The sequence below is a fragment of the Sminthopsis crassicaudata genome, chromosome 6 (assembly GCF_048593235.1).
Source record: "Sminthopsis crassicaudata isolate SCR6 chromosome 6, ASM4859323v1, whole genome shotgun sequence".
In the NCBI taxonomy this organism is placed as follows: Eukaryota; Metazoa; Chordata; class Mammalia; order Dasyuromorphia; family Dasyuridae; genus Sminthopsis; species Sminthopsis crassicaudata.
The window spans coordinates 151,928,070-152,072,248 of NC_133622.1; the positions used below are offsets into that span (position 1 = coordinate 151,928,070).

A 144,179-nucleotide genomic window follows, 5' to 3' on the forward strand; every position below is an offset into this window, starting at 1 on the left:
CTCCTGATGACACAGCTTCCTATTCTTTTCAAGACTAGTTATACTTTCAAACATTCCTTTAAACTCACTGATTGTGTTGAAGGAGTTGGAATATTCCCAGATCCCCGCAACCACTTTCTAGCCACTGTCTCTATCGTTATCCCCCTGTAACTTGTCCTCTTTTGAGTTTTATCTAATACATATTTATCATCCAAACAAGATTCTGGTAATTATTGTCTACAGACTTCTAAAACATTCTCCTGACTCGAATTTTCTCTTCTCTCCAATTCCTATTCTCATACTAAGGGACTTTAGCATAATGATACTTCTTCACATTCTTAACCTCTCAATTCTTCTTTCCCTTAACTTACTCTTCTATCCTACCAAATCTCATATAGATCTGGTCCTACCATATCATATGGATATGAACAACATCCATATTCATGAACTTTGAAATTCCTTTATCTGATCATCATCTGTTGTCATTTCTCCTTTCTCAATGGATTGCACTACTCTTTGGGACTTCTCTGGTTGAATTCACCATCATGTGCAAGAAATTCATTGCTAGGATAATTTCATTGTCCTCACATCTCATAAATTTTGACACTCCATCTTATTTCTACCCTCTGCTTCATTGATTGAAGAGTAGAGCCATGAACAACAAATCTCCATTTAAGGAGAGAGCCCAGCCCCGATATCTCTTTTTTTTCTTATCTGCCTGAACTACTTTGGAAATTCTCGGTCTGGTAGCTCCCGCCACATCAGGTTTGCAGATTTCTTTTGTATTTTATGCTTCCCTATTAGATTATATGCTCCTTGTATCTGCTGTGTTTAGCATAGTGCCTGGCACATGGTAGCTACTTAATAAACATTCTTTGATTGATTTCACTAGACCCTCTGCTTTGCACTCTAAACCTTGGTCTTTATCTTCACCATGATTTTCAGTTCCTCATCTCTTCAGTTCTTTCCCAAGTCACCATCTCATACTCTTGCCCATTTTAACCCATTGGTAAAGCAGTTCAACTCTACACTGTCCTCTTCTCTTGGGTTCCTTGTTCCTTTATTATATAGCCAATCGTGTCCTGCCAAACCCCAGCCTTAAATTACTCACACCATCTGCTACTGCCTTTCTTCCTTCTTCCTTGCAGCTGTTCAGAGCTGGAGAAAATCACAAAACTGTCATCATTGGGTCCATAACAAGGTCCATATATTTAGTTTATATAATCTCAAATGGGTCCTTACTGCCCCTAAATAATACTTTTATATCTCCTTAGTTGGTTTATAATTCTAACTACAGTGACTTTTCCATTTTTTTTTCTCTCTTCAAACTTCCCATTGCCTTCCCTTCCCCTTCCCTCTTAACTGAGAATTTTGTTATATATTGCCTGAAAAAATTAAGAAACACTGAGAGTTTCTTTTCTCTCTTCCTCTTATTTCACTCAGATGCCTTCTGTCACTATCTCTTCCTTCATGCCTGTCTCACATCATGCCAAGGCACTCCTCTCCACATGTAAAAATGATCCCATCCTATCCCATCTTCTTCAACAAATTGATCCCTTTACTACCTCTTCTCTCACTCATCTTCAATCACTCTTTATTATCTGCTTTCTTACTGCTTAAAGGAATCCAATCCAGGCTTTTCCTGGCTCCAGAAGTATGATTTTATTGTCTTAAAGATATAGCTCTGGATTCAGATTGAAACAAACACTTAAAAACCCTTCATATTAGTGAAATAAGGTCACATTAGTCAGCAATTGTTACTAGTTCCACTATATAGTTTAAGATGTGAATGTCCATAATATATAACATATAATGACATTAACAATAAACTTGAAAAAAGTGCTACTTTGTAAATGTAAAAGAATTTTTTACTGTTGGATTTTTTAAAAATGCTAATTATGTCTTTATACATGGGAAGTTAATTCTTTTAAGTTTTCCAGAATTAGTGCAAACGTTTTGTGCAAAACTAATAGGAAGGGCAGAACAACTATCTTGATGTTATTCAATGTCGGCTTTGGTTTTGGAGGCAATTGGGCTTATGTGACTTAAGTCACACAGGAGGCCATAATTGAACTCAAGTCCTCCTGACTCCAAGGCCAATTGCACCACCTAGCTGCCCCCCTTATTCAACATTGTTCTAAATAAATTACCAGTCAGGAGATCTGCAGTTCTAAGAATGTAGCAGAAGAAAAAAGTTTCACATTAAGTTTTGAATCTACTTGGAAATTAACCCATAAAATTATATTTTATTCTTAGTAGTTTAGAGATGCCTTAAAAAAAAAAAAAGTAAACACAGACCCAGGAATTTCTTGTTTACCTTTAACTTCTTATTTTCAGTAAAGTTTTGCTTAAGGGAATTTGGTAACTAAAGAAACAAACCCGCAGAGCCCAGCTTCTTTGTTAATATTTAATGTAGCTGTGCCCCAGTTTCCTTTCGGTAAAGGATAACTGATATTCCTTATCATTACCTATCTTACAAAAGGATTTTGAGAACTAAATGGTCAGCTAAATGCCCACAGAAGCATAGAATGACCTGTTTTACTGTTACTTTGGTTCTTATACAATTATTATGACTCAATTTGTGTGTGTGTGTGTGTGTGTGTGTGTGTGTGTGTGTGTGTGTGTGTGTGTTTTAAGTATTAAATTTGTGCTCCGTTTTCTTAGTTTGGAAAGAACCTTAAAAATCTAAACATTGGAAATGCCAAAAGGACTCATTTTAATTCAATATGTGAATTCTAAGACAGTCAAATAATTTGTCAATATCATGATTGACATTAACCAGAAAATGTTTTCCTAAGATGTTTGCATTTCCCAATACTCCCATGGAAGGCGCGAACTGTGGTCCTATTCTTTCAGGACCAGACTTCCTACCTTGTTGCTTTGAGGATTGACAGTCTCTTACGTCAGCCTGTTTGTTTGGCGAATGTTTACTTGGGCTACTGTAACCCAATTTCATTTAATTACTTTTACACCGTGGGATAATATGTTGATGCTATGTAATTGACTGATAATGGTTGGGATATAAGGGAAAGAGTTACGTAAGCTGTAGCGGTTGTCTGAGCTTTGAGGGATGGCAAGACTAAGATGAGGAGAAAGCAGGACCGGGGAAGAGCAGCGTAGACACAGGCAAAGAGACGAACTAGAACTTCCTCTACGAGTAACAGTAACAATAGCTAAATAATAGTATTAGTTTACCTGGATTGTAGCGTGTAAAAGGGGGGGAATATATAAGCCAGGAAAGATGAGCTGGAAAAGATTTTGAGGGACCTTTTTTAAAAGTCAAAAAGTAACGTTTTTAGTAAAGTGTGCCACGGCAGAAAAGCTGGCAAGTGCCCTATATGGGTGGAGTGGGTGTCCTTCCGTCCAGGAGGGGGGGAATTGCCCCTAAGGCCCTGAGAGTTATGGCAGAGACCCCGGTTACAGTGGAAGAACGCTGGCTGTGGAGTCAGCATCGGGGCTAGGAGCTCATCTTCTACGCTTACGATGTGGGGGACCCTCGAGAAGGCTTTATAAAGGAAGAGAATGGAATATAGGGGCCTCTGAGGTCCCTTCCAGATTTAGATTTAACAATGCCGATATTACTGATGGATTTGGATTAAAAGCAGCTTTCTCACGGGGTCACCAAGCCAGCTTCAGCTATGACTGAAAGATAACCTGCTCCAGCTCCTCCCACGTCGATGACGATGTAGGAACTGGATTGCAAAACTCTCGGTGCTCGGGGACTTCCTTCTTCAGTGCACCGGAAAGAACCTTACGCAAGGGGCGTGGCGCCGTCGGGCAAGCGGGAGGTGGGGAGAGAACGAGGCCTCCTTGAATTGCCAGCTGCGCGAGGGGCCATGCTGAGCTGGCCGTGCCGACAAGTTACGTCTGCGCTGCGGGGAAGGCAGCCGTTAGCAGCGTCCGTTGGAGCGGCAGCCTGGAGCAGGGCGGTGCATTTGGCGGGGTCCAGGCCGGCCTCGGACAGCCCAGGGTCGAGCCAGGCCTCGCCTCCCTCGGCCTTTGACGAGGCCCTGCTGGATGTCCTGGTGTGCCCGCTCTCCAAGAAGCCTCTGAGGTGAAACATTTTGCGGGGAGCCCGGGGGCGGGGGCAAGCTCAGTGCCTTCCGGCTCCCGAGCGGGAAGAAGCCCAGGCACGCTTCATCCAGCTTCAGCCTCATGAGAATAAGGAAGCTGAGACTCAGAAAGGTCTAGTGACTAATGATAGTCCCAGGCAGTGTGGGGGAGTGTGTAAAGCAGGGGTTTCCAAACTACAGCCCCGGGCCAGATGGGGACCCCTGAGGGCGTTTCTGCGGCCGGCCTGTTATGGCTATTGGGCTGAGGGGCGGAGACAAAGAGTGTGAGCTTTTGTTTTTACTATAGTCCGGCCCTCCCACAGTCCGAGGGACGGTGAACTGGCCCCCTGTTTAAAAAGTTTGGGGACCGCTGGTGTAAAGGAAGCATGGGAGGGGGGGAGGAGAATGCCCAGGTCATCTGTGTTCAGAACCCATCTCCAATAACCAAACGCCTGCATGGTCCTAGCAAATCATCTCATTTCTGTATTGGGGGTTAGACTAGCTGAGCCTCCCAGACTTTATTTTTTAACAATTAAAATAATGGTAGCTAGCATTTATGTAGCACTTACTTTATACCAGGCACTATGTTAAGTGCTTCACAATTAGTTCCTCATTAAAGCCCCACGATTGGTCCTGTTATTCCTATCTTACTGGTGAAGAAAATGAGGCAGGTGACTCCTGCAGCTAGTTAGTGTGTGAGGGCGGTACCCACATCTCTACTTACATGTCTCTTATACTAATTAGCTTCCTTCCCTGTACAGCTTAGATGCCATTTCCTACTGGAGGACTTTGCTATTAGTACTTTTTGCCTCTAGAAATTACTTTTGTATTTGTGTACATGCTACATCCTTTAAATAGAATATAAGTACAGAGTACTTGCTCAATAAAAAGGTTGTCAAACCAGCCTGTGATCTCCATTGACAGATGACATAGATAAGGCGTGAAATGACTTAATCCCTATCTACAGAGCTAGTCAGTGTTTGAGGCAACTTTTAAACTCTGGTTATTTCTGATTGTCCAGTACGTTTCTCCCTGTGCTATACTTCCCTTAAAAGGGATGAAATTGTTTTGGGTAGGCAGCGTTATTTGGTATTTCTGTGTAGCATGGCAGAACAAAGGCAGATCTGAAAAGGTATAATAAAAATAGGAAAAGAAAAGTGACTTTATATGGAAACAGTCTGAGGTGGGAAAATTATGTAACAGTTTAGTTATGCATGGGAGAGTTTAAATTTAGACTGGATTAGAACAGTAATCCCTTTACTGGACTGAACTGGATAGACGAGATATTTACAACCACCTTCTAGGCATTCTACTTTTTTGTAACATAAATAATTGATTTATTCATACTTTTTGTTTTGCTTAGGTATGAAATGTCAACAAATGAACTGATTAATGAAGAACTGGGAATTGCTTATCCAATCATTGATGGTATTCCTAATATGATACCACAGGCAGCAAGAATGATACACCAGAATAAGCAACAAGAAGAAAAAGAACAAGAGTAGTCTGTTCTTATTAGAAACTAAACTCCAGGACACAGTACATTAGGAGGAAGAAGAGATAAGCAGTCAAGGAAAATGTTTCTGTCTTTACCCACATTGACTGTTCTTGTTCCTTTGATCTCTTTAGCTGGACTGTTTTATTCTGCCTCTGTAGAAGAAAATTTTCCCCATGGTTGCACCAGCACAAGCAGTCTCTGCTTTTACAGTCTTCTCTTGCCAATTACCATACCAGTTTATGTGTTCTTCCACCTCTGGACTTGGATGGGTATTAAGCTCTTTAGACACAATTAATGTAAGCAGAGGCCACCTTGAGAAACTTTGTGTAGTAAGGCCATGTGATTTACATTTAAGCAGAAAATTTTTTTATTTTACTCTACCTAACTCTTATTACACTGGAATGATCTCATTTTCATAGCAAATTTAAGAATTTCACCTCTTTAAGAGATTCAGTAGTAAAGAAGGTAAAAATGAGCTTTTTTATTATGCCTTCTTTTCCATAGTTGAAGGAGGGAGATAAGGAATCCCTATATTCATTGTATTATAATAATTCCTTTGTTGGATTTAACAACCCTAATCTTAATTTGTATAAATGCTTGACTTTTAGTTTTGATAATTATACTCAATTAAAATTAAATACATTTATCAAAATGTTGTTGGATTATTTTGGTTAATTGATTAAAGGCTTTTGGGCAATGGAAAATAACAATATCAAATTTCAAAGGCCCTACACCAAATAATGTGTTTATTTAAATAGTTTCAGATATATTCATTTAGATTGATCATATAAAAAGTTTACAATAAAGTAGAAATTTATATATATATATATATACATATATATGATAAATATATAACATAACATATATATATATCAGAAATTCCATTTTGTGCTTTTATTTCCAGAAATGCCTTGTGAAAACAGTTATAATCAATCAGCAAATATATATTTACTATGTATATTAGAGCATACAAGGATAAAATAAAAATTCTTACTTTTCAAGGAATTCCACTTTATACTAGGGAAAAGAAGATATATATATATATATATATATATATATATATATATATATATATATAAATATTATTCAGTCGTGTCCAGCTATCGTAATTTGGTGTTTTGTTGGCAGAGCAACTGAAATGATTTGCTATTTTCTTCTACAGTTCCTTTTACAGTTAAACTGAGGCAAACAGAATTAAGTGACTTGTCCAGGGTCACTTGGCTAATAAGTGGTCAGATTTGAATCACTCCAGGCCCAGCCTGTTGCATATTTTGTCACCCTGTATATAAAAGATATTGAGGATATTGGTAGTTGGGGAGATGAGGAAAAGCCAAGTATTGAAAAGCGATACCTAGCACAGTTTTGAAGTAAATAATAGGTTTTGAAATAAAGATAAGGCAATGAGCTTCTTAGACATTGATGCACAGAGAGAAGGTGGAAAGACACATATAGGGAATAGCAAAGTCAGACTGGGCTATAGAGTGGGATTAGAACGCCAATAATGTTGGAAAGGGAGATTGGAGCCAGCTTGGAAAAAAGCTTGCTTTAAAAGCTAAATTGGAACTTTTATATGGTCAGAAACCATAGGGAACTGGGGTTTATTGAATGCAGGAGGGATGTCATCAGACTTGAACTTTACAAACTATTTGCTAAAGAGAATTTAAAGGGATAAATATTCCAAATTTTAGATGTTACATGAGAAGCACTCATTACATAAAACTATTTACCACTTTAAAAGGTTTAAAAAAAAAATGATGGATTTGGAGTTAGAAAGGATTTCGAAACTGAATACACAGATTTAGTAAGTTTGTGCAGGTTCACCTAGATAGTATCTGAGGCCCATGCTACCTCTAGGCTGTTTCTTAATGTTGAATAAGAGACAAAGGACAAACATCTGGTGATTACTAAATAATTTCTGATCTTAAGGGATATTTTTACAAACTAATGTTTAGATCATGCCAAAGTAATGGCATGATCTAAATGCTGATACTCTTCTGAATTGCTATGCTATTGTCTAATTCACAATGTCAAGAGTTGTAAGAGTGGAGAGTAGATGTCCATTTATATATGCCAGATACTATGCCAAATACTTTTCAAATATTCTCATTTGATTCTCAGCCTTGCAAGGTACTGTGATTAATCCCATTTTATAGTTGGGGAACCAAAGTTTGTCACTTGTTAATAATTGAGGATGGTTTTGAAATCAGGTCTGACTACAGAGGCAGTATTTTATCCTTAAGAAAAGGACTTAAAAAAAGCCATTTATTCCAACTCATATCTGTCCTTTTTACAATATCTCCAACAAGTGATTAATCAATTTCTGAAGACTTTTAAGTGGCATCCCTTACATCCCAAAATAGCCATGTCCACTTTTGGAGAGTCTAGAAACTTACATGATCAAGCATAGATATGGAAGTTTTAACTTACAATCAAATTAACTATACCTTTAAACTTACATGATCAAGCATTAAGTTCCCACAATATGCTGGGCAATATACTACAGACTAGGGATGCAAATATGAAGAATGAGACAGGCAATGAAAAATATATACAAAACAAATGCAACTTCTGGTTTTGCTTTTTAGGTCTGATGATGCAACCAATTTTACCTGAATTACCTGGCTGACAGTCTTTCCAACTTAATTCACAAAATTAAAATGATTACTTTGCAAGGATCTAAATTCTATCCATAGGGGGCAGCTAGGTGGCACAGTGGATAAAGCATCAGCCTTGAATTCAGGAGGACCAGAGTTCAAATCTGGTCTCAGACACTTAATACTTACTAGCTGTGTGACCCTGGGCAAGTCACTTAACCCCAGCCTCAGGGGGGGAGGGGAAATAAATTCTATCCATAGCATTCCCTTGATAAATTATTGACATTTGTCTAAGTCTTTAAGATTTTCAATGTACTTTAAGTACATTATCTCATTTGATGAAACCATTTAGCAAAACAAGTTATTCTCATCCAATCTGTTCTTAAACCATATAGCATTGTGATCATCTTTTAAAAAAAAAAAAAAATTTGCTATCTGTTTAATAAGTTTTGCCCTGAATAATGCATTCTAGAATTTAAAGAAGTATAATATCATATTCTGCTAGTCAAAATATCATAGATTTAGAGCTGAAAGGAATCTAGTTGGTCATTAATCTATCCTGTTATATTCACATACAAACATATAGAGACATATAAAGATATATAAAAGTCACAGAAAGATCATATGACTTGCCTGGTGTCTGTCCCATAGGTATTAAGGGTTAGATTAAGATTTTGAACCCAGATCCTTTGGCTACAAATCCAATGTTCTTTCTACTGCTCACATTGCCTCTCAGCTATTATTTAGTACTTGTTTCCTAATGTTCTTTGCAGGTCCAGTCAAGATAATCAAGGTCACTTTTAATCAGTTCTCCTTTCTCTAACTTAGTGTGATCATTTGCATTTGCATCTGGAGTATACTTGGAGAATAAACAGGTATGTATGCTGGTGCACTTGCTAGGCATACCTTCACAGCATCACCCTACCAAGGGGAAAAGAAACAGGGTTGACCAGTTCCAGAGTCACATAGGATGGGCTAACAGAGATGACTCAGGTCAAGAGAAATCTTGGGAGAAGAAAAGTAGACCAGAGGACCCTAGAACAGTTGAGATAATGTACAAGTTTAAATCAATGTAATTAGCAATAACTCTTGTTTTTAATTCTTTAAGTGGAAATTCCTATGTACAACTTGAAGTAAAGTTTAGCACATGCAATAAATAGATAAACAAATATTTATTGATCATCTTCCCTAATAACTTAATTATATGTAATTTTAAGTTTGGAAAATTGTTTCAAGAACATTGATTTTATAATGCCTTGTGAAGTAGACACTATATCATTCTCATTTTGCAGATAAGGAAATTTAGTTAAAGAGTTCAAGAGGAAAGGAAAAAGTTAAAGAGACTATCCAGGGTCAGACAGCCAGAATTTGAGATAGCTTTTAAACCACTTTTTCCTAACTCCAAATTTAGTACCCACGCCATTTTGGTCTGCTACCTTGGGGATAAAAAGTATAAAATAGGGTCTCTTTTCTCAGGGACCTCATAATACAATGAGGGAAATAACACATTCCAAGGTAACAATATCTGGCAGAATGTAATAATGACCAAATGAGTAATAAACTAATAGTTAAGAGAAAGAACTCAAAAGACTGGGTTAATATGATCAAATGCACCATAGGAGTAAAATGTTTATGTAAGAATAATAAATTGTTTTTTTCATTTGAATTGGGTGAGTTGTGAAGAACTCTGTTACTCCACTGTGCCACCTACCTGAGTAGAATTATAATGAAGAAACTGAGCCAAAGGTGAAAGGTTAAACAGTCACAAAGCCGGGTGACAAAGCCAAGACTAAAACCCTAGTACACTTACTCCCACCAGTGTTCTTTATGTTATGTTACAGTTGCCTTGATACCGTGTAGAAATATTTTAATAAAGACCAACTTTAACCATTGGCCTAAATTTTACTCAGTTGAATTTCATATCAGGAAAACCTATTAGAAAAAGTTTGGAAAAAAGCAGAAATTAACAAGTAAGTTTGTATAATGCTCATTTGAATAATATGTTAGTAAAACGGCAAATAAGCTGTGCTTTCTTTAAAAAAGCAATCCTTTGTTTCTTGCTTAAGGACATGCAAAGGAAACCAGAAAAGATTCCAGGAAGAAACATTAGAGAAGAAAGAGTAGAAGAGGAGTTTCTATACTTCCTGTGAGAGAGAGTTTTTAAATTTGTTACCAACCATGGTTTCTGTTTTGTTGTTTTGAATATGTAGGGAATTCTTTGACACTTAGTAAACAATTATTTTGTGACATAACCCAGTAATAGTGGGACAAAGTCCTAAACTCAAACTCCTAGTCTTCTGCTTTATGAGTTCCAGTTTCCTCATGTGTAAAGTTAAGAATATACCAGTGCTAACTGCTTTACAGAGTTGCTGTGAAGAAAATGTTTAATAAATTGTAAAATACTATTTAAGTATGAATTTTTATTGTTGAGACAAAAAATGTGCCATAGCTCTTATACCAATAAGTTTTTAATCATAATGGATCAGTAATATAAATATGCTAATGATCTATGATTATATATAATCATTCGAGATGAATATGTGGCAAAGACAAAGAACAAACAAAACCAAAAATCCCACACCTAAAAAGTAATTTTTTGCACAAGACAAAAACAGGCTAATCTCCTTCTTACCCTACATGAATTTACTTCCAGCACTACCTCCTTCATTCCTTCATGCAAGGCAGATCTCTAAGAACTTTTCACTCTTCCATCCAGATCCTCTATCTGAATACTTCTTCAGGCTCCACTCTTTGTCTCTTCTTCTGAGCTAGTCCTTCCTTGAATCAACTCCTATAATTACTCCTTTTTATAATGATATCATTTCATCTTATTTTATTCAACAGCCAGAAGTACCATAATAGGCACATTTTACATCAAAAGCACTGCATTAAATGCTAATGATATAATAATAATTGGAATGAAGCATGTAATTTTTCATTACAATTATGTTTTCACTTTTTAAAAAGTCATGAATATATTAACTTAGCAGTGTGGTCATTTTACTGTGCATTTTCAGTTCCTATGTCCCTTTTTTTTTTCTCAAATGTTTGAATTCTAGATCAAAGGGCTAAATCCTTTGTTGTTTCTGATTGCTATTTGAAGGGCTTTTTCCATTCTTTCCATTGTAGAATATCGTGGGAGGTATAGAATATTAAAACAGGTTTGTGCTTTTGGGGGATCTTCTTCCCTTGAAGAGGCAGGGCAGAAAAATTTAATTCCCAAATTCTCTACTCCTTGTGCTTGAAATCTGTCACTTCCTGTAAGAAACACTTTAAAAGAAAACAAAATTAAGTGTAGTTTTCCAATGACTGAGCACAAACTCAAAGAACAGAGAAGAAATTTCATTTGTTCATTTAGCAATTATATTGAATAATGTACATTTTTATACTTTAAGTACCAGGAGCAATACAAAGTATAGTTCATGATTCCTGCCCTCAAGAAGCTTATAATCTAGATGAGTATACAAGACATTCATGCTTGAAATGGTAATAACATTACAAAGTTTAATATTGCAAAATATTTCACAGTATAGTATGTACTTAACTGACGAATGAGACAAAGTAAATAGGGATTTTAGTTATCAAGAAGTCATGTAGAAACTGGAATTTTGAGCTGGAATTTCAAGAATGAATAACATTTCAATTGAAAGAAAGAAGGGAACAAAATATATGAAGCAGAAGAAATGGCCTGATAAAAAATCTCCTATGGACTGAATTGGCTAATAGGACAGAAGAGAAAAATAACAAATGCTGGAGGAAATGTAGGGAAAATGAAACTTTGATGCACTCATGCTAGAATTGTGAACTGATTGAACCATTCTGTTCTTATACCTATAATGGACAAAAAATATTTATAGCAGATCTTTTTTTGGGGAAAAAAAAAAGCAGAAATTGAGGGGATGTCCATGAATTGGGGAATGGTTGAACAAATTACTTTATGGAATACTATTGTGCTATTAAAAATGATGAGCAGGATGCTCTCAGAAAAACCTGGAAAGACTTCCATGAGTTGATGCAAATGAAATGTATTATGTTCAAAGTAATAGCAATATTGTAAAATGATCAGGTATAAAATAACTCAGTTATTCTCACCAATACAATGATCCAAGACTGGAGGACAATTCATTTATGATGAAAAATGCTATCTATACCTAGAAAAAGTACTGACTGTGTCCAAACACAGATTGAAGAATACTTTTTAAACTTTCTGGTTTTTTTGGGAGGTGTAGAGGGGGTTCTATGTTTTCTTTCACAACATGATTTTTATGTAAACATTTTGCATGTCTATACATATATAAGATAGAATTGCTTGCCTTCTCAATGAGAGTGGATGAAGGAGGAAATGAAAGAATTTGGAAATCAAAGTATTAAAAACAAATGTTAAAAATTATTTTTACATATAACTGGGGAAAATAAAATACTAAATTAAAAAGAAAAAAAAAAAGCTCAGAAGGAATATGTTAAAATGTGTTCAGGGGCCATCAGTCATTCAATCAAGAGAAAGAGTGATAAATGATAAGGTTGGAAATTATGGTACATGAATGTAATGGGATACTACTGCTTTATAAGAAATGATAAAAAGAATCCAGAAATACATGAGAAGATTTATATGTATTGAGGCTGACTAAATTGGACAGAACAAGAAGAACAATATACACATTGTCCAGGCTTCCTTGAAATGCTCTTCAGGCTCTGTTATAGCTAAGCTGGTTCCAACTACTATGTATTATTATATTCTAGGCACTGTGCCATACCAAATTGCCAGAACATTATTTTACAGAACTAGAAAAAATAATAACAAAATTTATCTGGAAGAACAAAAAGTCAATAATGCCAAGGGAATTAATGAAAAAAAAAATACAAAGGGTGATGACTTAGTAGTAAACAAATCTAAAACTGTATTATAAAGCAGCAGTAATCAAAATCATTTGGTACTGTCTGAGAAATAAGAGTGGTGGACCAGTGGAATAGATTAGATACAACACAATAATCAAGGCCTATAGCAATCTACTATTTGATAAATACCCAAACTCCAGTGTCTGAAATAAGAACTCACTCTTGACAAAAATTGCTTAGAAAACTGAAAAATACATCCAAAACTCGGCATAGACCTTTTATCTCCCAACCATACCAAAATAAGGTCAAAATGGATACATGATTTAGGCACAAAAGATGATACTATAAAAAAAAATAAGAGAATAATGAATAATTTACCTATTATATCTTTGGAGAAGGGAGGAATATATGACCAAAGAAGAACCAGAGAACATTATGAAAGGCAAAATGGACAAATTTGATTACATTAAAAAGTATTTGCACAAACAAAACCAACAGAAACAAGATCAAAAGTAAAGTTCAAAACGAGGAAAAAATCTTTATAGCCAATGTCTGATAAAGATCTCTTTTCTAAAATATATAAAGAATTGTGTCAAGATTTATAAGAATTCATAAATTTAAACATTATATATATGTATATTAAATTATATAATTTATATATACTTCATATATAATATTATTATTAAATTTATATATGTGTATATATAATTTACAAGTTTAAGAATTTATAAGAATACAAGTCATTCCCCAGTTGAAAAATGGTCAAAGGATACGAACAGACAATTTTCAGATGATGAAATTAAAGCCATCTATAATTATATGAAAAAAATGCTCTACTATTGATTACTATTACATCACTATTGATTAGAGAAATGCAAATTAAAACAACTCTGAAGTACCACCTCACACATCTCAGATTGACTAAGATGACAGGAAAAGACAATGATAAATGTTGGAGGGGATGTGAGAAAATTGGAACACTAATGCATTATTGGTGGAGTTGTAAAATGATCCAACCATTCTGGAGAGCAATCTGGAACTATGCCCAAAGTGCTATCAAATTGTGCATACCCTTTCACCCTGTGGTGCCATTGCTGGGTCTGTATCCCAAGGAAATAATAAAGGATGGAAAAGGAGCCCCATGTCCAAAAAAAGAGCTGTTGTAGCAGCTCTTTTTGTGGCAGCAAAGAACTGGAAAATGAGTAGATGTCCATAAACTGGGGAATGGCTGAACAAGTTATGATATATGAAGGTAATGGAATATTTTTCTATAAAAAGTTATGAACAAGGTGATTATAGAAAAACCTGAAAAGGTTTATATGAATTGATGCTGAGCAAAACAAGCAGAACTAGGAATAAATTATACATAATAACAAGACTGTGCGATGATCACCTATGAAAAGCTTAGTTGTTCTCAATGGTTCAGTGATCGAAAGCAATCCCAATAGGTTTTGGACAGAAAATGTATCTGCATCCAGAAAAAGAACTAAGGAGACTAATGAAAATATGTTCTAGATACTGTGTTAAGCTCTGTACTCCAGCCAACTTTTTACCTGCCCCATCCTTACCCTTTTCAGCTAATAAAACAAGTATATCAATCTACTTTCTTATGGTTTCCCTCATCATCCTTGTGACTGTCTAAATAAAAAAACTCCTCTCTAAAGCATTTTGTATTTGTATGCACAGTGATTTTCACACAGTAAATTCTTCATGCATGTTTTTAATTCATTCATTTGTTCATTTATATATATCCTCAGCATCTATGCAGTGATTTACTTATATTCATACACCCAAAATAGATTTGGGATCTCATTAAAATGAATACTCCCTCAAACGATAAAGATAGCAATCTGTCTATGCCTATTAAACCTGAGTAACCCTTGTCCACACTATCCCATAAGCTTGCCACAGGTGGTCCATCTGGGAACCTTTCTCTTTTTTTTTCACATTGTAAGGTTACCAATAGAAAACACAGGCTACTCATTGGTCATCTCTTGCTCTTGCCCCATGACAATCCATTTTTTTGGCTCATGTGTTTCTTGCACATAATAGGTCTTAAGTGGATATTTGTTGAATTGAACTGAATTTGTTGAAGGGAACACAGGGATCATAAGATTTAAAGCTTAGAGGTCATTTAGTCTAAACTTCTAATTTTACAGATTCTCATTTAAACCTAAAACTTAGAGAAGCAGAGACCTACTCCAAGAAATCAGGGCTTCTCTTTGGTCAATATCTGTAAGCACCCCCTTGCAAAAACTTGTCTAAAGTAGTATGAAATTAGAAGTGAGTAGTCAATGTATATATGTTTTAGTTCTAATTCTTTCACTAACAGCTATTGATAATTATTTCAACTGATATATTATCATCATGATGGAGTCTAAAGAATATTAGACTAGGGCCATAGCATGACCCATAAGAATATATAATCAGTCATTTAGAGTGTGAGAAGGTATGTCATATCTCATCCTCCCTGTGCAATCATGGACTTTTGTCCCCTCCATAATTACAATATTTATTTCACCCATTTACTTACACTATTCCTGTCTTTCATTTCCCACCAATAGCCTGGATGTGTTAGTTAGGCATCAGTGTACCTAACCCCAACTTATTGAATTCAACCTAGGAATCCATGGAGGCTGCTCAGGCAATATTCCATATTCCTTATCTCATCATTCTTGTACCTTTGTCTCCCCTGTCCACTCTTAGATCAACTTATATTACATCAGACATCTTATTTGTGCTCAGGGACAAAGACTAGTGAGTAATGTCTTCACCTCCCTACTTTTCATTTGAGTAGTGTGAACTTCACAGGATGTATAGGCATGAAAAGGTTGTGTGTTATATGCTTAATATGTTATCTTTCCTCCCAAACCCAGTTCATTTGAACCCTCTTATTTCTGTTTACAGTACAGAACAAGCAATTTTCTAAGGAAAAAATCAAAACAATTTATAGGCATATCAAAAATGCTCTTAATTGTGATTGATTAGAGAAATTTAAATTAAAACAACCTTGAGATATCATTTTATAACTACCAAATTGGCTAAAATGATTGAAGGAGAAAATGACAAAGTTGGAGGGGATATAAAAAATTGAGACACTAATTCTTGTTGGTGGAACTATTTCTTTTTATAATACCACTATCTGTCCATTTATCCAGATTCACAATTTCAATGTCATTCTCATCAAGTTCCCAAACTTTTTCTATTCTACCTTCATATCTCTATCTAGCTCTTCTCTTTATTCATAATGATTTGTCTCTAATTAAGGCTCTCTTTATCTCTTGGCTGGACTATTATAATAGAAATAACCTTTCAACTTTTCTCAGTGCTTCAAGTCTCCTGACTCTATTCTCTATACAACTACAGTGATGATAATATTTTAATGTTAATACCAGGTCTAATGATGTCTCCCTTACTTATTAAATTCCAATGGCTTTCTGAACTGTTAGGATTAGATATTATTTTATTTTTACTTCCTTTTTAATTTCTACTTTTTACTAAGTTTTATAATGTATATCATTACTAAAACAATAATACATGTATGTAAATTCTATATAAGTAAATATACATTATTAAGGATGTATGTTCAATTATATATTTCCTGAAGGAAGTACATAATGAAAAAGTTGGAAGATACTATGTTCACTATTTCCCCATCTTTTTCTTCTTAACTACATAGGGATATTGTGAAATAACAGGTGAAATCGCATTCTTTCCTCATAGGGAGAAAAGAGTATTCATTAAGTATTATAATGTATATCATTAGTAAAACAATAGTACATGCATGTAATCTCTATGTAAATAAATATACATTATTGTGGGTGTATCCTCAATTGTATTTTTCCTGATGAAGGTGCATAATGAAAAAGTTTACTCAGCCAGTTTTAAAGTTCTTATGTTCTCTAAATTTTCTTTAATTTAGAGAATAAAACAAGCATTTCCAAAATATGGTGTAATAAAACGATGATTACAAATAAAACTGCAAATCTATTGTATACAACTTACTATTCCTTTTAAACATATAACAAAGTTATCAAGTAAATTTCCTTCCTCCCCCCTGCCCTAGAGATGGCAACCATTAGACACAAATAGGTGTGTGTGTGTGTGTGTGTGTGTGTGTGTGTGTGTATATGTAAAATTATTCTATACACATTTCTATTTTTTAGTTCTTTCTCTGGATGTAGATAGTGTCTTTTTTCATATATCCTTTATAATTAATTTGGGTAATTGTACTGGATAAAATGACTTATTCACTCAAAGTTATTAATACAATGTTGCTGTTACTATATGCAATATTCTCTTGGTTCTACACATAATTTCTTCTTATGGAGATTATGATTTATACCAATTACACTAATTTATAATGTGGTCATCAAATCCATTGTCTTGCTCCATTTTGGAGTATCAATGACTTCCTTAAATAGGTCAAATTGAATGTTTTAATTAGATGTTTTCTGTATTTTTATTCTTTCTTTTGATTCCATAATTCAACTGAAATTATTTTTTTCAAACTCACTAGAGAACTTTTAGTTTTCAAATCTAATAGCCTTTTCTTAATCCTCATTCTTCTTGACTTCTGCAGCCTTTGATACTTCAATCATCCTCTTCTCTTTTATTTTTTTATTTTTTGAATATTATTCTCTTCTGGTTCTGTTTCTATCAAATCATTCTTTATCATTATCCTTTGCTGAATATTCATCCAGATCATGACTGCTAACCATGGCCATCCACCATTACTATCCTGGACCCTCTTCTTCTCTTCCTTTATGTTATTTTACTTATTCAGCTTATCAATTTCCATGGATTCAATTAACATCTCTAGATGATGATTCATAAATTTGCTTATTTACATAAAAAAGGAAAAGGATTCACATGTGCAAAATGTTTGTAGCAGTTCTTTTTATAGCAGGAAGAAACTAGAAATTGAGTGGATGCCCATCAGTTGGGGAATGGCTGAATAAGTTATGGCATATGTATATTATCGAATATTATTGTTCTATAAGAAAGGATCAGCAGGATGATTTCAGAGAGGTCTGGAGAAACTTACATGAACTGATTCTAAATGAAGTGAGTAGAACCAAGAGAACATTGTATACAGTACCAACAAAATTAATCTGTAATATATCTCTTTTCAACAATGAGATAATTCAGGCCAGTTCCAATAGATTTGAGATGAAGAGAGCCATCTGAATTCAGAAAAAGGATTATGGAGAGTAAATGTGGAACACAACATAATATTTGCATCTTTTTTGTTGTTTGCTTACATTCTGTTTTCTTTCTCCTTTTTTCTTTTTGTTATGATTTTTCTTATGCAGCATGATAATTGTGGAAATATGAATAGAAAAATTGCAGGTTTAACATATATTGTACTGCTTGCTGCCTAGGGGAGGAGATGGGGGGAAGGAGGGGGAAAAAACTTGGAATACAGTGTTTTGCAAGGGTGAGTATTGAAAACTATCTTTGCATGTATTTTGAAAATTAAAAACTATTTTTAAAAAAATCTACTTATCTAGCTCTAACTTTTCTGCTTCTCATATATCACAATAGAATACTGCATACTGGACATCTCAAACTGGTAGTCCCAAAGATATCTTAAACAAATTAAAAACTGAACTCAATTATCTTTCTCTCCAAACTTCCTCTCTTCTAAACTTCCCTATTATCTTCAAGGCCTCCACTATCTCCCCAGCCACCCAACATCACAATTTGGGTGTCATCATTTTCATTCTTTCTCACCCTTCCAAATCCAGTTTATTGCTAAGGGCTATCAATTTTACCTTCTTAACATCTCTTCTATAAGGCCCCTTCTATAATCTGACACTGACATTCAGGTATGGACCCTCATCTCCTCACATCTGGGCTATTGCAATGCCATGCTGGTGAGGTTTCCTGCCCCAAGTTTGTCTCCACTGCGATCCAGTTGTCAAAATGATCTTCCTAAAAGCACAGGTCTGATCATGTTATCACCCAACTCAATCACTTTCAAATAGGTCCCTATTACTATTAACATCAAATAAAATCCTCTGTGTTCAAAACCCCTCATAATCTCTTACTCCCTACCTTTACAATTTTCTTTTTTTATTTTATTCTTTTCTTTTCTTTTCTTTCTTTCTTTCTTTTTTTTGCTGAGGCAATTGGGGTTAAGTGACTTACCCAGGGTCACACAGCTGGGAAGTGGGAAGTGTTAAGTGTCTGAGACTAGATTTGAACTCAGGTCCTCCTAACTTCAGGGTTGGTACTCAATCCACTACACCATCTAGCTGCCCCTTAAAGCTGTTTATTTTCAAAACATATGCATAGACAATTTTCAACATTTGCCCTTGCAAAACTTTGTGTTCTACATTTTTCTCCCTCCCTTCTCCCCAGCTCTTCCCCATAGACAGCAAGTAATCCAATATATTTTAAATATGTGCAATTCTTCTAGCATATTTCCACAATTATCATACTGCACAAGAAAAATCACAATAAAAAGGGAAAAAATGAGAAAGAAAACAGAATGCAAGCAAACAACAACAAAAAAGGTGCAAATACTATTTTGTATTCTACATTCAGTCCCCACAATCCTCTCTCTGGGAGCAGATGGGTCTCTCCATCACAAATCCATTGGAACTGGCTTGAATCACCTCACTGCTGTATAATTTTCTAACACCTTACAATCCAATATCTCCCAACTTTGGGCATTTTCACTGTTCCTTTTCTGTTCCTGGAAAGCTCTCCCTTCACTTACTGGCTTTCCTTTCTTCTTTCCAGATTCTTCCTAATTTAAATACTTTCTCTCTATTGATTATTTCTAATTTAACCTTTATGTAATTTGTACATAGCTGTTTTCATAACATCTCTTTATTAGACTAAGGATTTTTGAAAGCAAAGATGGTCTCCTACCTTTCTTTGCATCCACAGTAATTAGCACAATAGCTAGTACTTAATAGGCACTAAATAAATATTTATTGGTTGAATGATTTTATTTTGGGCTCTAAAAACTGAATTAACTTTACATAAACAGCTGATTCAGGAATGATTGTCAAATTAGTCATGAGTAACTTCCTACATGTTAAACTATAATAGAGTTTGTTTGTTTGTTTGTTTTTTGTTTTGTTTTGTTTTGTTTTTTTGCTGAAGTTGACCTATATTTTTTCTTCAAAGAAAATAATCATGATACATAGATTTAAGGCTTTTGTAAATTCTCTTAAGTTTTCAACCTATTTCATTCCTAACTACTGAACTATATTTATCTGTATTTTCAACAACAAAAAAATTTTGTCCATCTTGACTATTCCTGGGTTTGACTGAATTATCAAAAGTAAATGCTGATTTATTTTGAGGGGTCTTGTCAAATTCTCTTCATAATTTCTCTACTTTTATCCTCTGTAATGGATATTGGTAGATAAACTCTTATGACGATCTTTTTAAAAACATATTATTGGTATGGCTAGATTTCCAAATAGTCCACTAAAAATAGGTTTGGTTTTTGGGGGTAGGTTTCTTGGTAGTAGAAGGATGGATGATAAATTCAACTCTATAAACTACTGCACAAATGAATGCAGAAAAGCAGAAATATTAAATACATCACTTTTGGATTATAATGCAATAAAATTACATTCAATAAAAGGCCTTTGAAGCAGATTAATTAATTGCTTTTGGGAAAATTTGTTTAAATGTTCCTAAACTTCTAAGACAGACTTTTTTTTTAATGCCAGGTTTTTTTTTGTTTGTTTGTTTGTTTTTTGGTGTTTAATATGGCTATGAGTAATGGAACTCTACAGCTCCCAGACAATTGATGTTTAGGTTCACAAAAATGGTGATGGAAGGGTATTTGACTTACATGTGTGATTATAAAACATCACAAAGAATTGTGAAAGAAGTGTAAAGCATATCATCAAAGAAACAAATAGAATAAAAATCATAAGTAATCTAATGCTATGATAAGAACAAGGAATAAAGGATCTCTGTGTTTCATCCAGGGGAAACAAAGAGAAAGAATTGTAGACACTAATCTATTATGTGCCAGGCATTGTGCAAAATGGTTTTAACATTTATTTGTTTATTTAGCATTCATTTTGTTTCCCCTCGAAACAATGCTTCAAGGTAAATATTATTATTCCCATTTTGCAATTAAAGAAATTGGGGGCAGACAGAGGTTAAGTGATTTGTGCAGGATCACATAGTAAATATCTGACATTGGATTTGAATTAACTGTTCCAGACTCCAAGTTCAGCTCAATCTACTTTGCCACAGATGCCTAATTTATATACTTGTGATGCTGAAAAAAAAAAAAAAAAAGGAAAAACCTCCTTCCTCCCTGAATCAGGTTTGATAATATCCTCTCCTGAAGATGTGGACAAGAGTTATGTAGCACAGGCAGGTGCTGATAGATTGTGATCTCTAGGACTGTAGTAACAGGCACATTAGTAAGAAAAGCAATCATAAATAGAGTTTCATAAGAAGATGTTATCATTAAAAATTAGATTCATCAAAAGCAATAACTTACGGAGGAATTTCTTCTTCTTTTTCAGAGATAATCTATGGAAAGCATCCCAGAACATAATAATGGTAGGATGTGACTTATTGTATCCATGGTGGTATTCCGAATTCTTGAGAAAGAAAAGAAAGACAAATGTATTGAGAAGATATAGAAATTTTTCAGAAAACTGTGGATCCATTCTCCTATTACATACCTCTTCAAATTTTTTCCAGTCATATTCTGGGTTTCCTGTCATTACTTCCCTAAGTTCCTCAGGATGGAAAAAGTTGAGTATCTCTTTTTCGCAGACTTTGTAGAATCCTCTTTCAAATTCCTTATAAATGTTTTCCACAGATGTGTTTAAGATGTAATTGATACATTTGGAAATAAATGTTTCCCTTTATGGAAGGAAGAAGATGATTTTATATACATATATATAAATAATATGTCTGCACACACACACATCTTTGTTACTTTATTCCTTTTTTCTCATCCTCCAATTCACACTTATATAAATACAACATAAAAATTTTATACTTTGTACAACTCTATCAAAAGAGGGGATATAGAAACATCTGGCAAGTTAGAAAGTATTTCAAGAGTATAGGGCTCTTCAGTAATGAACTGAACCAGCTACACCCAGAAAAATAACTCTAGGAGATGACTATGAACCACTATATAGAATTCCCAATCCCTCTAATTTTGTCCGCCTGGATTTTGGATTTCCTTCACAGGCTAATTGTACACTATTTCAAAGTCTGACAACTGTTTGGTCATGTATACATATATAGTATTTAATTTATACTTTAACATATTTAACATGTATTGGTCAACCTGCCATCTGTGGGGGGGAGAGGAGGGGAAAAATTGGAACAAAAGTTTGGCAATTGTCAATGTTGTAAAATTACCCATGCATATATCTGGTAAATAAAAACTATTTTTAAAAAAAAAGAGTATAGGGCTCTTGTAGGAACAACAAGTGATAAATCCCAGGGACAGAATAGATTCTTATGCAATCCTGACCTTAATAAGAATGGTGCAACAGCAAGGCCACTGTCAAAGAATAATAGTAATTAGATACTTCTATGTAACATCAATAGCCCTTGCCACAGAAAAATAGGAATGTTGTTACCACATCTTAAGAAGGAATAGAATCCTGATAGACTGTCTTTTTAGGAAGGTCTTATCATGCCTGAAGAGAGAGATCATATAACTATGCAGAAAATAAATGAAAAGAAATTCTTTCTTAAAAAAAAAAAACTTTTAACTCTTATCTCGAGAAAAAAAAACTTTATTAAGGGAATAGTGAGCATATATTGAGTTGAGAAATCAGAAAGATAAGGATGTCTTTGGTAGTATCCTTCTCACAAATGACACATTTTAGGTAATCGTTTATGTCTTTTTAAATCTAGAAAACATGTGGGGGGCACGTGTACCTACATAAGCTTTTGGGAAAGAGATTTCTCTAGTTAAATGTTTAATAAATGAAAAACTGGAGTGGGGGCAAAGTCATTAACTAATTTGATCCTCAAAACAATGGATGAATGAGTGAAGAACGAATGAAAAGTGTCTATTAAAGTACTTACTATATGCCAAGCATTATGTTAAGGTCCTTGTCCTCAAAGAACTTACTTGCTAATTGGATTAATAATATATAGAGAAAAGAAGTAGGCAGAGAAGGGAGTTATGGTCTGGGAAGTTGCAAAAAATGGTCAGTAGAACAATAGAGCTGTCCATTAGAACACCCTTTCCAGAGACAATGTTAGTGATTTAATGATGAAAAGGAGAATAGAAAAAGAGTAATTAGGTTCCACAATGGAAAATGTCCAATGTGAAATTATAATCCTGGACTAGGAAAGTATTATGCATTAGTACAATATGAATCAAATATCTAAATATAATCAGTTCTTATTATTTGTGATAATTATGCTCTATAAAATTGCTGCAAATATTAAATTAGTGAATATTGAGTCATTACTCTTAGGGAAAATGCAAGTTTAGGTTCCTGTGAGCCTCTGGTTAACAAAATTCATTTTGTCACTCCTTTTGGAGTGATCTCACATAAGATTGTTAAATTTCCTCTTCCTTTTTCTAGTGTATTTTATTGTGTGATTTGTTAATACTGAACTCATGGCCAACAGTATTAAAATTCATACCTGAACAAATTGTATTTTCTCTATAAAGCACATATATCACAGCCTTCTTGTTCTTAGGAATGCTGGATGTCACTTTAGCTCTAGGCTTGGTAGCCTTTTTAAACTGCAAAATCATCCAAACTCCCTCTCCCCTAACATGTGAAAAATAGGCACTAAATAGATGAAAAGGATACTTGTGTATAGTATGAGAAGTTAAAAAAGAAAGCAAAGCATTGTCTTGTTCAACCTCAGTGGGGAACCAGCACTTTAGTCAAAATTTTTAATGATCTCTCTGCTTCCATGATGCCTATAAAAGTGCTTGTATGATTTTGGGATTATAAATAAATTTTGGTGAATAGGCAAATTTGCTAATATTGCACCTTCAAAAAATGAAGATTGATTCTAAGTCTGAGTAGGTGTACTTTGATGACTTTGTATTATTATATATAGATTGTTAATGATCCAACAAATTTACTATTTCTTAAAATAATAATAATTATAACAATAAAAATAAAAAGGTTTGGCTCATCTTTCTGAAGACAGTTAACTGAAATAAGAAATTAGTAGTGTCAATTTATTAAATACCTAATTTAGATTGAGAATATTAAAAAGATTGAGAATATTAAAAACAAATATTTATTTTTATTGTACCTACTTGTTGGTTTTGTCCACAAGTACAGAGCTTCCATTTGGAATTAGGTCTACATCTTTTCCATCCCAGTGTATCTAAAACCACAAACACATTCAGGTGACCTTATAAAGTAGTGATAAAGATAAGGAACTGATAAGAATTTAGAGATCATTTAATCTAATCCATTTATTTTTCACATAAAAAAAATTAGTTTCATTTAAATTAAGCGATATAAAATATAAAATATAAGATATAAGATATAAAATTGAGAACAGGAAGAAACTTTAGAAATCATTTTGTCATAAAATCGTTGAAGTGAAAGACACCTTAGAGATAAAACTCCTTTAATATTTCTTCTCAGATAAGGAAACTGAGGCCAAAAGAGGTGAAGTGACTGACCGAAGTCAACTAATAGGCATCACCAGCAAGATTCCAATTCCCCACCTCTGATTCCATATTAAGTGGTTGTTTTTTTTCTGATTATATAACATTTCCTCTTTTTCAGGCAGCTCTCAGTGATTAAGTGATTTTCACTTTGGTCTTTGAACTTTCAAATCACTGCCATTTCCTCAACATAATGCTATAACTATGTCTATAGTACATAATTGAGAACTAAATAAGTCCTTTTATTAACAATAAATATAAATGTAAAAAATTTCCAATTCAGTCGTTCTCGAATAATACTGACTACAAATTATACTCTCTTAAAACCTGAATTATCAAGTTAAGTTCTTTACATTAAACAGACAAACTAGACAATTCCTTATTTGTGCTTCATTTTATATTATGTAGACATATTTCCTACCAAATAAGAAAGAAAAACTAGCTCATTGTATAAGGTAGCATTTCAGTAAGGATCACTCTAGACCAAAGCTTCTTAAACTCTGAGTCATGACCCCATATGGGATTGCATAACTGAATGTGGGGGTTGCAAAAAATTTGACAACAGTAAAAGGTATCAAATATTTCAGCAAGATTTAATTCTTTATGTAAAAATAAACAAGCATTAGTACACATTTGTTTTCATCTTTAAATTATGATAAAATTATATGTATACCAAAAATTGTTTTAAAATCATTTTATTTATGATTTATTATCACTAAATTTTTTATTTGTATGTGATTTTACATATCTATATACTGGGAGTTGCATAAAAATTTCTCTGGTGAAAAGGGGTCATGAATGGAAAAAATTTAAGATGCTCTGGTCTAAGCCATTGTGACATATGTGTGGCATATGTTATAAACTATTTTTTCAGTAGTACTTACAGAAAAATACATGTGAAAATCTTCTATGTTATTGGCATTTTCATCTAAAAGTAATTTCAAATTGTCTGTAGGAAAAATAATTTTAAAAGTTTAAAAAGCAAAAGAGTATCTATGTAAAGTAAATAATGCAGGTATAGAGTAGTGGGCAGAACATCAGTCTATTTGTAGTATGACTCAGAGAACCTTAATTCTCATCCCAAATCTGATCTTATCTAACTGTGGATAAATTATTTAATTATTCTGGTCTGCAGTTAGCTCATGCATAAAATGAAGTGGTTGTGCTAGATTAACTTTGAGTTCCTTCCAGATTTCCTATTAGAACTTCTGTCTCTTGAAGCTAGAGTTAGAACTCTACTATTTTGAAATTGCTTTCTCAGTTATTATCAGTTCTCTAATTCTGATGACTTTTAATCAGTCCTCATTTTTCCTGACTTTTCAGTGGCTTTTGAAATTGTTGGCCACTCCTGTTATTATGGATACTTTCCCTTGCCTCTATGATTCTCTTCTTTCTAATCCTCCTTCCTGTTTGTTACTCCTTTCCATTGTCTTTGCTTGATTTCATCTATTTTCCCTACTCCTAAGTATGGGTATTAGAGGATCACAGATCTAGAACTAGAAGGGATACATTGTCATACATTTAGACTTGGAAAGTATTCCTTTTGCCTCACTTGGCTGCATTACCTTACTTCTCCACTATGCTTATTAATGGACAAACAATTTCATCATCCTACAAGATCCCATCTGCCTTACTACTCTTAACTCATCTTTATCCATGCTCTTCTAACTGGAGAATGGGACCATGAATTCACCATGCCTCTGTAAATTTTTCCTAGTATCCCTCCCACTTTTCAGTTTTCTTTTATGTGTTGTCTTACTCCCTTAGACCAAGTTTCTTAAGGGCAGGGAAATTATTTTTTGTATTTTTATCTCCTGTGCTTGATAAATAGTAGGGACTTAATTGTTGTTTATTAACTATTTATTAAGTAGATACCATCTAGTACAGAAGTTTCATCTCTTATTAATGTTAATCCCCTTGGAGAACTTCAAGTGGACTCTATTCTCTATCCCCCCTGACTCCTAAAAAGAAAGGACAATTCTAAAGCAGTGTATTACTTTTGCAATTGGCATTCCCTGCACTTTTGCCTTAGTACTATTGGACTTTAATGTGTATATTTGTGGGAAAGCATGCTCCTGTTTGGGGAAAATGCTTTGTAAGTAATTACTTTTCTTGCTATATGATTTGAGGAAATATCTTTGCAATAGAAGTGCATCTACTGCACTAGCTAATTTTTTAAGGGTAACACACTAGTAAAAATGTGTGAGTTGTAGTGTCAGGTATAGACACCTATAGAACCTTGAAATAGTAGCCACCCTTCTGGGAAACCTATTTGTCATTGTCAGTGAACGTTGGAGGAATAGTCCAGAGGGAATATTACATTGGAATAGATAACTTATTTACTTGCCGAATCTAGGACTCAGCTCTTGTAAATCTTCCAGGGAGAGATTTTGATTCAAAAGTTTCTTGTAGAGAGCTAGTGGAAAAGGAAGGTTGGTAACATTGCCATTGACTATGGAGAGGCCACACAGTATTCCAAAGAGAAAATAATGTTTCTTTTCAAATTTAGGCTGAAAGAGAAAAATGAAAAAATTTATGAACATTTAAAATTGATATTACATTGACTTTTGAAAATATTATTACATATATTTGGTTTAGGTAAGATTATTTAAAATCAAGTTACAAATTATAATAAATATGTGTTTGAGACAAAGTGATTATTTTTGGCTACAATCAAACACAAAAATATTTTCAAACATGATGAAATGTTCCTAGTTTAAGGAATGGTTTTGATAACACTGAAAAATTGTTCATTTCACCTTACAAAAATAAAATTATGCTAAAATATATATTTCAGCTAAAATATTTATAATTAACATTGTTTTTTTCTTCAGATTTAGAGAATAGACAAGATTAAAAATTTTATCTTGGCCTGAATTAAGATAGAGTGTTTTTGAGAATAGGAAGGTGATAATTCCTATATATTCTACCCTTTTTAGACTTAAAATGAAGTATCATAGTCAGTTCTGGGTGGAGAATGTCTAAAGGAGGTCAATCAGAATGGTAAAAAGCCTCAAGTTTATGTTTTGTGAAGATCAGTTCTAGAAAATGCATGTTTTTGACTTGAAAAAGACAAGAGTGGGGTGTGAAAGAGCAGGGTAGAAGATGATAGTTATGTTTATATATATGAAAGAATATCTTGTGGAAGAGACACCAAACTGGTTCAATTTGGCCTTAGCAGAATCTTAATTAGCAGGGGGTAGAAATGTTAAAGATGCAAATTTAGGCTTGAAGTCAGACAAAATTTCCTAGTAATCAGAGCTGTCCAAAATGGATTGCCTCAACATTTAGTAGCTTCTCTATTTGCAGACGTCTTTAAGCAAAGGCTTAAATATTTTCAATATTTTTAACTACATGTCACATATATTATAATAAGGATTCCTTTTACATATCTGTTGGATCCTTCTTCAATTCTGTGAGTCCAAGATTTCTTTTGGAAATGTGATAAAGCCATGTTACCATAGTAAAGGGGGCAAATGAATAATTGAGGGACAAAATATTTGTGTGCATGTGTGTGTGTGTTTCAATTCTCTCCTTTGTACCCTAAGAGCAAAGAGAAGACATTTGATTGCACAACCTGGGGAATATATGACTTATGTCAGATCAGCTTTATATCATAAGTTATTGAGTCACAAGATAGGATTGTGTTTAGAAAGAAAATTATGGGTTAGATGAGTTGATTGCTATTATTTATGTGGGGAACAGTAGAAGGAAAAGGCAATATGGGAGAAAAATACTCTCAACTGTGACCAAACTCCCTCAATTTCTATAGCAATTAAACCAGAGGAGAAATGTTTAATGTTCATTTTGTCTGTGTCTGTCTCTCTGTCTCTCATTCTCTCTTTGTCTCTCTCTCTACAACACACACACACACACAAACTTAAAATTACCAATTGAACTGGTTTGGAAGTCAGAACAGTTAGATATTAGTATGGATTAGTGTTAAATAAGATGCCCCAGAAACAAAGAAATTAAGGCTTACCCTGGGAGGAAACCACATTGGGGAAGATTTTTCACAATACATAAACATCTCATATTTTGGGTGGATCATCTCTTTAAACACATAATGGAAAAATTCTTTTCTGACCCCTCCAGGGTCAAGACCAATTTCGTTAGTAAATGAAACCTGAGGAAAGAAAATGGTTAGACACACTTAAGTTCATAAATGATTTATGCTTCTTGCAATATTCTTTAGCATCCAACACACTAAATTTTAATAAATAGCTATTCTTGTGTAGTTAAGTATTCACTTAGCTTGAACAAAATTTAATGAGACAATTGAAGAAGAGAATTGGAACAATATTTTTTGTTTTTTATGGAGCTCAAACTTCACCTTTTTCATCTCTATAAATGATGACTAGCAAATAATGCTACCAAACTAATCTCTTCATAACAAAAGTAACAGCATCATCTTGATCCATGTTCCCCCAAGTGAAGAAGATATTATAGAGGTGTCCCTGAATTTAAATTTTCCAATAGATTCTATATTCTCCAATGGAAATCATTCTTATGGTTATACTTAAAAATAAATGAATGCCATAGAGTGCTAAATGAATTGTAGATTTTGACTATTAATTTACTTTTCAGATTTAATAAGCCAGGGTACACACACAGGGTACTTAAAAGAATGCATAAAACATGTAGCCACAAAATCCCATTAAATATTTCAAAAGTTATATTTTGGTATTCTGCACTTGAGTAGATTAGGTTTCTACTAGATCAGAATGAACAGATGATTCCACAAAATAATTCAGCCTTCAATTTGATCTAAGTCACCAATCACTTCAACATAGTACTAAAGCTATATACTCTACAAAACAATCTTGGGATCTGCCTTCTTTAGGACAAAAAAGATCTCAATCTTGCCCAATCCTGATCTATAATTCTGGCAGTAATCAATTTAATGAATCATTCAGGGTTATGCCAGATCCAAACAGATAATGAAGCAAAAGACTAAAACTAGATTTTTCTTGCAGGATTGAAATGAGGCAAAATGTCTTCTCCCTTTATTCATATTAGGGTACCTTAAAATAAATACTTCTAATCATAGTTGTCATCTAAAATTCTGAGGAACCAGGAAAACCTCAAGATTGAGAATCTATTCTTATAGAATAGTGGATAGAAATGACTTCTGAGAATACCAAGAAAAACCATGTTATCTGGAGATTTTTCTCCAGTTAAACCCCTGGTTATAAGGTTCACTTTACCAATAATTCCTTCTTAAGATCATTGTCTTCAACTTTGCTTAATTGACGCAGGGCATCCTCAACCAGATGACTCCGTCTGACTTTGAGATGAAGTGCTATGGCTAGTTTCCTTGTTTGGTTTAGCACATAGTTTGCAAAGTGTTGCCTATGTATTGTATCCTAGAGAAAAACAGATATTTTCTTTCATTTTTCTTTCTTTAATTATAACTCTCAATGATAGCTTCAACATTGTAATGAATTGGTTTCATTTATTGACAAGTCACTTATTTTTCCCTGTATCTGTTTCCTCAGATGTAAAAAAGGGGCTATACAATATATGCTCAAAAATCCCTTTCATTTCTAAATCTTTGAGCTTATATTTTACACTCATTATAATCATGGGGATTATGTCCCCAGTCACTTAAAGATAAGAAGAAACATTAATCTGTATTAATTATTGAATATCAAAATAGCACACGGAAGAATTGGTATACAATAAAAATTTGAGATCAGTCTACTTTGGTGTCTACTTTGGGCCTCTTGGTGTTAATAAAGATTATCAAGGTAAAAATCTGGGTATTCAAATGTATGGTAATTATTCCTAGTTATTTTCAAAATATCCCAAGAATCTAAAAATTTCTAGTTCCTCTTTATGAAAATTTGCTTATAAACTCAGTATATAAGTAGCCCACCAAAAAAAAATTATTCTATTTCTATATTGTTAATTTTTCTTCCTTAAATTCCCTCAAAAATGCCAAAAGGATAAAAAAGTGAATCATTTTCTGCTAAGATAGGTTTTCAAAACTATCACACCACTGCAAATATTAGGTATGGTGAAAGTAATATCCTAAAACCCTGCTCCATGCAAGCAAGGCTAGTTTTTTTTTTTTTTTTTCTTCAAAGGCCATTCAAAAGGCTTCTTTGGACTTTCTGTTATGAAAGGTGTCTTAGTAGTAGGTAAGTTGCCCAACTTCCCCATCTTTCTCCAACAAAATTCTCATGTTCCCATCAGATTAAATAGTGATCAACAAATCTAATGGGAAACCATAGTAAGCATCTCATCCACCTCAGAAATACACAAAAAGTCATCCAGAAACCCAGGGATCAATAAAAGAAACCTTAGGGAATTTTTTACAGCAGGAAGTATCAATGTAGTAAAGTAGTGATTAAGAAATCCCAGGTAAAAGGGCTCTACAGGAAACTTACAAGCCCCCTTTAGGGCTTGAACTCTCAAATATACCTGTGATAGGAGAGACATCTATCACTCCTTTAAAAAAAAATTCTACTTGATTTTATTTTCATTTCACATGTGTCACTCCTAAGTAGTGCACTGATTCTTTTCCATCCACATCCATAATATGAATAGTGTTTTTATGAATATCCTTATTTCTGCTATTCTCTCTTGGGTAATAATTAATATAGCTTGTCCTCTTTAAACTTAAGATTCATGTTTTGAATTACCTATTCATCCTAGAACACTGGTATGAACAATAGATATTTAGGAAATACATTTTGGTGATGATAGTAAAGAAAGTGGCATACATACCTGCCTATTTATAATTGAATTTACATGCAGCATTTTAACTTTGGAAGGCAGATCAAAGATAAAAGGAAAATGAGCAAATATGACAGGAGTGTGGGCTTCATCTTCAGATTGCTATAATTGAAAATAAATTATGCAGCTTATGAAAATTTGAAAAAACAGAGGAGCCCCATCTCTTTCTTACCTTAAATCTCTTCCTCAAATCTATATTCTAGACTTGGATTATATTCTAAATCAGGGGTTCTTAAACAAGGGCCCATGCATTTGTTTTATACTGTATTTTGATGTAACTGGTTACTTTGTAATCTCATATAATGTATTTTATGCATTTAAAATTCAATTATGAAGGACATATGAAGAAAGATGCTATTTGCATCCAGAGAAAGAACTGAAAATTAGAAGTTTGGAATAATTTTTCATATACATGTATGTGTGTATGAGGTCCAGGGTAGGTAGGTGAGAGAGAGAACAGAATAGGATTATAAAACTCCTGGAGGTAAATAGGAAAAGCACTGATGGAATCACCTTAGCCTTAAGTGAGCCTTTTGTTCTTTTTTTTTTTTTTATTGTAGTAAGTTAATTTATTCATTCATTCATTTATCTATTTGTTTGTTTTTGCTGAGGCAATTGGGGTTAAGTGACTTGCCTAGGAGCACACAGCTAGGAAGTTTTAAGTATCTAAGATTAGATTTGAACTCAGGTCCTCCTGACTTCAGGGTAGAGACCCACTGCGGCACCTCGCTGCCCCAGGTTTATTTATTTTTAATACACATTGCTTTAAGAATTATGTTGGAAGAGAAAAATCAAAGCAAAAGGGAAAAAAAAAAACCATGGGACAGATTGAAAAAAAAAAAACAGAAAAAAGAAGTGAACATAGCATATGCTTATTTACATTCAATCTCCTTAGTTCTTTTTCTGTATGCAGATGACATTTTCTGTCCAAAGTCTATTGAGATTACTTTGGATCACTAAACCATTGAGAAGAACCAAGCTTTTCATAGTCGATCATCTCACATTCTTGTGTACAATGTATTCCTAGTTCTGCTTGTTTTGTTCAGCATCAGTTCATGTAAATCTTTCCAGGCCTTTCTAAAATCAGCTTGTTCATCATTTTTTATAGAACAATAATATTCCATTACTTTCATGGGCACAACTTGTTCAGCCAATCTCCAATTGATGGGCATCCAAACTTTTCCCACTTCTTTGCTACCAGAAAAAAGAACTGCTACAAACATTTTTGGACATGTGGATCCTTTCCCCTCCTTTATAGTTTCCTTGGGATACAGACCCAGTAGGGGCACTGCTGGGTCAAAAGATATGCACAGTTTTAGAGCTCTTTGGGTACAATTCTAGATTATTCTCCAGAATGGTTGGATCAGATTACAACTCCACCAACAATGCAGTAGAGTTCCAGTTTCCCCACATGTCCTCCAACATTTATCATTATATTTTCCTATCATTTTAGCCAATCTGAGCCTTTTCATCTTAAATAGGTCTTTTGATTACAGTCTTAGCCCAGGTAGAAGTTTTTAGAAATCTTACCTTACAAATATTCAATCTGAAAGACAAGCTATGATGTCAAACCCTAAGGTAATATTTTCCCCATAAAACATCTGCCCATTGCTAAATCCCCTTTTAGCCTGCTATGCCATCCTGCCTCATGGTATCTTTTTTTCTCACCCCCTCATTCTCCATTACCTCATGGTATCTTTCTCCTTGCTATAGCTAACTTTTTTAGGGTGCTAAATTGGAAGTGTAGCCCTCTAATCAATGGTGTAATCCCTTTCCCTTATCATCCCCATTTGGGGTTAGTCTGTTAAACTTCTCTATGGATTTAGCCCAGTAGTCTATGGCGTGCTCCCACTTCTTAGCATCTTTTCTTCTTCTTCTTGATTAATTCTGAATTCCACTAAGGAACTTTTCTTTCTCCTTGGTAATTGTTAAAACCTCTTTCCTTGCTAACTCCTATGCTATTCACATAATAAATAGAAAAACTTTGTAATCTGTGATGGATGTCTTGTCATGATTGCTCCATGTCATGAACTTTCACATAATATTTTTTGCAATATTATGCCCTCTAAATTTGCAGTTTCATTACAATCATCTTTTTTATGATACTATATAGAAATGCTTGTTTTATCCCATAAATTAAAAAATAAAGACAAAAATATTTTGAGACGTCCTTAAGTTTCACTGGAAGTTCGAAGGAACTTATGACATAAGAGCAGTTAAGAATCCCTCTTCTGAGTATTTCCAAAACCTGGAATTGCTTGTTAGAAGACAGACACTAAATCTCAGGAAGTATATAAAAGGCACACAAAATGAATCCTTTTAATGTAAATTGACTTTATCAATTCAATAATGTACCCAAAAAATGTTTAAGCCTTGGCTTATCAAAACAAAAATCAAATAGCATAATAGAATAATTATAATTTTAAGAGTTCAGATTCATAGAATAATGTGAACTATGGGAGTCATTCACCTAGAGAACCTGACCTAAGTATGAGTGGGGTGGTAGGTTAACGGGGATATTACATTGAAGGTGACATACTCACAGGTTGTAATTTGAAATGCTTCCATTCGATTAGGTCTCCCCCAAAATCCAGCTTGTAGTAAAGTTCATGGATGTGGAATGTATTCTCTGGAACTTTAGATTTAGCCTTCTTGTTTACCTTAAACAGAACATGTTTTCCTATGAATGTATATTTATGTCAAAAAACAATATAATTTAATTTTTGATAGGTTTTACTTAAATAATCAGGTTTAACCCAGCCTATTAGGTTTATTTTTCAATTTCATCATGTTTTTCACTGATCCTTTTGTTCTTTCATCATATTCATGTATCCCTCCTCCCTCCCCTAATCAGTTAGCCATCTCTTATTGTGGTTGTTTGTTCTCCCTTCTTAAAGAAGACTGAGACGTCTGGGAGGGGATGCTATGATATGCAAATGAACTGGATTTAAGTGAGGGAAGGCTGTGCAAGGTCATCTGCCTCACTTTCTCTTCCTTAGCCACTTGAGCCTAGTGGCTAGATATAGATCAGGATGATTGGAAATTACCCTGGATGCAGTGGGAGATCTTGGCCTTTTTAAGCTAATAGGTCTCTGTTTGATTCCGACAACAAGGGACTATCCCTTATAGCAAAGATTTAAAGAGGGAATAAAATCCAGCGAAATTAACCAACACTTGAACTTTTCTGACAGTACTAGCTGCGTACTCCTAGCTTATAGCAATTAAAGGCACTTTCTGGGTCATCTCCTGGAAGTGTGAATTTATACTAGACTCCTATAGTTTTTCTGTTCACTTACATGTATTTCACCTGCTGTTTTCTATTTATTTACACCTATTTCACTGCATCATAGATGCAGACTTGCAAGAGAACTTAGAGGTCATTTAGTCCTCTTTGTTTTTTAGATGAGGAAAGAGACTCAGAGGTTTGAAAAGAGTTGTCCAAGTTCACATAGACAGGAAGTGCTATTTAGGATTTGAGTTCAGATCCTCTGCTTCCAAATTCATTAATCTTTCTGGGGCACCATACTGCTCCTCAGTCTGTGTAGTACAGATTCCAGAGCCTGCTGTGGTGAAGAGTATGAAGCTACCAGATGTAATTTCTAGACTACCTTCTTGTATGACTCCAATGTGAATTGCGTGCTAGCCAGAATTCTGATTAGAAATTTCAGCACCTGGTATAAATTCAATAGTGGAAGAAGAGGAAGAAGGATAAATAATCCAAGTATCCTTTGTCTAGGTCTTTCTCCCCTTCTCTAAATCAGAGGTACAGAATTCAAAGGATCATAGGCATGGAATATAAAAATTCCATAAAGGATACCCACTCTTTAAAATGTTTATGTGTGAGTTTATAACTCACCTAATTTTATAAATGAAGAAACTGAGTTTCAAAGAATTTAACTAATTTGCCCAATGTCACAAAGGTAGTAAATGATACATGGAAAATCTGAACTGATTTCTTATCTCTAAATCAAATAAATAAGCAGTTATTGTGCACTATGTGCCAAGCATTCTCCTAAGCATTGGAAATACAAAAAAAGGCAAAAAACCCAATGCCTACCCTGCTCAGATTTTAACAGAAGAGACTACATGCTAACAAGCATGCAAACAAAACATATACAGGATAAATTGGAAATAACCTTAGAAGGAAATAGTCTCTGCCTGATCAAAAGATATGGAGTTGGGAAAATTTCTCATTCTTTTCTCAAAGAGTTTAGTACTAACTTTACAATCTTCCTCTGTATTCCAACTCTGCCCTCATACTTGGAAATTTCAATAGACATGTTGATATTTCTGCAATGTGGGAGAGTTGGGAGATGTGCAAAAATTATATAGGAGGCTAGTGTTTCAATATTATAAAAAATGTGGAGATAAGTAAGTGCAAGAAAATTGAAAAGGTAGAAAGGAGATAAATTGTGAAGAATTTTAAAGTGTGCAGAAAAAGAGTCTTAACTCCACTCTTTAGTAGTCAGGAGCACCTAGGAACTTAAGGAGGACTGAGTACAAGCCAAAAAAGACCCTTTAGTGGGAAAGGGAGAATCTGCCCCCAGATCTTTATTTGTCTATTGTTACACTGAAAAGGATGACCAGGGAGAGTGCCTTATGTCTTAGGCTTCTGTGAAACAACCACCATGAACTTGGACAGAGTTCAAGAGATAGTAGAGGACAGAGGGATGCTATGGTACATGGAGCTACAAAAAAAAGTCAGACATAACAATGACACAAACGGGCTTCTATGAATGCAAAAAGACCCGTGGAACATAAGGAGAAAAGATCTAAGAGGAAGGAAAATTTATGAGTAATACAAGGTGATTTAAGAGAGAACAATGGAAGGAATGTTCAGAACTGAATTGGTTCTTGGGAAAGGCAGGGCTGAGATTGATGGACATAAGAAAATGGTAATGAAGCGAGGAAAAGATTCAATGGATTTTTTTTGCTGAGGCTGATTACAACTCTGAAAAATGGGAATTGGGGAAGAAAGGAGAGTTTGTTAACTGTATAATACTGGATTTGTTCACCTTCTTCCAGTTTTCTTATACCTTACCATATGAAGCTTTTTCATCATTCCAAGGAGAGCTTTGCTATTACAATGGTCCTGGACACTGTTAGACCAAAATGCTATTTGAAAGCACATGGTTCGTTTAAGCAGCTCAATCAATGATTTGAAAGAGGATTTCTCCATTGATGCCCAATATTTCTCTGAAGAATATAAAGATAATAAATACATACATGTATGGATCTATATGTAACACATACGTAACACATATATACATGTTTATAAATGCACTGCATACATATAGAAATATAGCATTTATATAGCACTTAAAGATTTACACAGTATTTTTCATATTCTCCTTTCAGCCACCAATATCCTTATTATAATCCTAATCTTACAAATGAGAAAACTGAGGTTGTGACTCATCCACGCTCATACAGCAAGTAAGTGTTTGGTGGCAAGACACAAACTCAGATTTTCTTGACTCTGAGTCCAATGTTCTAGCCATAGCTTCAAGCTGATTATATCCCCACTTTTTCTTCTTCTTTTGGTCTATGACCAAATACCAGCCTACATCTCTATCACTGGCTCCTTCATAAGCTATTTTTGTCTTCTTATTCCATAAATGCATGTTTTCTTTGGGGTTCTTTCTTCTAGTTTTTTCTGTTTTCTCTACAGTCTATCTCTGCAACAGCCTCAACTCTTCTGCTAAATGGATAACTCTCAAAGGTTGATTTCAAACCCCAATAGTTCCCAATCTCAGTTCTCCATTTCCAACTTGTTCGACGTCTCTACTCCAATGTCCTTCTAACATCTCAAACTTAACCTATCCAATGAAATTCAATACCATCCCAGCTCGTCTTTTTAATTTCTTTGAACGGGATGCTATGGGAGAACGCTGGAGCTGGAATCAAAAGAAGTCTGAGTTTGAATTCAACCTTCTATACTTATTAACTGCTTAACCTTTAAAAACTCCTAAATTTTCTGAGTTAAAGTTATTTCATTTACAAAAGGAGAGTAAAACCTGAAGATGCCTATATCATAGGATTGCTATGGGAATCAAATACTATTATTGCATCTAAAGCACTTTGTAAATCTTTAAGAACTGCATTAGTATCAACTGATTTTTTAAAAAAACTTTTTATTTATGAAATAAAACAAGCACTTCTATAACATACTACAATAAAAAAAAGATGAACATGACATTGCAAATCTATTATGGACAACTAGTTATTCCTTTTAAACATATAATTACGTTATCTATGTTCAAAAATACATAAAAAATGAACTTTTTTCAAAAGTTACAAAATGTAATTATCTAATAAAACTCATTGACAACTACATTCCCACATAAATCTTATTTAAATTTATTATTTAAATTATTTAAAGATCAGCAAAATTAAGTTAGTTGCATTCTTTATCCTAAATAAGACACAATTGATAAAGTCTAAGATAATAGGAATACTTGCTTATTGTCCAAAAAAATTGTCCAAGGTAAATCATACTAAATGTAATTGATCTTACTCAGAATTTTTGACGACTGGTCACTCATTTTACAAACGGCTTGTGCAAATGGCACTACTAGAGATTGCAAGTTCTCAGGTTTATGCATTACAGGACATTCTGGGAGTAAAAGGTAAACTAATAAAGCTTCCTGATATGGAGAATCCAGGGGAAGAGCCTTGAGTATATCATCTCTTAGACAGGTAGTTATCTGTAATCAAAAACATAATGAGAAAATATTCAAATAATAATGTTTACCAAAAGGGCATAGTTCAGGAACGTGGTATGGGCTGGAAGACTCATATCAAACTCTTCTCTTCAATGCACTAAAATATACCACACTGGTAAAAAAAAAAAAAAAAAATTGGGCTTTCTGGAACCAACTATTCAGTTTGTTAAATGTTTATAATATACTTTCTTTTTCTTTTGGAGACAAAATCAAAGATTCAGTCAAGAGAGAAAGTCAACCATATTAAGATTATTTTAGATGCATGTTTACATATGATAAATTCATGTGTAAATATGTGTAAATACATATACACAACTACATGCATACATATTTACACATGAATGTGAGTGGATTTGATACTTTCCATACCACTGACAAAGTTTATAATTAGAATAAGATATTCCCTATCCTAGGGCAGGAGACAAGGGGAGCTGACTGAACACTTTTACAATTGTGAAAGAGGGCCTTTCGGGGAAAAAACAAAAAACAACAACAACCAAAAAAACCTCTGGGGGTGAGGTAATCATTTAGAAAAGACTAAAGATGTCTCTTATGGAAAGACAATAAATAGTAGTTACAACAACTGGGATTATCTACTCACACAGTGTGTTGTATTTTATTTCTCCTTATTTTCAAGTATTAGGCCAGCAAATAGTTGGGGGATTTATTTCTACATTGTTAGCCCATCAAGATGATGAGAAATTATTGTGGTTCCTATTCTCCCCATACAATACAAAGCTGAACATAATGCTGCCAAAAATAGATTTTTAATGAAATAGAGGGTGTTCAAGCACTTCTGAGGAAAAAAAGAAAGTTGAATAAGAATTTTGAAGTACAAACACAAAAATCCAGAGGAACCTAAAAAAAGACAAATTTATTTGAGCAATTGGAAGAGGATATATATATATATATATATATATATATATGCATATATATATATATATATATGATGTAATGCTAACATTTGAACAGGAGAAGAAAAAAAAAACAAATGTCACATCAGAATCTTCTTATCTTTATCATTGTGAGAACTGAATAAGAAAGAAAGGTAAGGAATAGATTGTTTCTGTTCTGAGGGTTTGAAGAAGAAAAAGGAAAGAGAGGGTAAAAGGAAGAATAGATTAATTTCTAGGTAGAAAAGAAGATGTTATCAAACTTGCTATTTCCAGTTGGGATGTGTGGAAAGAGTATAAAACATAGATAAAGGTATAGTGGAGGAGCTAGAATCAGATAAACTGTACTCATTTAAAATGGACAAAGAAGGGTTAAATATATATACACAAAGTTCACTATAGAACTTTAACTCAAAATCAACAGGGAAATAGAGGAATGGAAAGTAGATGGGTTAAGAAGACAGATAATGCATGTAAAACACATTTCTTGATCTGTGATGAAGCATATTATCTTTATAGAAATGATGAATGCAAATTACAAAAACATTTTTGGTTATGGGGACAATTATTTATTAAGTACCTGTTTTGTGTCAAGCATGATACTAAGCACTTTACAAGCATTATCTCACTGATCCACACATATGAGGTAGGTGCTATTATTACTATCATACTTATTTTATAGTTGAGGAAACTATAGATAGAGGTTGGGTGACTTAGGGTTTACACAGCTAGAAAGCATCTGGGACTAGATTTGAACTCAAGTCTTTCTGGCTCTGGGCCCCAGTGTTCTATCCATTGGCACTACCTAGCAGCCTTATAATTATTTTGATTTTGCTTTACTATGGTAATGTGTAATGTGGGTTTTTTTTTCCCTTGCCTTTCCTTCTCTCTTTTAATGAAAGGAACAGAAGGAGGAGGAGGAGGAATTAATAATAGTTATTCAAAAATAATTATTTTAAAATATCATTTAAAAATGAACAGAAAGGAAGAAAAAGAAATTCAATGTGTGACTTTTGAGGATCGTCAGAGTGAAAAAATAGAATAAATGGGGAGAATACAATTAGCAATAGTAATTAGAAAATAATTTTGAAGCAAATTTCTCTGATGAGGGTCTCATTTCTCAAATATTTAGAGAAGTAAGTCAAATTTATTTTTAAAAAGAGCCATTACTTACTTGATAAATAATGAAAAGATATGAACAATTTCCAAAGGGCTATAAAATCATGCATATCCTTTGATCTAACAATATCAATACCAGGCATGAATCCCAAAAGATATTTTTTAAAAGGAAAAAGACCTATATGTTTAAAAATATTTATAGCAACTCTCTTCTGAGAGAAAGAACTGGAATTGGAGAGGATGCCCATCAATTAGGGAATGGCTGAATAAATCATGGGATGTGATTATGATGGAAAATTATTGTCCTATGGGAATTGATAAGCAAGACGCTCAGAAAAATCTGGAAAGTCTTCCATGAACTCAAGGAAAGTGAAATGTATTATGTACAAAGTATATTGTGGGATAATCAGCTGTGAATGAATTTGATATTCTTCAGAAATACAAGATTCTTCTGAAAGATTTATGATGAAAAATGCTATCCATACCTAGAGAAAGAACTGGTTGTGTCTGAATACAGATTGAAGTATACTCTTTTTTTTTGTGGGGAAGGGAGAGATGTATGTTTTCTTTTACAACATGAACTATTATGGAAATGTTTTTCATAATTTCACATATGTCTTCTAAAAGGGAGTTGGGGGTGAGGAAGAAGGGAGAGAATCTGGAATTCAAAGTTTTAAAAACACAGGTAAAAATTGTTTTATTGTAACTGGGGAAAATAAAAAATATTAAATATAAAAAAGAAAGCTGACTACATTAAAAAATTAAAAATTATTTTGGCTTTACCTACCCATGAAAAATAAATATTACTTCAATTATTTAAAAATAATGTGTGAAAAATTATTATTAATAATATGTTTTTAAAATAAGGAATATGAAATGGAAATTCATAGAATTCTCTTTTTGTATGCTAGGTCTATGGAAATGATCATTTTGGGGAGGGAGGTTAAGTTTACATTTTTTTTTAATTAAAAAAAAATAAAAAGAACTGCTTTTGCCATTCCCTTTCTCCTCCACCAAAATCCAACTTAACTGTATACATCTCTATTTTACATCTTTCAATTTTTTTTTCCTATACTGATTCATCAGTCCCAGGTCAATGTTCATGCAGAAAACTCAAACTTCTTATTACTGCAAAGTCACCATGAACAAAAGGATCATCTTCCATCGTGCTTGCTAACATTGGGTGTTCTCACCTCCAAATTGCCTATTAATTAGGCAATAAGGAAACAAAATAATCATTCTTTGCAGATGAAATGATGACATACTTAGAGAATTCTAGTGAGTCAACTAAAAAGCTACTTGAAATAATTAATAACTTTAGAAAAGTTGCAGGATATAAAATAATAAACTCACATAAATCATCAATCTTTCTATATATTACCAATAAAGCCCAGCAGCAAGGGATAAAAAAAGAGAAAACAACTAGACAATATAAAAGACATGGGAGTGTACCTGCCAAGATAAACCCAAGAACAATTACAAAGGACTTTTCATACAGATAAAGTCCAATCTACATAACTGGAAAAATATACGAATAAATAAATAAATGGGAAATTAAAAATATAATAAAAATGGTAATTTTGTCTAAATTAATTTATTTATCCAGTGTCATACCAAACTGCCAAAAACTATTTTATAGAGCTACACATTGTCTATTATAAACAAAAGGTTAAAAATTAAATTAAAAAATTAAAAATTAACAAAGAGAACCATTTCTGAAATTATGGGAAACTATGCCATAAAATATAATATTTTCATAATTTAATAATAATTTGTAGTGTCTTTTCTTCTCCTTATGTGGAATTTTAGAGTTAAAGTGGACACAGAAATCATATAATCCATTTTACTAAATTAATAAAAACTGAAGTTCAAGATCACATGAGTAGTTGGTGGAAGATCTGGGATTCAAATTATGGTCTGAGCTCCCAGTCTTTACTTTCCATCATGTTATCAATGTTGAAAAAATTTCGCTTAAGTTAATAAATCAGTGAAAGAGTTAGATCTCAGAAGGAGAGTTTCAAATAGGACATTTTAGGGAAAAAAGTGGTAAGATCTTAAGCTCACAAATTCTTCTGAATTAAAAATGCATCCATGTCAAATGTCTATAATTAAATTCTTATTCCACATGAGCACATTTTACAAATAAATACACATACACAAGGCACATAGCAAAATAAAGATTACCATTCTTGTAATCCAGTCCTTCTGGATTAATTCCTCAAAGACATTTCTTGTCATTTGTAGGTCAACATCAATAGGAATAGTGTCATCAATTCTTTGAAAACAAAAATCATTGCACAAATCAACCAGACATCAAATAAAATGTATTACTTCACTGGGTTTTGTCCATGTATAAATGGTCAGGGAATGGATATTACACCTTCAGAAGCAATATTTCTCCTAAAGCTTTCATCCTTCTATCTTTACTTCTAGACACCTCCACATTGTGTTACCTAGACTTTAACTATCAGCCTCATGTCCACTAGTCCCTGTACCCACAACATTGGACTTTACTAAGCTTTCTCCTTATTTTACCTAGAACCAGGACTCCATGCTTCATAATCTACTCCATCCCAGGCTGATGCATATCTGTTTCTTCTCTGCCTTCCCAAACATCCCTCCTTCCAGTTCTTTATACCCTGTTCCTCTATTAAAGTATAAAGTCTTTGAGGCAAACTAGCTGGCTTGCTTGTATTTGTATCAACAGAGAGCCTTGCATATAATAAAGTGTTTAATAGTAAATAATCTTTTTTATTTGACATTTTTGTTCATATATTTCAAAGTGAACTTTTTTCAAAAGTCATGTAAAACCATTTTTGATTTCCTTCACAGGCTAATTGTACACTGTTTCAAAGTCCGATTCTTTTTGTACAGCAAAATAACTGTTTTGACATGTATACATATATTGTATTTAACTTATACTTTAACATATTTAACATGTAGGTCAACCTGCCATCTAGGGGAAGGGGTGGAGGAAAGGAGGGGAAAAGTTGGAACAAAAGGTTTTGTAATTGTCAATGCTGAAAAATTACCTATGCATAAAATTTTTGTATAAATAAATATTTTTTTAAAAGTCATGTAAAATTCTGCTCTCTATCTTTTGTTTATTCATAAATTATTCATAAAGTGTTTGACAATCCATAAATATGACAAATACTATATTCCATGTTTTAAAATTTTTTCTCCTAATTTTCTCCTAATATCTTTCTTTATACCATTTATACCATTTTGACTGTCTTGGTAAATGGTGTAAAATATTGGTCTATCCCAATTTCTGCCATTTTGCTTTCCAGTTTGACCAACAATTTTTAACAAAAAAAAATTCTTATCCCTAAATCTCAAGTCTTTACATGTCAAATTGAAGGTAACTATATTTATTTGTAGCTGTAAATTGTATGTCTACTCTGTTCCATTGATCTACTTTACTATTTCTTAGCCTGTACAATATAGTTTTGATAATTACTGCTTTATAATATAGTTTAAGATCTGGTATTGCTACACCTTCTTCTTTTACATGTTTTTATTATTTCCTTTAATATTCTTGACTTTCTGTTGTTCCAAATGAATTTTGTTATTATTTTTCTAATTCAATAAAATTATTTTTTGATAATTTAATTAGGATGACATATATACTGAAACAGTCAATTTTTAGAAACTCTTCTCAATTTTCTTAATGTATTAATCAACAAGCATTTGTTGTGGGCATCTTTGTACCTGTACTATGCTAAGTAAAAAAAAAATGAGTACCTTTCCTCATGTGATACTGTATGTGATATGTGATACTGTGAAAAGACTAGATATGAAATCAGTAAAGTCTGAGTTCAAATCTAGCTTCTGATACTTACTAGCTGTTGATCCTGTGTAAATCACTTTAACTGTCTGCATAAGTTTCCTATATGTAAGATGGGGATAATAATAATATCTACTTCCCACAGTTGCAATGAGGATCAAATGTGATGATATTTACATAGAACTCTGTAAATTTTAAAGTACTTAGAAATTATAGCTATTATTTTATTTAATGAAATTAATCATTATCATGATTACCTTTTTTTCAAAAAACTAGCAGTCAGACATGCAGGATGTGAAAATATTTCACGAATCTCCCTACATGAGGAAAAACACAAAAGTTAATTAAAATAAACTATGAAGCATATTTCTCCATAGTTCCTGTTTTCATGATCAATTATAGCATAAATTACCTACAACTTTCCTATGTATAGGCAACTATGTGTGTGAAGTCTAAAATATAACATATATGGAGTTTGATTTAGGAGTTGTCCAAGAAGAATTTAGTTTTAACATGTACAAGTATATCTACTTTAAACATATCCCCCACCAAAAAGAAATGTGTGTAAACCTAGAGTTGTAAATATAAGATGTCAATAAAACAATTACATTTTACAGGAAAAATCTTTAACTTTCTTACTTAGAAGATCACAGATTTAGTGCCATGAATAGCTTTAGAGATTTAGTTTACCTCCATTTTTCACACAGCAGGAAACCAAGGCCCATAAAGATTAAGTAACTTGGTCAAGCAAGCAGACTTGAACATTGAGTCTATGACTTGAGAGAACTATGCTTTACACAGTACCACAATATCTCTTAGAGCTTGGGTTTTTTTTTTTAGGGGGCTGTTGTTTTGGATGCAGTTGGTATTCAGTGACTTGCTTAGTCACACAGCTAGTAAGGTGCTGAGTTTAGATTTGGGAAGGGGAAGTTTGGTGCAGTGGAAGAAGCATTTAATTTAAAGTTAGAGGATCTGGGTTCAAATCTTTCTACTAATACCTAATACCTGTGTACTCTTGAAGAAGTTACCTAATTTTTCTAGACCTTAGTTTCCTCCTCTGTAAAGTGAGGGAGTTGAATTAGATGGTAACTAAGTCTCTTCCGACTCTAAAACAATTATTGATCAAATGATCTGTAATGGTTCTTTCATATCAAAAATTTATGAGTCTTTTTTCTATGGGGGATTTATAACAAAGGATCAATTTTCTCTTTTGTTTCTTTTATTTCTCTGATTTTCAAGTAATGATATTTAAGAATACTCTTCTAGTACATTCTTAAACCCTATTATAAAAAAGGGAGAAAAAGGTAGAGTAAAGAACAACCTTTTTGATTCCTCATGTTCTTCACTTCCAATTTCCACTGTGGTCCATTTCCTAATCAGGGTTTGGTTAATCTGGCTAATTTGCTGTAGGCTTCTTCCAGTGGCACATGAAGAACTAACATCCTCCAACAGGAGAAAAAAAAAGATGAAAAAAATATATGAATAGAGTTATAAATCTCAGGGTATTGCATTTGACATTAACACAACTGCCACCTTATTAAGTAACTAGAGTTGGTTTCTTTGACAACTCCAGTTAAGTCAGTCATTTAGCATTTTAACCTGCTTTGGAGCTAAATGTCCCAAATGAAAGATGTCTCAATCACTTTCAAGGAAGGAAAAAATTTAAGTGATTATTTTCAAAAGTTTCAGCTCTTGGCTAAACATTTTGCTCTACCTTCCAAAGCCTTTGTCATGAGGCAAGAAATTCTGCATTATTTCTTTATCTGCATTATTATTATTATCATGTTCCTGCCAAAATGAGACTTATTGAAGAAGGACATGCTTAGCAGAGTCATGTCATAAGTGAACAAACACTCTACGTAGATGAATCATTATTTGTCTTTAAAAGAAAATTAAGTTTTAATGGTAGGTAGGTTTACTAAGTTTTAAAAAATGGACTTGATTTCAGTAGTGACAAACTGAAATAGAAAAAGGGGTTTGTGGAATACCTGTGGATTTAGTTTTAAAGTGTAATACTATTCATGTTTTATTATATTTTTATATATTTTATAAATTACTTCCCCACTACATTTTTATTTAGTTCCATTAGCACTCAGAAGTATTGTGGGCAGGATACAATGTGAAGGTTACATTTTTAATGCCTATCAGACATAAGGAAGTCTTAGAAAATTGTCTGGACAACTCTGATGTACCACTTCATTCTTCTTAGATTGGCTAAGATGACAGGAAAAGATAATAATGAATGTTGGAGGGGATATGGAAAAACTAGGAGACTAATGCATTTTTGGTGGAATTGTGAACTGATCCAACTATTCTAGAGAGCAATTTGGAACTATGCCCAAAGGGCCATCAAACTGTACATACTCTTTGATCCAACAAATATTTCTACTGGATCTGTATCCCAAAGAGATCATAAAAGAGGGGAAAGGACTCTTTCGTGCAAAAATGTTTGTAACAGCCTTTTTTTTTGTAATAGTAAGGAACTGGAAATTGAATGGATGCTCCTCAGTTGGGGAATGGCTGAAAAAATTAAGGTATATGAATACAATGGAGAATTATAATTCTATAAGAAATGATGAGCAGGCTGATTTCAGAAAAGCTTGGAAAAACTTACATGAACTGATGCTAAGTGAAGTGAACAGAACCAAGAGAATACTGTACATAATAACAGCAAGATTATGTGATGATCAACTGTGATGGACTTGGCTCTTTTCAACAATGAGATGATTCATCCAGTAGACTTGGGATGGAAAGTATCCACATCCAGAGAGAATTATGAAGACTGGATGTAGATCAAAACACAGTATTTTCACTTTTTTTTTGTTATTGTTCTTGCTTGTTTGCTTGGATTTTTTCCTTGCTTGTGTTTTTTTTGTTTTTGTTTTTTTCCTTTTTGATCTGATTTTTTTTTTTTTTTTTTTTGCACAGCACAAAACATACAGAAATATTTTTAGAGGAATTGCACATGTTTAGCCTATATCGGATTGCTTGCTGTTGTCTTGGGGAGGAAGGAGAGGAAAGGAAAGAGAGAGAAATTTGGAACACAGGGTTTTACAAAGATGAATGTTGAAAGCTATTTTGGAAAAATAAAATGCTACACACACACACACACATACACACATATGTATATATAAATTTGTCTATTTTGGAAAAATAAAATGCTACACACACACACACACACATACACACATATGTATATATAAATTTGTCTGGATGCAATGAAAGATTAAGTGACTTGCCTAAGGCACATAACAAGTATAGCAGAGATAGGGCTTGCATTGGGCTCTTATTGACTCTATAGCCATTATTTTATCCTACACTTCCTCTCTCTTAAGACTAAAACATATAAAATGAAAATGTGTCATCTAATGTAAATTCTTTTATGTAAATATCTTAAAAATCACTTTCTAATGTAATGGCAAATTCTATTAAATAGATTTTGAGTTGCTTGAACTTAGAACAAAAACAAAATGAAGAATTTTCTGATATACTATTATTCATTAAAGACCCATGAAAAAAATAATTTTTTAAAAAATATGCTAACCTAATATACATTCAATCTTCTTTATGTTGTGAGTTAGAAATAAAATTTGAATATGAATCCATTAAGATCAAACAGTGCTTTAAATATTGCCCTGAAAAGCTGAGCAAAGAATTAACAAATGAAGAGATATACCTCCGACTGGATGGTGGTCCCAAAATTGGCATTTGCTCCAGCAAAAATATCTTTCACACGAACACCTGTAAAGTCTGAAAAAATGACATAAAACTGAGCCGGGTGTATCCTTGACTACAAGGGAATGTAATGAAACAAAGCTGATGTGTTTTGGTGCAAATTAGGTGATATTTATGCCCTTGATTTATGACTTAAAAACAGATTCAAAGAATCATGGATTTGAGCTGAAAGGGGCTCTTTAACTCTTGTAATTCAACCCTCCCATAATATAAATAAAGAAACTGATATTCAGAGAGATTAGGGGATTTGTAGAGTCCTAGGTAGTTCTTCAGGATCAAGATTCACACCCTGGCCTTATTTTTATTTATTTATTTATTTTTTTTTTTTTTCTGAGGCTGGGGTTAAGTGACTTGCCCAGGTCACGCAGCTAGGAAGTATTAAGTGTCTGAGATCAGATTTGAACTTGGGTCATCCTGAATTCAGGGCTGGTGCTCTTTCCACTGCGCCACCTAGCTGCCCCCGACTTGGCCTTCTAATTCCAAATATTTGGCCTTTCCCCTTGAATTAGGTATAACTTTAAACTTTTTAAATAAATGTAAAATTAGGGAAAGGTCAATGCATTGTTTGTGAAATTGTTAACTGGTCTAACTAGTCTAGAAAGCAATCTGGAATTATACTTAAAAAGTGACTAGCATTTATTATATTCTTTGTCCCAGAAATGTTACTGTTAGACATATTCCCCAAGGAGGTCAAGGACAGGAAGTCATACATACAACAAAATGTGTATTTTTTATTATAATGGAGAATTGGAAACAAAGTTGATATAATTGTTGAGAGTGGGCTGAACAAATTGTGGAAAATGAATGTAATAGATTCTTATTGCATCATAAGAACCAATGAATTATCAAGAAAGGATAGGCCTTCTCTAGAGCAGAGTGAGAAGAGAGGGAGACAATTCAGAACTGCAAATGTAACAAAAAATAAAATAAATTTTACCAAAAAAAAGTAGGAAGATATATTCAAATAAAAGTAAACAGATCCAAGAGAGCAATATACTTAATGACATATCAATGTGAACAGAAAGAATAAACAACAAAAAAGTTGTAAAATTATTATGATCAAACTTGGCTCCAAAGACATTTAAGAAAGTTATCTCCCCTCCCTTCATTGCAAAGGTGGGTGTATATGGGGATAGAACATTGATTATAATATTGGAATGAACTTTTGGAACTGCTTTTTCTTTCCCTCTCTTTTTTGTTCTTTGCTAAAAGGGATAACTACTCAGATGGTAAAGAGAGAGGGATGAAATATAAACTTTTAAACAATTAAAAACTATAGATTTGTTGATTGTAGGAATCAGTGCATAAGAAAGTTTACAAAATTCAGGATTTAAAGTTCTAAAACAAAAAATCAGTTTTGCAAGATCTTGAAGAAAGAATCTGAATAACCCCTCTTTTTCTCAGACAAAGAACAGAAGATCCTTAATCCTTCTTACCATTAGAAGAAATCAGGTTGCTAATATTGAAGTTCTGTTCTAGGGTGCCTTGCTGCAAAGAGCTGTTCAACTGTCTTTGAGATCCACAACCAAAAGAAAATACCTGGCCAGAGGTGCAGGCATATGCAAGAGTATGATGACTGTTAGAAAAGTAACACATTAGAAATTAAATTATAGTACCTGTTTTTAATTCTAGTGAAAAGTAAAGTTTCTTAGCAATACAGTATCAGGTATGGTTTATGTAATATATCCAATACTATAGCAAAATTTCACTCTTAGAGTGGTGACATCTCTGAATATTATCAAATATTTACACATTTAATATTCAAATTCATCTCAATTTGATAAAACATTTTTCTAAGTTTCTAAGTATACACCTGGCCATACTAGGCACAAGAGATAATAATGATGAAAAATAACATATCCTCAACTTTATTATTATCACCTGAAAAGATGGATAATTCTTAAGTTATGAGTTTTTACTGCATGTGGTTCCCATGAAATCAAATCCAAAATATTGTTATATTAACTCTTATATGGGCAGGGCATTTAAGATAAATGATTTTAAATGCTTTAATTGAACTGTGTGGATAATGAATAAAATTTCCCTTAAAATTAGATCTTGTAAAGTTTTATTTTATTTTTACTTAGCAATTATTTATAGTTTGAGTTACACTAGTGTAACACCTGTTTCATTACACTCTCCCAAACACACTGCAGATACTATTACTATATCTTTCAGAGCCAATTTTAACTGGAAGTCTGGTGACACTATTTATAGACTATGAAGTTGTAGTTTATTTTCCTGACATTGCTAGAAAGAAGCTGGAAGAAGACAGAAAGAAAGAGAATAAAGCAAATATCTTTGTTGATGGGACTAGCTTAACCTTTATCTTGCAAATACAAAAAAAATTGTTCTTACAAAGTATTATAATTAACTTTTAATTTCGTAAACTGAATGATGTGGAACTATGTTCTCAAGAAGTGAAATCATTTAGTACTACCATGAGGATTTGAGATAACTCTGATGGTGATTATTCTCACAGATAAAATACTATAAATAATTATGTCTTTATTTTATTACTGATTCTACTATTAATAAATTCTATGTTCAGTAACTTTAATGTTTATTTGATCCTAGAGGAGACTGAGAGATTTGATATAGAGTAATAGTAATGATTATTGGGAAAGGAAGTTTCTCCAATTTTTAAATAAATAACAACTGATGAATTAGTAGGGACTCTTATCTTAGTGAATTAAGAGATGATGAATTTTATTAACTGAGTTAACACAGACATATTCCTAAATTATTCTAGAGTTCAAAATAATAAAATGCAATATAGAAACAATGAGTCAAATTGCAGCCCACAATTAGCCTTGCTAAAGCACCCTCTGTAATGGAACTCTGAGTTATGTTTTGCTTCTTTTGTCATGGGTTGAACCAAGAGTCTTCTAAACACACAAGCATATATTCGACATCTTTTTTATTACCAGAGTAAATTATTGAAAAAAATTAGTTAAATACCTATTGTGGTTAAGGTAGTTATGAAAAAGAGATTAAAAAATAAATCAGTCCCTCCTTTATTCTACTGAGACAAACTAGAGACCTTCAGATGATTTCACTGGTATAAAGAATTACCTAGAAATAAAGCTATCTCTACTAATGCAGCTTGACACTTTTCCTTGTGATTTATCTTAAATGTTTAGTTATATGCCCTGAGCAGATAAAAGAACATGAAATAATTGGAGGAGGGAAAAAGCACAACTTGGGGACAACCAGGAAAGGCCCTGTCCAAAGGCAATAGCAGCTGGTTGTTCTCATTAACGGAAATGAAGAGGGCAAGAATTCTAGTTTATGCTTGTGTAAACTGGGAGTATCGAGTTAAAGGACAATTGGTTGAAATATAGAATGTGTGAATATGAAGGAAGTCTAATAAGGCAGAAGAGAGCCAGATTTTGAAGGACTTTAAATACTACCTTGAGGAGTTTGCATTTTATCTTGTAGGTAATAGGGAGCCACTGAAAATTTTTTTACCTGAGCTTTGATTTGGGGAGATTATTTTGACAACTATTTGGATAATGTTGTCATTCATCCAGAGAATCAATGACATCAAGAGGGTAATGTCTTGATTTGTAAGTGAATTTGGATTTAAGTGAGGCAGAACTGGGCAACTTCATCTGTCTTGCTCTCTTCTTAGAGTCATTGAATCCCAGTGACAAGACATAGGTCAAGGTGACTGGCTATGGCCCTTGGATAATGAATTAGAGAGGGGACAGAATAGAAATCAGGAGTCCAATTTAGGGCTTATTATAATAGTTCAGGCAGAATTGATTAGGGTTTAAGTAATAAAAGTGGCTACATAAGTGGAAAGAAGGGGATGGATAAAAGAAATATGGACATGTCAATAAAATTTAGCAACTGACTAGATATGGGAGATAAGGAAGAGTAATGGTTCAATGCATAAATTAAGAAGTAGCAAAATGGCATGAATTATACTCTCAGGAGATTAAGATCAATTTACACTAATGTGAAAATGTAGCCAAACAAATTTGAAAAGCTTGAAAAATTTAAGTTGTTGAAAATGAAAACTTCCTTTAAAGAGTCACATATGTCAGGCACAAAAACACTGATATGCATTAAAACTAATGGTATAAAAGTTTTTCTGGATATCAAAATATCACATTTGAAACTTTTAACTTTTGCTTATGCCAAAGAATATACATTGTTACCTTCCACAAGCTATTTGAGAAAATAAATCAGCTGACTCTATAATCTGAGGACCCCTTGTCCTAGAAATCAGTCCATGTCCCAGTTGTCCAGAGTTATTGCTTCCAAATGTTAACACTTTACCATCCTGTAAGGAGCAGATTAGTTTTTAATTAGTAATAGGAAACAAAAAATTAAAGAGTATAGTTGCAAGTAGTGATATTTTTATGTATTGAACATGAAAAATCTCTGGCATTAACCAGAAAGCTAGCTCAAGAATAGGAACATTTCTTCATGTTATTTTTTTTTCCTAAAAAATAATTTCTCTTTAGAAGAGTTTACTGGTTAAAAAAGATACTTGTCACTTGTCATTGCTTCTTAGCTATTACTCCACATGTACCTATCAGCTTTGTAAATTTTTTAAAAAAAGCTTTTGAAATCAAATCATAACATAAAAGGTTTTTTTTAATATTTGACATTTCACAAGCAACTTCCAAACAATATCACTTATTCTCAATTTAATTTTAATTTTCATTAGACTGCATAGACAAATTAGGGGGATAAAGAAAGAAGAAATAAAAGTTGACTTAGGATTGAAACTCAAAACTAAGGAAATACTATTTGATAGTGGATGAAATATAGACAAACCATGAAGGGAAAACTAGGTGACCATTTTCTAAAATGTAATGCTGTGGATTCCTGCTGAGATATCAGTTAGGTCTCTAAGGTAAGGAATGTCAAACTTAGCCCATAAAAAATATAAAAGACAATTTTTAGCTTATAGGCTCAAAAAAAAGTGGATAATGTGTGCTGCAGTTTGCTGACTCCTGCTCAGAAGTTCTTTCAAACCCTGAAATTCTTTGATGCTATTGCTCCATTTGCAAGTTAGGGCCTCAGACTCATGACAAATGCAATAATTGATTGATACCACTAGCAGTCCAAGACAGGATTACACTTGGAGTCTAGAGAAACCTAAGTTCAAGTTTCATCTCCACCATTTCCTGGCTGTAAGTATCCAAAAATGGACAAGTATCTATATTATCTGAGTCTCAATTTCTTCACTGGCAAAACGGGAATGAGGATAATGATAATATCCATACTATAAGGATTTTTTTTTAAGAATCATAAGATCTTTTTATTCAGTTTTTTAAAAAAACAAACAAGTAGCATACCCTTTGATCCAACAGTGTTACTACTGGGCTTATATCTCAAAGAGATCTTTAAAAAGGGAAAGGGACCTATATGTGCAAAAATGTTTGTGGCAGCTCTCTTTATAGTGGCCAGAAACTGGAAACTGAGTGGATGCCCATCAATTGGAGAATGGCTGAATAAATTGTGGTATATGAATGTTATGCAATATTACTGTTCTGTAAGAAATGATCAGCAGGATGATTTCAGAAAGGTCTGGAGAGACTTACATCAACTGATGCTGAGTGAAATGAGCAGGACCAGGAGATCATTATATATTTCAACAACAATACTATATGATGATCAATTCTGATGGACGTGGCCTCTTCAACAATGAGATGAACCAAATCAGTTCCAATAGAGCAGTAATGAACTGAACCAGCTACACCCAGCGAAAGAACTCTGGGAGATGACTATGAACCACTACATAGAATTCCCAATCCCTCTATTTTTTTCTGCCTGCATTTTTGATTTCCTTCACAGGCTAATTGTACACTATTTCAAAGTTCGGTTCTTTTTGTACAGCAAAATAACTGTTTGGACATTGTATACATATATTGTATTTAATTTATACTTTAACATATGTAACATGTATTGGTCAACCTGCCATCTCGGGGAGGAGGGAAGGGGAGGGGAAAATTGGCACAAAAGGCTTGGCAATTGTCAATGCTATAAAATTACCCATGTATATATCTTGTAAATAAAAAGCTATTTTTTTAAAAAGCTATAATAAAAAATAATTTAAAAAAATAAACATAAACAAGTATTTATTTTCTCTTCTTTATGCTTCTCCCTCCTCCAACATTGGACAAAATAAAGTTAAATTTAAAATTCCAGAAAAAGTATTTATAGAAAAACAAAACAAATTCCCATATAATGACCAAAAATATGAAAAATATTTATCATGTCTATGGCAAGAGATGGTCAATAAGTTTCATTTTTGGCCCTCTGGGATCTTTGCTATTACATTGCCCATAGCTGAAAAACCTTTCAAATATGTCTTTATAATGTTGCCATTATATAAGAATTATTCTACTTTTGCTCATTTCACTCTATATCAATTCATAGAAGTCTTCCCATGTTTCCTCTAAATTTATTCATTTCATCATTTCTTATGTATCAATTAAGTTCTATTTTATTATTATATGATAAATTGTTAAATAATTCCTCAATAGATGTACATTTTCTTAGTTTCCAGTTCTTTAGAAGCAATCATAGAAATAGCTACTATAAATATTTTTGCATATATAAATAATTTCTTTCTTTGACCTTTGGATTCAGAGGAATGAGAAGACTGATCTATATAGGTCTAGTCATGATATCACAAGTCAAAGGATATGCATAGTTTAGTGCACAGTTTTTAATCTTTTTCTAGAATACATGGACCAATTCATAATTCCACTAACATGACATTAGAGAGTCTCTTTTTAAATCACAGCCTCTCCAACATTTGTTAGTATTGCCAACCCACCAGATTGTAATGGAATTTCAGAGTTACTTAATCTGTATTTTCCCAATTATTAGTGATTTGAGTATTTTTACATGACTATTAATAACTTGGAATTCCTTCTTTCAGAATTCACTGTTCAAATCTTTTGACAATTTATCTCTTTAAGGATGTTATTTGTTCTTATAAATTTAAGTCAGTTTTATCAAAGATAAGTTTTGTCAGAAACATTTGTTGCAAGACTTTCCCACCCATCCCCATCCCTTCTAATTTTAATTGCATTGATTTTATTTGTGCAAAAAGTTTTTGCTCTTATGTAATTAAAATTGTTCATTTTATCTTTGGTGATTCTCTCTATCCATTTTTTTGGGACAGGATCTTTTCTCTATGCACTAATTTGAATGGTAAATTCTTCCTTTCTCCTCTTGTGTATATAGTGTGAGGTGTTTTTGACAAATTACTTTTCAACTTCTCCAGCAGCTTCTGCCAAACCATGAGTCCTTAGCCTAGTAGCTGGTTTTTATTGTCCATTAGCTTGGGTACTGTTTTTTGTTTCCATATGGTAAGTCACTAATCTGTTGCACTGATAATCCTCTCTATTTTTTAATCAGTACCAAATAAATCTGATGCTTACTTATTTGTGGTATATCTTAAGAAATGGTACTGCTAATCTCTCTTCCTTTTCACATTTTTTTCCATTATTTCTTTTAAGATTCTTGATCTTTCATTTCTTCAAAAAATTCTATGATTATTTTTTCCCCTAGCTTTACAAGGTAAGCTTTTGGTAGTATAATTGGAATGACACTAAATAAGTGAATGAATTTAGTATTTTTTAAAATTCTATTGGTTTTTCCTATTCATTAATAATTGCTACTTCTCTAATTATTTAGGCCTATCTTTATTCCTCCAAAGAATGTTTTTAGTTATATTCATAAAATATCTAAGTGATTCTCAAGAAATTTAAACATTTTACAGCTATTTCAAAGTAATTTTCTCTATTTCTTTGGCTGGATTTTGTTGGTCATATATAGGAGTGCTTAATGATTTGTCAGCTTGTTTTATATTATTCAAATTTTAGAGTTTTCTTTAGAGACTTTAGAGTTTTCTATGTAAATAATTACATAGACTGAAAAAAGTAATAGTTGTGTTTCCTCTTTGTCTATGCTTATTCCCTTAAATTGTAGTCAATTCTTTTAAAAAAATTTTTATATAATTTAGTATCCCTTCTCTTTGAAAAAAAATCATATTATTTATTTATCTATTTCATTAGTCTTCCCCCCAACTTCTAGTTTTATTTATGAATTCATTGGATTATTTTCTTCTTTGATATTTCAAATTTATACTTTGTTGTTTAGTTGGGATTTGTTTTATTTTCTGGCTGTTGTTGGGTGGTTTTTTTTTTTTTGTGTGTGTGTGTGTGTGTGTGTGTATGTGCCCAATTTATTTGAGTCATTCTTTCTTTTTTTTTGTAAGCAAAAGCACTTGAAAAAATATATATTTTTTTCTTTAAGGACTACTTTAGTTGAATCCCATAATTTCTGGCGTGTTACCTCATTAATTTTTCTTGATGAAATTTTCTACTACATCTATATTTTGTACTTTGATTTACCAGTTTTTTAGAATTGTCACCAAATAATTTTTAATTATTTTAATGATCCTTTTAAAACAGTTTTATTGCACTATTTTCAGTAAATAATGTATTTAAAGTTTCTATTTTTCTACAATTTTAGTCTTTATTCTTTAATACATAGTCAATTTTTGTAAAGGTGCCATAACCAGGTTAAATATATATAAACTTTTCTACTCCCATTTAGTCATTAACAGAAATCTATCACTTCTAATTTTCCAAAGTTCTAAGTTCCAAAGTTATTTTGGCTAATTAAAATTTAATTTCTTTGTTGTTTATCTTTTTGTTAGATTTGCCTAGGTCTAAAAGAAGTATATTGAGATCCCCCATTTTGAACTTTGATATAAAATCATTGAGATTTTTTTTCCTCAGTAGTAGTATATTTTTTCCAAATACATGTAAAGATAGTTTTCAATATTCATTTTTGTAAGATTTTGAGTTCCATTTTTTTCTCTTTCCCTTACCTTCCCCTCCCCAAGAAAGCAAGCAATCTGATCTAAATTATACATGTACAATCATTTAAAACATATTATTATATTTGTCATGTTGGATCACTAAGTTTTAAAGCTTAAAGGAATCTTAGAGATAATCTAACTTTTTTTTTGCAATAGATGATGAGATTAAGGCCCAGAAAGGTTAAATTATTTATCTCTGATCACATAAGTTATTCTCATGATGGTTAAACAGAAGAAAAAAAAAACTTGTCTTTTGACTTCCAAACCACAATAACAATACTCTCCAGAGATTTCTCTTCCTTTCCTTTTAAATACAATAATATTTATGCATATGCATGTGTATGCTTGCACACATGTGCACACACACACACACACACACACATACACACTGTTATATTTCTAAATAAGTTAAGTTTGTTATTACCTGGGTGAGAATAGCTGTATGTTCATCCCCACAGCTGATGTATATCACATTATGCCTCTGCAGTTCACCAATGGAATGAGGTTTGTAGCTTTTCTCTACTAAAGGAAAAAAAGAATTTTTATTAAACATTTTAAAAGCCTCAGGTTTCATCTCTGTTAATAAGATATTCAAGGAGGAGAAAAAAAAAAAAGGTGACATTGGAAAGAAAAAAAGTAGCCCATGAATAACTCTGATTGGGACTTGAAGCCTTAGACACAGTCAAGCTTCATAACTGACTTAAAAACAACCAAGATGGAAACTGAATGTAAATCAACATATGCTATGGTCACTTTTTATTTCTTTTCTTTTTCTTCTGGGGACAGCTAGATGGCACAGAGGATAGAACATTAGACCTGAAGTCAGGAAAATCTGACAGTTCAAATCTGGCCTCAGATAATACTTCCTACCCGTGTGACCTTGGGCAAGTCACACGATTGCCTCCCAGATAAATAAATGAAATAAAGTTCTATTTCTTTTTTTTTTCTTCTGATTTTTTTCTCTCCTGGTTTTCCCCTTTTGTTCTGATTTTTCTCTCCCAACATGATTCATAAAGAAATGTGTATTTAAAGAATGAATATGCATGTGGAACCAAAAAAACAAAACAAAAAAACAAAACAAAAAAACCCAAAAAAACAAGAATTAGCTTTCAAACTATGATTCTCAAAGCTTATACAATATTAATATGGTGGGAGTGCTGTTGGAAAGCAAATAAGCATGTGTTCTATTCATATTTGGGGAAGTTTCCAACTTTAACAATTGGGGCACTCTTTAAAAATTTTCAAAAGATTCCTGTAAGAATTGAATAAGAGTTCGTGAGGATCAGATTTGACAATTGCCTCCATGTCACTTAAAGCAAGTGACACAAACATTTATCAATTGTTCATTAAGTATAATCAATCACAGGCCTTAAGCTCAACCTGTTAAGAATATTTAAGGGAAGTGATTATGTCTTGTGGAATTTTTATAAAACCAACACATAAATTAAAATTAGGGTTTTAACATGTAGAAGCTTAGTGGGAAAAGCTTCCAGCCAGGGTGTTGAAAAGAAATTGCTTAGGAGCAAGAGCAGTACCTTAGCTCCAATGACCTGTTTCTTCCTCCCCATCAACCCCAATTGGGAAGAGAAAATTATGAGCTTTGAAGGGTATTGTGGATTTCTAATTTTTGCATTGGCACCTCAGCTGCATCTTTAGCTGTAATGGATGACAGCAGTATCTTCATTGAGAACCAAGGAGAGCTTAGATGAGACGAAGAAAGGCATAATCAGTGTGTAACAAGGAGCGAAGCAGAAAAAAATATACTTGTAAGAGAGGACTTCTAGGAAATGAGTTACTGCCTATCACACATGCTCTAATCTTGAGCTACTTTCCCTTTGTGTAGAAGAGTATATCACAAGTTCATTTTTGGGAAGAGACGTTTCATCTTCCTGTTAACTAAAAAGAAAATAATCAAAACAATTAATGAATTCAGTGAAGTTGTGAAATTGACATAAATCATCAGCATTCCTGAGGGAATAGAGCCAAAATGGTAGATTAGAAGCAATAATACAGTCAATACTCTCCTGCAAACAACTTCAAAATAATGCATCAAATTCTGGAGCAATAAAAGAAGTGAGACATTTTTCCAGCCTAAGACAACTTAGAAAGTTGGCAGGAGTGGTCTGTGACACGGAGGTGGAGTCCAGTCCAGAGAGTACGTTATTGTAGCACTAAGGTGGACCTTTGAAGTGGCTGCAGCCAGAGCTTCAGGAGATGTCAGCCCAGAAATGGCAAAAGGATTAGACAATGGACAGAAAGAGATCACAGAAGACCCTTGGCTGGCACTTTTACTGCCTCTAATCTAGTTTTAATCTTGTGTGATCCTGACAATGCTTTCTCCCACTACCAGCTTTGTCAGGCTTATTTAAAGAGATGAGTAGCAGAAGACATCAAATGACAGAAAGCCTTAAGCCAGATAATTTCTGTTTAGTTACAGAGATGTTCAGTTTCACTGGACCAGTTGATATTCCACGTTTTGCTCTTGAGCATCTCCCAAATATTGAGACTTGGAGTCTCTAAGATGTGCCCATTGCTCTTTGCTTCCCCTATCTGGTTTTACAGACAAAAGCAAAGAAAAAGGTTTTGCTTCTGCTGTTTTGAAAGAGTTACTGAGGCATAATTAGATAATATAGAATCCTGCAAGTAGAAAACTGGTCTGTAGTGTCGAAAAATAACCAATCTGATGAATTTTTCAGTTCTATCAAAGTAACTTCTATGCAAATAAATAGTATAATCATTTTCCAATGCCCTCATAAGGATTATTTTTAAGTTGAAAATGTTCATAAATAATACCATTGATGTTCAAGAATTGAAAAGCTTTTGTGTGGCTGTAGGGCAGTCAGTATCATTTTTAAAAAGTGTCTTTATAGGATGTACATGTTCCTAAATAAATAATGACAAGCCTATAGCCAAGAGTTGAGTTACTTCAAGTAAATAGGCTGTCTATTGTCTATGCTTCCCTGCCAGGTTTTTATGTGTGCCTACTCTCCCCCACAAATATCAAATACACTGGTGGAAATGTATGACCCAAGATTGCATGTAGATTTTGATGTGTTTTATTCCTCCTCAACTTACTGACAATGTGAATGCTAGTGATGCTATTATTTCTTTTTCCTGTCTACTAGGTAAATGGTTATCTTTAAGAAAGTATCATTATTATGAATTGGTGGCTTGTTTAAATAGATGAGTAGAAGCTTAAGTGTTAACATGGTGAGTAGAAGAAGCATATTTCTTCTCAACAGAATTATTCCTTCAAGAATATTTGAGTATAACCAGATAAGAGGTACTTCACCCACTATATAGAAGATAATATCTTAGTTTGTGATGCTGATCTTGAAGCTTTATCACTAATTTCAAAATGAAGTCCTTCTCTAGCTGATCTTTGCCAAGATATGTCAAAAAGGTTAAGGTAGTAGGCTAAGAGAAGCTGTGGTCAAATTTATTTGTATTTGTTGAGAAAGCCAAGAACTAAAAGTAACCAGTTCCTAAGGGAAAGGATCTTAGGAGAAAAGCAGAACTGAACTCACAAATAAATGAGTGTGGAATTCTGCATTGTCTAATTAAACCTCAGCATGTCTTTCAATATTGCAGAAGCAAATGGAAAAAACACTGATTTTGGAATAAGGTCTGAGTTCAAATCCACTTCTGAAATTGTGCCATTTTCATCAAGTAATTTTACCTTTGCCTTAGTTTCTACATTCATAAATTGTATTGAATGGCTTCTGCAGTGATTTCTTGCTATAGATCTCTGATACTATAAAATTCTCATAGAGTTTTAAGATGCATCACACACATTTGATATTATTTTGATAACACTTCAAAGACAACACACACCCCAATATAAAGAAAGTCAATATACACAAAAAGGATTCAATATACACAGAACTGCATGAAATGTGTCAGAAAAGAATCCAAATCTGGGGTAAGAATTCTGAGCAAAGGATTGTAAAGAAAATACTTGTTCCCCCATACTAACTAAGCCTTTTCCATAACTGGCCATTCTATTAAAGAATCTTTTACAAAGCTGACTTTTCACCTTGAAAAGACAATGTCTCCTTAGAAAGACAATGCGATTTTATTACCTGATGCATTCTTGCCACTGAGGGCCAGCTGGCCTTCCTTGTTCCTTCCCCAGCCATATGAAGTACCGGACAGAGATAGGGCAAAGCTGTGAGACCCTCCTGCTGCAACCTGAGCCAGAGGAATACCATCAAGAGATTTCACCCACTGAGGGCTGGCTTGGGAGGGAAAATTTTTCCCCAGGCCTAGTTGACCATGATCATTATCTCCCCATGAAAATACTTTGCCACCTGCAAATACACACACAAGAAATGAAATTTCAAAACTTTAGCTGTCAGGTAGACTGTACAATTTACTATGAAGTATCTCACAATTATATATTTTTAAGAACATGATAGATTACAACTTGGCAACCTCTTCAGAGCCAGAGTGAGGTTTCTGATAGGTCCTATAATAATATACAAAGCAAATATAAGTATAATTTCCCTTCTAAAGTATTCTAGTTAACACTGTCTCCCCCACGCTTTCCAAATATTCTCTCCTATAGAATATTCTCCCTCTGTTGAACATAAGATTCTTGAAGTAACCAAAATTTTTATTTTTGGTTTTGTATCTCTAATAACTAGCATAGCACTTGGTATACAATAGGTGCTTAATATATATATTGAATGATATATTAAAAGTGCCAGTTCAAGGACCTGAAAAGTGACTGATTTTCCCCAGTGTGTCCAGATTCAGACCAAGTCCCTGACTCATTGTTAAAAGGCATCTCACAAGACTGGCAGATATTAACCAACTTGAAGAAGAGACATATTAGTTAAAGTTCAACCATTAGCAAATTTCTTTAGGAAAACAAAATTGTGATGAAATCATGTTATTATAGGAAAGGGGACAAATGAATTTTTAACTATATATACTAGGGGGAAAAGAAACAAATACATATATATAAATACATACATACATATATATGTAAGGGGTGAGTGAGTGGGTTTGTTTAATGGTAGTCTTGAGATAGGGAGAGGAGGAAGGAAAAAAGAGAAAAAAAATTTACATGATCACTTTATTATATACTTAAAAGGAATAACAAGAAATTTGCACTTTCATGTGCAATAATTTTTTTTATTCCACCATGTTGTGAAAAGGTTGTTTTATTTCATAGATTAAAAATAAAATAAAAAATAAATGGAATAGACTTTTTGAAGTTGGATAATTAGAACCTTCCTAATTCACTGAAAAATAAATACGAACAGTAAAATATGTCAATTATCAAGCATTTTTTTTAAAGCAAGTGTTTCTTGTAAATTAATTATCATGAAAAAAAGCTTTTACCTTGTGTCAGTGCTATGGAATGATAATGTCCACAAGAAACTTGTATTATTTTGTCACTGGAAAGAGCCTCAATATTCCTTTAATAAAGAATGATTAGAAGAATATTTAATAATTCATTAATATAGCTCACTGATTAATAATAACATCATTATTTTTATAATAATACCTACATTACAGGATTGTTTCTAGAATCAAATGAGCAATTTGTAATGTAATATAAATGTAATACAATTTGCAAACCTTAAAACACTATATAAATATTAGCTATTGTCATCTTGCCATGCATACTTGCGCTTTTCTAAAGACCATGAGAAGAAAATTAGCAATATTTTTACAAAATCTATCAATAATCAACCAACAAGCATTTATCAAAAGGATATGTCACACATGGCTCTAACTAAATGCAAATGCAAAAATATTTTTTAATTTTAGAAACAACAAAATATCTTTACATTCAGAATTTTTACATTATATTAAATTGGAAAGAAAAATTATAAAATAATATGGCAGTAAACATTTTGTAATGCCTTCCCTCTCAAGAGTGTTACTATTTCAATTGTTTCCTTTTTATTCTGAACTTAAACATGATATAAGAAGAAAAGGGGAGGAGGAAGGGAGAAAGGAGGAGAGAGAAAGAGAGAGAACCAGAAAACATATATTTTCATATGTATATATATATATATTACATAAAAAGAGAACTATGTGTGAATCTGTGAATCTCTATTTCATATTGCATGCTTTAAAAAAAATACAACATATATTTTTCCATACTTTCAAAATTGTCTTGCTTGCCTGTGCTTCCTTCTGAACTTCCTTCTATTCCCCTGAGTACATTTTAAAGAAAATTTCATTGAACTTATTTTCAGGGGATGGGCACAATTAATGCTAGAAGTACTCCTCATCCTCCAATTCCCCTCCAATTCAAAACGGAGATATAGAAGAAAAAGTCTTTATAGAAAATAAGTATATTCAAGCAAAATGAATCTACACAGTAGCAATGTTCAAAAATGTATTTTTCTGTATGTCAAGTACAGTACTTCTCTCTTGTGGGTGATATAATTAATCACAATCTAGATTCATTGAATTGGTCAGAGTTCTTAGGTTTTTCAAAAGTTACTTTTCTTTACAGTATTTTGTCGCTGTATAAATTATTCTCCTGGTTCTGTTAACTTTGTCAGTTTATTTAACTCTGGATTCTCTGAAATAGTCTCATCTTTTACAATGGTGTAAAAATATTACACTATATTCACATACTATAATTTGTTCAACCATTCTCCAATTTTCTAAGATACAATCTAAAGCACTATCTTAGATTTTTATTTCTTCCCTTTCCTCCTCACTTAGCCCATCTTTTATTACTTCCCTTCAAGAACAGGTTTGTTTTGCTATTGTCTATAATTTCCCAATATCATCTTAAATCTACTCTCCAATCTAATTCCCTACCCATTTCCCTGTTGAGTTTAACATATCTCTATACCAAACTCTGTGTATATGTTTATTTCAGATAAGAGTGAAGTTAATATGATGCCAGTTCCTCCTATTCTTTCATTTTTGTTTGTGTAGTCTTCTCAAACACTTCAATTAATAGAAAATAGAAAGTTCCACCCCCTTCTTCCTCCTTTCTACATTAGTCTAATTATCCTATAGTTCTCCTTTCTTTTTTCCTTCTTCAGACACTCAGAATAAAAATAAATCCATGCCCTCCTAAAACCTCAGTTTTTCTTATTCAATTCATCAGTGTCCTTTAAAGATATTAAGGTTCTGAAAAGATACTTATTTTCTCCCTATTAAAATGTTAGTACTCCATCATTATTATATAATCCCCTTCCAATTATTCAAATAAATTTACCTTTTTTAGGTTTGTTTGGACTCATGTTTGTATTTCAAAGTTCCTATACAGCTGTTCTTTTCACCAGAAATCTCTGAAGGTCTTCACACACACACACACATACACACACACACACACACACACACACACACACACACACTCCTCCCACTCCCCACTCCCACCCCCAGGTATTCTTAGCTGTAGGCCTTATTCCTTTGCCTTTTAGTATATTATATTCTTTGATCTTCTCTAATTTAAAATAGAAGTCACCAGGTCTTATGTGATCCTAATTGGTTCCTTGGTATTCAAACTATTTCTTTCTGATGCTTATAATATTTTTCCTTTGTCATGGGAATCTGTATTATGATTATTACACTTCTGGGTCTACTTTTGTGGGGTTTCTTTTAAGAAGTGATCAGTGGATTATTTTTATATTCACTTTGCCCTCTGGTTTCAAAAGATATGAATAATCTTCATTTATGATTTCTTAAATATAGTATCCAAGCCTTTGTTGTGTGATGGTTTTCAGGAAATTCAGTGATTCTTAAATCATCTGTCCTTGACTTGTTTTTCCAGGTTAATTGTTTTTATATTCCTCTCTTCCCCCAATGTTTTGATTTTGTTCTAATATTTCCTGTTTTCTGATGGAGTCATGGATTTTTTCTATTGTAGATTTCAGAGAGTCCACTATTTGAGTAAAGTTGTTTTTTTTTGTTTTGTTTTCTTTTGTTTTGCCACCCCCATCAATCATCTCAAGCTGTTCATTTTCCTTCCAACCCTTTTTATCCAGAGCTTTCATTTCATTTTTTAGAATTTCTTGCTTCAACTTCTGTTGATATTTATATAGTCTAGCAGTTAGTTACTTGCTCTGAATCTACATATTTTTTTAACTAATCAGTGTCTTCTTTGGTTTAATTCTTTCTCTAGCTGTATTTCCTATTCTGGGTTTCATGCCAGGGAAAAATACAGTCCATTGTTCTGCCATTACCTGGAATGCTCAACCTTGGGCACTGAGTAGGAACTTTGAAATGCAAACACAAGAGTCCAAAGAACCCTAAAAAGATAAATTTTTTGGAGCAATTGGAAAGGATTGTAATAATGTACTGCTTCCATTTTAATAGGGAAGAATATAGCTATCTCTTCAGAATTTTAATAGCTGTAAAGGACACTCAGGGAATTATTTGAATAAGAAAAACCAAGTTCTTTAGGGGGTGTGGATTGGTTTTGCTCTGAAAGTTTTGAACTTTTTTTATACAGGGATACCCTAACTTTCCAAGCTGGATATGCAATAATCCACATTGGTCACTTACAACCCAGGCCTACCAAGAAGTAGCACAGGAGTTTTATCTACCTTTTTCTAACATGGCAGTCTAATAATCTGCACAGCCCCTCTCTTGTCAACTTCCCTTCCATCTTATTATTGGATGAACACCATATTGGTATCTGACTTAGTGTAAATATCTGCTCCTGACCAGTCTGGACAACTACAGCTAATGATTCCCTTGTTACAATAGCCTCATTCTCTTCAGCTCCAAAGAGCAGAAAAATTAAAGGCATGTTACCACTGTGGCTAGCCTCTCCTGGATACTTTTAGTGGACTCTGCCTCCCCAGATTATTTTACACACACACACACACACACACACACACACACACACACACACACACACACACCTTTGAGGGTCAGAATACTGGATCTTCAAAGCCCTTTTTTAACATCTCAGGACAGAGAAGCCTCAAGATAAAGACTGAGGAGCTTCCAAGTCCAGCTTCTCTAACTGCTAAATCTCATGCAATGTTTTATGTTTTGATGTTTTAGATATCGACTTTCTTGGAAATATATAATAATGCTTACATGTTACTGCTTTATATTTGTCTTTGTTACTGTGTGCTTTTGAGTTTTCTGTGTTTTAAGAATTAGAGGAAATAAATAGCAATTCTTTGTCTGATTTATAGTGTTCACTGAGTACCTTTCCATTCTTTTTTTAGGGAGACTTTGGGTGTAAACTAAACTTAAACTTTTAGTGATTTTCCCCAGAGCTTTGAGATAGGATCATAAAGAATCAGAATAAGAGAAAAAGAGCTTCACCCTTCTATTTGGAAGCCAGACTCTCCAGGACTGAACTCAGTCTATACACCTGTATTCAAGAGTTAGGGAGCAACTTTGAGAGGGAGAGGGCAAGTGTGAGGTCCCAAAGAGGAAGTAGTGGTTTTGTATCATAATAGATATTCTTTGCTTGGCTTCACACTTGACATTCAATATTAATTGAAATTCCTTGAATGAGTAGCTAGAAGGTCCTTCCCAGTATTAAAATTTGCCTGAGAAAATCAATGAATCAGATAATTGGACAATGACTATTGTTTCATTTATTCTCATAAATTATCTATAATAACATATACAAAAAACGGAGACATGAGCTTACCACATACCCAAAGTCACATCAGAATACTTACTTTGGTATAGAACATTGATCCTTAAATTCTTTGATGCCCAGCTGTCCTCTTGAACCAGATCCCCAGGAGTAGATCCTTCCTGTTTTACAAATGGCCAAGGAGTGTTCTTTTCCACAGCTGACAAAAACAACTACCTGGGTTTCCAGTGCCTGAATTGGTGCTTTAGGGAAGGGAGGGAAGAAAAAGTCACAAACATGTCCAATTTAATCACAGGTACACTTCATTCATGACCACTGAAACATTTTTTTAAATGCCCTCAAGGGAATAGAGGGAAGTTCAGAAAGAAGCCCAGATAATCAGGACAGTTTTGAAAGTATCATAGAAAATTATTATGAGCTTAAAAAAAAAAAAGCAACAAAATAGATTCACAGACTCACTTACAATCCTTTTTTTGCCTTCTACATATATGTTTAAAAAAACAAACAAACAAGAATTTCTGCTCAGAAAAGAGAATTTAGGTATTGAATTTGAAATGTTGTGTCTTTCATAATGACACCATTAAAAAAAAAAATCTGTCTAGGACCCATTTAACCATATTATCATCTTAACATGGTGCCAGCAAAGATCGTTAAAATAAAATATGTAAAAGAAAGCATATTTTGGATCATGTTACTTGAAGGGTAAGGTTAATTTTCTATATTACACATAATGTTCATAATGTACCTCACTACTTGAGAGCTGGCAATCATTGTGTATAATTCCATACATATTTCAAGGATTTTGGCAAGTTTTTGACCATTGCATATGATAATGCATCTTTTTTTTCAAAGAACAGCTTTCAAGAGCTGCTTGGGCCAAAAAATCATTACCTAGTTGCCAATCATCAGATTGTCAGCCAATACTGGATGCCTTTCATTTTGGCAGAACTTGTTAAAGCTTGGATTCTATTAACAGTAACCTCCAAAATTTAGGGTTAGCTCCATCCTTAATCAATAATTATATATATTTATTTATATATTAACATTTATAATAATATTTTAATATGTAACAATAAATAATAATTGAGAGCTACTTTACTTAGAAAGAGGAAAGTGGTGAGTGCATACTGAAAAAAAGGGAATTTAGTGAGTGCATACTGAAAAAAAGGGAATTTAGTGAGTGCATACTGAAAAAAAGGGAATTTAGTGAGTGCATACTGAAAAAAAGGGAATTTAGTGAGTGCATACTGAAAAAAAGGGAATTTAGTGATTCCCACTTTAGGAGGAAACAAGATTAAGGGTCTGGATTAAGCTGAATTTTATTTTGTGCCCTCCTTCTAAAAAGAAACCTCGTCCCTGCAAGCTTACCTAGATGATGCTTCACATCTTTTCCCCGACTAGACTAACAATTTCTGAATCCTGAATGTGTCATTTAAAGGTATCATTTATTTAAACATCTAATTCTCTTGGGTCATTATCAATTTACAAAAGAGCCCATTTCAAATAGGTAGCATCAATATTTGCAGTCTTTTCTCTCGTATTTACTTACATCTGTAAAAAAAAACTTTTCTCAAATAAGCCACCCCCTCATAAAGTCTTGATACGCTCTATTTGGAACTCTGCCTTCAATAATCAGGTTCCTCTCGGTAGATAGGAAGGGCTTTTTCACGAAACTAGATGACGTCATCAGAAAGAAGAAAACGAAAGAACCTGATCCCTAGTTTTGTTTCTCAGTTTCGCTTCTCGGACCTTAGGAAAACTGAAACCAGCCTCACTCGTTGATGGCAAAAAGGAACTCCAGGAGAATGCAGCTTTGACAGGCACGGAGAGGCGAGAGAAGCTCATCCCCGCTGTCTCGCTTTGCGATGGAGAGGAGTCCGTTCACTCCTCAATTTATTTCTTCAGGCTCATCATCATTAAGTTAATTTTTTTTTTAAATACTACGTTTTATTCACACCCCAGTGGTAAACAATCACCTTACCGGATGACTAAATTTCTTTGTAGATCACTATGTTACATTAAAATACAAAAATCCATAAACAAGCAGTTAACAAACGCGGTCTTACTGGAAATTCTTAACCATACACTCATCTCAAATCAAATTTCGAAATGCTTCGCCTCCGACTTAGTAGAAATCACTACATTTCTCTAATAAAGTAATGAAGGCACGTCTAGTGCAAGCAGACTGGTGTTAAACCCATTCACCTACCGGGATGAACAAATACTTTGGTTGGTTCTTCAATATTGGTCTCAAATAACTGGGTAATTTGCGCAGCTGCATTCTAAGAGCTACATGACGAGACTTCAAACGGACCCTGTGTTAGGAGAGTCACTGCATTCTACACATCCGGCAGAAATGATACTATTCAGTAAATTGGTAGCACTACTGTCTATCTACCCAGGTTACTTATACCTTCGGAATCTAATACTTAACGTGCAACAAGAAATTGGTATTTACACACATACATTGTATCTAGGTTATATTGTAACACACGTAAAATGTATGGGATTGCCTGTCATCGGGGGGAGGGATTGGAGGGAGGGGGGGATAATTTGGAAAAATGAATACAAGGGATAATGTTATTTAAAAAATTACTCATGCATATATACTGTGGAAAAAATTCTAAATAAAATAATAAAAAAAGAAATGATACTATTCATTTTATTATTTTTTAAATTTTCACCATTTGGGGGGAAATATTTTGGGTTCCAAACTTTTCTCTCTCCCTTTTCCCCTCTTCCCTCCCCCTCCCCAAGGCGGCAGTCTGCTATTGATTATAAACATCATTAACTTCCCATGAAAACTTTCTATTGCCCTCGATTCCCCTGATCGCTCAGGCTCCCAAACTTTAAATCAGCCCGGCTTCTGCCACCCCCAAGTTTTTCCCAGCTCTAGCTCCTGGCCCTTCTTACCCGGTCTCTTAGACTTCTTGATGTTCTTCCTGCCCAGCTGTCCGTAATCGTTGTTCCCACAGGACCAGACAGTGCCGTCTGCCAGCAGTAGGAGCGAGTGGCGCTCCCCGCAAGCAGCCTGAAGAATCTGCTGGCCGCCTAGGCTGGCTCCCTCCCGGCATCTCACCACCCCAGCCTTGGCCCTCCGCCCTGCGTTGATGCCCAGCTGCCTGAAAGAGTTGTCCCCCCAGCAGTAGTACATCCTATCTGTGCCTCACAACTTGCTGCCAAGGATATTCTCTCCACTCTGTTAGTGGACTCGGGTTTGTAGTAGAGTTGTAGATTGAGGACATTTATTTAGCATCTCTAGCTCCACCCCCTCAAGGCGGGGAGAGTTTACTGATTTCTCCAAATTGCGGAGGCTTTCAAACAACCTGCCATCCAGTGACTAGGAAAGTGACCGCCTTTGGGGACTGCACCTTTCAAACAAGGAAAGATGAAGAAAAAAAAACAAAACTGGGAAGGGCTAGGCAGGAAACTTGAATTTCGATTTCCCCTTTATCACTCTCAATAATTTGAGTGTGAATTTGAGTTCAATGGCCTAGAGCCTCGGCCCTGCCTGGGAGCACCGGGGGATAACTCACTAGGATGTTTGCAAAGGACATTCCTGCCCTCAAGTAGCTTTTGTTATAGCGGGAAGAAATAGCACATAATGGTGATCTAGGAAGAGAGTTTGTCTGAGTCGTTACGGTGAGATCCAAGATGAAGTCGTGGCCTTTCCTTTTCAGAAGTAATGATAACATTTGTTTGAATTCTCAGAACAAAATATGTGAAGGGATGTGACTTTCAGGATGGAGGAGACAGGAAGAATGAAAAGAAGCCAAGCATAGACTTAACTAAAGTATGAAATGGGACTGGTTAGATACAGTTGGGTTAAGTTAGTTAGCACCCTCATTAGGGCAACTCAGCTCTAAGATGAACATCAAGAATTTAATTTAATGGTCTTTAGAGATATGGTCCTCAATGTTCACTTTAATCTGTGTTACTCTAATTATCAATGATCTTAACTATTTTTTACCATATAGCTTTTGATGGCTTGGATTTCTCTTTCATATCCTTTTTCCTCATTTATCAATTGGAAGAATGCTCTTAATTATAAATATTTAATCAGTTTCCTACATTTCTTGGAAAAGAGTCGTTTATAGGGAGGGGAGGGAAATTAGCTGTTTTCTTTCTGATTTTAGTGACATTGGTTTTGTTCATGAAAAAAAATTTATTTTTATGTAACCAAAATTTCCCACTAGATCTTTTATGTCTATCCTTTGTTTCAACACTTGCCCTCTATATAGACCTGAAAGTCATTTTCTTCATTATTTTTCTAATTTGTTTATGAGTTTATCCTTTATGTCTAAGTCATACACCCATGTGGAGTTTATCCAGGTAAAAGGTGTGAGGTTTCATCTATACCTAGTTTCTACAAGCTCTTGATGCTGTTTTGTCAAAAGTGAATTCTTATTCCAACAGCTGGGATTTGGGACTTTATCAAATTCTAGGTGGTTCTGCTTTTTTTTTTTTTTTTTTTTTTTTTTTTTTCTTCTCTGGATTGGCTATTTATGGAGTATATCAGGAGGATGAGCACCATTGATATGAGGGCTTGATGAGTCCTTTTCAGGGCTACTCATCAAACTTTGGTGTGCACTTGGCATTCAACTCTCAACCGTTCTTCCAAGAAGCTACTGCACACCATTCACAGCAACCTTACCCCAGGAAAAAAAAAGTCTCAGCAGACAGGCTAATGCAGTTTGAGAATAACTAATGGCCTCAATCCTGTTGGTGAGTTAGGGAAAGCCTACCCCAAGCATATGAACATTTTCCCCAGCAGAATGAGTAGGTGAGAACAGTGTGTTTCAAATACCAGGAAGTTGGCTGAGGCTGGTACTCTGGAGTGCTTAGAGGTTGGTCAAGCACTGAAAATGCCATAGATCTAATACATTCTTGGACTTTTGTCCTGTCACTAAACTTCAAAAACTACGGAAGAGAAACTGAAACTAACAAGCCGTGCACCTATGCCTTTTGCAAGACATTACCCTCTAACATCATTGGTCCACTCCGAAAATGAATGAACTAGAATGGATGAAGAATAAAAATCCAATATGTTATTTATAAGAAAAAAATTAAGAATAAAAGATATACACAGAATTTAAAAAGAGGGTTGGAATAGAATTTATTATGTTTTCAGCTGATGCAAAAAAAGGCAGGGATAACAATTATGATCTCAAAGTTATGGCAAAAGTAGGTTAAATTAAAAGCATTATCTCTATATTTTGATGTAACTACATTTTGATAAAAGTTATCATAGACAACGAAGCCATATTAATACTAAAACTATGTGTACTAAAACTATGTGCACTAAATATGAAAGCATCTCAATTTTAGGTGGAGTTGGATAGTAGTACTATAATGTAGGGAACTTTAATCTTCTCCTTTCAGAACTAGTTAAATCTAAATCAAAAAATAAATAAGAAATTAAGAAAATGAATAGAATTTTAGACAAGCTAGATATAATAAATATTTGGAGAAAATTGAATGGAAATAGAAAAAATACACCTTTTTCTCATTGCTTCATTGTACTTTTACAGAGATTGACCATGTATTATTATATGAAAATCATGTAGTTAAAAGCAGAAACATTCAAAATATAATTTTGCATCATAATGCAATAAATTTATATTTTAAAAGGGACACTGGAAACTTACATTAAAAAACTAAATGGAGATTAAACAACTTTAAGAATGAGTGGGTTAAAGAATAAATCATATAAATAATCAATAATTCCAGTATTGAGACAACATATCAAAACTTATAAGATACAGCAAAAACAATGATTAGAGGAAAATTTATATTTCTAAATACTTACATCAATAAAATAGAGAAAAAGTAAACTAATTAAATGAGTGTACAACAAAAAACTAGGAAATGAAGAAATTTAAAATGAAACACTAAATTGGAAATCTTAAAAATTAAACCTAAAATTAATAAAATTGAAAGTTAAAAAAAATCAATTAGTAAATAAAGCTGAGAGTTGGTTTTATGAGAAAAAGACAAAATAATGGGATTTTTTTTTTTAAAAGAAGAAAACCAAATCACTAGTATCAAAAATGAAAGGGTGAATAGATCACTAATAAAGATGAAATTAAAGTAATTTTAAATAATCATTTTGCCCAGCTTTATGCTAATAAATTTGACAATCTGATTGAAAGCAAAAAATATTTACTAAAATATAAATTGTTTAGATTAGCAGAAGAAAAAGTGGAATATCTAAATTCTTGACCTTTTGTTCTTCCAGATGAATTTTATTATTATTATTTTATCTCTATAAAGTAATTTCTAAGCAGTTTAATTGGTATGGCATTGAAAATGTAAATTAATTTAGGTTGAATTGTCATTTTTATTATGTTAGGTTGGCCTACCCATGAGCACTTGATATTCCTCCATTTCTTCAGATCTAACTTTATTTTTGTGAAAAGTGATTCTTAATTGTGTTCAAATAGTTTCTGGCTTTCTCTTGGCAGGTAAACTGTTAAATAGTCTATATTATCTATAGTTAGGTAAATGGGATTTCTCTTTCCATCTTTTTGCTGCTGGGCTTTTTTGGTAGCATAAAGAAATGCCAATGATTTATGTGGGTTTACTTTATATCCTGCAACTTTGCTAAAGTTGTTACTTATTTTTAATAATTTTTAGTTGATTCTCTTGGGTTCTCTATACCATCATGTCATCTTCAAAGAGTCATAGTCTTGTTTCCTTATTATCTTTTCTAATTCCTTCGATTCCTTTTCTTCTCTTATTGCTAAAGCTAACATTTCTAGCATAATAGTGGATAATAGAGGTAATAATAGGTAACCTTATTTCACCCCTGCTCTTATTGTGGGTGCTTTTAGCCTGTTCCCATTACATATAATGCTCGCTGATGAGTTTAGATAGATGTTACTCATTGTTTTAAGGAAAACTCTATTCTTATGCTTTCTAGTGTTTTTAATAGTAATGGTGGTGTTTTTTGTCAAATGCTTTTTCTTTACCTATTGAGGTAATCATATGATTTTTATTAGTTTAGTTATTGATATGGTCACTTATGCTGATTGTTTTCCTAATGTTGAACCAGTCCTGCATTCTTGGCATAATTTGCTATAATTTTTTTGCTAATATTTTATTTAAGATTTTTGTATTAGTATTCATTGGGGAATTTGATCTATAATTTTCTTTCTCTGTTTTTGCTCTTCCTAATTTAGGTATTAGTGCCATATCTGTGCCATAAAAGAAATTTGGTAGGACTCCTTTTTCTATTTTTCTGAATAGCTCATATAATATTGGAATTAATTGTTCTTTGGTAGATTATGGTAGAATTAACTTGTACATTCATCTGTCCTCAAAGATTTTTTTCTTAGGGTGTTCATTTATAGCTTCTTTAATTTCTTTTTTCTAAAATGGGACTGTTTATGTAATTTATTTCCTCTGTTAATCTGGACAATCTATATTTTTGTAAATATTTTGTAAATATTTATCCATTTCACTTAGATTATCACATTTATTGGCATACAATTGGGCAAAATCGACCTTTTAATTTCTTCTTCATTGGTGGTAACCTCACCCTTTTCATTTTAATACTGGTAATTTGGTTTTCTTCTTTCCTTTTTCCAGTAAAATTAACCAAAAGTTTATCTGTTTTGATTGTTTTCATAAAATCAATTTTTAGTTTCATTTATTAATTCAATAGTTTTTTTTCATGATTTGTTGTTTGACCTACTTAAACTTTAGGATTAGAATATTTAGTTTCCAAAGAATTTTTGTCTATTTTTCTGTGAGCCTTTATTACATGTAATTTTTGTTGTATCATCATAATCTGAAAAGGATGCATTTACTATTCCTACCTTTTTGCAATTGATAGTGAAATATTTATGCCCTAATCCATGATCAGTTTTTGTGTAGGTGTCATGTACTACTGAGAAAAAGGCTTATTCCTCTATCTCCATTCAGATTTCTCCAAAAATCTATCCTACCTAACTTTTCTAAAATTCTATCCACATCCTTAACTTTTTTCTTGTTTATTTTGTAGTTATATTTATCTTGTTCTGATAGAAAGTTGAGATCACCCTACTAGTATAGCTTTCCTGTATGTCTTCTTGCAATTCAATTAACTTCCCTTATAGAAATTTGGATACTGCTTGCTGTTTTTTTTTAATATTGATATTACTTCATTATCTATGGTACCCTTTACCGAATGTAGTTTCCTTCCTTATCTCTTTTAATCAGATCTATTTTGCTTTTGCTTGATTTGAGATCAGGATAATTACTCATTTTTTTTTTTTTTTAAATAAAGCAAAATAGATTCTGCTCCAGCCTTTTATCTTTACTCCATATGTATCACTCTGCTTCAAATGTGTTTCTTGTAAACAACATATTGTAGGATTCTGGCTTTTAATCCACTCTGCTATCTGCTTCCATCTTATGGGAGAATTCATCCCATTTACATTCATGATTAAGATTATTAACTCTTGTATTTTCTGCCATCCTATTTTTTCCAAGTTATATTTTTCTCTCTCCTTTCACCTATTCCCTTCTCACCACTGTTTTCTGACCACCACCTCCCTCAATCTGCCTCCCTTTTGTCAGTCTCCCCGCTTTATTATCCTTTTTCCCTTTTATTTTTGCTCTTCCTTCTATTAGCCTCCCTCTTTCTTTTCCCTATAGAGTGAGACAAATTTTCATATCAAACTATCTACAATATTCCCTCTTTGAGCCAAATCTGATGAGATTGAGGTTCAAACAATGCTCACTCCCCTCCTTTTCTTCCCTCAACTGTAATAGGTCTTTGTACCTCTTAATGTAATGTAATTTACAACCAAACACATTTTAAAGGAAAAAAGAATAGAAAATTAGACACACAAGAATGTAATAAATCACCAGCCTTCTTCTCAGTCAGCACTTTGACAATATTTTAGGAATCCAGCACAATGCTTGTTGACTCTGGCTTACTCAGATAATCTTTCCTCTAACTAAACAATAGCTCTTCCTCCTGTGCAGAGCCGTGTCTATTCTCTCTTCCTATGCGGCTGTGCATCCTCTCTCTCCTCATGATATTGTCTAGGATAGTCAGCCATGTAGAAATATGACCTGTTAAGTGCATGTATGTGGTTCAGCCCCTGCTTCCTCAGCAGCTACTGAAGAGCCAGAAAAGAAAGTTCTTACCACCAAAATCTTTGGCATCATTGCACAGTTCAATGTCAAAAATGAATGTGATTTTACTAATAGAAATTATACTAAAAAGAAACATTACTATTTGCTTTTCCCAAAGAACCACTGAAACTTTACAACTGATTCACAATTGTATCTATATCTATTGTCTCTCATTGAGTGTAAATTCTTTGAGAGAAGGGGCTGTTACTTTATTAGTAGAGCTAGGGCTTACTTGCCACAGTGCTTTGCACATAGTGTTTAACAGGTGTTTATAATCTATTGGTAGAGACATGTGTTTTTGTAAATATATACAAAATAATTTCAAGGTAACCCGAGATAGAACAGAGATACTAACTAGCTATGTATTTCTATAGATCTCAGAGGTATGGGGATGCTCCTTTTACCAACATATTTTGTGAAATCCTTATTTGCGTTTCTCCTCTGGTCCTTTGATTAGCCCAAAGGTACAATTGTAGAACATAGGCTATCTTTTTGTAGTCTCTAAGTCTTGCTATATGACTTTCCTTCAATATAGTCTTTCATATTTATTTTTACATTCAAATTGCCATTGGTAATATGCTATACCATATATATACTTTCCATACACCACTTCATTGTTCTTTCAGATTCAGGATTATTAGGCAGTTATATTGAGACAGGAGCTTTTGAATCATCCTACAACAGATTAGAAGACTTAGGTTGAAGTATGGTTGTGCAATGAAAGCAATTTGGGACAAGGAGCAAGAATGACAGGTACCCACAGGCGTTATATAGTGTGTGGTTGGTAGGAGGCTAATTTAGAAAAAAGCTTCTAATTAGTGGAAAAGAGAACCAAATAAAATTGCTGGTTGCAACTCTAAGAATTGAGAAAATTCTGAAAGATTTTATTTTCTCCAACTCACAGCTACCTGTTTCTTCTAAGTAATAAGTATTTCTACATTTTCCCACTCTTTCTTTAAACTGTGTGTTTATTTTGATTTTTGTGTCAAATAAAAATGAATGATTGATCATTAGTGCTTTGTATTGCATGTCTGTATATTTATACAGGAAAAAAAATGGAGGAATCCAGTATCTGGTCTGGAATATGGAGAACTATAAATATGCCAGAGGACCATTTATCCTTGTGATCAAGTTTTGAATCTGAGAAGCAAAAAGTAGAGTAAGCTCTCCCTTACCCCCACCCAACCATAAAAAAAAATATTCAAATATAATCTTAAAAAAGCACCAGAATGATTTTTTTTTCCTGAGGCAATTGGGGTTAAGTGACTTGCTCAGTGTCACACAGCTAGAAAATTTTAAGTGTCTGAGGTCACATTTGAACTCAGGTCCTCCCGACTTCAGGACTGGTGCTCTATCCACAGTGTCGCCTAGCTGCCCCCGGAATGAATCTTAATAGGGGAAATCCAAGAAAAAAAGTCACAGTAAATCAATTTTTAACAGACCAAGTTTGTATAGACCAGGGAGTCAGTTAAGCCTGAGGAAATATGAAGAGGTTTGGCTAGGAGTGTGCTATAAAAAGCATTTCTGAACAAGAGTCTGTGTATTTATTCAGTACTATACCAATCAAACTGACAAAAAAAATCACTTAATCTAAATTACTAAAAATATAAATACTAATAAATAATAAATAAAATTAAAATATAATAGTAAAATACTAAAAATTACTTAATTACTAAATTACTTAAAAGAACTAGAAAAAAATAACAAAATTTATCACAAAGAACAAAAGGTCAAGAATTAATGTCAAAGGTCAAGAGAATTAATGAAAAAAATGCAAAGGAAGGTGGCCTAGCTGTACCATACCTAAAATTATATTATGAAGCAGTGGTCATCAAAACCATTTGGTTCTGGCTAAGAAATAGAATGATGTATCAGTGGAATATTTTAGGTTCACAGGACATAATAGCCAATAGTAATCTAGTGTTTGATAAATCCAAAGACTCCGTCTTCTGGGATAAGAACTCACTGTTTGACAAAAAATTCCTGGGAAAATTGGACAATAGCATGGCAGAAACTAGGCACTGACCAACATCTAACACCCTATACCAAGAAATAGGTTCATGATTTAGCCATAAAAGGTGAAACTACAAGCAAATAAGCAAAATAAGGGAGGAATTTATGGCCAAAGAAGAGTTAAGAGAACATTATTACATGCAAAATAAATAAAATAAAATAAAATAAATTTTGATAAATTAAAAAGGTTCTGCACAAACAAAACTAATGTAGCCAAGATCAGAAAGGAAGCAGAAAGCTGAGAATTTTTATAGCTAGTGTTTCTGATAAAGGCCTCATTTCTAAAATATTGAGAACTGACCCAATTTTATAAGACTATAAGTCATCCCCCCAACTAACAAAAGATCAAAGGATAAGAACAGGCAGTTTTGAGATAATGACATTAGAGTGGTACATAGTCATATGCTCTAAATCACTATTAGAGAAATACAAATAACTCTGAGGTACCACTTCAAACCTATTAAATTTGCTAAGATGACAAGAAAAGATAATAAATATTGGAGGGAATATAGGAAAACTGGGACACTAATGCATTATTGGTGGAGATGTGAACTGATCCAACCCTTCTGGAAAGCAATTTGGAACTATGCTCAAAGGCCAATCAATTTGTGCTTACAAATCCAGCAGTGTCTCTACTGGGTTTCTTTCCAAAAGAGATCATAAAAGAGGGGAAAATACCCACATATACAAAAATATTTGTAGCAGCCCTTTTTGTTGTGGTAAGGAATTGGAAACTGAGTGGACGCTCCTCAGTTGAGGAATGGTTAAACAAGCTAAATTTCATGAAATATTGTTCTATAAGAAATGATGATCAAGCTGATTTTAGAAAAACTGGGAAGATTTACATGAACTGATGCTTAGTGAACTGAGCAGAACCAAGAGAACATTGTACATAGCAACAAGATTATATGGTAATCTACTGATTCAATGAAGTGATTCAAAGCAATTTCAACAGACTGATAAAAAATGTCATCCACATCCAGAATGAGAACTATTTAGATTGAAGGTGAATCAAAGCATAGAGTTTCACCTTCTTTGTGCTGTTGTTGGCTTTTTTTTTTCTTTGTTTTTTTTTCCTTTTGATCTGATTTTTTTTTGCTCAGCATGACAAATATGGAAATATATTTAGAAGAATGGTACAGCTTTATTTGGAAGGAGGGAAAACTTTAACTGATGGCAGAAAAAACCCACTAATTTTCTCTTTTTCATTCTCTTCTGGTCAACTCTAAAATAAAAACATTTCCAATGAATGATTCTTTTTAAATTGAATTGAAAGCACTTTGAAACAATGAATATGAGATCAATTATTCTATCAAGCCAACTCCATTGATTTAAATTAGACTAAAACAGACCTATTAAGTATGTTCTTTTCTTTATTAAGTGAAGGACATTTGGAGCCTGATGCCCAGGAGAAGACAGTCTCTATACTCTTTAAGAATAAGCAAAATGCAGAATTTATCTGTGGGAAAAAGTGAACATTCTCTCTACTTGTATGAAACACATGCAGAGAAACACATTTGAGAGAGGGATGACTGAAATTATGTGAGAATTAATGATTAGTTACAATTGCCAAATATATAATTAACAATGCAGAGATGGGAGGAAGCAGTTTATTATGCTCAGAGTACAAATTCCACTGAACCTGAAGTCAGTGAATCCCCTAGTATCAGAAAAGATGCTATGTTACATCAGTTTTAGTTACATGCACAGGATGGAATTTTAAAGCACAATTCATAATAACTAACATTTATATAGTAGTTTCTTTATGCCAAGAACTTATCTTAATCAAGTCTTTGCTTTTGAATCCTGAATCATAGTGCCAGTCTTTTCAGGACATTAGTAGCTGCACTCCTGAACTCTCAGGATTAAATGGCTTATATCTGAAATATTTTTGAAGTGCAAAAGATAGAGAATGAAGACAAATAGGCAAAAACCACTGCTCTATCTCTGTGATTTTTCAAAACAAGACCATGAGTTTGTAGGTAGGTTGATTTTTCCTGTGATAAAAATCTCTGGATACAATCTACTTTGCGTGTGCTAAAGGGTTAGTAAGCTGCAAAATTCGATCTTTATCTAACTTAGTCATGACAGAAATTGTTCAAGGATATGCTGGCTGTCAAGATGCCCAGAGAATAATCAATGATGCAGATTGGGAGGAAAAAAACTGCAATTTACTCAGAGCACAGGTTTCAGTGAGCCCCTAACATCAGTTTTAAACTATATTATATAGATTTTGGTTACATAAACAGAATGGATACAACAGAATTTCAAAGAGCAAATAAGGAGGATTTACAGATCAAAGAACAGATGGCAGAAAGAGATCTATATCAAGTAAAACAGGAAATTAACTTGTCAACACTGAACCTACAATTGATACCACAAGTTTGATTTTAGACTCTAGCAAACTACATATTGACTTCATTCTAAGTAAATGGTAACAGGTTAAGCCAGAAATTCACTTATAACAGAGAGAGGAAATGTGTTCTCAAAAGTGAATTTTGTTATACACATGTAAAACCTTATTAATGTCCACTTCAATGCCCCAATGTGGCATTAAAATGATTCTGAAATTAAAGTTTCTATATGTATATAAAAGCCCCCAATCTTTAAATGTTACTAGCTATAGGGGCTATTAAAATGTTCTGTGTTTTAAGTCCAAAATCAACTGACATGTGGAGTTCTTCATATTAATTTAGAGAATAACTTATATTTGGTTACAAAAGGATACTCTTGAGAATTAAGCTATACTTTGCTTTTGTTCAGTAACACAATAATTCCAATAATCACAAATATTTTGAAATTAAATATTTGGTCAATGATTTGCTGAAAGTAACTGCTTACTGAGTTCATCAAGTTTTCTTAAATTCAGCACTCAAGCTACAGAATTTATATATATATATATATATATATATATATATATATATGACCTCTGCATTTGAATATTTAAATTATGATACACAAATCATATAAATTAAGGAATCCAAGTGAAGAGTTCTGTGTGTGTGCATATGCATGTGGGTATGTGTCTATATTTTGAAAGAAAACCAGTCTTGGAGTCAAGATCTGGGGCCAAGTTTGGTGCCTGCCCCTTACTAGCTGTGATCTTCACCTCTCTAGGTCTTGGTTTCTTCATCTATAAATGAACTAATTTGTAATATTATCTTGACTGTAGAATAGCATCCACAGAATTGTTAAAGCTATAAGAGATGTGATAGAAGATATAGTTGTATTACCCTTTGTGTACAGAAAACAGTAGTATGCACTGGCGGATGGAGCCCAGTGGATCTATTGCTGGCTGATATGAGTTATTGGGATGGCGTCCCATTTCAGAATTGGAAGGGACTTCAATGTCCATGTAGTCCAAACCATATTTCATAATCCCCACTACAAATGGCCATCCAGTCTCCTCATCTGAACCTCCAAAGATGAGGAAACTACCATCCCATTTTAATTTTAGACAGTTATAATTATTAGGAAGTTTTTCCTGACTTCACACCATAATTTCTCTCTCTGAACCTTCAACTAATTCTACCCTCTGGAACCAAAGAGAACAAGTCTAATCTTTCTGTCACCTGAGACAGCATTTCAAATACTTGCAAATAGATACTAGATTCCCCTAAGTCTTCCCCTTTGACAGGTTAAATATTGTTAGTCTCTCCAGTAGATTTTAAAATTGAACTCAAATTGCTTACAATTAGTTTATTCATTAGGTAAAAATCTGTAAAAATTATCTATGTATGAGGATCATGGAAGAGATAATAAAATGTGATGCATTTAATATTTAATAAACTAACTTCATCATGTAATTTTATAATTATCAAAATATGCACACCAATTAACCATTTAGTCATAGTTTAATGAATTAAAGAAAACAAAGGTACATTTAATTTCCAAGACATAAGGTATTCAAATATTTATATTTTGAGTATGTGTCAAGGTACAATGGTTTCAATATACAGAACATTTGACAAATAACATTTTGGCAGCAATTCATTAAGCAAAGAAGCTATCAAATTTACATAAGTTACAACTGTACAGTCTTCATTTAAATAGAAAGCAAACACTGCTAGAACATAACCAAGAATTTAATGTTATATGAATATAAACTAGATTTAAGTCAGGCAAATTCACAAAGTTTTGCCTCTATGGAAAATTCACAGTTCTAAGAAAACATTAGGTCACTCCCATTTCTTCTGCTGGTGGGGGCATTCCCATGGAACACTTTTCAAGTCACAGATTTTGAAATCTTAATAAGTTCCCCTTGATCAGCTAAAGCTACATCTTTATACTTAATATTAAAGGCTTGAAAAATAAATTTAAAGTCTCATAGATTAGCTGGTTAACTCATCATTAAAAAATATCCATGAGAGGCACAGCAAATCCTAGATTGGAGCAGCAACATATACCTATCTCTGACAGATCTACAAGAATACTTCATTCCTCAGTGACCTCAGTTCTTGAAGCTGGTTCGACAACACTGACTAGTATAATTGGATTTTAAGTCAGCTCTCAGTGTTAGGACAGTACCTTGTAATATATGTAATAGGCACTTGATAAAATTATTTTAATGACCATATCTGTGTCAATGTGGAAAAGAGCACTAACACAAATAATTCAAAGTAGCAAATAAACCAAAAATCTTGAATGAATACTATTTTGATATTTTAATATATAGATTTTCTGATACTCTGTGTAATCATTTTATGGTGTAGTTTTAGTGTATTTGTTTAAAGACTTGAATCAGGAAGAGCAAGAAAGTTACTTAGGTTCCTCAACCTGACTGTTCTTCAGATGAATGTCACAGAAAGATGACACAGGTTGTGAGTGTGTCCTCTTTCACATATCTTCCCTGGAAAGAAGGAGAGCCAAAAGCAATTAGGTAGTTTCATTTAAGAAGGTTTTTTTTGTTTGTTTGTTTGTTTTGTTTTGTTTTGTAAAGAGACCTAAAACTTCCTTTTCTGCAGATGCAATGTATATAACTACTCTGGATGTAAATAAAGCCTTTTAAAGCTTGGAGAAAATAAATGTTATGGAAAACTTTAAGTTAGGGATATAGGTTTTTGGTTTCCTGTAGTCTTTTTTGATTCCTTTCACCCTAACTTCTTTGCACTTCCTGACATTTTTAGAACACTATTTGTTTTTATAAACTATGAAAGAAATTGCATTTTAAATGCTTTAACATCTATCAAGATATCAATATGTCAGTGTATCTTCAAATTTTTGATTGGATTTCTTACTTTTCTAAAACAGTAAACTTTTACAAATCATTTCCAAATACCACTAACGTTTAAATGGCTCATAAAAGGTATTCCCCTAATTTCCCATTTCTAGTCCTTTTACAGTAGCCCTGGGTTCTGGATTATAAATCCAAAGGGAATATCATATCAAGAGTTTAATCCAAATCAGTGAAGAGCTATCTATACAGGATTTTGTTCCCTTTCAATGACATAGTGTTATTCCAAATATATATACATTCAAATACTTTTACTCAGAGAAAAAGACAGTTTCTTATAAATAACATATACTCAGTGACATATTATGCAGAAATAACTTATTGAGACAACGATTCACCTCTATTCTGAAATCCATTTCTATCTGCTAATTTACTTACCAAGACAGCAAAAGAGAAAAAAAAAAGGCATAAATTTACATTAGCAAATCGCAAGGCAAACAAGATTTGAGGCAGATATTTTAATGTTTATGCTTTAGACTAAAGCATTTAACTTTAATTTAGAAAAGAGTAAAAGCAAATCACCATTAGGTAGCCCTCATAATTATGAAGTCATCATCTCCCACAAAAATTATCTACAATATAAAAATGAATATATATACATAGAGTATATATAAAACACTTAAAAGAGATTAAAAGCAGAAAACTTTATATACAGTACTTAAAACCTTCAATACTTTTTTTACATTATTCCAGCAAAAGTAACTTTTGCATAAGTAGTCTATTTTCTTAGATTGATTGAGAAACATATACTCTGCATCTTCCTTACCCATTAGAAAGAGAATGAATGATTATATGAGACCCAAGTAATAATTTTTAAAAAACATGGGCTCACTGTTCATAAAAATGTAACTGGACTTATAATATCATAGCTTAGGTATGTCCCATCACTTTCAATTTGAATCATTTTTCATTTGAATCATTTTAATTTTTTTTTCAGTTCCAACGGCCAGTTAGTTATTGGGCCAGAATTTTTTAAAAGCAATTGTGAAAAGGCCTGGACTTTCTGTATTTATTATAATCAATATTTTGCAATTAGTGGAGTATTTAAAAAGTAAGCAACATATATACATAACATTGTTTTATTTGTATACATACACACAACACACACACACACCCTGAAAATCAAGAACTTCTCTAAAGATACACAATGAAGTTAGGTTTCAGCTTGTGCAGTAAAAATGATCATTGAAAACCAAGAGCTGCCTAGTAGTACAAAATAAGAAATAAAATCGTTAACACAGTTAGATCAAACCCTTTATTGTTTTTTATGAGATCCTTTTACTCATTGTACATATGGACTCACAGAAGTTTGATTATCCATACTGTTATGCCAAACAAGTTGAATTAGAGCTTACAGTTGATAACCATGATATTCATAAACAATACATGGAAATAGATAATAAACTTAAAAGCAATTTAGGCACTAATTTTTGAGTCACAAGATGATTTTTTAAAAATCTAGTTCGGTAGATATCAATCGCAGAGTAACATCTGGCACAAGCTATTAAGCCCAACGTCCACTTGAGGCAAAGCTTCTGCTGAATGAGAAACCGACATCTGAGTTTTTGTATTTTCCCCAGGCACCAAAAGGCACCACTACTGCAGTGCTATTATCTTCAGTACCATACTGTATAGCCTATAGCATTTGGTGAAAGAAAAATAAACACAGGAAATTATAGTATGCACAAAGAAACTTAAACTGAATGCAATTTAAATATACAAATGCTCTTTGGATAACTGGTAGTTCTAAGTTAAGTCACTGGTTCAATTATTCTTAAATACTTTTGATAATTTTGAGTCATTGTATTAATGAATAAACTCCACATAACTGGTTAAAAAACATGCAGAATTATAGCATATCAGAAGTAGAAGCCCTCAGAGAATCACAAATTTGGAGCTGAAAATGACTTCAAAGGCCATTTAATCCAACCATCTCACTTTACAGATGGAGAAATGGATGTAGAGAAGCAAAGTCATTTGTGCAAGGTCACATGAGTAATGAAGGGGAGAAATCATGATTTGAAAGCTGGATTCTAAATATAGTAGTATTTACACTATTCACTGACTTCAAGATGATTTTGATAATGATATCAATCTTAGGTGATTGTATATTTTTCTAATATAAGTACAAAGAGTATCCTTTTGGCATTTGTAACTTTGTCAGAGATTAATTCAAATAATACACTATTTAGAACTACACAAGAGGTAGTTCACACTGTATTCCATATATGTCTAGTGTATTTCAAATGAGCTCATAAAAATGCATCCCTTTAACATATTCTTAGGTGAATCATCAATATGTTCATGTTTCCAATTTCATACACAGTAAATGCCAAACTTAACTAGCAACTTCATCTAGCTAGGAAATAGCCAGAGCTAAGAAGGAACAGTTAGCAAATCTGAGTCGCTCAAATCATTCCCTGGAAATTCTTCTAATTTCTAAGAAATCAAACAAAATTATTGTTAGTTAACAGTTTAATTAATACTTTTTAAAATCTGTATGTTACTTTTACATAATTCATAGTTACCTACAGGAGGGTAGAATTTTGAATGTAGTACATATATACTCTTTACTGTACAGTGATCTCTTTTAGTAACTATGGCATATCATGAATATATCCAGTTTACACGACAGTATAGTTTAGTGGAAAGAGCCCAGATCAGGACAAGTGCATTCTAAATCTTGGTTCTGTCACTAGCTGGTTGTATGACTTTAAAAATCACTTAAGCTCTCTGCGCTTCAATTTTTCTCTCTATTAACTGAAGAAACTAGATTGGAAGGGCTCTAAAATTTCTTACAGCTCTAAAATGTAAACAAGAAAAATATGTAAAATGAAAAAATGTTTTCATGTATAATGGGTGATAATTAAAATAGAATCTATAATTTATACAAATCACCTTGGAAAGAAAATCAAGGGAAAAAAAAACCCATTACCATTGTGCCTTTGACATAAGATGTTTTTATTACTTCTCAGGGCCAAGGCATCTAGCTCTATGAGGTTATGTTACATGGGAGTGGCTCAGCTGGAATGCCAAAGGAGGTTTCCCCATCAGAAGTTCAGCTAATGAAATCACAGGTTGGCACAAAAACATAGTTTTTCTATATATTCTAAGTTGTAACTTCCAATTTTAGCCATCTCACATAATTGCTTTCAAATAATTTCCAATAAAATTAGAACTAAAGTCACTACCTGTTCAGTTACAACATGGGCTGCTTCATTGGGATCATGGCACTGATTGACAAAATCACAAATCTCTTGACTATTCACCATGAAGTTAATTCCATCTGTAGTGAGGACCAGGAAGCTATCATCAGCATGCTGCAGCTATAAATAAACCCAAACACAATTATCAAGCAGATTGCTTGAGAATGAGAGTGAATACTGAAAGATCTTATTTGTTGTTGAGTAGCCATTAATATACTAAATATACAGTAATTTTTAAAGTATATTTATTCTTTAATAGCAATAGGAATAGTATAACTGAAAAGGCAGAGGAGTAAATGTTTCCAGAAAGAAAAAAAAATTATACCACTCTTATCCTTACCTCTTTCTTTCCTTCTTTCTTTCCCTTGTCTTCCTTTTCTTCTTGGTATTCTTTTTAATTTACCATTTATGATCATGTTTCATGCTTACCTGATTATATTACATACTTTAAAAATTTATTTTAATTTATGGAATAAAACAAGCATTTCCATAATATAATAGAATAAAAAATAGAATGTACTATGTACAATTTGCTATTCCTTTCAAATTTACAACAAATCTTGTAAATTTATTTTCCCTCAAAATTATTATAGTATTTGTAAAACAATCCCAGTGTTTTCGAAGGCTTTATCTACAAGCCTTAATTCTACTTTACAGGATATCAGTAACAGAGGAGTATTTGTGATGCAAATTATGACCGGAGTTAAGTATAATTATTAATACCATATCATCTTCTTGCTAAACTACTTTTTATATACCATGTAAGGTTTGCAAAGCACTTTACAAATATATTTTTTATTTGACTTTCATAAAGAACTGAGGAAGGAAGGAGCTCAAGAATCTGAGTATTCTTTATTTCTATAGCAACTGTATGTATGTGTCTAAAAAGGCCTTTCTTGTGTACAAAAAAAATATTTTTAAGTAAGTTGCAGCCTTATTGTCCCTGTGGAGTATTAACTATACTGTTTATATTTATGTGTGTACTAGGAACATCTAGTAACCCAAATTGAGAATAGAATTCTGCCTGTCATGAAAACTGTTTGGTATGTAAGTTTATTTGTTTTTCAAATACATCCTGTGGGAGAAAGCCTAGAGGAATGAAGATATGAACACACCTGTCCTGTTATAAGGGCACAAGTCTCTAGGGATAAAGAAGACTGCCAGTAAAGTACCTCTGTCCTTTTTGTCATATTACTTATGTTTAAAATCTTATCTCCCACCCTTGCTAAAACCTCAGAGATGAATTCTGACCACTTAAGAAACTTGAAAATTAAACTGAAAGATTTAAGCCTAGGTAAGCTTAAGAATTTTTACATGTAATGGGAAGTAAGAATAGCAAAAAACGCATAGCCAATAGGATTCCCTTAAATGAACCAGAGGAAACAGAAATGGAAGAACAATTAGTTGATCTAAAATTCCCCCTCCCCTTTTGGCTAGTGAAGATAAAGTTGCTTTTATTAGATACACATCTTTTTCTCCTTCTGATCTGTCCACCTGGAAAAGTAATGTCTCCAGATTTGATGAAGTTTCAGGAGATAATACAAGAGAATGAGAACACATCATTTTTATAATAGGCTATGCAAAAGTGCTAAACTATTTGCAAGACTAGATCCCTTTAGTGTATGAGGTTGGTCATATCTGTACACCATTTGTTAAAAACATTTCTATAACTAATACTCTAGTTGGTATAGTATGCCTTTTGAGTACATCATATAAGTTACAATTTACACTTTCTATTAAGAAAAGGAAGGACAGAATAAAGAAAAAGGGGAGAAATTAGGGAAAGATAAGGTTCAAGATCCCAGCCCCAGTTTTGCTCCAACCATTCCTTTCACAGTCTTTTCCCAACAATATTAGATTGAATAATTACTCTATCGATCAGATTTCCAGTAGAAATGTAACAAATCCTAATCGACTAAAATTGAGTCTGAAAAGAAATTTTGTTAATTCAGAGAAGCAGAAGCTAGAGGATATGTAATCTTCCTATTAAAGACTAAATTTTAATTGAAAAATGATCTTGGAAACTAATAATTTGTAAATACAAATAATAAAAATATGCATTAAAATTATGAAGGAAATATTCTGTGGAGTGAATTTAGTCTAGTATATGGTAAATGTGCAATCTGAGCAAATAAAGTAGCAAATGCTCATGAGTCTGAGCCACAGATTCTGGTGAGTTGGCAAAAGAAATAAGAAAAGCTTGAAGGCTGAATATGGAAAGTAATAAAGTTTGGGTTTTGCAAACCATGAGAGATACATAAAAATGAAAAGGTTTAAGTCTGTTGAGAAGGTGTGAGAAAATTACTTTTTTTAGGTAAAAAGGTTGTTTGAAACTTTATGTACACTAATAAAAAATCACAGCTTCATTTGAAAGTCAATAGTTATAGAGGGTTAGGAATAAACTGATAAGCAGTGGATTCTTTTTGAGACTGTAGACCACAGATTTGAATTAAATTATTAATTTGGCTCTTAAATGTTATAATTGGAATAAATTATTGCCTCTTTTAAAATCTTTGGCAGTGGATTGGCTGGAAATAGTGAACCCCATAATATGTAATGCTTGAGAATAAATAGCTCTTGTGTAAAATATATTAAAAATAAAATTATAATGTGGTACTATGATACCACTTGAAAAATAGATCCAGGTAATGGAATTTATTTTCTCTCTCTCTAATGAAATTTCTATTCTGTTCTTAATTCCACGCTTATATAAAAATGTACTGTATCCTCAATCTGGGATTTCTTGGCCATAAGATGGTCCAACAGACCATTATAAGGTTACTAGAGTAGAAGTGGGTTTTGTTTCATGTTTCAAATCCATAATATTGTTTATGATGCTGTGCAGATATGAATGAAATTTCTCTTCCAATCTGGATATCTCTATATTATGAGATGAACTGTTAAAGGAAAATGTTTGAAAACTGTTAATATTCTAAAGAATAATTTAAGAAATTGGGAACTTCCAGTTTGTCTAAAATGAAGAGGAAGCTTTTTTGATTATCCATTTACTTATTGCAAACACTTTTGACAAGAGGGGGTGGTAATTAGGAATTTGTTTAATTATGAGATTGTAATTGGAAAATTCTATTCTGAAATTACATTTTAATCAATTTAGGCTTAACAAACTCCAGTCTTAAAGATTTATTTTTGATTTAAGAGTTAAATAAAAGATAGATATATGTCAGTCTAGAACCTTACAGGTATCATATACTCACTATGTGAATTTACAAAAAATGTATTCTTCATTAGATTCTAATGACTATCATTTTATATCAGAATGAATTTACGCTATCTTGAAAAGAAATAATAATAGAAAGGAATATTAAGTAAAATCTTTTATGTGATTTTTCCCCAGAAGGCAGATAATTTTTATTTGTTAGCTAATTTATTGCAACAACTTGAAAACATTGATAACAATTGTGTCCAGCCCTACTGTGATCAGTGAGATTTTGCTATTTGAGGTAAAATCTTTTAGAACTCTGAATATTTTTTTTAGAATTTTATTTTTACATTTACTGAGTCCTTCATTGTCTCACTACTTTAAGAAAAAATGCCAGCAGTGCAATGGGAGTAACATTTCGGATCTAAGTTTAATGGATACCTATCCCTGGAAATAAAGGTTGGGAAGGTGAACTTGGGAAGACTATGGTTGGGCCCTCCTAATTTATCTTCCCATACAAGAAAACTTCCCACCTGCTTAATTCTGAGCCTCACTTTGTATCTAGCCATATACTTATGCTTACACTATTCTTATACATGGGTTGATTCATTCTGAATTCTTGGGCTTAGATCTGGAGGACCAGATTGATGCTGTTATTACCATGCTACTGCTTCTTCCTCTAAAAGCAAATCTCTCTAACCACAATAAATTAAGCTGTGACTTTTATGATGAATCTTGTTTCTGCAATACCTTTACAATTCTGTTTTCAATCTGAGATTATAGTCAATACTATATCTTGAAGTGGATGAGTATTTCGCTTTGTCACTGGCCTGTTACTAGTGTCATATTTTCACATAAAATAAGGACCTTTAAATATCTCATAATGGCATGGTATGATATTGGGCAATATTGTAATGATTTGTGAAAGCAGGATATAATTCTATTAATTTAATGAGATTAATATCTATTTGTGTTTCCTGTTTTGAGTTAAAGAAAAGAAAGTTTCTCTTATGTAAATTCATTTGTGACCAACCTTTCTATACAGAGGGCTATTACCTATGTATTCCCATATAGTATTAGCTCCTTAGAAGTTAATCTTCCTGAGGGGAAAATAAGGAAATAGAGTAAATAAAATTTCTAGAATGAAAATTTGGGGTTTTTCCCCTAAAGAAATAATAATATCATGATCAGATATCTATAGATATCAAATAGAAAAATTGGCTTCAGAATTTTTTTTCAGTTTGTATTTAAATTTCCTAAATATATCAACACAATAACTTGCTAACTTACATCACAAAGCATTATAGGTAGTAAACTGAAGTCCCTTCCCTCCTGGGATATGAATCTGATATGAAAAATGAAAAAAGATAAAACATCATAACTTGAATGATGGTGGAGTTAATACCAACTTAAAGGGAAATTTTTTTAGCCTTAACTGACAATTATATTGGCAAATATCAAATTTATAGCCAGAAGCAAATTCTTCTTCTACAAGTTAGATCTTCATAAATTCTTTTAGATTCTCCCTTTAGCCTGTTACAGACAAGTTCTAAATCAAGTATCTGGTTTAGAGAAAGATTTAAGCAGCAAAGAATATATGGAAAATGTAAATTCTCTCGTCTAAAGGTTCTTAATTTGATTAGGTTGAACTAGTTTTTGCCACATGACCTGGTTATTGGTAAAGCAAACTTAAAGTGACTGTATTAAATGGTAATAAGATCTTTTTTGCAAGAGTTTTTCACAAAAATATAATCTCTACAAGTAACCTGAACTATAGAAGCAAGCCTGCTAGAAGAAGCTGTTCTGAGATTCCACCTGTATCAGAATGCCTAAGAGAAATGGTTTCCAGAGAGTCAGAAGACTGCATCAAGAAATCCTCTGAGAAATTAAGATTGCTACATGAGACTTAGGAGCCCTAAATTAAGATAAATTGATGAAATGGACAGTGGGAGTGGATTGCCCTTCTCTTCCCATGTGCTATTATTTTTTGTATGGCCTGCTTGCCAAAAAAGACTGCTCCCAATGGCTCCTGTCAGTCCCTTGGTCAATCGCTTTCCCTTTATAATATTCTCATATTAAGTGTTTGGTCATTGTTGGTGATTCATTGAGAACAGAGGATCTCAGCAAACCACAAAAGGGAACCCACAGAAATTTTTTTAAAATTTTATTGTTTGTTTTATTTTCTATTTATACATGGGATTCTTTTGGATAACTGAACTACTGAGAAGAACCAAGTCTTTCACAGTTAACCATCACATATTCTTGCTGTAATTGTGTACATTGTATCCCTGGTTCTGCCTTCCTTCACTCAGCATCAGTTCATGTAAATCTTTCTAGGCTTTCTAAAAATCAGTTTGTTAATCATTTTTATAGAACAATAATATTCCATCACCTTATTCAGCCATGCCCAACTGATGGATAGCTACTCATTTTCCAATTCTTTGCTACTACAAAAAAAGCTGCTACAATCATTTTTGGACATGTAGGTCCTTTACCCTTCTTTATGATTTCCTTGGGATAAAGATACAGTAGTGGTATTGCTGGGTCAAAGGATGCAGCGTTTTATAGCCTTATGGACATAGTTCCAAATTGCTCTCCAGAATGGTTGGATTATTTTACAACTCCACCAACAATGTATTAGTGGACTGACAGAGAAATTAATTTTAATACTGTTACCATCAAATCTAATTTTTCCTTTTCTGTCAAAAGGCCATTCTAAGAATAGGAAAATCCCCACTCCCTTGAAAGTATATTAAAGAGATATAGGTAATAGAATATTATTGTCCTATAAGAAACAATGAGCAAGCTGATTTCAGGAAAGGCTGGGAAGATCTTCATGAACTGATGCTGAGTGAAATGAGTAGAACCAGAACAATATATATATAGTAAAAAAAAAGATTATGTGATGATCAACTGTGATGGACTTGGCTCTTCTCAACAATGTGGTAATTCAAGGCAATTCCAATGGACTTAAAATGGAAAATGCAATCCAGAGAGAGAGAACTATGGAGACTGAATGCATTTTGTTTTGTTTTCTTTCTCATGTTTTTCCCCCTTATCTGACTTCTTTTGCACAGCATTATGAAAATGTGTTTAAAAGAATTTCAGATATTTATCATATATCTGATTGCTCTTGGAAGAGGAGCTAAAGGAGGGGAAAGGAAAATTTTGGAACACAAAGTTTTGCAAAAAATGAATGTTATAAACTATGTATTTGGAAATATAAAATACTGTTGAAAATTTTTAAAAATAAGGTATACTAAAAATGTCCTTAACATTTCTGTTGAGGAACTTAGTCTCAAATAGGTTGGGCTAGGCTCTACCCTAGGACCCCACCATGGGAATCTTTGTTTATCCTGTGAACAGAACTAGCTAAGGCTAGCCAAAGACTACTAAAATGTCTACTACCAAAGTGAATCCAAAGTGTCTGAGCCCCCTAATTAAGATGGGCAAAACTGAATCCTGAAGGGTAAAAACAACCAGAATGAAAATAGTTTTTTTTGCTCAGATTGCCAAGGGCAGCTAGAGACTTATGACCAAGTCTTGTTCTTCATTTGCCGTACATTCTGCTTCACCCTTACCTCCTTTTCCTCCTGAACATATAAAAATCTTTCTATAAGTTTTTCTGATGGACATTTATGGATGATCCAGGTTCACAATTCTCTTTATCTCCATTAAACATGCCTTTCTTACTTAAGCATTCATTTCAGGATTTAATGGTGGCAGTAGTGGACTCTAATCAGAGATTGTTAGGGGAAACAAAGCACTGCTCTCTCTGAGAGCCTGTATGCCAAGTCAGCTGGTAGACTGGGCCCAAGGGGTAAGAAGGGGCTTGGCCTCTGAGGCAGGAGGTTGTGTCTGGCAAGAGTTAAAGGAACTGCAATAGGTTTCCTGAGATGGCGAGGGATGTGTCCTTGTACTAGATCTCCTCCTGGGATGCAGCACTAACTCCAGAAGCCTCCTTTCTGAGGGCTCTGCCTACGCAGTTCTGAGTGGGCAATCTGGGAAGAGAGGCAACATAAATAGACAGCCTTGAACAGAGCTCGTTCTCTTGCTCTTGCGCTTCTGTGCTCCTGCGCTTTTGCTTCCTGCTACCTCCACTGAGAGGATGACTGAATAAAGACAGAATGGATTTCCTCCTGGCCGGTCTGTCTCTGTGTGATCTGGATTGGAGCCATAAGGTAGGTGAGCTGGCCTAGCCATGCCACCAATGGGTGGGCAGATAGAGTAGCCTTAAGGGACGCTGCAAGTGGCACCCAAACAGGGACCATTTGTCTAGGAACCTCACCATGCAAGCAGGCCTACAGGTGGGAAGAGACAGAACTCTGCTTTAGTGAGTGGAACATTCGGTATGGGACAACCATAGTGAGGGACCCATATCAGGAAGTACTAGGGAAAGAAGCTTATAGAATAGTAAAGCAAGGAGGATTGGAAATTGTATTTTTAAAGTGGCAGGTAGTAGGTAATCAGATGGTTTCCTATGATAAGAAAATGCTGGGAGCCATCCTGGAATGGCTTTACCCCATTTATTAAGTGATTAGCAGCACTTTAAGAGGTGTAAGCCACAATCCATTAAAAGTAGATAATGAAGTGCAAACAAAGACAAGTTTAGGACAAATGATATAGAAAGCAGCAAAGGAAGGAGACATAGAAGCAAAAAAACTTTATGAGGGATATGCAGTTGCATCCCTAAAAATGATTTCCAAAAAATAGTAGGAACTGGAAAGTATGAAAGAAATAAGGATCAAATGCAATATGATGCAGCAGTATATGCAGCTGTGTCCCAATGTGCCCAATGAGCATTTAACAAAATTCAGGCTTCTGGAAAGCAGAGGCCTCCAAGACTAGAATTAAACAGGGGCCAGATGAATTTTTTCCTGATTTTGTGGCCTGCCTACAGGTGGCTGTTGAGAGGTCAGTGGGCAGAGGAGAAGCCTCCAGCCTCCTTATGCAGAAATTGGCATGGGAGAATGCTAATACTAACTGCCAGAGGCCATGCTTACTTTAGATAGGGAGGCTGGCCTGGAAGAGATGATAAAAAGATGTGAGAATGTTGGCTCCAGTGCCTTTCAAATGGATGCCCTGACAATTGCTATATCTAAAGGGGTTGTAGCAGAAGACCTGCCCTGGCAGTTTGCAGTCAAACAGGGGGTATTCCGACCCCTGGTTGTCACAGGTCTCAGGTACAATCTATGGGGTAAAGATATTGAAGGCTTGTGGGGTCTCAGTTTATATACCATCTCCACAGGATTTTTAATTGGGGTCATTGGGTGTTTGGGCACCATCTTTCATATCACACCCACACCATTAACATAGAAATCTAACACCCCAGTTTGACTACCCCAATGGCCTTTTTCAGTGGACAAAGCCCAAGCTTTACGTGAAATTGTGCAACAACAGTTGAATGCCAGACATACAGAACCAATGTCCAGCCTATGGAATATTTATTATAAAGAAAAAAATCTCGGAGATTCAGAATGCTAGTGGACTCCAGGGTTGTTAATGCTACTACTGAACCTACTGGAGCCCTACAGCCTGGCATGCCATCTCCTAATTTAGTACTCACTGGCTGGCCAGTTATAGTAATAGATATACAAGATGGTTTCTTCTCCATCCTTCTGGCCCCAGAGGATAAGAAAAGATTTGCTTTTACCATTCCCTCTCTAAACAATGCAGGGCCTGATCTGCACTACCAATGGAAAGTTTTCCCCCACGGGATGTGTTGTAGCCCCACCTTGTGTCAGGCGTACATAGCGCAAGTGCTAGGACCAATTAAGAAAGCTTGGCTTCATGCCATGATACTGCATTATATGGATGATATACTATTATGAACAAGCAGTGGGAAAGATCTCTCTGCCATGCTGAAGGAGACCATAAGCATTCTCACTCAACATGGACTGGTGGTAGCATCAGAAAAGATCCAACTTAACTATCCCATCATTTACCTGGGGCTCTGGATGGGGTCTTCTGCAGTTACTAATCAGATACTTAAATTATAATTAGACAAGGTGAATACTCAAAGTATTTCAGAAACTAGCTGGACAAATTCAATGGTTAAGTGTTGTGTCCCATTCCTATTTCTTTGATTCAGCCATTGTATGACATATTGAAACGAGACTCTGATCTAAACTCCCCTTGAAAATGGACCTCCTTGGCAAAGGACACAATTTATAAGATCATTACTCTTGCTTCTAAATCTGAAACAGTGAGGTGGGACCCCATGTGTCCTGTAGAGGTCTTTTTAGTAGACCAGAAAGTCCTTTCCCAGTATTACATCAAGTTAATACAATTTTGGAATATGTGTACATGACAAAACCAAAGAAGATATTACGTAACTATATTGAAATGCTGGGAAAACTTGCCCTTGAGGCAGTAAAAACAGCCTCTCATCTAACAGGGGAAAAGACCCTTACTGTATTTACCCTTTGAACTAGGAGTTAAAGAAGTCATGATGCAAACTAATTGGCCTTGGGTGTATTGTGTTCAAGGGCCTACATTAAGTCCGCATTCTACATGCTTATTCCTTCCTTTGCTGTCCCAATTCTGGTACAGACCCCTCGAAAGACAACTGTTGATAAGCCTGTGCAAGGCACAAATGTCTTTACTGACACCACTAAGAACCCCAAGGCCTCAATTTATGAGCTCTCAAAAAGAGATTCTGGTGTTAGCGACTCCTTATGATTCCACCCAGAAAAATGAGCTTTTTGTTATCTATCCTCCAGCCTGTGAAAGATACCTGGAACCCATTAACATCATATCAGATAGCTTACATGCTGTCTGAGTGCTCAGACGTGTTGAGAATGCTGTCCTACAACCTCAGAATTTTTCAGTTGCTAACCTTCTTGTGAATTGCAGCTCATTTTAATGATGATATCCTCACCAAAATGGCAGGATGCCATTTACATCCTGTATGTATATTCTCACCAATGCTCTGCAAGAGACATATTTGCTGGCAATGAGGTGGCAGACTATGTTTTACAATGCTCCCTTCTCATGGTCACCGCACCCCCGAATGTGCCCATGATTTTCTCCACTTACCCACTAACTCTCTACGTCACCTTTATGGCCTCACCCAGGAACAAGCCCGACAGATAATGAAGCAGTGTGTTCAGTATGTTCCGTTTCTCCCTCCTCCACCTAGTAAAGGAGTTAATCCCCGGGGTTTATTTCCCAATGATTTATGGAACCTCTCACGGGGTTCCTAATACCATAAAGACCGACAATGGTTCAGCTTATACTTCTAAGCAAATTGTCACCTTCCTCGCCATGTTTGCCATTAAACATGTTACAGGGATTCCCTATAATCTACAGGGTCAGACCCTAGTGAAATGGGCCCATTGTACTTTGAAGGCCACCAAGAATGTGGCCTACACAGGCAGACATAGATAAGGCCTTATATACTTAGAATTTTTTGTGCCTAGAACAGGGATACCACTCTTTCTTCAGGAATGATACATTTGGCACAATATTATAGGCAGGACAGAAAACGAAGTCCCATAAAAACAGCACTTCAAGTGCCAAAGAACATTCAAAAGGTTCTTTGGAAGGACATTTAGGAAGGTCCATCCTTAGTACTTTTGAGAGCTGGGATATTTATATCTTGCAGATCCTGTTGGGGAATGCCACTGGAGTCCAGAAAGAAGAACAAAGTTGGCCCTATTAAAACAGGGGTTGAAGAAGAAGAGAAGATGACGACCCAAGAAATGCCAGAAACAGCGCCATAGCAGAGAGATGACTCCCTTTGCTGGACTGGCTTAGTGACTGGATCCAATATACTTCTTTTTCCATTCCCTTCTATTCTATCCCATGAGCTCTATGTAGCCATTTTTGTATTGTTGCTTCTTTTGCTTTTGTCTAGTTTGCTAGGATGCTTTATATGTATCCTGAAAAAATTCCAGAGAGGTGGTTACAGAAGAGCTTCTCATTCGTCAACATTAGAACATTCAGCCTTGTTAATAAATTGGGGGAAATGTAAGGGAAAATGAAGCACTGCTCTCTCTTTGATATGTGCCACAGAACTTGTATGCCAAGTCAGCTGGTAGTATGGGCTCAGGAGCTAAAAAGGGGCTTGGCCTCTGAGGCAGGAGGTTATATCTGGCAGGAGTTAAAGGAACTGCTAATAGGTTTCTTGAAATGGCAAGGGGCGTGTCCACATGCTAGATCTCTTTCTGGAAGGCAGCATTAACTCCAGAAGCCTCCCTTCTGAGGGCTCTGCCTACACAGTTGTGAGTGGACTGGGCACGGGCAATCCTGGAAGAGAGGCAGTATAGACAGCCTTGAGCAGAGATTGCTCTCTTGCACTCCTGCGCTCTTGCTTCCTACTACCCACCCTGAGAGGATGACTGAATAAAAACAGAATGGTTGCATCTCCTGGTTTAGTCTGTCTCTGGGTGATCTGGGTCGGAGCCCGAAGGCAAGTGACCTGGCCTAGTTGTGGCCACCAAGGAGTGGGCAGATAGAGTAGCTACAAGACATTATGTCTTATCAGTTCTGGGAATGAGCTTCTGGAAGCTTTGATGCTTAGCACAAGTCCAAGTTCCCTCGCACTGAACCTTTCCTTCCACTTTGACTTATTTTAGGACTTGATAGTGAGAAGATTTAATGGCAAAATGATGATTTATACAATAGAAAATAAGATTCTTCAGGTCTGGGATTATTTTGTTTCTGAACCAGTTGTTCCAGACACAAAATAGATGTTTAATAAACATATGGTTGTTGAACTGAATTAAAAGTAATTATTAGCCTGGAAGCTTCATTTATTAACAAGGAGCTCATCCTTGTTAGAGATAACAATAAGCAAACACCCTGGGAAACAACATATCATTGTTTCCTTAAGTAAGCTATGGCAAAGTATTAATTAATTGAGTTATATTTTTTAAATAAAATTAAATTAAATAATTTTAAAATCTTTTCTAATCTATCTTAACATAAGCATTTTTATTTAAATTCATTCTCTTGTAAAACCTTTAAGGGACTTCTCTTTGTTTCAGGCCAATGAATACACACCTCATGCTAGCAGTCTCTTACCTTAATCCTTTTTGTTTCAGGTTCTGCTATCACACCGCTGTTTTTGAGATCCAAATCTCCAATGCTCCTCGTCATTGCAAGCCTGCCATTGACATGAGGTTGTCCCAAACTGTTCCAAGCTACAAAGCCACCACATTTCTTGATCCTTTCCATGAAGAAAAATTTAAAAACTAATGAAAAGGGAAGGCAAATATTACTTCAATTAACTCTAAAAAAATTTACTGTTTGTCAAAGGTCATTCAACTTGGGAGGGAAACTTATTTAAATATGAAACTATTTTCCCCCAAAACACAAACAAACAAAAAACAACAATCCCAGAGCAATGGAGACAATACCTTTCTTTTTCATCTTTTCTTTCTGGAGTATGGTCTGTGGTCAGTTTTATGGGCTTTCCTTTTCTACATAAGAGAGCACGGCTATCCCCGACACTAGCTATAACCAATTCAATGCCATCTCGCAACAAAGCTACTGTTGCAGTGGTCCCAGAGATTAGCAAAGTACCTGCAAATATCACATAGAGAAGTATAAATTAGTGATAGTAACAATTTTAAACAAACACACACATATGTGTATATATTTTTACATATACACATGTGTTCATGTGTATATCTACATATAGATATATAGTAACATTTTTGCTGAAAAAAGTTAGATAAGAAATAATTACCGAAATATAACATGCTAATTTATCTGGAGCTGTGCAAAAAAAAAAGGTTAAAAAATGAAAACATGCATAGGCTAATGATTCAAGTAATAAGGTTTCATATAGCAAAGATGAAAGAAATTGAAATAGGAAAAAATAAATTGTAATTTATTATTATGTATTACAATAAATTGTAATACATAACTATTACAATTTATTATCTTTCCCTTAAAGTTCTTATCTATTTAAATAAAGTGTGGCTAATTTGGGTTTCAAAAAATTCTAAGAGCTTGCATGTGGCTATAGGATAAAAATTAAGACATTTGGATGGGCAAGACCATTACAGATTCATTTAAGTTAAAAGCCTTTTCTCTAATATGTGGGGACCATTAAGATTCATACTGCCCATACCGCAGTTTGACTCTGTTAAAATATAAATAGCTATAACAGGTTAAGATGAAATGTACTAAAGAAGAGATTGACTTTTATTTAACTTTTATCCTATACCTACAGGCAAGCTCTTGGAATTTACTAAACCTGGTTTCAGACATTTAATACTTACTAGCTATATGACCCTGAACAAGTCACTTAATTTAAATGTTCCACAAAAATAAATAAATAAAAATACTAATTCCTCAAATTTCTAGAGGGTCAGTGTTACTCCAAAGAAGATCCAGTACTATATTATCTAAAATACCTGTTGCTACCTTGCCCCAGGTTTTTGCAAAATTATAAATATCTTCAGATCAAACACAATGATTAAATTCTATAGTCCTACTCCCTTTTAACTCAAGCTTTATTTTCCTTTTTCCATTTAATTTACTTCACTTTTATCAAAGTGTCAAGGGTTGCCTTGACTGTCAGAGAGAGAAATATTGGATTTGGTATTAAAAAAATTTTAAATTTCATTGAGCTTTATTATAAAGTAATTAGCTAAAGAATACAGGAGCTTTAAAAATTATTCAAGAGATGACTTGATTTAATAGGAAAAGAGTAGGGATTGATTCAGAACTCTACATAATATGGGAATAAGTCACTGCTGGAAGGTTGGGAGGAGGACACTATTACATTGTTCTTGGGGAGGTGATGCATCACAATTATACTAGAAAGCAACTGGAATTATGCAAATAAATGACTAATATTTCCATATCTTTGACCCAGAGATTCTATCAGTCTTCTACTTCAAAGAGGCCATTGATAAAAAGGCCATACCATATTACATATAAAAATATTAATAGCAGTACTTTTTATGGCAACAAAGAATTGTAATCAATGTAGATGCCCATTGATTGGGGAATGGCTAAACAAATTATAATACATAAACGTCATGTATATTACTATACAGAATGACAAATGTATGAATTATATAAAAAGCATCAGAAGAGGTATATAAACTAATACAGAGTCATAAAAACATTATATATAGTGATTATAACAATGTAAATAGAAATAATAATCATAAAAAAAATGAAGCCAAAATAAATCAAAAAAAAAAAAAAAAAAAAAAAACCTATGCTAAAAGCATATACAAGACCAGGAAGCAGCTAGCGGTTCTATGAATAGAGTAATGGACCTAGAATCAGGAAGTCCTGAGTTCAAATCCAGCCTCAGATATTTTGTAGTTGTGTAACTGAGCAAGTCACTCAACCTCTGATTGCCTGATAAAATGGATCCACTGGAAAAGGAAAGGGCAACCCTCTTCACTATCTTTGTCAAGAAAACCTCAAAGGGAGTTACAAAGGGTAAAACATGAATGAATCAACTGAACAAAAGAGAAATTTTCAAATAGCAGCCTTCAAATTTAAGTTGTATTTGTTTGCTGTTCTCTACCTGCAATGTGATTGAATCATCAAAATAGAAATTTTACAATACCTTCTACTAACAAATTAAAAGCCAGGCGAGTGCTTGAATGGCAAATTCAGATGCAGTCTGCCAAGGAAAATCTAATGCTTCTTTTCTTTGTTTAAAGAAAACACAAGGCAATCACCTACACAAGTGATGGGCTTAGCCTAGAGAACTGAAGTTTCAGAACTAAATAACTAAATTTTATAGGCATACTTTCTATAAAAAAAAAAGTTCAAAAGCACTTCAGCTCTATATTTAGCAATATATTCTTAACATTGGCTAGGCAATTTCTTTAAGTCCTCTCAACTAACAGGTCAAATAGGATGTAGGAAACTAGAAACCACCAGATTCCTTTACTTGAGACAAAATTTAGCAGATCTCTTTCCACTAAAGTCCAACTTACAAGTATTCATGGAGTATAAGTCCAAGTTCCTTGCTACAAATAACAAGAACAGAGGAAAACAGGAAATTCACTCAAGAATTTTGGTAAAAGAATTAAAATATAAAGAAGAAGGTTTTTTGTTTGTTATCCTTTTTTTTTAAACTTTGGTGAAATATTACTATCCAAGTTATATTTCAGGAAATTCCAAACACATGATTAAAATGCTTTATTTGGCTAGATCTAGGGATATTTTGTGGTCCAGTGGATTTTTCCAATCAACCTATAGTACAGAGAGTACTCTTAGCTTGTAGTGTCTTCAAAGGGAAGGAAACATAAAACAAATATGTATGAACAAATTGCTTTAGTGGACTTCTCAGTGTGTTTGATCAACCAATTCGTTTGACATTGATGAATAGGTTGTAGGTACCACATTTACTATTCTAGAAGATATTTAAAAGTAGTATTTGTTAAAGCTTAGTTATTTCTAATTATTCATATTTTCATTTGCATATTTGGTGATGTGCCATACACAACTGGTTGCCAGGACTATCCTATTTTGTTCTACTGGCTCCCATCATGATGAGCCATCACAGAATGCCTTAAATTGAGGCTGTATAGTTATAAGCTTACACATCTACATGAGTACCTGACATCTGATAAGTGTCATCTCTTAAAAATATTTTTAAGATAATAATCTTGAAGTTTTTTTCCCAAAGCTCAAAAATATTTCAAGTTATTATTTTTATAAAACTAAACACTTTTACTAGGGTTTGCTCCAAATGAACTTCTTTAGTTGTTCTAATTTTCTGCTTAGCACAGTAGACAAAAACATTGGCTCTAGAGTCAGACAAAAACATTGGCTCTAGAGTCAGACGCCAGAATTCAGATTTTGTTTATGCTACCACCTTGTGCCTTTGTGCACCCTATTTCCCTGGCCTCAATGACCTCATAAGTAAAATGAAAGATTGGAGTAGATTACTTCTAAAATTCTTCCAGCCCTAGATCTATCACCTATTATAAGTTCAGCACTGTTATTTAATGATCATGATACAAAGTTACATGCCCTTCCAAATATTTTATTCCAAAATGTTGAGCTGTTTTCAGAATGGTCTGTTACACATGCCCTATTATTATACACATGCCCAAACACAAGTGTTTTAAATTAAGCCAATTAATTATCCATCTTTTTTAAAATTACTAACAAAGAGTCAAACAGAATTTAGTCCTCAGTTCTTTTCCTTTTGGCTCAGAAGGAAGCCAATAACTAGATAATCAGGTCTTGAAAAAAAATGCAGTCTTCAGTGTCTCTGTGCATTCTGATAAGAAAACTTTCATCAGAAAGAAAATATCTCATTCTCATCACAAACAAATCTAAACTATAGAATTTTGATATTTATCAGTGAAGTAGCCCTGAGAGTAAGAAGAAATCTGTGTCCCAGTCCTGACATTGTTAATTCTTTTTTTGAATGCCCTCCTCATTTTTTAAATGAAGATAATCCAACCTCATCCACTTCCTCAGGATACTGGGAAAATGAAAATTTGAGTAACAGACTTTAAACTCCTCAAAAGAAAGTAGTTAATCCAAATACAGAATATCAATTCTCAAAACACTATTTTTTAAAAGTATTGCAGCTTAACTTTATGCCTTCTTAATTTCAAAAACACCATTTTTCTTGTTAGTACAAAATACTCTGCCAACTCTGATATGAATGTCCATTATAGAGTTTCCTTATCCTAAAAGGCTTAAATTTGAGTACACTGTCCTTCAGTATGTCCTTATACACTGATGGGAGCAACCAAGTAAATGAAAAAGGCCGTGTCTGGCAATTGATCTAGTAGTTTAGACTTTTAGGCAAAAAATAATTTCTCCAATGAGGAACAAACTTTACTGTCTAACAACTTGTTTTAACAAAGTAAATCCCTACTTGCCATCTAGAGAGGGAGTGGGAGGAAAGGAGGGGAAAATTTGGAACAAAAGGTTTTCCAAGGGTCAATGGTGAAAAATTAACCATGCATATATTTTGAAAATAAAAAGCTTTAATTTGAAAAAAAAAAAAAAACCCAAATAAATAAATAAATAAATCTCTTCAGGACAATTTTTAAACCCAGTACAAATAATCTGTTGGCTTAGATCTCAACGAATGCTGAAAATGGTTCTTCCATTACATTAAAACCAATTCCTACTTAAAAGTCCATTTCAAAATTAAAATAGCAAAATTTTTTAAAAAGTGGTTTTCTGGTCCTTATACATCTCCACACTCCTGTAGAAATCTAGATGATTTACTTACCATCAGCAGATAGGTGTGCTTGCCTTGCAAATGCTTTATCTATTTCTAGGAAAGCGCTGGTCAATACAGTTTCCAAGTTCTTATCCTTAGTAAGGAAATCCCTTTGTTTAAAAAAAAAGCCAAAAATCAAATATGATCATTTTACAGTTTTTGATAGTACTATTTATTATATTTAGCTAAACAAATAACTATTTTTTAATATCACCACCAATTACAATTATCTAGTGCTATACTTTTCAAGACACTTTCATATTCACAATTCATTTTATCCTCCCAACAATCATGTAAAATTAATGAAAATGTCTTACCATGAAGCTATGTAAGTAGACAATGGAGTATACAACTTTATATTACAGTAGCCAAAGAACATGCTAACCATAAGCAGTGTGATAGACAAAGAGCTCTAAAGAATCTGAGTTCAAATATTGCTTCTCCTACTTATTACCTCTGTATTTTGGGCCAGCCACTTGCCCTTTGTGGACCTCATATTTGTCTCATCTGTAATAAGAAGGGATTACTAAGATGCCCTCTAAGCATTTTTTTGGTTTACAGATTTATGACCCAACTGATATACATTCATTTATTAATAAGGTATTCACCTAGATGTATTTCCCTTTTTTATTCAGAGCTAGTAACAGTGCTTTCTCAAAGATAACTAGATTAGTAAAATGACTTATTAGGATTCCAGTGGCCACATTTAAGGAAATCTCTCTACCATTAATATCATCACACAATAGTGGTATTAGAATATTTGAAATCTACTCCTTACAATTCAAAGCTATATAAGCCATTTGAAATGGATACAAATAAAGCACCATGAATCCTGACCAATATTTACAATAAAGGTAAAGCTCAAGTGAGTATTTCTAAAATTCTCATTAAAAACCAGACAATAAAGCTTAGTTCCAAAAGGAAAAAATATATATAAATTTTCACTCAAGAAGTAGCATTCTATACACATAATCAAATATAATTGCTGTGACTTCGTCACTTTGCTACAAAGTAGAGTTTTATGGAGGGGAGAGAGGAAGATTGCAGTTATGGGAAAGTGACAGAATTGTAGAGGAAAAAAAAATCAATAATTTTTTTTTAAAGAAGATAATGGCAGCTGCTTTTTCTATCTTCAGCCATAGACTGACAAGAGGCAACTTTTACTATTTTTTATTGCAAGTACTTTTACACAGAACAGTATCAGTATTTAATTAAAAAAAAAAAAGCTTTACAAATATCTCCAATCTGAATCAAGCCTAAAAGGGCCTTAACTACATTACCACCAGATACCAGAAAGAAAACTGATGTACATACATAATATATTTTTCCATATGTGTGTGACAGAAGTCAGCAGCTGCAGATCCACCATGTCCATCATATACTGCAAAGTACAGGACTTCATCTGTCAACTGGGCAAAGTCAAATCGGTCCTCATTTTCTTTCCGTTTTCCAATCTGAGAGGAGCAGCCCACATTTTCCAGGCTAATTTTGGGAATTGGCTTTCCATACTTGATACTTGGTGGGAGAAGAATTGGCTCATCAATTCGGTTATCCCAGATCCCAAAAGTGTCCCATGTAGCTGGACGCCCACTGCCGTCTGGATCAAATCTAGAAGATCTTCGCTCAGAGGTGGAGCTATGGCAAGTGGAGGTCACTCTTTTGTCATCCTGCAGCAGGCGTGATGTCAACAAAGCTCTCCTTCTCACCTGGTACCCTCCACTTCTAACTAAAGTAATTAGAGCAGCTGTTGACATAACTTGATTCCAAAGAACTTGGTGGCAAAGGAAAAACCAATGGAATGTCTTCAAGAAAAATGATACAACTAGGCAAGGAAGAGAGAAATGTACATTATAAGAATTATAAGTTGTAATTCAACAAGCATTTATTAAGAACTTATGTGCCAGGTGATATAGTCCTTGCCTCAAGTAGTTTAATTTTACTGGTGGGGAGCAAGGTTTAACACGTATATAAATAAATAACTTTTGGGTAGAGGAAGGCACTAATAACTGAACAATCAGGAAAGAATTTGTGTAAGAAATAACATTTGAACTCAGACTTGAAACTAGAGATTCCAAGATCACTCCAAGCAAGGGGGTTACTTGTTCCTCCCACTCTACTCCTCTTTCTTCCTTATTCTTTGTCATGAAGTTTGGAACAATGGGTAAGGGGAAAGGGGGAAGGGGGAAGGATACCCTAAAAAATGGACATGGTATGAAAACAAATGATAATATAGGGAATGATCTTGTTATTTTATTTATATGGGGAATTTTTCTCATTCCTGAATTCCCTGTATCAATAAAAAAAAAATCAAAAAAAATTTTTAAAATCTACCAGATATGGGGTTTTCTCTACAACTTAAGAAAGAGCTTTGTGGAGTTGCCTAAGGCACTAAGAGAATTATGTGACATGCCCATGTAGATATATATTTTTTAAAAACCTAGACCAAAAAAGAAAAAGAAAAAAGAAATCTCCTGAAGTCTCCAATTTTTATGTTGCATCTTAGCTATAACAATATTTTTATTAATCATTCAGAATACAGAAACTTGAGCATTTTTTTTAACTTTTCCCCTTGTTTTAGGTTTGCATGACTTTTTTGGGTGTAGCTGGTTTTGAGGAATAGTTGCACAAAGGAAACTACCTAGACAGAATCCAACTTACAAATAATTCATCTATACAGATGATCATCATCCTCATTCCTTGCAGCTGGAACAATTCCTTTTTAACAACCATTACCACTAGAACTCAAAGCATAGCCACTACCATTGTTCCAGTGTGGGAGGAAGGAAAACCCCATTCCTACTTGGAAAAAGATAAGTTCCCGGTATTCTTGAGTACCAACTGACTTTCCTTATAGAAGTAAGGTTTTAAATGATAGCTAATTTCTACAGTAATTTAACTACCATTTTTATTTAAAATTATATTTATTCTCTGGAAAAACTAGGAGATTGAAGATAAGAAAGAGTAGGAATTGTGGAGGGTGCAATTTACTGGAAATCAACAGAAGATGAGAAAGTGGTTAGCTTGGGTAAGGAGAAAAACCATCTCATCATCAAAGACAAGAATGAAGGAGTAAATCATTTGAGATTTCTGAATGACAAAGGAAATGGATAGCCTCGTGTTTTGTTTTGTTGTTTTTTTTTTCAGTGAATACAAGTACAAAAAAATGGAACAATGCCTACTTGCAAGAAACTTACATTCTAATGAGGAACACAGTTATTCAGTTTTGTGTTTGTTTTTTTTTCAGTTCTGCCAAAATTAAAAGTATACCCTGCATACTTTTGTTGTTTTATGTTTTATAGAGAGTCAATTGTTAAACTTTTACTATTCCCCAAGGTTCCATGCTGGGCCTTCTTTTTTTCCTTGTATTTCAAGTGTGTAGAAAGTGAGACTCAGAAGAATCTGATGGATGGATAGAATATTTGCAGATTGATACCTGAACCCTTCTACAAAGCTATTTTAATCTGTTGTTCTTTATCAGTTAGAACCAGATACTATCACTGAAAAATGTTACATATTTTCCTTAAGTAATACATCCAAATCCAATCAGCAAGTTTTTGTTTTGTTTTGCTGAGGCAATTGGGATTACAGGACTTATCCAGGGTCACACAGCCAGGAAGAGTTAAGTGTCTGAGGTCCTCCTGACTTCAAGGCTGGTGCTCTATCCACTGCGCCATCTAGCTGCCCCAAATCATCAAGTATTTTATTGCCTGATCCCCAACCTTCCCTCCCCACACACTATATGCTCAGCAATGTGCTAGGGAAATTAAAGAAGAAATACTCACACTCGAATATAACAGATTTCCTTTCCTCAAATACCTTACTGTCAAGGTAACCCATAAAAGAATGAACAGACTGAAAAGAATAATCTTCTCAATGACAACTGAGAGGAAAAAACATCTTTGCATCAAATATCTCTGATCAAATTCTGGTTATCTTACACATATATGCAAATGTCATATGTCATATGCATCAGGTCAAATGCAGAAGATCACTCCCTAAAAGATATGGTAAAAGTATCTGAACAAGTTCTAAAAAGAATAGGAAAATGAAAAATGCCCCAAATAATTATAAGGCAAATGCAAATTAAAATAATTTTATAGATTCACCTCTTACCTACCAAATTGAGTGAGAGTAAATTGAAAGTAAGTATCAATATTGGAATGGTGTCAGTGTGACCAAATTGTGATTGCCATACAATTCCATAATGTCTGATTTATCACTCTCTATATTTTTACAACATACAAAAAAGCATTCTTGCTATTTGGGATTTTTTTATAACTTCAAATGGCATGAATCCTCAGTGAAAATGAATAAATTATTATCACTTGGACTAGAATGTATACATGAATCCAGTGTAAATTAGCAAGTATATATTAATACATGCACATATTTACAGATAAATATGTATATATACAGATAAATATGTATATATACCCATCTATATGTGGAAAGATTGACAGATATGCACAAATATACACACATAAATGATCATGAATATACATATTTACATATATATGCATTTTGTATGTATATATTGTCTGAGGAAAATTATAAATTCTTTCAACATAAGTTCTATTGTTTTCTCCCCTCCCTCAGAAGCACCCTTAAGACCATTTATTTCTCTTGACAATTAAAACAACTAACGTAGAGATAAAGGGAAACCTGAGAACTGCTTTCTTTATCTTTAATGCTGGAACCTCAAATGACTCATTTGCAAGTTTTACTTTATATTAGATCAGGGGTTCTCAAACTACGGCCTGTGGGCCAGATTCGGCCTGCTGAGGACATTTACGGGCCAGCCAGGTTATGGCAAATGGACTGAGAGGCGGAGACTATAGTCCGGCCCTCCCACAGTCTGAGGGACAGCGAACTGGCCCCCATTTTAAAAGTAGAGGACCACTATAGTAGAGGATCTGAGACTACAGCCCTGTGCATAGTTCAAGTAGCTGGTAGACTTCTAACTGAAGATACACACCAAAAAATCTCTAGCTCTTCCCAGTTCTCTTCAAAGAACGTCTTTCAGTAAAATTCATTAAGATATGAAAAGGTACCCGGCCTGTTTCCTTCTATTCTGATTCTGGAGGAAAGAATGAAGCTGCTGATTTTGCAAAACTGTTTCATCTAAATTCCAAGTCAAGATGCTTTTCTTTCTTTGAAACTAAAGAATGAACGATATAAACTACTCTCATGAACTTTTGAAATAAGTCCAAAAGGTAGCTTTGGGAGCTTTTAGACAGTTTAAAGCATAACTGCTTACCCTTTCTTGAGATCACTCCTCCAATACTAAAAGGATGAAACGGGTACATAGTTATTATAATATCTAGAACCTTCATCGCTATGGAAAGGCTTGGAGAGTTACTATCTAGAATTACCAAGTCAAGGATATGAATTTTTTAAAAAATCCATTATAAAAAAGGGAAAAAGAATCACTTGATAAATTTCCCAAAGCATTAAAGTTTCTCTTATATTTTAAGATAAAATGTTGACCAAGGCTTAAGGTCAAATACCTTCTTCAACAGGTCCCAGTTTGCATGCTGGAAAAGGGGAAATGGTTTTGTTGCCAAAATTACACAAAAATTGACATGAATATATTTCTTAGTATTTTTCTCAGTTCAATGAATTAAAGTTATCCTAACTTTTTTAGTTGTCCTTTGACACATTCTTGGGAAATGATCAACTAAATTGCCTAATCCCTATGTAACCCACCCCAAAGTACACAATTGACTGAGTGTCCCTGGACCTGTTTTCTCATCTATAATGTGATGGGGGACGGATCGGAGGGTCTTTGAGGTTACTTTCCAGCTCCACATCCCTTGAATGGGCTTGTTTGGACCGTCTGAGGTTCAGCTACAAAGAAGGGTTCTGGGGAGATGCGGTGAGGGAGATGGGGGTGGGGGAAGAAGGGAGATCATTGGAAAGGAGCAACTGTAGAAAAAAAGAGAATGAAAAAATTAATGTAAGTGTGCGGAAACAACCACCAAAAAAAGATCTCTCTGTGCTGCTGACTGTATGTTCCACGGTTCTCACACTGGGGGAGTTTGGCTGGCCGCCCCCTCGGATGGAAGGGAATGCTGGTAGCCCCCCGCCCCCGGGGCTCAGTAAAGTCAGATCGAGCTCCCAACTCTTCCTCCCCCGGCGGAGGCACGGACCCGGCCTGGCGCCCCTCACCGCAGGCCCCGGTCCCCAGGAGATAACGGAGCCTCGTCGGGAGACAGACCCCAGAGCCGGCCCGAATGCGGCCCCTCAAGCCCGCGGCCCCGCCAGCCCTTCCGGTCCCGCGTCGGAGGATGCCCGGCGGCTGCAGCATCCTCACCGAGGCGCAGAGGGTGGCCTCCCCACGCGGAGGCGGGAGGTGGGGCCCTGCCAGTCCCTCTGCGCTGGCCCAGTCCGGCCTGGCCCGGCCTCCCTTTCCAGCTCCGTCCCCACCACACCTCCACTAGGACCTCACCCGGGAAGACGGACGGGGTGCTTCCAGCCGCCGCAGGCGCCGCCGGGGCCCCGGGGTCAAGTGCGGAGCTCTCCCGCCGGCCTGGCTTAGTGGAACGTTGGTCTCTCGGCTCCGCCGGCCCCGCCCCTGCTCCCGCCCTGCGGTATGCTCAGCTGCGAGGTCGCGCCGAGACGCGCCCCACCGACCAATGGGAAGCGGGAGAAGAGGCCCCACCTCCTTCGCCCCCACCCCCACCCCGGGCTCGCTGCGAAGGAAAAAGAAATCTCTCTCAAATCCGAAACTGACATCAAAAAGCAATGGAGCCCAGGGTGCAGGGTTTTGAATTGACTCGGAGAATAAGACCTAGAGGTGCCTGAAGATCGTGGACTCCCCAGCCTAACGCTAATGAGCCGCAAATTGCACATCCTCTCTCTTACCTGGTGACGGATGCTTACACTACCATCGCCAGAGCTAGGACTCCCTCCACCAGCCGGCGCGGTGGTTGCAATAACGCAGCTGCTTTGGTCTAAACAAGTGCCTCCCTGATGCCGCCCCGAGAACCAACGGGTCCCTCCTAGCGCTGCTCTGCTTCGACCAGAGGAATTCTCGAAACGCTTCCTATCGCAAGCCTTAGAAAGAAGAAACCCGATCCTCTCGATGGGCAGCAAGGCTGAGCCAAAACGGGTTTAGCCAGGCGGTTGGCGAGCCGCCCTTTGGCCTCCGTAATCACCAATCACAGTTCCAGAACGGAACGAGCCTCTCGGAGGCTTCATTTACCCTTTAGCTGATTTCCAAACTGCAAATAACGAAGTGACATTTAAGTCAGCCAGTAGGAGAGGGAGATTCTTCCCCACCCCCTTCAGGTCTGGCGGAAAGGGGCTAAGGAGCTAACATTTCTGAGTGGGGATATTGAAGTTATTAAAGAATAAAAAGGAGGGGCAGCTAGTTGGCGCCGTGGATAGCGCACCAGCCCTGAAGTCAGGAGGACGCGGGTTCAGATCTCACCTCAGATATTTACCACTCGTGTGTGACCCGGGCAAGTCATTAACCCCAATGCCTCAGCAAGTTAAAGATAAAAGGGAGTGCAGAGTGGGGCAATTATGTCATCTAGGAACTAGAGATTTGCGCAAATTTGCGCAAACCTCGGTGTATTAAATGAGTACGTATGTTACTTGCCGAAACCTATTCAAGTTGGAATTTTTAAATTAAGAATTTCGGGACCTCAGAAGTCATCTATTTTAATCCAATGCCATGACAAAAATAAAACAAAACCACTGCAACTTTCTGATCATTTCCTGCAAGATCTAGAATTGCAAAGCACTGAGAAGGAAGGCTAAGGAGTGCATGGAGGGGGGGGGGAGGGGGAGGGAACTGCACTGTGGAGAGTATCCGAGTTTAAATCGCGACTCTGCTACGTACTTAGACTCAATTACTAGTTGTGTTTGTTTTAATTTTGTTTTGTTTTGGGATTGTTTTTGTTTGCTGCAAAATAAAGGATTTGGAACGGCATCTTCCAGCTTTCAATCTCAGGTCTCTTTGAGGCAGTTAACGAAATTCGGGTACTTTAAGTGAATTCACAACCCAGGTGGCAGTGCAGTTGAGTTCGAGTGCTCCAGACATTTAGAATCTCACAATGATGGCTCACCAGTTTTAATGATAAGGTTGAGAATGATAATATTAGGTTAGCATTGATAATTGAAGTCTCCAGGCCCTTTCTGTTTGATAAGAAAAAAGTTAATTGCTAGATTTAAGACGTAAAGGTGTACTTAAATCTATTAAACGTTAATGGATTTCGGACTTGACACAATATTTTATCGAATCAAATTTGAGAAAAAAACTAACGATAGGCTTTGCTCTACCAAACTTAATTTTTTTTTTTTTAAACAAGAAGAAAACTCCAAGGTGGACAATAGAAAACATTTAGAAATTATCTTGCAAAGTTCGTGCTCACCATTTTTTAAAGTTTGTTGTTTGTTGTTTTTGTTTTTTTTACATTGATACTTTTTTTTTCACTTTAAGACTCCTTAATCTGCTGTCCTATGATGTACAAGGTCAGCTGGGAGAGTTTTAATTTTTTTTTAAACCTCCACTGAAATTGTAAGAAACAAAATATCTTACCAAGAACTCCACTGACTGATGAATGCAGGAAAGGTTTATTTTATGTTTTTGCAAGAATGGATGCCTCGGTTAGCAGACACACGTTTGGAATGAAAAAGACTATTTTTATTTATTATCCTGAAGAGCAAATCCTTCCCCCATTCTCCATAATTGGGTGATACAGAAATTACAGAATATGAATCTCTCTCCTTACATAGCTAGTCCCTACCCCCACGGAGCTTTCATTTTTATGGAGGCAAATAATTGGTGAAGGGCAAGGGAAAATCGAAAGAATTGTTTTTCAAATCTCAGACCACCACCCTTGATTACAAAAGTCAGTTCCTGCCTCCAAAAAGCTTACATTCTTTTTTTTTTTAATTGTTTAAGCTTTTTTATTTTCAAAACATATGCATGGATGATTTTTTCAACATTTGACCTTTGCAAAACCTTGTGTTCCAATTCCTCCCCTCCCTTAGATGTCAAGTAATCCATTGTATGTTAAACATGATAAAGATATATATGTTAAATCTAATATACACATAATATATACACATATATATTACACATATATATACACACATATATATAATATATACACATATATCTAATATATACACATATATACAATTATATTGCTGCATACAGATTTATACAATTATCAGATAAAAAGGAAAAAAATGAGAAAGAAAATAAAAATAAAATGCAAGTAAACAATAAATGAGTGAAAATGCTCAGTTCCCACTGTCCTCTCTCTGGATGTAGATGGCTCTCTTCATCATAATTATATTTTTATGGAAGCAAAATTTAGAAGGTTCAAATCTAAAACCTCCACTCCTGATTATGCTTTGATGTCCTTGTGGGGTTTGATTTTCTAATTTGTTTTATTTTTCCAATTTAATTTTCATTACTCCATGGAAATCAAATTCCCATACATTTCTCACAAAATGAACACTTATCTTTGATAATAATCCTATCTTCTGACTCACACTTGAAAGCCAATTATTACAATTTCATATACCGTCACAACTGAATTTGAATATACTTAGCATTGCAATAATAGAACCAACAGTATCCTAATTATCAACCTCCATGGTTTATCCTCCAACCTCTGTGCATCTTTAAACAATCTTTGAGAAATTGATTAGCACATCTTTACACAAGTCTTGGACCTGGTCTGCCAGATGCATCCATCCTGGCTACCAAATTCTTCCCTGATTCTGAGAAACCTCTAAGACTGTATTTTCCCTATAAAAAGTCTGCTCATAGTGAAGAACTTTGCTAAGTTCTTTCCAAGGCTAAGCCAGATATGAGATTTTTTCTCCCTCTCATAATATCTTCCCTCTAATGGCATCTTTCTCCTTACTTTCAGCCAACTGGTTAGTCCGCTAAACTCCTTGATGTAACCTCTTCTCCTAAATAAATTTTTTGACAAAGAGAAGGGCCATTGTGAATTTGTCACATATTTATTTTGAAGTAGGAAATAAATGCTACTTTGACCTCATCATTTGTTGCTCAAAACCTATCGCCTTCTTCTTGACAAAATACACCCTGATTTAAAATCCCATTCCTCAAGGTAGCTTCATGGTGAATTTCCAGATTTTTGTTTGTTTTGTTTTGTTTTTCTCCAAGGCTCAGCATAATTAAGGGCTATGTGATTTAATTTATTCAGAGGAAGCCTAGAATCAAATTGCTTTGATGGGCCCCACTTTTCTGGATTGCTGAATCTGTTAGTGTTAGCTATGAGGATGGGACAGGAGAGTGTAGGTTGCTTGAGTGTAGGATTTCATTTTAGTTTTTTAGGCGTGTTTTTGCTCTCCAAACATTGAGAAGGAGAACTATTGTAACTTTTGATCATCTAGGATTTAAAACATGCACCTGTTTTTTTTTTTTTTTTTTTCTTCCTTCTATGGCTCAATTTTGTTCCATGTTTCTCTCAGGTCAGCTAACTTGATGTGGCCTATTGGGTTTTTTTGTTTGTTTTTGCTGAGGTAATTGAGGGTTAAGTGATTTGCCCAGGATCACACAGTCAAAAAGTTTTAAGTGTCTGAGGTCAAATTTGAACTCAGGTCCTTCTGATTTCAGGGCTAGTGATCTACCCACTATACCAACTACCTGTCCCGTAGGCTATTGTTTTTTAAGTAATTTTTTAGAATTACTAGAAGCCTTCTGAATTCAAACCTGGGTCTTGCAGAAAAGCTTATAGAAAAAAACCTTAGCAATATTTGGGTTTATTTGGGTGTGTCCCTCTCTCTGTGGGATTTTTCTATGCCTCTTTCCTTTGAAGAGATTTGTGGAATCTGTCCTGGCCAACTCAAGGCCTCTGGCTTGATACTTTCAAGCCTGGATTCTTCTAGAGTTTATGCTGGTACCCCAACATCTTTGAGGAAACTCCTCAGGATTTCTAGCATGGAAGGTAGGCTGCCTAGAGTTAGCTATAAGTATTGTTAGAAATACTGAAAAGTTTCCACAGAATGTTGCAAGCTTCAAGATAATGTAAGACAATAAGTACCATTGACCAAGGGGTTTTCAGAATGTGAGAAATTAAGGAATAAATTTCCACAGAAAAATTAAGTTTCAAACTCTCAAAAACCTTGAGCAAACAAGGAAATGAGGAACTAGCAAAGCACAGGTGGACACAGCCAATCAGAAAGTCTTACAGTTTTTAGAAAACCACAAATTTAAGATAATAGCTGATCCAGCTCAAACTGGTTAGGGTCAATAATCTGACTGAACCAAATCACTATTGCATGGGCTAATCGAATATTAAGCAACACACCCAGTAGAAGGAGTTTTCAGCCATTTTTGAACATGAGATGTTCGGAGTGGGGGAAGGGGTACATGCTTATACTGATTTTGGGAAAAACATACAGTGAATATATCAGAAAGATTGTAACCTGGAAGAAAACAGAGCAATCTGTTCTCTGAAGGGAGAGGACTGTGCTGAGTAGAAAACTTCTCTCACTTGTGTACTCAGTGCTCCCTCTTCCCAAAGAGGAGAGGAGCCTGCTTCTGGCCAGAAATGTTCAAATGATTCCTTAATATTCTTCTTAAATCAATTTTCCATGGCCAGAAATTGGAAATTGAAAGGATGCCCATCAATTGGAGAATGGCTGAATAAATTGTGGTATATGAATATTATGGAATATTATTGTTCTGTAAGAAATGGCCAACAGGATGATTTCAGAAAGGCCTGGAGAGACTTACATCAACTGATGCTGAATGAAATGAGCAGGACCAGGAGATCATTATATACTTCAACAATAATACTATATGATGATCAATTCTGATGGACGTGGCTCATCTTCAACAATGAGATGAACCAAATCAGTTCCAATAGAGCAGTAATGAACCGAACCAGCTACACCTAGTGAAAGAACTCTGGGAGATGACTATGAACCATTACATAGAATTCCCAATACCCCTATTTTTGTCTGCCTGCATTTTGGATTTCTTTCACGGGCTAATTTTACACTATTTCAAAGTCTGATTCTTTTTGTGCAGCAAAATAGCTATATGGGCATGTATACATATATTGTATTTAACTTATACTTTAACATATTTAACATGTATTGGTCTACCTGCCATCTGGGGGAGAGGGTGGGAGGAAGGAGGGGAAAAATTAGAACAAAGATTTGGCAATTGTCAATGCTGTAAAATTACCCATGCATATATCTGGTAAACAAAAACTATAATTAATAAACAAAGAGAAGAAAAAAAACAATTTTCCTCAATATCTGATTTTCAGTGTCAAGTGTGTTTCTAACAATTTTTGGCATCCCATATGAAGCTTGGCTTGCAGATCTTGAATGGAGCAGGATAAGACCCCTTAGGAAAAGCACTCCCATTGATTTCATTAGTCCTGAAGGTTGAACCCTGTTCCTTCTGAACTTGTGACTTCAAACCATGAACCTTGAGGTAGCTTGAAGAATTTTAATGATTAGGAAGCTCACTAGCAAACCACACAAATGAATATGTTGAACAAAGATAAGAAACACTCTTTTTGATTGGGAAGTTCCTAACAGAATTCCTTGTGGGAAACTTTGGGCTGCACTGGCTGGCAGGTACCATCTAGCAGAATTCCACAGAAAATTGCTACTAGAAATTTGAATCTGTATTTGATTTGATTTGATATTAAGTAAAAAAAAATGTTTATTAAGACAAAGTTCTTTGTAACTTAACCTAAAGAGGTCACATGTTTGTATCTCCTAATTAGGTGAAATATATTTAAGGTACTATGTTGCTTTCTAAATTGTACATGTGGCAATTCGTAAAAAATTCAGAGTTGAAAGTTGGTCCAAAGATATTATCTATATTTGTTTTGTTTTCTTTCTTTATTAACAAAGAAATTCACTTAAAGGGTAGAGTTTATAAAATTTTATAGAAAGAAAAAAAAAGTGATTTAAAAGCAAGAAAGGTTGGTTGGGAAAGCAATAAGATTGAAGATTTTGAAGGAAATTTTCTTTTTTTCTCTCCAACCCTTACTACCCCCACTCCTTGCTACAAGTATAAGTGAATGGGATAGAGAAGAAAAGAAAATATATTCAGCATAGTGAAGATGGTGAAAGTAAGGAAAGAATTGGATCAGAATAAGAAAATAAAATAGAAAGGAAACAATGTGAATGAAGAATCTGGGAGTTTGAGGAACTTTAAGGAAATAGAAAACCAGATCAGATCACTGCTGCTTTAAAAATTTTGGGGGCAAATAGCTTACTTTGGCATTATCAGGTACTTACCCCTTTCCTGGATCACAAAAGGAAAGAGTAAAGATTGGGAGATATTGGAGCAATTAAAAAAAAAAATCCAATTAGCTGATTCGAATGAATGTTAAATAAGGCCATGACTAAGAAAATTTTACCTATATTGTATTAAGGAAGCCATTGGGGTATTTAACACATCTAAAGATAAATAAAAAGGAATTGAGGAGGCATACCTCTGGAGAGAGGAAGCCAGGTTCCAGATTATTCAAGTTAGATTTTACTGAAATGACACCAGTGGAAAACTGAGATATTTACTGGTTATAGTGGACCATTTGATAGGATAGGTAGAAGTTTTCCCCTGAGCTCTGTTATCTTCAGAGGAGTTAGTAGAATAACCTTGGAACAAATTGTACCTAAGTATAGAATTGATATAGATTATTGATTCTGATCCTGGAAAATTCTTTACTTCTAAGGTTTTATAATAAATATTGGAGAAAGGCATTGCAAACTGAGTGGCAATTCCAAAGCCCTGGGCATCTGCCCTCATCAGGGAAAGTGGAAAGAATGAATCAGATTCTTATGAAATGGGTTACTAAATTTAGGTTAGAAATTATTTCTGTTTGCTTTTTATACCAGAATGTAAACTTAAGAAGAAGATAAAAAAAGGAGGGGGAGAGTAAAAGATGTTAAGTGAAATCTCTTACATCTGTGAGGTTATTTGGTTGTATTTAATTATCTTATAGCACTTCCTATTGTTTAAAGGATTTTGAGAACTGTAGTCTATCTTTGTCCCTTTAAACATGGTTAATAATTGAATATGTTATGTTATAAATTGGTTATTAAGCATCTTAAAGCAAAATGATTTGTGTTATGTTGAATTTATTATTATTATTATTATTTTTTTTTACTGAGACATTAGGGTTAAGTGACTTGCCCAGGGTCATACAACTAAGAAGTGTTAAGTGTTTGAGGCCAGATTTGAACTCAGGTCCTCCTAACTTCAGGGCTGTATTCTATCCACTACACCTACTAGCTGCCTCTGTAATGTTGAATTTAAAACTATCTCCTTATATATTAAGATACATTGTGAACTTTCTTGGATGAATCTTTTACTGTTATCAATGTAAGATTGTAGTCAATATTTATTTGGGGTATGTGATCCTTGAGAGCTAAATTCACCTGAAACTTTGATTAATGAGACTTGGTATATAAAATAAAATATCTTGGGACTATAATTGATATTTTGTTTGGAGTTTGATTTTAGGTATGATTGTCTGATGAAATCATCAAGTCAATCTACTTTCTGAGAAAAATGCTACAAGCTTCTCAGAAAGATGTGATCCTGAATTGTGAAGGTCTATATCTGGGCAAGAGTTGGGAGGACAACCTTGGCCTCTGCTTAAGGTGGGATCCTTCTGACTTAGTTTCCCCATTGTGTTCCTTTGAATAGGAACCCACCTGATGATTCCTGAGTCTGGTTATTTGTTAGAATTGGGTTTTTTTTTTTAATTTTTATTAAAGCTTTGTATTTTCAAAACATATATATACATAATTTTCAACAATCACCCTTGCAAAACTTTGTATTCCAAAATTTTTTCCCTCCTTTTCCCCAACCCCTATCCCTAGATTGTGAGTAATCCAATATATGTTAAATGTTCAATTCTTTTATACATATTTCCACATTTATCATAATGCAAAAGACAAATCATATCAAAAGGGAAAAAATGAGAAAGAAAACAAAATGCAAGCAAACAACAACAAAAAAAGTGAAAATACATGTTATGATCCACATTCAGTCCCCACAGTCCTCTCTCTGGATTCAAATTGCTTTTTCCATCACAAGATCATTGGAAATGGCCTGAATCACCCATGAGGTAAAATTGTTACTGCATAATTGGTTGTCAACTGTAAAACAGAACTTGTCATGTATGTGCTCTCAGACTGAAGCCTGAAGGACCAGTTTTAAGGTTATTATAATCATGGCCCCTGCTTTTTCCTCTTATGGCAAGTTTCTATAATCAGAGCAATAGAAGCCATAAACACATTTCAAGTACAAATCTTGCAATTTTCAATATGAAAATATGTAGTCATTATATCCAAAATAAGTAGATAAATGAATATTTGGCTTAGTCTTCTATATGTTGTTAGATGCATATATTTATAAGAAATAAGATCCTTAAAGATTCACCCCATAGGATGATTTAACTCTATGCCTCTTTCCAGCTTGAAGTTGCCACAATTCCTGTAGAAGACTGAAATCTCTGGTCCTTGCCCCCGTAATTCCATCTACTCAAAAGACAGAAAGGTGGGAGGGAAGATGATGAGCTGGAGCTAAGAATCTACTTAGAACTGTGTACCTAGTTAAGGAATGTGGGACATATGTTGTTTTTTATTATCCTTCTGTTTGGGCCAAATTTATTGTATTCCTTTGTTAATCTTAATCCTTTCAAGTTACAAGTTTTTAGTTTAAAGGGAAATGTTAAATGAGAATGGTTACTTTTGAGGAAGATCAAAATATAGATGAGGAATGTGGTGAAATTATATTAAAAAGATTTGAAGAAGGGGCAACAGAAAAGATGTGGAAATCAAATTTTTATTAAAAGAAAATGGGGGAATTGTGAGAAATACTGAAAAGTTAGGTTTCCACGTAATGTTGCAAGCTTCAAGATAATGTAAGATAATAAGTACCATTGACCAAGGGGTTTTCAGAATGTGAGAAATTAAGGAAGGTTAAGTTTTCACACAACAATTAAGTCTCAATCTCTCAAAAACCTTGAACAACCAAGGAATTGGAGAGCTAGAAAGGCACAGGTGGACTCAATCAGAAAGAATCTTAACCTGACAAATCACTATCTCTCCTGCTTAATAGGTAAATTGAATATTAAACAACATGACCCATCCAAAGAGTTTTTAGCCATTTTTGAACATGGGATGTATGAGGAAGGACACCCAGTAGCCCTATCAGAAAGATTGTAACTCGGAAGGAAACAAACCAATCTGTTCTCTGAAGGGAGAGGACTATTTCTGGCTAGCAAGTATAAAGCTTCTCTCACTTCTGTGTTCAGGATTCCCTTTTCCCAAAGAGATACGAAACAATTTCTGGCCAGAAACATTAAGAAGATTCCTTAAGATTCTTCTTTATTAAATTTTCCTCAATATCTGATTTTCATGTCAAGTATACTTCTGACAGTATCATTATTCTAAAAGAGCCTGAATTTTTACTGTCCAAGCTATTTCCAGAGGCAAGTAGGGAGAACTTATTAGATCAATATTTTGATCTTAATTAGCCCTTTTGTTATCTTTAAGTGGATTTTTAGTTCAGTGGCCCCTGGTTGAATTTCTGACTTTGACAAAATTACCATGACTCCAGAGTTACTGTATCCAATCAGAAGGCCAAGTTAGTCAAACCTGAAGTTATTAGTTTCATAAAAGAACCTACCCGTACCCCAATCCTCCCCCCCCACTCCTTTTAAGACTCTAAATCCTTTCAGGGTTACACACAAATACAACCTACCCAATTCTTTTAGCATACTTAAGCATCATAATGACTAACTTTTTTTGAAGGTTAGTCTCCTTTTTAAGCATCATAACAGCGGGATCTTATCAGGAACTTGCCATGCCTTACAACATCTCCTTCAAGGTGTCTGCCCCTGCTGTCTTTCCCTTGGTTAATCACCAAAAATTCCATATGAAAAATAGTCTGCTGCCAGCAGCATAATAAAATCTTTGCCTCTTGAATTGGAGATGATCTAATCCTACAGATTCTTTTGAGACTCCATCAGACAAGGCCCAAGTCCCCAAGACTTAAACTAGCAAGTCACTAGAATTTTGTACATTTCTCCAAGGAATTATTTGTCCTACTGGAAGTCAGATGTTGTGATATGATGAAAGCCATTCGTTATATTGCTTGCCAAAAAGAAAAAGAAATTTTATATATATATATATATATATATATATATATATATATATATATATATATATATATATATACATATATATATATATATATATTTACACATACATGTACAAATAACAGCATTGTTTATGAGGTTAATTATAATAAATATACCTAGGATGTAATGCTGTATTTTTTCATAGTTCATAGATTTTTTTTTTTTTTACAAATAACAGCATTATTATTATTTTTTTAATTAAAGCTTTTTTATTTACAAAGCATACGCATGGGTAATTTTTCTTTTTTTTTTTTTTTTATTATATATATATATATTTTTTATAATATTATCCCTTGTATTCATTTTTCCAAATTACCCCCCCTCCCTCTATTCCCTCCCCCTGACGACAGGCAATCCCATACATTTTTCATGTGTTACAATATAGTCTAAGTACAATACATGTGTGTGAATATCATTTTCTTGTTGCACAATAAACATTAGAATCCGAAGGTACATGCAACCTGGGCAGACAGATATTAGTGCTAACAATTTACATTCCCCTCCCAGTGTTTCTTCTCTGGGTGTATCTACCTCTGTCCATCATTGATCAACTGGAAGTGAGTTGGATCTTCTTTATGTTGAAGATTTCCACTTCCATCAGAATACATCCTCATACAGTATTGTTGTTGAAGTATACAGTGATCTTCTGGTTCTGCTAATTTCACTCAGCATCAGTTGATTTAAGTCTCTCCAAGCCTCTCTGTATTCCTCCTGCTGGTCATTTCTTACCGAGCAATAATATTCCATAACTTTCATATACCACAATTTACCCAACCATTCTCCAACTGATGGACATCCATTCATCTTCCAGTTTCTAGCTACAACAAAAAGAGCTGCCACAAACATTTTGGCACATATATGTCTCTTTCCGCTCTTTAGTATTTCTTTGGGATATAATCCCAGTAGTAGCGCTGCTGGGTCAAAGGGTATGCACAGTTTGATAACTTTTTGGGCATAATTCCAGATTGCTCTCCAGAATGGCTGGATTCTTTCACAACTCCACCAGCAATGTATTAGTGTCCCAATTTCCCCACATCCCCTCCAACATTTGTCATTATTTGTTCCTGTCATCTTAGCCAATCTGACAGGTGTGTAGTGGTATCTCAGAGTGGTCTTAATTTGCATTTCTCTGATCAGTAGTGATTTGGAACACTCTTTCATGTGAGTGGATATAGTTTCAATTTCTTCCTCTGAGAATTGTCTGTTCATATCCTTTGACCATTTATCAATTGGAGAATGGTTCGGTTTCTTATAAATTATGGTCAGTTCTCTATATATTTTGGAAATGAGACCTTTGTCAGAACCTTTGTTTTTAAAAATATTTTCCCAATTTGTTACTTCCCTTCTAATCTTGTTTGCATTAGTATTGTTTCTACAGAAACTTTTTAGTTTGATGTAATCAAAATCTTCTATTTTGTGATCAATAATGATCTCTAGTTCTCCTCTGGTCATAAATTCCTTCCTCCTCCACAAGTCTGAGAGGTAGATTATCCTCTCTTCCTCTGATCTATTTATTATCTCCCTCTTTATGCCTAAATCATGGACCCATTTTGATCTTATCTTGGTATATGGTGTTAAGTGTGGATCCATATCTAATTTCTGCCATACTAATTTCCAGTTTTCCCAACAGTTTTTTCCGAATAATGAATTTTTATCCCTAATGTTGGAATCTTTGGGTTTGTCAAAGATTAGATTGCTATAGATGTACCCTTTTTTGTCCTTTGTATCTAATCTGTTCCACTGATCTACCGGTCTATTTCGTAGCCAATACCAAATGGTTTTGGTGACTGCTGCTATATAATATAGCTTTAGATCAGGTACACTTAGACCACCTTCCTCTGAGTTTTTTTTCATTAGTTCCCTTGCAATTCTTGACCTTTTATTCTTCCATATGAATTTTGTTGTTATTTTTTCTAGGTCATTAAAATAGTTTCTTGGGAGTCTGATTGGTATAGCACTAAATAAATAGATTAGTTTGGGGAGTATTGTCATCTTTATTATATTCGCTCGGCCTATCCAAGAGCACTGAATGTCTTTCCAATTATTTAAATCTGATTTTATTTTTGTGGCAAGTGTTTTGTAATTTTTCTCATATAATTCCTGACTTTTCTTTGGTAGATGGATTCCCAAATATTTTATACTCTCAACATTTGTTTGGAATGGAATTTCTCTTTGTATCTCTTGCTGTTGCATTTTGTTAGTGATATATAAAAATGCCGAGGATTTATGTGGATTTATTTTGTATCCTGCCACTTTGCTGAAATTTTGAATTATTTCTAGTAGCTTTTTAGCAGAGTCTTTGGGGTTCTCTAAGTATACCATCATGTCATCTGCAAAAAGTGATAGTTTAATTTCCTCATTTCCTACTCTAATTCCTTGAATCTCTTTCTCGGCTCTTATTGCCGAGGCTAGCGTTTCTAGTACTATATTGAATAGTAATGGTGATAGTGGGCAACCTTGTTTCACTCCTGATCTTACTGGGAAAGGTTGCAGTTTATTTCTATTGCATATTATGCTTACTGACGGTCTTAAATATATACTCCTGATTATTCTAAGGAATAATCCATTTATTCCTATACTCTCAAGAGTTTTTAGTAGGAATGGATGTTGGATTTTGTCAAATGCTTTTTCTGCATCTATTGAGATGATCATATGGTTCTTATTAATTTGATTATTAATATGGTCAATTATATTAATAGTTTTCCTAATATTAAACCAGCCCTGCATTCCTGGAATAAATCCTACTTGATCATAGTGTATTATCTTGGAGATGATTTTCTGAAGTCTTTTTGCTAATATCTTATTTAAGATTTTAGCATCAATATTCATTAAGGAGATTGGTCTATAATTTTCTTTCTCAGTTTTCGATCTACCAGGTTTAGGTATCAGTACCATATCTGTGTCATAAAAGGAATTTGGTAGGACTCCTTCATCCCCTATTTTTTCAAATAATTTATATAACATTGGGGCTAATTGTTCTTTAAATGTTTGGTAGAATTCACATGTGAATCCATCTGGCCCTGGGGATTTTTTCCTGGGGAGTTGATTAATAGCTTGTTCTATTTCTTTTTCTGAAATGGGACTATTTAAGCAATTTATCTCCTCCTCTGTTAATCTAGGGAGCCTATATTTTTGGAGGAAGTCATCCATTTCACTTAAGTTATCAAATTTATTGGCATAAAGTTGGGCAAAGTAACTCCTTATTATTTCTCTAATTTCCTCTTCATTGGTGGAAAGATCCCCCTTTTCATTTGTAAGACTATCAATTTGATTTTCCTCTTTCTTTTTTTTGATCAAATTTACCAAAGGTTTATCTATTTTATTGGCTTTTTCATAAAACCAACTCTTGGTTTTATTTATTAATTCAATAGTTTTTTTACTTTATGGGTAATTTTTCTAACACTGACGTTTGCATAACCTTTTGTTGCAGATTTTCCCCTCTTCCCCCCACTCCCTCCCCCATCTGGCAGGTAGTTCAATACATGTTATATATAACAGCATTGTTTTTAAGGTTGATTATAGTAAATATACCTGGGATGCAATGCTGTATTTTTCATAGTTTGTTATACAATATTCTCATTTAAAAATTTTTTTAAATATATTTTTGCTTGATTTTCCTGTTTTCCATCCCAGAAGGCCCATCCTTTAAAATAAACAATTTTTGGGGGAAAAAAAAGAAAAATATTCAGCAAAATAAAAAAATCACATGAAAAGTTATCATTTTTTCATATGTCATGACATCACCAATGATAACAAATAACTTGAAAGAAAATAGAGAAAATTCTAATTTTATCTCTCTTGAAGATGTGCTTTATCTCAACTATTGATTTCAAGCATATGTTATTTTATACAACAATCTATTGTTGGACACTATTGTATCGACCATTTGGTGATATCAAATCCAAGTATGGATTCTCTAAAGATAATATTAAAAAATCATAAGTCCTTCCTACTGAGACTTTTGAGATAATTTATACCAACTTAGTTTTCATAAATTCCAATTTTGAAGATTTGCTTTTGTTTTAAAGTTGAATAAGTTTTTAAGTTCAGAGGTTTCCAACTAACTTACTTTATTAGATTGTAATGATTATCTTTCTATATCAACATAAATTTCAAACTGTTGCTAAGAAAAAGACTTTAGAAAGAAATGCTTAAGTCAAAAATCTTTTCTAAATTTTAAATAAAAATAATTTTGTGATAAATTTGTGATAATTTTGTGATAAAATTTATTCATAAGCTAATTTATTGCAGTAATTTATGTTATTAATAACAATTGTGTTAGTTGTGATTAGTGATATTTTTGAGATTTATGATACTTAGACAATTTACACCAACTTAATTTTCATAAATTCCAATTTTGAAGACTTGCTTTTGCTTTAAGGTTGAATAAGACATTTATAAGTTCAGAGGTTTCCAATTAATTTACTTCATTAGATTTGTAATGACTACTCTCTACATCAGGATAATAAATTGTTGCTAAGAGACTTTAGAAAGAAATGTTTAAGTCAAAAATCTTTTATAAATTTTAAATAAAAATAACTATGTTTTTTAGAAGGCCTGATAAATCTATTTGTAGGCTAATTTATTGCAGTAATTTGATGGTATTAATAACAATTGTGTTCAGTCTTACTGTGACTAGTGACACTTTATAGTTTGAAGGAAAAGCTTTTTTGGAACCCTTTTTTGAGTTTCATTCTTAGGTTTGTTGTGTCCTTAGGTCAACCTTAAATAGTCACTTTAAGGAAAACGTCAGCATTCAGCTATTCAGGGAAAGAATTCTGACTCATCAGAAGTCTAGTGAATATCTGTCATGGGGAATAAGGTAGGGAGATTACCTTGGGAAGTCTAAGGTTGGACTCTTCTTAATTCATTTTCCATTACAAGAAATCTGTCTGTCTGCTTCCATATGCTAGGCTACTTACAGTGGTATAAGGCCAGTTTTGATGCTATTATAATCATGTACTTGCTTCTAATTATCATAGCAAATTTCTGTTACCAAAGGAGACAAAAGTAGAAATTTGAATAGATGCCATAACGTTGGAGACACTGACTCAGCATGGCGTGCTCTCATCAGAGAAGATGCTGTACTCTATGAGCAAAACAGAATGGAAGTAGCTCAAAAGAAATATGAGATGCAAAATGTGCAAAGTTAGAGAATCCACCCCAACTGTGGACTATTTGTGCCTGACCTATGGTTGAGCATTCTGAGTTCACATTGTTCTCATCAGCCACAATCTAACACATTGTAATTTAATTTGTAATATAGTGATTTTCTTTTGGTCCTCTTGATAATGAAGGACAGCCATTGTAATACTGAATCTTATATTAATACTAAAGCATCTGAATTATTGTAATAATTTGCAAGTTGGAAAGATCTTGCTATTTTGATCTGAATTTGTAATCATTCCATGGCCTAAGCAAGAGTTAAATTAGTGCTTGAACTAATATATATGTATGTGTGCATATATACACATACAAACACATCTATGTGTATGTATATACATAATATCTTCAGTTCCTGAAGTATCACAGCTTTTCAGAAAGATAAGAGTATAAGCAGACAATGGTAGAAAAACATATGAAATAAAGCTATAAATCTATTAAGTTGTGAGGTTAAAGTCAGGGGACCTCTTTTGTTTATGTTTTAAGGAATAGGATTTAAGTACAGATAGTTATGTGAGTGAAGAGTAATAACTTCCCCACTAATTTATGTTATCTTAATGAAAAATCTTATTTCATTTATGATTTTTGTTTAATCTGGAGTTGAAATCTACATATAACGCATGCAAATTACTTAAGGTTTACCTTAAAGATGTTCCCACTGTTTAAAGGCATTCTGAGAGCAGTATTCTGTTTATGTAAATTTGAATATGGTCAATAACTGAACATGTTTTACTACAGAAAACTTTTCATATAAGCTGTTCTCTGCATGCAATTTGGAATTTTATATATATATATATATGTGTATATATATATATACACATATATATATATATATATATCCATTCCCTCCCAAGTTTTTTTGTTATTTGTTATTAAGCATCTTAAAGCAAAATCATTTGTAATTATGTCGAAATAAATTGTGATTTTTCATGATTAATTTCTTACTGTTATCAATGCGAGATTATCGTCAATACTTGTTATAAAGGAAATGTGATTCTTGAATTGAATCCACTCATAATTATCAATTATTGAATATGACTATTGGAACTTGCTACTTAAGACCTTATGGGACTGTAATTTATATTGTTCTAAATCTGACTTTAGTATGGTCATCAAGGAATGCTGGTAAGGCAATGATCCATGATTCCAGTAACCCTATGGGGTTGACATTCACAAAATGCAGATGGAGTTCTCATGGAAAAGATTAAGTGAATGACTCTTGGAATAAGTTTATATAGGATTTTGCTAACTCAGTTTCCCCAATATGATATTTCCTCTTGAATGGAAATATCTTTTCTGGTTAACTTTAAGTCTGTTTCAATGAAAATTTACTTTTGCTTGAAATTGTCATGAAGTTAGGGAAGCATTATTCCCTCACAGTGTACCTATGTCTATTTTCTTCTTTTATGGCAAATATCTGTAATCATTTTAGATGTTTACTGTAAATACAACTAATTAGATCTTTTATGTTATTCCTGAAACACATCTGACTCACTATCGTGAAATAACAGGTATAAGATTTAAGCAATTTGGTTGAGGATTTTAGTCCTTTATATATGCTGAACAACTAAGTATCTATGTATTTAGCCTTTTCATCTATCTGTTACTAGTTGTATATTCCTATGAAATATAAGATTCTTTAATTTCTCATAATGGTATGGAGATAATTAGGCAAATAATGCAGACTTGTGAAACCAAAATATAATTCTGTTATTTAGTGAGGTTAATATCATAACTATCTCAGTTCTGTATTAATGAAAAAAATACTATCATAATTAGGTATCTCAAATGATAAATGACTTGCAAATAACTTAAAGGGAGATCCACTTTTACTAGGGGTTACTCAATTCAATATGGTTAGAAATTGAAAATGTTTTATTACAAACAACTTATACAACAAGTACTGTTCTTAATTTATATATTTATGCACTCCATGCTCCTTTGATGGCAGTATAACTTGTTAGCGGCACCTGTAAAAGTCCATTCTAGAAGGGATAGAGGCTAGGTGTCTATCTGAAATTGCAGGTTCACACAGTCTCTTGGCTCAAATGGATGTACTCAAAACTTCTTCCTTCCAAACCTATGAAAGGAAAGTAAACAATATCTTATCCTTTCATTATCTGTGGATACCTAAACAGTAGTAGGTGGTCTACTGAAGAAGGGACCCTGAAACTCTAAAAATACTTAAAGGAGAAAATTTCCTTCAACTCTGCCTCAGTGAGGGACCTCACCCCAAGGGACAAACAGGTTCATCCTTGTTATCTAGGTGGGCTCAGCTCAGCACCCTTGGGGGTTCTCTTCCCAGACAACTCCCAGATAAGTTATCTCATTCAGTTGAAAATCTTGGCTTGTGGCATAGTGAACATCTTCTATATCTATTGAGTGGTTCAAAGTGCTCCACAACCCTAGGCCAAGACTAACCTGTCAACTCATTTTTGCTAATTCCTAGGCCAAGACTAACCTGTCAACCCATCTTTGCTAATTCCTAATTAAGGAGGCCAGCTGAGAAGTTGTTTCTTCTCAGGGTAAATCCATTTTAGCTAATTGCCCTTCTAGACTTACCCCACTGATGAAGATATTTTCTTCTCAATGTAAACCCATCTTTGCTAAATTCCTAATCAGGAGTTTGCCCATCAAGAAAACTGTCTTCTTAGTGTACTGTTTTCTTAATGTAAATAAACTCATTCTTTGCCACAAAACTCGGCCTGTATTCACTGGGGTTTGCAAATACTTTCTCAGAATCTGCCACTGACCAAAGGGGATCCCATTGCTCTTAGGGAATCTCTTACCCTCAATTCTTGCACCTCAACAAGACTATTGATATTCACAAAATATATACATCCATATGTACATATACATGTATATTATAAACAGAAAGAGAGGGATTGATGTACTTCCTTCTCAAAAATGATGAGATTAGGGTTCCTGGTGGTCAGGGAGTTAAATGATGAGATTAGTGGCAGGTTCAGGGTTCAGGGAGCCAAATGAAGATGTTTGACTCCTCTAAATCCCCTTTAGGATTGGCGCAAGGTAGGGAGTTGCAGGAACCCCCTTCGGGCAGGGCAGAGGTCCTTTGGAAAAGAATGTATGAACCTGAAAAGCTAGACTGATAAAAAGAAGTTTATTATTGGCATTTGGAAGTCAGCCTTTGCTATGCATGAATAGAAAGGCTGAATTCCTTAGTGGCAAGGTCTGACAGAGAAGTAAAAGTTTTGAGTAGAGAAATCCCGACAGAGAGATATAAAGTCTTAGGTAAGGATAAAGAGAAGGTAACGCTGAAAGAGAATATCATTCCAGAAGGCAGAGGTTTCCTTGGCATTACATAGCATAGCATGGCATGGTAGGTCCTCTGCAAAAGGCAGAGTTTAAAATTGGCTCTTTTTTATAATAGAAGCCTTGTCTACAATCTGAGAGCAGTTCCTGGTGGGGACTGGTGGATGGAGTTTGAGCTGGAATTGAACAGAATTGAATGAGTCTCTTTAATTCAATAGGGTTGGAATTCTCCAGCTCTGGACTCAACTAGCCCCACCAATAACAGAATGAAGCTGTTTATCTTGTTTCTCTCAGTCAGGGTCCCACAGATGCAGGGTTCAAGGAGTTTTAGAGAGTTTAAGGGCCCCTTCATCATTCCGATTAAAATAATATCATTATGTAGAAATCAAGGTATAGTGTGTTCAACTATGATCGATCTGACCAATATGAGCTCAGAAGGCTTTACCATAAATTGGGCACAAATAATCCACATGAACATTTGAAATGGAGATGTTTCTAAATTTGCATATATCACATTTCTTTTTAAGCTACTGAAATTCTGCTTCACTAATAGAGCACAGTTGCTTCTTTGATGTGGGCACATCATTCTGGGTGGTCTTTTGCCAATATCTCCCATGTGTCATAGTCAGTTTCACAGTTTTTCAGAGACACCTTGAGAGTGTGCTTGTATGTTTCCTCTGACTTCCACGTGAGCACTTGCCTTGTGATTTCTCCATTAAACAGCCTTTTAGGAAAATGTGACAAGCCCATCAGTTTCCAGGACTGTTTATATGCTTGACACTTTAGCTCAAGAAAGGACCTTAATTTCCTGTATTTTATTTTTTCAGGTGATCTTTAGAATATTCCCAAGACAATTCAAATAGAAGCAAGTCAATTTCCTGGCTTCCTGCTGGTAGACTATCCAGGTTTCATAAATTAAGAACAATGAGGTCAGAGCAACAAATTAGACCTTCAATCTGGTGGGCATTCTAATATTTTTTTCTCCCCCAACCACCAAGCTAGTTCTGGCAATGAATACAATCAATTTCCTGGAAAATACACTGCCAAGATAAGTGAACTTATCCACAGTATTTAAAATTTCTCCAATTATTATAACTTATTGTAATGGTTCCAGGTATAGAGGGTGTAATGCTGGCTGGGGAAGAACTTGTATTTTCTTGATGTTAATAGTTAGGCCAAAATTACCACAAGCAGTAAGGAACTTATCCATACCTTGTTGCATTTCAGCTTCAGAGGCTGCATTGAGTGCATAATCATCTGCAAACAAAAAAAAGTCATGCATCAACTCTCCTTCTACTTTAGTTTTGGCTGTACCTTTTCAAGTTAAATAATTTGCCATCTGTGTGGTAACTGGTCTGGATGCCATTTTCATTCTTGTTGAAGGCATCTGACAATAATGCTTAAACAATCATGCTAATTATGGGAAGTATGGAAATAATATATAATATAATAAATAATATATAATATAATATAATATAATAATGGAAATAAGTATGGGAATAATAATAAAATAATAAAAATAAGTATGGGAAGAAGCATATAGTCTTGCTTCACTCTATTGGTGCCTGGGAAAGTGTATATTTTGTAAAGAAAAAATATTGCTTCTATATGTAACTAAGGAAAATAAATAATTAAAAAGCAGAAAACTGTAAAAAAAATTGCCAAGTATCTCTGATAATAGATCTATTTTAGAAAAAAAATTGAATAAACTATAAATGAGCTTCCTAGGAAAAAAGCATCAGTACCATATGGATTTACAAGGGAATTCTATCAAATATTTAAAGACTAACTAATTCTAATAATAAATGCATTATTTAGAATAATAGGCAAAGAAGGGATCTTACCTACTTTTATGGAATAAATATGGTACTGATATTCAAAACAGGAAGAGTAAAAACAGAGAAAATTATAGACTAATTTCATTAATGAATTTGGATGCAAAAATCCTGAGGAAAATACTAGCCAGGAGAATACAACAATATATCACAAAGATTAGATATTATGACCAAGTGGAATTTATAGCAGGAGTGCAGATATGGTTTAACATAGGAAAAACTGTTCACAAAATTGATTATATCAATAATAAAAGTTTTTAAAAGATGCTTATGTCAACAGATTTAGAAAAATACTCATTTCTATTTAAAATACTTGAAAATAGAAGTATAAATGGATTTTTCCTAGAATTGATAAAAAGCATTTATCTAAAACCATTGGCAAGCATTATTTGTAATGGGGGATAAGCTAGAAGCCTTCTTAGTTATATCAAGTGTAAAACAAGAAAGCTCACTGTCATCAATATTATTCAAGATTATATAGGAAATCCTATCAATAGTAATAAGATGAGAAAAATAAATAGAAGAAATCAGAATAGGGAATGATGTAATAAAATAATTTTTCTTTACAGATGATATAATGATTTATTTGGAAAATCCCAAAGACTCAACTAAAAATTAGTTGAAATAATTAACGATTTAGCAAAATAGCAACATTTAATGTAAACCCACATAAATCATCAGCATTTTTATATATCACAAACAAAACCCTGCAAGAAGAGTTAGTAAAAGATATCCCATTTAAAATATTTTTAAACAGTAAGAAATACTTGAGTGTATACTTTCTCAAACAAACCCAGAAACTTTATAAATAAAATTATTTAAAAAGCTTTTTAATACAAATAAAATCAGATTTAAATAATTGGAGGGATATTAATTGTTCATGGGTAGGCAGGACCAATATAGTAAAAATGACAATTTAACCAAAGCTATACATTCAATGCCAACCTAATTAAATTAATTTTTTTTACTGAATTAAAAAATAAATTTATTTGAAATTTGAATTAAATAATTTTTCAATTATTTGAATAATATCAAAGGAAATGATGGGAGAAATATAAAGGAAAGAAGTTTAGAAGTACCATATCTATAAGGCAGTAGTTATTAAAACTATCTAATAACTAAGTTATCAAACTTGCTAAGAAACAGAAAGGAGAGCATTAGAACAGAGCAGACATACAATTTATGGCAGCAAATAAATATAGTGATCTTGTATTTAATAAGTGTGAAGACTTAAAATTTATTAGGTTCATGCTTTAGACATAAAAGGTATGCAAAATTAGAAGAACAAGGGATAATCTACCCCTCCAATATGTGGAGAAGGGAGGAATTTATGTCCAAAGAAAAACTAGGGAATATTTTTAATGCAAAATAGATAATTCATATTACATTAAATTCAAAAGGGTTTTGCACAAACAAAACCAATGCAGCCAAGTTTAGAAAGCTGGAGAAAATAATTTTACAGCCAATATTTCTGATAAAAGCCTCATTTCTAAAATATATAAAGAATTAACTCCATCTTTTGGGGTGTTCTGATGCTCTCAGAACCTATATTTTTTAAAAAAATATTTATAGCAGCTTATTTTGTGATTGCAAGGAACTTGCAAAATTGCAGGGATGTCCATCAACTGGGGAATGACTGAACAAGTTGTGAAACATAATTGTGATGGAATTCTACTGCATTATAAGAAATGATGAGCTCAGTGATCTTAGAAAAACATGATAAAACTTTAATGAAATAATGAAGGGTAAAATAAGCAGAACTAAGAGAACATTGTATACCATACAGCAATATTGTTTTAAGAACAACTTAGAGTGACTTATTTTGACTATAACAAATACCCAAATTAACTATAAAGGACATATGAAGAAAGATGTTATCAGTATTCAAAGAAAAAACTGATAATAGGAATATGTTTAGAATGATTTTACATATATATAATATATATAAATTTACATATATATAATATATAATATTTGTGTCTAATGATAGCAATTTCCAGGGTAGAGATAGGGGAAAAATGAATTTACATAATAACTATTATATATTTAAAAAACCATCAAGTTATCCACATTAGATTTATAGTTTCATGTGCAATTTTAAAATTATATTATGTTAAGGAAATGATTGTTTTATTCAATGAATTAAAAATAAAATAGCTCTGATCAATAGAAATTTAGATCTGCTCTAAGTTTCTATTGATCAAAGTTATTTTATTTTTAATTCATTTTTTATTTCTTTGATTTCTTATTCTGAAAACTGCCTGTTCATTTTCCTTGATTATTCATCAACTGGGGAATGATTGTATTCTTATGAAGTTGACTCTGTTCTGAATATATTAGAAAACCAAACCCTTTAATAGATATACTTGCTGCAAAATCTTGTTCTCCCCTCCCCATCATTTCCTAGTTTTTCTTCTAATCTTGATTGCATTGACTTTGTTTGTACAACCCCTTTTAAATTTAATATAAAGAAAATTATTCATTTTATATCCTTTAATACTATCTTGTTTATTTAGAGTTTTTCCCTTATCCATAAATCCAACAGCCAAAATATTCCCTGCTCTCCTAATTTACTTGTATTATTACCCTTCATGTCCAAATCATACACCCATTTTGACTTTACCTTGGTATGTGGTATGAGATGTTGATCTATCCCTGGTTTCTGCCAAACTGCTCTCCAGTTTTCCCAGCAATTTTGGTCAAATAGTGATTTCTTGTCCAAAAAACTTGGTTCTTTACGTGTGTCTAACAGTAGGTTACTGTGATCATATGCTACTATGTGTTGTGTACTTAATCTATTCCATTGATTCACCACTCTTTATTTTTAGCCAGTTCCAGATTTTAGAACATTGTATTGCTGAGAATATCTAAGTCATTCACAGTTGATCATCATAAAACATTGCTGTTACTGTATATAATGTTCTTCTGATTCTGCTAATTTCAATTTGTTTCAATTCATTTAGATTTTTCAAATTTTTTCTGAAAGCATCCTGCTCATCATTTCTTATTATATAATAGTATTCTATCACAATCATATGCAATAACTTGTTCAGCCATTCTCCAATTTATGAATATCACCTCAATTTAAAATTCTTTGACACTATTAAAAGAGCTGCTATATGTATGTTTAGTACCCATTGTTTTGATGATTACCAGATTGTAATACAGTTTGAGATTTGGTGCTGCTAGACCATCTTTCTTCAAATTTTTTTGGTTTGATTCTTTTTATATCCTTAACCTTTTTTTTCCTTCAGATGAATTTGTTATTTATTTTAATTCCATAAAATTATTTTTAATATTTTGATTGATATAGCACTAAATAAGTTATTTAGTTTAGATAGAATTGTCATTTTTATTATATTGATGAGGCCTACAAATGAGCAATTAATATTTTTTCAATTGTTTAAATCTGTTTTTATTTGTGTGAAAAGTGTTTTACAATTGAGTTCATATAATTCCCAGGTTTGTCTTGGCAGATAAACTTTTAAATATTTTATGTTATCTACAATTATTATTATTATTATTTGCTGAGGTAATTATAGTTAAGTGACTTACCCAGAGTCACACAGCTTGGAAGTGTTAATTAAATGTCTTAAATTGGAATTCAGGTCCTCCTGACTTCAGGGCTGTGCTCTATCCACTACACCACCTAGCTGCCCCTACAATTATTTTTAAATGGAATTTCTCAGTTTATTTCTTGCTGCTGGGTTTTGCTGGTTTCAACACAAGAGGTCACCAAAGGATAACTTTGGACTCCAGCAACTATTATTCCCTCACTCTAAGGTGTCCTTTGTCAGAGCTCACAGGATAAAATTGCAAAAGCAAACACTAAGCTTAATAATTCATGAAACATCTGAAGCAATAGTTTTAAACCTAACTACAGAAAGAAGGAAAATGGAAGATTGAAGACATGCAATTGGAGCTCTACATTCAAAAGAAATGCAGAAAAGGCAACCTAGTTTATGAAAGCCAGCCCTTGTAGCTTGAAAAGCCCTCTCTGTCAAGGTCTACCTTAGCTTCTGCTATAGTACAAGTACATGTATGCTACAACTAGATCAAACTGGCTTGAAAAAACCAATTGTTAAATATGGTGTGGACATTCACACCATATAAATTGGCAAGCAATTTATTATTTTTAGATTTTGATTTGTTATTCTGTTATCTAAATTTTAAACTTTTTTTAAATTTATAGAATAAAACAAGTATTTCCATAACATAGTACAATAAAAAGATGACTGCTCATGAAACTGCAAATCTACTGTGCACAACTTACTATTCCTTTCAAATATAAAACAAGGTTATCAGGTAATTTTCTCTTTTTTTTTTCCCTTTCCCTTCCCCCTTTAGAAATGGCTATTTAAATGATATATATTTACTTATAGTTTATATGCTCAATCTGACAAAATCATCCCCATATTAGCCATGTTTGGAAAAACACGTTTGAAGCTTTCATCACCTCTCTATTAGGAGTTTAAATGACAAGTTTTATCTTCCTATCTCTAGACTTGTAGTTTATCATTGTGTTGATCAGAATTCTCAACTCTTTCACAATTGTTTTTTCTATGTAGTGTTGTTATCATTGTATAAATTGTTCTAATTCTATTCACCTTGCAACAGTTCATAAAGATCTTACAAGTTTCCTCTGAGTTTGTAATTTCATCATTTTGGGGGGCAAAATAATATTCCACTACAATTTGTTAAGCTCTTTCCCATTAAGACACTCCTTTAGATTCCATTTTTTGCCTATCATGAAAAAATTGCTAAAAGACTTTGTATACATATGAATCCTTTTCCTCTTTCTTTAATTTTTTTTAGGTATATAGGCCTAGTAGTGGTATAGCTGGGTCAGAGGTTATATGCAAGTTGGTAACTTTTTGGCCATACTTTCAAATTGCTTTCTGGAGTAGCTGTACCTATTCACAACTCTGACCTCTATAGTATTAGTCACTTTCCTTTTTACCATCTTGGCAAACATGATAGATGTATGGAAGAAAAACAGAATTGCTTTAATTTGCCTTTCTTAAGTGCAGTTTTATATTGCTGTTGATAACTTGGGTTTCATATTCTTTGACCATTTATCTATTAGAAAATGGCTTTGCATCATTGGATTTGAAATCAATTGGAATTAGTTCCCTATTTATCTTGGAAATGAAATCTTTTTCAGAGAAACTAATTGCAAAGATTTTCCCCCAAATTATGTGTTGCCCATTTAATTTTGAATTATAGCTTGCATAATAATATCTACCTTTAATCTTACAAAATGCCTTTTTTGTTTAGTTGTTTAGTTTTGTCCCATGGATCATCTGTCCATGGGGCTCTCTTGGCAAAAATATTGGAATGGTTTGCAATATTTCCTTCTCTAGTGGATTATGGCAAACGAACATAGGTTGCCCAGTGACTTGCCCAGTGTCACACAGCTTGTAAGTATCTGAGGCAGAAGCTGAAGTCAGGTTTTCCTGATTCCAGGCCCAGATTTGCATCCGCTGAGCCATCTAGTTCTCTTCAAAGCACTTTTAAGTTATCTCATTTGATCCTCTTACTATCCTTGGAAGCTAGAGCCTTTAATTACATTCATTTTTCTAGATAAGGAACCTAAGGCAGATAGAAATCAAATGACTTGTCCACTTAAATGATTCACAAAGGTAGTAAATGAGGCTAGATTTGGATTCGTGTTCCTGATTTCAGGTCCAATGCAGGTACCACTTAACTACCTATTTTTTTTTTACTATATTAGATTTGTTTGTGTGAAAACTTTTAAACTTTTTATAATTAAATTTATTGATTTTATCTTGTGTGATGCTATCCCTTTCTGAATCAAATGATTCTCTTCCTTTACCCAAGACTCAGGGGCATTGATTCCTTGGGATCTTTTTTATACCTTTAGGTAATTGGAAAGACATGGCAACAACTTTCAACTTCCTTTGGACCAGTCAAAGTTGAGACAATTTTTTTACCTTTTAGATTAAAAGCAAAAGCAAGCCTAGTCTACTTAGTAAAGACCCAAGGAAATATTGCTTCTACCACAGCCTCCATGGCTTCAACTTATCAACTCCATTCAGATAATTAACCCTGTCTATCTCTGTATTTATATATATATATATATATATATATATATATATATGTATATATATATATATATATATATAATATTATTTGTATTGTATTCATCTATAATTCCTCTTTTGAGTCCCAGGCTTGAATCATTCTCTGTGAAACATCTTCACTTATAACATGTCTGTTCATTTAAACATTTAAAACTTAATATCCTAAACAGAACTTGTTTTCTCCACAGATCTTCCCAAGCTTTCCTATTCAGTCTCCCAACTTCATAGGTTTTTAAATATCTTTTATTCTTCCCATTCTGTCATCCCCTAGTCAAAAGTGGGAAGTCTTGTCAATTATACCTCCAAAACTTCTACTGACTATGTTTCCTTCTTTCCACTCACAGATTGTTATCACTCTTGTAAAGCTTAAGTTCTGATCACTTCTCAGACAGACTATGGCAATAGCCTTCTAATTATACTCCTAACTTCTTACTCCTTTTCAAGATGATGGCTAGAGTGAGGGAAAGAAAAACCATAACTACTTCTATTTATTTTTATCTAAAAAAAGGAAATAAATTAATCTTTCCTAATATTTAGAGTAAATGTATTGACAGTGGTTTATCATTTGGTTTGTAGCTCAGTTATATGTCGTGGATGGCTTCGAAGAGTGTGCTGGAGGGAAGGGCTGACACTCCACTACAGAGTTGCAAGTGGTATCTTTGCATAGTAATTTATACTTGTTATATATTTCACTGTATTACAGTTTTGAAGTGCTTTGGTAAAATGACTTTATGGGTCACATTATCAAGTTTTAATCAAAATAATCCTCAAAAAGTGGGAAAGTGGTTTGAAAAATTTCTAGAAAGAAATTACAGATTGAAAATAAAACATATAACTTGGGCACAAGAGAATTAGAAAATTATAGAACTGACATTTCTCTTACACCAAATATGGGATCCTCAGTCATGAGCACAAAGTAAAAATAATGTTGAGCTGCAAGATATGACAAATAAGTTAAAAAACAAAAACAAAAACAAAAAAAAAAAACAAACCTTGAGTGGTACTTAGAGCTGTGCTGAACACACTAGGTTTCTGGACAAATTAGAGGGGATAAATATGTATTATGTGCCTACTATGTGCCAGGCACTACACTAAGCACTTTACACATGTCTCCCAGAGCAGAAATGACTGTAAAAACTGAGGCTCTAGGTGCCAGTCTCACTCATTAAAAAGTGAGAGTGTAGTATCAATCCTTCATGGTTATCTGCTTCACAAAACAAAATGGAGCTGAATGATATTATTCAGAAGATTGTCAGAAACTTCTATGCTTGTAAGCATCCTGAAGCATCTCTGTTTTGTAAATTCCCTAATTTAAGCCTTAGCCTAGGAATGCTTATCCTTGTCTTCTGCCCAGTTCCTTCTAGGTAATCTATTTTGACTCATTCCCATGCAAAACCATCATACTCTCACTTTTTGAAAATAATTGGAAAACTTGAAACACCTTTAAAATTCTAGTTGATGTGAGAATTTATTTTGCTTGATTATACTTTTTAAAAAAAAATTTTTTTTCTTCTTTTTTGTTGAGGGAAGGGGAGGAGAGAAAGATCAAAATTGAATAAATTGGGGGGGAAACTAAAAAAAATTGATTGGAAAGTAGCTTTGGGAAGATTTCTACAAGACACAAAAATGAATTAAACAGACAATTGCTAAAGGTGAAAAATTAATAAATATTCTACCTGGGTCAAGAATGATGTGTGGTAAGCTAGCAACCAAATCTGTTTTGATTTTTAAAAATAATACATTTGTACATCCTGCTACTTTAGGCATGTCCTGCTAGCTTCAAGCCCCTCTACCTCTTTACACCTTTAAATAGTTTCAGTAAAAAAATAAAACAAAGTAAAATAAAAAGTGAAGAGTTCCAGAACCAAGCCTTTGGTGGTAATTACGCCATGTGTATGCCTGGGGTTACTTGCTGTACACTACAAGATGCTATCTCAAGGGTTTCTTTTAAATAAATCCCCTAATAAAGCTTAGACCTCTTTCCTTGTTATTTCCTGCATTATAAGCTGCCACTCTGCTACAATTGATGTAGTTGGCAAGATTCCCAAGAAATGGGTTAGCGAAGGGAGGATAGTAAAGGGGAGATCCCTGACACATCCCTGTCCTCGGGATTGTAGGTGCAAGTGGTTATTGTAAGATTTATGGTTCAAGTGGGTACATCGGGTTAAAACTGAGGACTAAAAGATGTATCGATTACAGCCTTCCAATTTTTGAAGGCTGAAAAAAAAGAGGTGAAAAATACCTCTCTGCCTTAACATGTCATTTTGTGAGAGCTAGAGGGCATCAAATACCAAGAGTTAAGAGCTCTTCTAACATTTCAAAACTGGAACCTAAGGATGGAGAAAAAAAGAATTCAGATGAGAAATGGGCTGTTGCATTTAAGTCTGAGAGGAAGGTAGAGTTTGCAGACCCTCCACAAGTATACCAAATTAGACCATTACCCAAGAGCCAGAGAAAGCAGAGGTGTGTTACTCAGTTGCTTATTGAGTTGGTTTATTAGAGCCGGTAGGAATGTTTTGCCAGTAGGAGAGGCTTCCTGGAGGACCCAGGAGGCGAACATAAGAGAAATGGTCATGCAATCTGTGTTTAATACAGCCCTAAATTTCAGTGGCCTGAGGCAGAACCTGTTACAGCTGGGATTAGGAGGAACAAAAGTTTTCAAGTTAGTCCTTGCTCACTGGAAGGAACCTATGGTTCTTTTAGTTTCCATAGTAGAGGCTTTAGCTTATGATTATAGGAAAGCATTGTCTAAGTTGATCCTGGGATTTGAGATGTAAACCCCATCAAAATTAAGACCCAAGGACAGTCAAGAAAAACTACATCATAAAGGTTGAAGAGCAACCAAATCAAGCAATTGTTCCTTCATTTGAAAAGGGAAGAGGAGGCTTGAGAAAAAGAGTAAGTAAACAATCTGATGCCCGGTTACTAAAGAAATCCTAACGTTTCTGAAACAAGAAAAATTTAATCAACTCCTGAATAAAATAAGACACAAAGAAGGAGCCCCAAACCTGTGCCTCTCCCTTGCTCTCTGGAAGCTTCATGAACTGTAGTGGCCTAGGGGTATGGCTAGGGCTCTCCTAGAGTAATGAGGATGAGGAGACTAGAAGCCATATATAGAAATAATCTTACAGTAGCTTGAGGTATAAAAAATAAGCAGAGAATCCTGGTTCTAGTAGGTACGGAGGCATAATGTACCCTTATTTATGAAAGGCCATGTAGGTTTCCTGGTCCCCTGGTTTACACTGATGCTATACAAGCTCCTATAAGTAAATCCCCTAATAATGTCTGGACTGGTCACCCTGAGTTTGTGTGTTTCTTTTCTCAGAATTTCCTGAATAGTCAGCTGCCAGTCTTCATAAGGCAGAGGAACAATTCTGTTTTGTCAAAGTCCTAAAAGGAAAAAAACAATCAGAAAACAGGAGAAAAACACATTGTCATAACTTAATTACCTTCTGAAGAATGGGAAGAACCCTTTCCTGGCTGGCCTATACTTCTTTTTCCAGAGTGCAAACAAATTTTACTTTCTATTATGTTGGATTAAAAATGGAGAGTTGACTTGCCACCTCCAGAGGAAGAACTGCTTCCTGGAACTCCTGTATTTTATTTTGTTGAAATTTCCTATGCCCTGGGTGACCTGCACTTCCTGTACATTGTTCATCGAGGCTTAAAGTTAGAAAACAATTTGCTGAACGTATTGTCCTAACAAACTTTGAACTCAGCAATAAACCACAATGGCACACAATAGGCATTTTTTGTGACACCCATGGGTATCCCTGAAATGCATCTTTGTGACAGAACTGACCACGGGTACTGTTAAAGGAAATGTTTTATGGCTTGTCTCTTTTCTATAGCCAAAATACAAAGAGTCATCAAACATCTTGAACACAGCCATTACACCTGAAGCCAAATATTACAAATTCTGTAAGAAACCTTCTGGAGGGCCTGCTGCAGAAAAATGGAAAAGAAAATTTTGGTGCCAAGGATGACTTTGTGGAGATTAAAAATTATATCTTCTTTTTTATTACCTGGAATGATCTCATTAAATTAATTCTTCCTTAAACCAAATGTAAGTGGATCCAGAAATCTTCTGCATTTTGATCCTGAATTCACAGAAGAATGTGTCCACAGAAGAACTCCCCTGGGAAGTTGAAATTATGAAGTTTCCCAAGGCTTCTTTTCTATGCCTCACATGGATTCTTTCCTTTGAAAATTCTTGAGTTGGTTTTGAAAGGGGCCTAGAGATTCGTAGCTGATCATTCGTATTTCTCTCTCTTTTTTTTTATTAAAGTTTTTTATTTTCAAAACATATGCATGGATAATTTTTCAACATAGACCCTTGCAAAACTTTGTGTTCTTATTTTTTCCTCCCTTTCCCACCCCTATCCCTTCCCCTAGATGGCAAGTAATCCAATACATGTTAAACATGACCATACATATTTTCAAATAATTTGTACGTGTAAGAAATGGATAAGCATTTGTTTTCCACAGTTAAATTGGAGAAATGAAACTTAAATTAAAAAAGTGAAACCCACAAAGATATCAAAGAATAATCAAGGGTGGAGATTATCTTCTCCCAAAAGAATGTCAGCTCCTTAGGGGCACAGACTGACTTTTGTAAGGAAGATGGTGGCCTGAGATTTGAAAAGAATCTTTGGTTCTTTGCATATTAGTCCTCTTCCTCTTTTATAATGGAAGCTTCTTTGGGACAGGGACTGGCTAAGTAATGATAGAGATTCAAGGTGTAACATCTATTAATGAGGAATCTGGGGAAAAAATCCCAAAGATGGGTATACTCACCTAAGTACCTGTTCTTACAAGAATGTAAAATAAATTTTTCCTGCATTCGTCAGTGAGTCAGTGGAGTTCTTGGTAAGATATTTTGTATCATACAGACATAACTGAAAAGTTGGAAGTGTAATTGCAATATACACTTTGCTGATAGTTTTTTGAAGAGCACACACTCCTTTCATTGAGCTTATAAATGTATTTTTGTTTTTTCTCTCCAAAATGCTGCTATCAATTTCAAAAAAGCAAGAGATAACTATTGCAGAAGAAAATGGAGTTTTGAAAAATCTGTTATAGCTGTGATAATAGATTTTAGAAACTATGTCTTTGTCTGATAAAAATAAAAGATTTTTTCATATTTTGGAGTGTTTAATTTAATTTTTTCCTCCTGTAGTGTAGCGATTCAGATTTTAACAAAAGGGTAAAAAAATAGATCTCTGAGCAAGATAAGATTTATTAATAGAAAAAAAAAAACAGAATGGTGGATCAGTAGAAGAGATTAGATACATGACACAGAGTAGTAAATGACCATAGTAATCTACTGTTTGACATATATACAAAGATCCAAGATATGGAGACACAAAATTTGACAAAAATTAGTGGGAAAACTAGAAATTAGTTTGTTAGAAACTAGGTACAGACCAACATCTCATATTACATTCTGAGATAAAATCAAAATGATTTAGATATAAGTGGTTATAATACAAGAAAATTAGGAGACTATAGAATATTTTACTTGTCAGGTTTATGGATAAGAGGACTCATGACCAAACAAAAGATAGAGAGTATTACAGAATGTGAAATGGATAATGTTGATTACATTCAATTGAAAAGAATTTGCACAAACAAAAAATCAATGCAGCCAAGAGAAGGAAAGCAGGAAATTGAGGGGAAATTTTTTTATGGCAAATTTTTCTATGAAAGACTTTACCAAATATATAGAGCACCAAAGATTAGAAGTCATCTATTTATTGGTAAATGGTCAAAGGATATGAATAAGCAATTTTCAAATGAAGAAATTAAAGATATCTATAGTTACATGAAAAAAATGTTCTAAATCACTATTGATTGAAATGCAAATTTAAACAAGTCTGAAGTTCTACAACTATCAGATTGACTAATATGACAGAGCCTTCTAATATGACAAATGTTGGAAAGGATGTGGGAAATGAACAATGTATTATTGATGGAGTTGTGAATCAATTTAATTATTCTGAAGAACTCTTTGGAATTATGTCCAAAGTAATCAATTTGTGCATATCCTTTGACCTAGCAATATCATTACTAGGCCTAAACCTCAAAAAGATCAAAAGAAGAAAAAGACCTATATGTATAAAAATATTTATAATAACTCTTTTTATGATGGTAAAGAATTGGAAATTGAAGGAATGCATATTAATTAGGGAATGGCTAAACAAGTTGTGGCATATAATTGTGATGGAATAATAATACTATGCTATAATAAATGATAAGCAAGATCTTTCAGAAAAACCTGGAAAGACTTACATGAACTGATGCAAACTGAAGCGGGCAGAACCAGAAAAATAGTGTACAGAGAGAGTAACAGCAATATTGTATTGTTTTGAAGGACTTAAGATGAAAATGCTATCCTGCTCTAGAGAAAGATCTGATAGAGTCTGAATGCTGGTTAAAACATTCTCACTTGGTTTTTGTTGTTATTCTGTGTTTTCTTTTGCAACATGTCTAATATGGAAATGTTTTGTATGACTATACATCTATAATCTACATCAAATGATTCATTTTCTCTTAGAGAGGGGAAGAGATAGATGAGAGAATTTGGAACTCAAAAAAATTTTAAAACAATGTTAAATTTTTTTTATTTCCATAAATAACTGATGAAAATTAAAATAAAAAATAAATAGAAAAAAATGGAAATGATCTTGCAATGGCTTGGAGTCAGATACAGAAGAAAGCACTATTGTCTCAATATTTACACGAAAAAAAAAAAAGATTTCTATGGATCAATGCCTCAGTTGAGGTCAAAACTGTTAGCATGTTTCACTTGTTTTTAAACATCCACTAAAATCATTCTTTAGAGAGAGGAAGTTTATTTTGTTTTTATTTTTGTTTTTTTTTTCTATTTCTTTTTCTATTTCTAGTCACCGTAACATATTGTGACTAACAAGGTTATACTGTATTCAACCTTTTCTTTACCTTGCCATACAACTCTTTTATGTATGACCAATTGGTTTATGGTAAAAATCTTAGGATTTTTTAAAAAGTAGGTCAAAAATGTTTATTATAAGAAACTATTTGAAATATAGATTTCTATACATAAGCATTAATATTTATCATATATTGAAATGTTAATTAATGATAGCATGAAACTTATGATTAGCAAGAGACTGAAATTGAGCTTTTATATTTAAAAAAAAGACAATTTAAGTTATCTACAAAAAACTTGTATGTTTGCCTATTTACAAATCTTGGAAATAGAATTTTCTGACCTGATTTAAGGCCTTCCAAATAAATATTTTCAAAGGATTTTGACGGAACTTCTTAAAAAAAAAAAAGGTTAAAATCATGATGCAAATGCTTCTAATTAGTTTTTACAATGATTAATATTTGGGGAAGCTGAAAATCTGTTAGCTTGATTTAAATGAACAGTTTCAATATCTTTTAGGGAAATATTGACCAAATCTGCCTGTGATGAAGCCTTAGGATATTGCTCCCAATACAATATCTCTACTTGATAAAAAAGTTATAAAGCACTTCTCATGGATCTTCACAAGAAATGTAACAGAAGAAGCACAAAAGAAGAAAGGAAAAACTTAAATAAAAGGATAATCAAAAGAAACCAATGCAGTTCTTTGAAGGAATGACCTAAGGCAGAAGAAAGAAGGCCAGAAATTCCAGACTTACTATTTCATAAGAATCGTGTGTCTGAGATCTTAACAATTAAGTCCATGTGGTAGGTAGTACCAAATCTT

The 144,179-nt window shown here is 33.8% G+C and overlaps 4 protein-coding genes and 1 long non-coding RNA gene across 9 annotated transcripts; 2 read left to right on the forward strand and 3 right to left on the reverse strand.

The window, feature by feature from the left end:
* Positions 1–3,714: 3,714 nt before the first annotated feature.
* Positions 3,715–6,181, forward strand: PYURF (PIGY upstream open reading frame). Its single transcript, XM_074274122.1, has 2 exons — positions 3,715–4,033; positions 5,395–6,181. Exons 1-2 carry the CDS (start codon positions 3,816–3,818, stop codon positions 5,534–5,536), a joined length of 360 nt encoding a protein of 119 aa, XP_074130223.1. The 5' UTR covers positions 3,715–3,815; the 3' UTR covers positions 5,537–6,181.
* PIGY (phosphatidylinositol glycan anchor biosynthesis class Y) lies at positions 5,609–6,181 on the forward strand. Its single transcript, XM_074274123.1, has one exon. The coding sequence runs from the start codon at positions 5,609–5,611 to the stop codon at positions 5,822–5,824; it is 216 nt and encodes a 71-aa protein (XP_074130224.1). The 3' UTR covers positions 5,825–6,181.
* Positions 6,182–10,954: 4,773 nt separating this feature from the next.
* LOC141546370 (putative E3 ubiquitin-protein ligase HERC6) lies at positions 10,955–69,222 on the reverse strand. Of its 4 annotated transcripts, none has more exons than XM_074274128.1 (23): positions 68,894–69,222; positions 66,063–66,222; positions 61,783–61,859; positions 60,516–60,743; positions 56,858–56,952; positions 51,740–51,864; positions 49,010–49,149; positions 47,515–47,588; positions 45,160–45,281; positions 44,096–44,155; positions 42,233–42,323; positions 37,829–38,018; positions 36,353–36,507; positions 33,855–33,971; positions 31,303–31,413; positions 29,778–29,936; positions 28,553–28,696; positions 26,918–27,080; positions 25,455–25,519; positions 24,211–24,281; positions 21,635–21,818; positions 21,448–21,550; positions 10,955–11,393 (listed from the first exon to the last, which is right to left on the reverse strand). In XM_074274128.1, exons 1-23 carry the CDS (start codon positions 69,132–69,134, stop codon positions 11,179–11,181), a joined length of 3,090 nt encoding a protein of 1,029 aa, XP_074130229.1. In that variant the 5' UTR covers positions 69,135–69,222; the 3' UTR covers positions 10,955–11,178. The 4 variants fall into 4 exon arrangements, with proteins under 4 accessions (XP_074130229.1, XP_074130227.1, XP_074130228.1 ...); XM_074274126.1 differs by having other exon boundaries at positions 45,160–45,287; XM_074274127.1 differs by having other exon boundaries at positions 56,858–56,955.
* Positions 69,223–83,588: 14,366 nt separating this feature from the next.
* PPM1K (protein phosphatase, Mg2+/Mn2+ dependent 1K) lies at positions 83,589–110,070 on the reverse strand. 2 transcript variants are annotated; one of them, XM_074275354.1, is made up of 7 exons: positions 109,759–110,070; positions 104,209–104,716; positions 102,904–103,004; positions 98,081–98,246; positions 97,746–97,890; positions 85,544–85,678; positions 83,589–83,988 (listed from the first exon to the last, which is right to left on the reverse strand). In XM_074275354.1, exons 2-7 carry the CDS (start codon positions 104,646–104,648, stop codon positions 83,857–83,859), a joined length of 1,119 nt encoding a protein of 372 aa, XP_074131455.1. In that variant the 5' UTR covers positions 104,649–104,716; positions 109,759–110,070; the 3' UTR covers positions 83,589–83,856. The 2 variants fall into 2 exon arrangements, with proteins under 2 accessions (XP_074131455.1, XP_074131454.1); XM_074275353.1 differs by lacking the exon at positions 109,759–110,070 and adding an exon at positions 109,343–109,479.
* Positions 110,071–127,094: 17,024 nt separating this feature from the next.
* LOC141547159 (uncharacterized) lies at positions 127,095–140,005 on the reverse strand. Its single transcript, XR_012483522.1, has 3 exons — positions 139,893–140,005; positions 129,717–129,761; positions 127,095–127,311 (listed from the first exon to the last, which is right to left on the reverse strand). It is a non-coding gene; the product is annotated as an uncharacterized LOC141547159 (long non-coding RNA).
* Between the last annotated feature and the right edge of the window lie 4,174 nt (positions 140,006–144,179).

What these genes read in the sequence shown, in the direction of transcription:
- PYURF (XM_074274122.1), top strand. Translation starts at nt 3,816, where the DNA reads ATGCTGAGCTGGCCGTGCCGACAAGTTACGTCTGCGCTGCGGGGAAGG. An exon ending in CTCTCCAAGAAGCCTCTGAG is followed by an intron (nt 4,034 to 5,394) that starts GTGAAACATTTT and finishes TGTTTTGCTTAG; the next exon opens with GTATGAAATGTCAACAAATG.
- PIGY (XM_074274123.1), top strand. Translation starts at nt 5,609, where the DNA reads ATGTTTCTGTCTTTACCCACATTGACTGTTCTTGTTCCTTTGATCTCT.
- LOC141546370 (XM_074274125.1), bottom strand. Translation starts at nt 69,134, where the DNA reads ATGTACTACTGCTGGGGGGACAACTCTTTCAGGCAGCTGGGCATCAAC. An exon ending in ATTTTCACATGTATTTTTCT is followed by an intron (nt 24,282 to 25,454) that starts GTAAGTACTACT and finishes TTGTGGTTTTAG; the next exon opens with ATACACTGGGATGGAAAAGA. An exon ending in CTTGTGGACAAAACCAACAA is followed by an intron (nt 21,819 to 24,210) that starts GTAGGTACAATA and finishes CCTTCCATAAAG; the next exon opens with GGAAACATTTATTTCCAAAT.
- PPM1K (XM_074275354.1), bottom strand. Translation starts at nt 104,648, where the DNA reads ATGTCAACAGCTGCTCTAATTACTTTAGTTAGAAGTGGAGGGTACCAG. An exon ending in AGAAAAGATGAAAAAGAAAG is followed by an intron (nt 97,891 to 98,080) that starts GTATTGTCTCCA and finishes CTTCATGGAAAG; the next exon opens with GATCAAGAAATGTGGTGGCT. An exon ending in CTGAAACAAAAAGGATTAAG is followed by an intron (nt 85,679 to 97,745) that starts GTAAGAGACTGC and finishes GTTTATTTATAG; the next exon opens with CTGCAGCATGCTGATGATAG.